At 43.0% G+C, this 114,142-nt stretch overlaps 1 protein-coding gene across 1 annotated transcript; it reads left to right on the top strand.

Moving 5' to 3' along the window:
* The first annotated feature begins 34,984 nt into the window (after window positions 1–34,984).
* On the top strand, window positions 34,985–113,710 carry LOC143769703 (alpha-2-macroglobulin-like). Its single transcript, XM_077258488.1, has 36 exons — window positions 34,985–35,117; window positions 37,913–38,096; window positions 40,044–40,203; window positions 47,796–47,848; window positions 48,056–48,076; window positions 52,195–52,348; window positions 52,431–52,515; window positions 52,771–52,882; window positions 54,785–54,899; window positions 56,267–56,376; window positions 56,454–56,606; window positions 56,765–56,992; window positions 60,264–60,330; window positions 61,600–61,745; window positions 63,794–63,943; window positions 66,144–66,314; window positions 82,239–82,338; window positions 84,504–84,618; window positions 85,845–86,070; window positions 89,250–89,376; window positions 90,705–90,826; window positions 92,835–92,892; window positions 97,063–97,146; window positions 97,740–97,916; window positions 102,109–102,190; window positions 102,541–102,697; window positions 104,868–104,942; window positions 105,821–105,983; window positions 106,751–106,956; window positions 107,374–107,589; window positions 109,760–109,887; window positions 110,130–110,220; window positions 111,069–111,137; window positions 112,530–112,632; window positions 112,852–112,902; window positions 113,579–113,710. Exons 1-35 carry the CDS (start codon window positions 35,035–35,037, stop codon window positions 112,893–112,895), a joined length of 4,335 nt encoding a protein of 1,444 aa, XP_077114603.1. The 5' UTR covers window positions 34,985–35,034; the 3' UTR covers window positions 112,896–112,902; window positions 113,579–113,710.
* The last annotated feature ends 432 nt before the right edge of the window (window positions 113,711–114,142 follow it).

Here is a 114,142-nt window from a genome sequence, read left to right as displayed (position 1 = left end):
CACTAGGAGGCGACACTATGCATAATCTGAAAAAGATTAACTGTGGCTCCTCCTGTGCAGTATACACCCCTGGACGGCATCAGCCTTCTCCAGTTTTTGCTTAGTGTCGCAAAGGAGGCACACCTAAAGATTTTTACTCCGTTTCCCGTTTTCCGACGGGATTACAGATGAAGAAAAGAGGGTCTCCTGTGAGACCCCCGGCATGGCTCCTTCCTCGGCCCCCTATTATGGGGTGCCCAGTTGAAGTTTAGATGGCTATTCCCCATGCTGCTCCTTCCCCAGCCCCTCGGGTGTTGGTTCGAAGTCGAGACCCCCCTCCTTCCCCAATTCCTTTTGGTTTCTGGGTTGAGGTCGAGGCGAGGATAAAGGCCCCTGAAGGTGTGACAAAAGCACCCTCCCTATCCCCCTCTAGGGGTATTAGGTTGAGACACCTCAGGTAGGGCCTGTACAGGCAGCACTCTGCACCTCCCAGCAATGGGCCAGCACACTGCGCCTGCATCCAGGGACCCCAGCCCAGCTGCGGGCTCCTGTTGGGGCCGGGGGGAGTGCAGGCAGGCATGGCACATACAGACACAGAGCTCCCTGCGTCCCTGTCTCTGCGGCAGCACCAGCTCTATACTGCCTCAGGGGGACCCCAGCCGGGCTCCCCCTTCCGCTTATAGCCCCACCGCCATCCTGCCTTCAAATCCGGAGGGGTCCGGTTCAGATCCGACCCCCTCCCGGACTTTCGCGCCGGCCTGGAGCCCTTCTGGGCCTCAGGCATCTAATTTAGGCCCTGGCTTCGGCCTAGCTGAAGCAGCAGCCTCCTCTCCGCCCCCCGGATGACAAATATGACACTCTACAGTGTCATACAAGGGGCGGATCGAGACAGAAAGGGCGGGTTTTTATAGCCTTGCCGCCTTTTTCCAGCTCTCCGCCCCCTTCTCCTCCTCTCTCCTCTGTCTCTGCAGCCATTTTCGGCTGCAGATTAACCCTGCATCTCCCGGTCTGCAGGACCAGGCAGCCAGTCTCCGGGGGGCACAGGACTGTGGATTTTCGGCGCTGGACCTAGGGGTACACTGGTGGGGTAAGATCACAGCTGGGTTATCTTTACTCAGCTGTGAATCCATATTACCTATAAGGCTCCCCTGTAGGTTCTCTACCCCTGTAAGGTCCATCTGCTGGCAGCACTTCTGCACTCTGTGCACTATGCCGGGCTCAAGGTCTAAGAGAACCAGGCAGAACTGCTATTATGCATTCTGCACAGCCTGCGGGACCGCTCTCCCCAGTAGTAGCACGTACCCGCATTGTCAGAACTGTATACAAACTACTGTGTCACAGCCTCAAGAAGCCCCTGCCAATGCCTCGGTGTCTAATACCACACCGGAATGGGCTACTCAGATATCGCAATCTATGACGCAGTCTATAGATAACCTAACTTCCACATTGCTTCAGGCTCTGCAGGGTCATGCCCTGGCTATGACCGTTACCCAGCAAAGGGAGAGCTTGACTCAGGAACAAGATGACCCTGGCACATCCACGTCTAGGTCACGACGCAAGCGGATCCATAGATCAAGTCCATCTGCGTCATCCCATAGCACACGGTCATCCCCCTCTAGGGAGAGACACCGTTGCTCCAGGTCATCTAGACCGTCCCATTCCAGGGACAGACAATGCAGATCTCCGCAATCCCCAACCAGAGAAGGCCTCCTCCCCAGCTCACCCAGCAGGGGACGCCTCAGTGATACACAGGATTCGGAAGGCATCTGCGACTCTGACTCAGACAGAGAAACGGAGGGGTCCCTGATCCCAATCCCTCCTAGCAATACAGCGCTAGTTGAGGACATAATATCGTCCATCCATCGGGTGCTGGACATTTCTGATCCGCCACCAGAGGCCCCAGAACATCAGATTTCCTTTGAAGGACCTCTGAAGCCGCCTAAGGTTTTCTCTAACCACCCAGAGTTTAAGGCGATCCTTAAAAAACAGCTCTCACAGCCTGAGAAAAAATTCGCTAATTGCAAATATCTGGAGGCGAGGTACCCCTTCCCACAGAAGGACACCAAGGAATGGACAGATCCACCTGAAGTGGACCCCCCAGTCTCTAGGCTAGCAGCACAGACCCTCCTTTCACTGCCAGATAGCTCAACCCTAAGGGACGCAGCAGACCGGCAGGTAGAACGCATGGCTCGTTCAATTTTCGAGGCAGCAGGGGCATCCCTGGCTCCCGCGTTCGCCTCAGTTTGGGCTGCCAAGGCCATCCTGGCCTGGGCAAACAATTTACAAGCCTTCCAAGCATCCGCTCCTGAACTGTCAGATCAAGCGGTTCAAATTGCTGTTGTAGCAGATTACATGCTCCATGCAGCTCTGGATTCAGCAAGGGGAGTCGCGGGGATAGCATCAAACGCCATCACGATTCGGCGTATCCTCTGGCTGCGGGAATGGAAAGCGGACGCAGCCTCAAAGAAGTCCCTCACGCACCTCCCCTACCTCAGTGGGAGACTTTTCGGTGAACAGTTGGACACTATGATATCCAACGCCACAGGGGGTAAGAGTACTTCTCTTCCCCAACTGAAACCTAAATGCACTTACAAGAAGCGTAACCAAACTCGATTCCGATCCTTTCGGAATTCCTCCGGCTGGTCCGTCTCACGTCCAGTACAAAATCGTAACCGTTCCCCACGCAGGGACAACTCACGATTGACGCAAAGGTCGGACAAGACCTGGCAGTCAAAAGCAGGCCAGTCTAAGCCCAGAGGAGGAAAATCTCAGACTTTCTCCTCCTCATGACTCACGGACTCCGGAAGACACCACACCAGTAGGCGGCCGACTTTTGCTCTTCATCAAGTCTGGCTGCCTATTACAGAAGACAGGTGGGTCACGGAACTAGTGTCTTCCGGATACAAAATAGACTTCACCTCCAACCCACCGGACCGATTCTTCCTCTCTGTCCCCCCAAAACCGCCAGCCAAGGCTCGAGCCTACCACCAAGCGGTCTCCTCGCTTTGTCAATCAGGAGTCATAGTACCGGTACCCACGACCGACCGCTTCCGAGGGTTCTACTCCAATCTGTTCGTAGTTCCCAAGAAAGGAGGCAGCGTACGGCCCATACTAGACCTAAAACAGCTCAACAAATATGTACGGGTCCGTCATTTCCGCATGGAGTCCCTTCGGTCCATCATTGCGTCCATGGAGAAGGGAGAATATCTCGCCTCCATAGACATACAAGACGCATACCTGCATATACCCATTGCACCTGCCCATCAGAGGTTTCTCAGGTTCGCAATAGGCCAGGACCACTACCAATTCGTGGCCCTCCCCTTTGGACTCGCCACGGCTCCCAGAGTGTTCACCAAGGTCATGGCAGCCACCATGGACGTCCTGCACTCCAGAGGCATAGTAGTCGTTCCATACCTGGACGATCTACTCATCAAGGCTCCCACCTTCAAGGACTGCGAGCTCAGCGTCTCAATCACAACCGATACTCTTAGTCGCATGGGCTGGTTAATCAACCTACAAAAGTCATCACCAACCCCGAGTCAGTCCCTGACCTTCCTGGGAATGTTATTCAACACCTCCAGGGGTCTAGTGCTCCTTCCCAAGGACAAGGCACTGGCTCTCCGACTAGCAGTTCGCACCCTCCTCCGCAAACCCCCTCGATCTCCGGTTTGCCATGAGAGTCCTCGGCAAGATGGCAGCGGCAATAGAAGCTGTCCCATTTACCCAGTTTCACCTCAGACCTCTCCAACTAGTCATTCTCAAGTCCTGGGACAGGAATCCCTTTTCTCTCGACAGGGCGTTCCAGCTAACGTCGTCAACCAGGAGGTCCCTGTACTGGTGGCTTAAGCCAACCTCGCTAGCAAAGGGGAAATCCTCTCTCTCAGGTCAATGGAAGGTCCTGACCACCGACGCGAGCCTGACGGGTTGGGGTGCGGTGCACCTACACCACAGGGCACAGGGCAAGTGGTCCCCAGCGGAAGCGACCATGCCCATCAACATCCTGGAAATTCGTGCCATCCTACTGGCATTGAGGGCCTTCCATCATTTACTGGCAGCCTCTCACATCAGGATACAGTCGGACAATGCCACGGCTGTGGCATATGTGAATCATCAAGGGGGGACCCGCAGTACCCAGGCGATGCGGGAAGTGTCACATATCCTCCGCTGGGCGGAGGACACAGGGTCGGTTCTTTCGGCGGTCCACATTCCGGGTGTGGACAACTGGGAAGCAGACTTCCTCAGCCAACAAGGAATAGACTCGGGAGAGTGGTCTCTCCATCCCGAAATTTTTCAACAGATCTGTCTCCGCTGGGGGACCCCGGATGTGGACCTAATGGCATCCCATTTCAATGCCAAGGTCTCCAACTTCATTGCCAGAACACACGATCCGCGGTCGCTCGGAGCAGACGCTCTGGTTCAGGACTGGACCCAGTTCCAGCTTCTGTACATTTTTCCACCTCTCCCCCTGATATCCAGAGTGGTGAGGAAGATCAAACAAGAGGGAGTTCCAACCATCCTCATTGCACCGGACTGGCCCAGACGCACATGGTACGCCGACATCGTACAACTCACAGCAGACGCCCCTTGGAGTCTCCCCCCGACCGCCACGATCTTCTATCACAAGGGCCGTTCTACCACCAGAACTCAGGGGCTCTCAATTTGACGGTGTGGCCCTTGAGACCTGGGTTCTAACCCAGGCAGGGCTCTCGGCAGATGTCATTGGAACCATGATCAGAGCACGGAAACCAGCCTCTGCCAAGATTTATTACCGTACCTGGAAAGCTTTCTTTACCTGGTGCGAATCTCGTGGCCAGATCCCACTCCCTTATTCCATACCCAAAGTACTTGGTTTTCTCCAATCGGGTCTGGAGGCCAGGCTGTCATTGGGATCGCTTAAGAGCCAGGTGTCAGCCCTCTCAGTGCTTTTCCAAAAGCGCATTGCTACCAAGCCGCAAGTAAGGACTTTCCTTCAGGGGGTTTCCCGATTGGTTCCCCCCTACAGACGACCACTAGAAACGTGGGACCTCAACCTGGTCCTGACAGCATTGCAGGAACCACCCTTCGAACCTCTTAAGGAGGTCCCGCTCCGCCTTCTTTCCCAGAAGGTGGTTTTCCTGGTGGCAATCACCTCGCTACGCAGGGTGTCTGAACTGACAGCACTCTCCTGCAGACGGCCTTTCCTGGCATTTCACCAGGACAAGGTAGTTCTTCGTATGGTCCCATCCTTCCTCCCGAAGGTTGTGTCCGACTTCCACCTCAATGAGGAAATTTCACTACCATCCCTTTGTCCGGTTCCGGTTCATAGAGTGGAGAAGGCTCTGCATACGCTTGACCTTGTCAGGGCTTTGCGTATATACGTGTCTAGGACTGCGTCCTTCCGGAGGTCTGATTCCCTTTTCCTCCTTCCGGAAGGCGGCCACAAGGGTATGCCAGCTTCCAAAGCTACTCTTGCCAGGTGGATCAAATCCACCATACAAGAGGCGTACCGCCTTAAGAATTCTGCTCTTCCAGCCGGTATTACGGCACACTCTACACGGGCGGTAGGGGCCTCCTGGGCCATTCGGCACCAGGCTTCGGCACAACAAGTGTGTAAGGCGGCCACTTGGACTAGCTTACACACGTTTACTAAACACTACAGGGTTCATACCCAGTCCTCAGCGGACGCGAGCCTGGGTAGACGTGTCCTGCAGGCGGCGGTGCCCTAAGTGTACGGGCCTGTCTGCACAATATTCGTCCATTGCTTCCCACCCAGGGACTGCTTTAGGACGTCCCATGGTCCTGTGTCCCCCAATGAGGCGACAGAGTAAAGGAGATTTTTGTGTACTCACCGTAAAATCTCTTTCTCTTAGCCTCTAATTGGGGGACACAGCTCCCACCCTGTTGCCCTTTCCGGGCTGTTGTAACTGTTGAGTTCTCATATTGTTTCTTGAGCTCGTACATAGTTGCCTTCTTACAGGCATAATTATGTTATTCATGTTACGTTCCTCCTACTGCTTTTGCACAAAACTGGAGAAGGCTGATGCCGTCCAGGGGTGTATACTGCACAGGAGGAGCCACAGTTAATCTTTTTCAGATTATGCATAGTGTCGCCTCCTAGTGGACAGCAGCATAACACCCATGGTCCTGTGTCCCCCAATTAGAGGCTAAGAGAAAGAGATTTTACGGTGAGTACACAAAAATCTCCTTTTCTGTTAGAGTTTATAATCTCTAAATTACACCTCTAGAAAGGTCATATAGAATTAGAAATATTGGTAGACTGGGTTTTAGGGTGCATTTGAAAATTTTGATCTCTCCTGCTTCCTTTCTCATCTGGGAGCTAAGTGTTATATACAGGTGCATCTGACAAAATTAGAATATCATCAAAATCATTTTTTCAAGCTGGTGTTATAAAGTATTCTAATTTTCTGAGATAATGACTTTTGGGTTTCAATTGGCTGTAAGCCATAATCATCAACATTAACAGAAATAAACACTTAAAATAGATCACTCTGTGTGTAATGACTCTATATAATATATGAACTTCACTATTTGTATTGAAGAACTGAAATAAATTAACTTTTTGATGATATTCTAAATTTGTCAGCTGCCCCTGTACATGATTGTGGGAAGGTGATTATAGGCATTCTGCTCTGCCGACATTACTACATAAAGATCCTCTTTATAAAGCAGAGTTTAATTTTCTTTATGTACAATAGACTTAGTGGCTACAGTTCATTGTACTCCGCACATTAAGCTTGGCGGTTACTAAACATTCCTAATGGCATGGAGTATTTGAAATTCTCTAACACAACTTTAAAAGTTCTTTTATTTTGATACTTAGAGTCTTTTTCCGAATAAGCGAATGTTAACTTCACAATCACCCCAGGTCAATGTTGCCTTCACACAGACATACAGTACAGTGGGTACAGAAAGTGAAAAGTCTTAGAAGAAAAAAAGTGTAGCAGCACTGCCTCATGAGCGAGATCAAACGTGGAATTCAGAGGTCACCATAAGAGCCCAGTATTCTCAGGAGGTGCTCGCATCCAGAAAAAAGACGAGAGTATACAGCAAAAAATAGGAAAGAATGCGGCAACACTCACCGGACCTGTGATTCAGACTTGTCCTTTTATTGAAGAAACTGTGAACACATCTTCACGGCACGGGGGAGACAACAAACGAGTGAGGTGAGCGGGGAGAGGACGACGGCTGTTTCACGCCAACACCGGCGCTTCCACGGGTCCACACTAAAGGTACCTTCACACGAAACGACATTATAACGATATCGCTAGCAATCCGTGACGTTGCAGCGTCCTCGCTAGCGATATCGTTTCGTTTGACACGCAGCAGCGATCAGGATCCTGCTGTGATGTCGCTGGTCGCTGAATAAAGTCCAGAACTTTATTTGGTCGTCCGATCGCTGTGTATCGTTGTGTTTGAAAGCAAAAGCAACGATACCAGCGATATTTTACACTGGTAACCAGGGTAAACATCGGGTTACTAAGCGCAGGGCCGCGCTTAGTTACCCGATGTTTACCCTGGTTACTAGCGTAAAATGTAAAAAAAACAAACAGCACATACTCACATTGCGTCCCCTGCAGTCTGCTTCCTCCTCTGACTCAGCGCCGCAAAGTGAAAGTGAAAGCAGCACAGCGGTGACGTCACCGCTCTGCTCTCACTGTACGGCGCTCAGTCAGTCAGGAAGTGGACGCAGGGGGACGTGAATGTAAGTATGTGCTGTTTGTTTTTTTTAGATTTTACGCTGGTAACCAGGGTAAACATCGGGTTACTAAGCGCGGCCCTGCGCTTAGTTACCCGATGTTTACCCTGGTTACCAGGGGACCTCGGCATAGTTGATCGCTGGAGAGCGGTCTGTGTGACAGCTCTCCAGCGACCAAACAGCGACGCTGCAGCGATCGACATCGTTGTCGCTATCGCTGCAGCGTCGCTTCGTGTGAAGGTACCTTAAGGGGAAGTGACGGCCGGGGAGGTAAGTGTGAAACACCGCCCCCCAATCATCACCAGTCCCAATCAGCGTGAGCAACATCAGGTGCAAATTAAAATACTAATTAAAAACATACATATAAATATAAAACAGGGGTAGATGCATAAAACACAGTATATCTTCACCCCTTAAGTAGCGAAGTCCACGGGAATATAGATCTTGCAAACGAATCATAATTTCTATTGACACTGAGATTGTTCAATATACATATTTGTGACAAAAAATTTGTGGAAAACTACACAAAAGTAACTAGGCCCTATGGCTGGCATAGGTTACATACTGTGGGTACGGAAATGGACAGCATGTGACTTAAATATGAGTGTCTGAGCAAAGTGTCTGAATACTTATGACCATGTGATATTTCAGTTTATCTTTTTTAATAAATGTTGCCAAAATTTCTACATTTCTGTTTTTTTACAGTCTGTTAGGGGTCGAGTTCTGCCTCTGCCCAGGGGCAATCTCGAGCCATCTCTGCTGCGGTCTCCGATTCTTCTCCTGCCGCAGTGGAGGCTGCTCAGCGGAGGCGTCGGTCCCAGCGTCTTGCTCAGTCTGACACTGTGCAAAGGGTTACTGCTGCCTTTCCAGCTTCTGCCATTGTAGCCAGTACTGGTCAGAGGCGAGCAGATGTCTTTGGGACTAAAAGTAAATAAGGCAGCACACTGCAGCGCTGAAACATGCAAACATGAAAACTGAACTTCATTACTGCACTAGAAATATGAAAAATGAGAGCGTTTAGCGCATAAAAATGGCCAATTTTATGTGTACCTGGTAGCCACTTTAGGGCATCTCTCGTATACCAGGTCCTACGCTTTCCTTTACTCGCTGAGAATAAACGTCTCCATCTGAATGGGTGCCTGTGAAATGTCTTTGGGACTAAGTCCTACTTTTCCCCTTCTGAGCATGCTCGGGGTAAGATCTCTCATTGGAGATCAAGGGTCACATGCTCAGGTACTGCAGCAACTCCCACTGGTCCTCTAGGAAGGTCCTGAAGTTGCTCAAGTTCTGTGGCAGCCACCCATTGGTCCTTCTGGGAAGGTCCTGTAGTTGCTGCAGCTATAAAAGGTTTGCATGACCGCACGGCCATGCGCTAGTATCAATCTAAGTTATGTGCTTTGCGCCAGTGTGGTCATGTGTGATTGTATTCAGGGACCCGGCTGAAATAAGCCCCTAGAATACCGTCACCTCCGGTGAGGAGATTGTGTGTTTGCATGACCACAGTCTGCTATCAGCTCGGCAGTTAGCTTGTGCGCCTGTAAGTCTAACAGGGCGCAGTGCTTTACTTTCACGGTGACTCTGTAAAGTAACAGAGCAGCTTATACCGACAAATAGTGCCACCATTCACTAGCAGCAGGTTCCTCCTGCACGGTGGACCCCGGGCTGCGAATGCACCAATAATAAACATCTATATTTACTCGGTGCGTTCCTCTAGCCCTAACACAGTCACGTTAGGGTGCAGAATGTACATTAATGAGAATTTTTTTTTACTTTTTTGAATTTACCAAATGGCTGCAATGAAACAAAGAGTGAAACATTTAAAGGGGTCTGAATACTTTCTGTACCCAGCAAAAAATAGGAAAGAATGCGGCAACACTCACCGGACCTGTGATTCAGACTTGTCCTTTTATTGAAGAAACTGTGAACACATCTTCACGGCACGGGGGAGACAACAAACGAGTGAGGTGAGCGGGGAGAGGACGACGGCCGTTTCACGCCAACACCGGCGCTTCCACGGGTCCACACTGAGGGGAAGTGACGGCCGGGGAGGTAAGTGTGAAACACCGCCCCCCAATCATCACCAGTCCCAATCAGCGTGAGCAACATCAGGTGCAAATTAAAATACTAATTAAAAACATACAGATAAATATAAAACAGGGGTAGATGCATAAAACACAGTATATCTTCACCCCTGAAGTAGCGAAGTCCACGGGAATATAGATCTTGCAAACGAATAATCATTGCTATTGACACTGAGATTGTTCAATATACATATTTGTGACAAAAAAATATTTTTTCTAACGACATTTATAGATGTTCGGACAAATTTCAGTACGAAAATACCAAATAACTATGATTCAACACCATACATCTATCAATTTATCCATATCTACGGCCAGCTGACAAAAGAATATATATAATGGGGCCGGACTATTGTGTTATATATAGACTTGTTCTCCATTAATCACAGATCGCAATTATGATAATTGCTCTACCCATATATTTCACAAGAACACTGACATGTCAGTTTTCTCATTTAAACCAGCTGAACCTGTAGCTTTAGTCCTCATAATCCATTTGGCTTCCCGCTGTAGCAATAATTTTTGTAAGTCCCCTCACTGTTTAGGCAGGAAGACTTTCTCAATACCTCCAAAAGTTAATACATTGGGGTTACCTCCATGACATTCTTGGATATGTTGGATCAACCTAGGAACGCCTTTTCCAGAGTGAATGGACTTATAATGTTCCCTGAAACGAACATAGAGTTTTCTTATCGTTTTCCCAATGTAAAACCTCTTGCAGGGACAAAAAACCACATATACTACATAGTCTGTTTTGCATGTAATCAATTGTTTGACACTATGTCTACAGGGGCCAATATTCAAAACAACATCCTGAATATGGAAGTCACAAAACCGACATTGTCCACATCGATAGTTCCCTTTCGGAGTCATCCGTTCCAGCCAAGTGGTTTTATTGTCAACTATACGATTTCTGACAAGCACATCCCTTACTCTTTTACTCCGTCTGTTGGAAATAAGGGGTCCGCCGGCAGCTATATCGGCCAGATCCCTATCCCTTTCCAAGATATGCCAATGTTTCCTTATTACGGACCTGATTTCTCTGTCCATAGAACTATAATGGAAACAAAAATTAAAACGTCGAGGCGGACTATGACTGGCATATGTAGTATTAGAGTGAGTATTGACCTGTTCAACCGCATTCATTAGGATGTGCTCTGGATATCCTCTGTCACGAAATCGTTGACACAGTTCTTTTGACTGTTCATGAAAACCTTTTGAGGTGTTATTTACTCTCTTAGTTCTCAATAACTGACTGTAAGGCAATGACCTTTTCACATGGGGGGGATGGAAGCTGTCAAACAGTAAAAGTGAATTGATAGCCGTTGGTTTCCGGAAAACGGACGTACATAACTTGTTATCCTGAATATTAATGGCTACATCCAAAAATTCTAGTTTTTCACCGCCAAAACTGGAGGTGAAAGACATACCCATAGTATTTTTTGTATTCAGAAAATCAACAAATGGGACAAATTCGGCCTCAGTTCCGTCCCAAATCAGGAACACATCGTCGACATATCTTAAATATATTCTGATGTGTTCAAGATAGGTATTAAGACTGGAATACACATAATCCTCCTCAAAGACTGCCATAAAAAGATTGGCGAAAGTACATGCAGCCGGGGTCCCCATGGCGGTCCCAGTGGTCTGTCTGTACCAGGTGTCAAGGAAACTGAAGACGTTGTGGGTGAGGACAAAACGGAGACCCTCACACACAAAGTCCACATATCCTGAGCTTTTATTAGTGGTGTTTAGAATACGTCTAATGGAACAAATGCCCAAATCTTGTGGAATGTTAGTGTACAGACTGACCACATCTATGGATGCCAAGGAGAACCCCGGCTGCCAATTAACATCCTGTATGTGTCTCAAGAAAGAATCTGTGTCTTTAATATATGAGGGGATATCTTTTAAGAGGGGACGTAAAAGCCAATCAATGTATTGAGACAGAGGCTCAGTTAGTGATCCGATCCCCGACACAATCGGTCTCCCAGGGGGGGATGTGACAGATTTGTGGATTTTCGGGAGATAGTACCAGTGAGGTTTTGTGGGGAATTGAGGAAGTAATTTTTCTGCTTTATTTTGTGTAATTATTTTGTTCTCAACTGCTTTTCTCAAAAACGAGCAGAGTTCCCCTTTATATTTTTGTGTACAATCTCCCTTTAATTGAACATAAATAGTAGTATCCGATAACTGTCGATGAGCTTCTGCTATATAGACCTCCCTGGGTATCAATACCACTTTACCTCCTTTATCGGCTGGGCGTATTATCACGTCTGTCCACCCAGCCATATCCCTTAAAACTTTTCTTTCGGCCACAGTCAAGTTGGGGGGTGACTTCTTATACATTAAAGCTTCCATGTCTTTTAATACCAGTGTTTCGAATAGGTCCACCATGTTGCCAGGAGAGGTGGGGGGCATGTATGTTGAGGGAATTCCACCAAGGAAAGGACCATTGGTGACAGATATGGAATCCCCACTTTCATTTATATCGTTGGCAATACTCAAGAGGAGCATGGCATCCTCTCGTATATCAGCCAAAGCTCCCTCTTTATCTCCGGCCATGAAACCGAGGGCTCCCACATGACAAGGTTGTTCACCTTCTCGGACCACAGGATTAACAGTATTTGCGGAGAAGGACTTATGTAAATGAATTTTCCTGGTAGCTTTAAACAAATCAGTCTGGAAAGTAGGAAAATCAAAAGTAACGGGTATACAAAAATGTAAGCCTTTTGAAAGTAATGATAAATGGACGGGATCTAATTCGCGTTGAGTTAAATTTACAACGCAGTCATTAAGATCTGTATTAAGCGCTGCATCTATCTCCAAGAGACGAATTTCCTCTTGTTCCGTCCTCTTGGAGCGGTGTTTGCGTTGGCTCCTCCGGGTTTTCCAATATAGTTCTATGGACAGAGAAATCAGGTCCGTAATAAGGAAACATTGGCATATCTTGGAAAGGGATAGGGATCTGGCCGATATAGCTGCCGGCGGACCCCTTATTTCCAACAGACGGAGTAAAAGAGTAAGGGATGTGCTTGTCAGAAATCGTATAGTTGACAATAAAACCACTTGGCTGGAACGGATGACTCCGAAAGGGAACTATCGATGTGGACAATGTCGGTTTTGTGACTTCCATATTCAGGATGTTGTTTTGAATATTGGCCCCTGTAGACATAGTGTCAAACAATTGATTACATGCAAAACAGACTATGTAGTATATGTGGTTTTTTGTCCCTGCAAGAGGTTTTACATTGGGAAAACGATAAGAAAACTCTATGTTCGTTTCAGGGAACATTATAAGTCCATTCACTCTGGAAAAGGCATTCCTAGGTTGATCCAACATATCCAAGAATGTCATGGAGGTAACCCCAATGTATTAACTTTTGCAGGTATTGAGAAAGTCTTCCTGCCTAAACAGGGAGGGGACTTACAAAAATTATTGCTACAGCGGGAAGCCAAATGGATTATGAGGACTAAAGCTACAGGTTCAGCTGGTTTAAATGAGAAAACTGACATGTCAGTGTTCTTGTGAAATATATGGGTAGAGCAATTATCATAATTGCGATCTGTGATTAACAAGTCTATATATAACACAATAGTCCGGCCCCATTATACACTCACCGGCCACTTTATTAGGTACACCATGCTAGTAACGGGTTGGACCCCCTTTTGCCTTCAGAACTGCCTCAATTCTTCGTGGCATAGATTCAACAAGCTTGTACAAATTGTAGCCTCAGTTTCCTGTTCTTAGCTGAAAGGAGTGGTACCCGGTGTGGTCTTCTGCTGCTGTAGCCCATCTGCCTCAAAGTTCGACGCACTGTGCGTTCAGAGATGCTCTTAGGCCTACCTTGGTTGTAACGGGTGGCGATTTGAGTCACTGTTGCCTTTCTATCAGCTCGAACCAGTCTGCCCATTCTCCTCTGACCTCTGGCATCAACAAGGCATTTCCGCCCACAGAACTGCCGCTCACTGGATTTTTTTTTTTTTTCGGACCATTCTCTGTAAACCCTAGAGATGGTTGTGCGTGAAAATCCCAGTAGATCAGCAGTTTCTGAAATACTCAGACCAGCCCTTCTGGCACCAACAACCATGCCACGTTCAAAGGCACTCAAATCACCTTTCTTCCCCATACTGATGCTCGGTTTGAACTGCAGGAGATTGTCTTGACCATGTCTACATGCCTAAATGCACTGAGTTGCCGCCATGTGATTGGCTGATTAGAAATTAAGTGTTAACAAGAAGTTGGACAGGTGTACCTAATAAAGTGGCCAGTGAGTGTATATATTCTTTTGTCAGCTGGCCGTAGATATGGATAAATTGATAGATGTATGGTGTTGAATCATAGTTATTTGGTATTTTCGTACTGAAATTTGTCCGAACATCTATAAATGTCGTTAGAAAAAATATTTTTTTGTCACAAATATGTATATTGAACAATCTCAGTGTCAATAGAAATTATTAATCGTTTGCAAGATCTATATTCCCATGGACTTCGCTGCTTCAGTGGTGAAGATATACTGTGTTTTATGCATCTACCCCTGTTTTATATTTATCTGTATGTTTTTAATTAGTATTTTAATTTGCACCTGATGTTGCTCACGCTGATTGGGACTGGTGATGATTGGGGGGCGGTGTTTCACACTTACCTCCCCGGCCGTCACTTCCCCTCAGTGTGGACCCGTGGAAGCGCCGGTGTTGGCGTGAAACCGCCGTCGTCCTCTCCCCGCTCACCTCACTCGTTTGTTGTCTCCCCCGTGCCGTGAAGATGTGTTCACAGTTTCTTCAATAAAAGGACAAGTCTGAATCACAGGTCCGGTGAGTGTTGCCGCATTCTTTCCTATTTTTTGCTGGGTACAGAAAGTATTCAGACCCCTTTAAATGTTTCACTCTTTGTTTCATTGCAGCCATTTGGTAAATTCAAAAAAGTAAAAAAAAATTCTCATTAATGTACATTCTGCACCCTAACGTGACTGTGTTAGGGCTAGAGGAACGCACCGAGTAAATATAGATGTTTATTATTGGTGCATTCGCAGCCCGGGGTGGTCCACCGTGCAGGAGGAACCTGCTGCTAGTGAATGGTGGCACTATTTGTCGGTATAAGCTGCTCTGTTACTTTACAGAGTCACTGTGAAAGTAAAGCACTGCGCCCTGTTAGACTCACAGGCGCACAAGCTAACTGCTGAGCTGATAGCAGTCTGTGGTCATGCAAACACACAATCTCCTCACCGGAGGTGACGGTATTCTAGGGGCTTATTTCAGCCGGGTCCCTGAATACAATCACACATGACCACACTGGCGCAAAGCACATAACTTAGATTGATACTAGCGCATGGCCGTGCGGTCATGCAAACCTTTTATAGCTGCAGCAACTACAGGACCTTCCCAGAAGGACCAATGGGTGGCTGCCACAGAACTTGAGCAACTTCAGGACCTTCCTAGAGGACCAGTGGGAGTTGCTGCAGTACCTGAGCATGTGACCCTTGATCTCCAATGAGAGATCTTACCCCGAGCATGCTCAGAAGGGGAAAAGTAGGACTTAGTCCTAAAGACATTTCACAGGCACCCATTCAGATGGAGACGTTTATTCTCAGCGAGTAAAGGAAAGCGTAGGACCTGGTATACGAGAGATGCCCTAAAGTGGCTACCAGGTACACATAAAATTGGCCATTTTTATGCGCTAAACGCGCTCATTTTTCATATTTCTAGTGCAGTAATGAAGTTCAGTTTTCATGTTTGCATGTTTCAGCGCTGCAGTGTGCTGCCTTATTTACTTTTAGTCCCAAAGACGTCTGCTCGCCTCTGACCAGTACTGGCTACAATGGCAGAAGCTGGAAAGGCAGCAGTAACCCTTTGCACAGTGTCAGACTGAGCAAGACGCTGGGACCGACGCCTCCGCTGAGCAGCCTCCACTGCGGCAGGAGAAGAATCGGAGACCGCAGCAGAGATGGCTCGAGATTGCCCCTGGGCAGAGGCAGAACTCGACCCCTAACAGACTGTAAAAAAACAGAAATGTAGAAATTTTGGCAACATTTATTAAAAAAGATAAACTGAAATATCACATGGTCATAAGTATTCGGACTCTTTGCTCAGACACTCATATTTAAGTCACATGCTGTCCATTTCCGTACCCACAGTATGTAACCTATGCCAGCCATAGGGCCTAGTTACTTTTGTGTAGTTTTCCCCAAATTACCAGCAATTCCAATAGAAATAGAACAAGCGCCACTCCATACGATGTAAAAATAATTCATCTTATTCAGATAAAGCCATAATGGAAAAACAGGCAGGTGACCTCACTACTTTGTGACATTGCAACAAGTGTTCATTTTGTGAATATAACAAATGCTTTCTTGTATAGTATAACTCCACGGAGTTTCACTATTGGGGGGACATGTCCCCCTTTTAACTTACTTCCCAATAGGTAAACAGCAGATGCCAAACTTTATGATGTGGATGACTAAGGCTACTTTCACACTAGCGTTAACTGCAATACCTCGCAAATGCGTCGTTTTGCCGAAAATACGCATCCAGCAAAAGTTCTTGCTGGATACGTTTTTTCGTCATAGACTAACATTAGCGATGCATTAGCGACGCATTTGCGATGCATTGCCAAACGGCGCGTCCGTTTTGCGACGCTTGGGCGTGTGTTAGCGGACCGTCGGGAGAAAAAAACCTTACATGTAACGTTTTTTGCTCCCGACGGTCCGCTTTTTCCGACCGCGCATGCGCGGCCGGAACTCCGCCCCCACCTCCCCGCACTTCCCCGCACCTCACAATGGGGCAGCGGATGTGTTGGAAAAATACATCCGCTGCCCCCGTTGTGCGGCGGAGACCACGCTAGCGTCGGGAACGTCGGCCCGACGCACAGCGACGGGTCTTTCCCAACGCTAGTGTGAAAGTAGCCTAAGAGACTTGAGACTTGTTTGTGTCATGTATCCACTGTTTATAAGTCACCTTGCAGCTCCAAAATGGCTACCACAAACATGCTTGACACACGATTCTTCATTTCGCAGAACCCAGGGGCTGCCAAAGCCTTCACCCTATAAGCCATGTACAAATATCTGGACTTACATAGGAGTCCCTGGGCTAGTCCCACAGAGTCAGCTTCTGTTCAATGGCACAAGCTGGCAAGGATTGTCAGGTAGCCGGGTCAGAACCAGAAGGTCACGTCAGGGACAGAATCATGAAACAAGTGTTTAGTTAAATGTCAAACCAAGGTCAAAGAACATAAATAAACAGGAAAAAACACAGAAGTACAGCACAAACTTATATAGCAGAACTATTGGCTGGCAGTAGTCAGAGCTTCCGGGGTTTAAATAGCTGACTGCCTTGCCCAGCTCTCTCATGAAGGACAGGTCGAAAACCTAGACCAAAATTAACCCCATAGTTCCTAAGACACAGTGAGGGGTAAGGTGCTGGATGGGAGATATATTCCTTAAAGCGAATGCCTTTCGCATTGGTGAATAGCAGGAAAAGAGGTCAAGCAACACTGGTGCTGTCACGAGTCACAAGCAACAAAGGTGTACTACTGCCCAGTGGCCAAAGCAGAAACAGAGACTGCCCAGACCATAAGTACCACCTCTCCCACTTTCCCCCGACACAAAGAAAGAAACATTCTATTATTTAACATATAAATTTATTGGAGAATACATGGCAAAACAATTCTTATCTTTTATAACAAAAACCCTTTTTTGTTGGAGGGGTAAGGTCGCAGCTCTCTTTCAGATAACCACTGGTAGTTGTGGGGATATGCCGCCGGACTCCCGGCACATGTTACCCATCTTGTTCTTCCACCATCTCTGCGACTTTCATCAAACTTTACGACAAAATAAACCAAAGTCACAATCAATTAACCACTTTCAGTAAAATGAAAGCAAAAACAAGGGGAAGAAGGGTGGGCAACTCGATGACACCATGTTCAAAGAGGGAAAAAACGCCTCAGGCACTGCTTTATATACCCCGCCAAAGGGAAGTCATAAATCCCCAAACCGGAAGTGATTCTGCCCAAATGCTAACCTGCCTATTAAAAAAAGGAGAAAAATGCCAACATTAACCCCTTCCTTGTGCACCGGAAAAAAGCAGGGGGTGGGAATTTTAACATAACCAGGCCGGCCAGTCAGGGGGTCTACTTCAAATAAAGCTGTGCCCCCGCAGGAGGCACGAATCGGCACAGATGTTACAGTTTGGCTAACACTCGGGTAAAAATATGGCCAAACATCAAAACTGACCCATTTGCTTAGAAGAGAGCACTTTGGAATTAAAGATATGTCCTGTATTTGCACACATTATAGTGATATATTGTACCTAACATTATACTTTCCAAATCTCATAACACAAAATAGTCCATAACTTTAAATATACATTCACGTTTCCATAAACCAGGTTTTCAAAAATGTCTTTTTCACTCAGTAAGAAGAAATAAAACACAAATGTTGGTATAAAAAATGTAATCTCTTATTAGATGTATTTTAAAAAAATATATTAAAATCAGAAAGGTGCTTATACAAGAGGGACATGAACACCATTATTCAAATACATGCCTTACACGTTAAAGAATTATCATAGCAGGTTAAATAAATACCACTTTCAAAGTAGATCTTATCCAATTTACAGAATGTGAAAACTAAAAGTGACATGCACCATGAATATATTATACTAGATGGTAGCCCGATTCTAACGCATCGGGTATTCTAGAATATGTATGTAGTTTATTTATGAAGATTTTAGAATAATATATTGAATACACAGGATTCGGCCGGCCGGGACCAATTGGCGAAGCGTGGTTCAAATCCCGCACCAATTCGCGGCCGGACTGCGCCTGTCGCTGTTTGTTCGCGGCCAGCCATGTAGTATATAGCACAGCCACATAGTATATAATGGCCTACGTAGTAAATAGCACAGCCACGTAGTACATAGCACAGCCACGTAGTATATTGCACAGCAACGTAGTATATAGCACAGCCACGTAGTATATAGCACAGCCCACGGAGTATATAGCACAGCCCATGGAGTATATAGCACAGCCCACGGATTACATAACACAGCCCACGGAGTATATAGCACAGCCAACGGAGTATATAACACAGCCCACGGAGTATATAGCACAGCCACTTAGTATATAGCACAGCCAACGGAGTGTATAACAGCCCACATAGCATATAACACAGCCATGTAGTTTATAACAGCCCAAGTAGCATATAACACATCTCACATAGTGTATAACACAGCCCACGTAGTATATAGCACAGCCCACACAGTATATTTTACAGCCCACGTAGTACATTTTACAGCCCACGTAGTATATTGCACAGCCCACGCAGTATATAGCACAGCCCACGCAGTATATTTTACAGCCCACGTAGTACATTTTACAGCCCACGTAGTATATTGCACAGCCCACGTAGTATATAGCAATGTGGGCATCATATCCCTGTTTAAAAAAAGAATTAAAATAAAAAATGGTTATATACTCACCTTCTGTTGGACCCCGGATCCAAGCGAAGCGTTAACCGATGCTCCTCGCGCGCTCCGGTCCCAAGAGTGCATTGCGGTCTCGCGAGATGATGACGTTGCGGTGACCGCTACGTCATTATCTCGCGAGATCGAAATGCATGGAGCGGTCACCGGAGCGTCGTGAGGAGCAGGAAAGGCCTGTTCTGGATCCGAGGGGCCGACAGACGGTGAGTATATAACTATTTTGATTTTTTTATTATTTTTAACATTAGATCTTTTTACTATTGATGCTGCATAGGCAGCATCAATAGTAAAAAGTTGGTCACACAGGATTAACGTTAACCTGAGTGTGTTACACCGCGGCATAACGCGGCCCGTTAATGCTGCCATTAACCCTGTGTGAGCGCTGACTGGAGGGGAGTATGGAGCGGGCACTGACTGCAGGGATGAAGGAGCGGCCATTTTGCTGCCGGACTGTGCCCGTCGTTGATTGGTCATGGCTGTTTTGCCGCGACCAATCAGTGACTTGGGATTTCCGTGACAGACAGAAAGACAGAAGTGACCCTTAGACAATTATATAATAGATTAAATACAGTTGTTTTAGACCATAATTCTATACATAGATAGTGCGATGAACTACTGACAGGTGGGCTCACGTTTGAAATAGAATATTGTGGAGCTGCACATATTTAGAAACACTCCTGTGAGATGTCACATAAATGGCATTTACTATAACAGTCATAAACTGTGGGTATACAATGATTAAAGTGGCTTAGTGCTTCAGCCTACAAAATAACATTGCATGTATCACATGAAAAGCAATGTACATATTTATAATTTCATTATTCCTTACAAAGTATTTATTCCATGAATGACATGCACCGCAAATATGTCACAATGACTATCACCTGTTCTTGGCCACAACAAATATCATAGAAATTGTAGCATTGGCATTCCTGTACACTTCCCATTTTCCTCTGCCCTGGACAGGACACCGACTCACTCACCACCCCAGACCTCGTCCCATGCTTACTCTTCCTGCTTCTGTTTCCCAGGGTCTGCGCATGCCAGCAGATCCCCAAGCACTGTGCTCAGGGAGACAGTGAGCCAAGCTAAAGTGTCCCCAGCCAATGGCTGGGTGACACTTATTATTTAAGGCACTTCCACCTCTTGGGAGGTGCCTTAGCAAGGTGTTCACTTTGCTTGTTTGCATGCTTGCTACTTCTCAGGTCCGCTATTCTAGTATATCTTACAGTACCTGCTTGTATATCTACCTTGCCTGCCCATGTACCAACCATACCCATTTACACCTGCCATGCCTGCCTGTATACCAGCTGTACCTGCCTGCACCTGCCGTGCCTGCCAGTATACCAGCCATACTGCCTGCACCTGTCATGCCAGTCTGAATTGGAGCCACTCCTACCAGCACCTGCCATTCCAATATTCCTGCCATGTCTGCCAATACCAGCTGAACTTTCCCATTACAGCTTCCTGCCCCATAGGGGGACTGCTACTGTGTGTCCGAGGTATGTCCTTGAATAGCACCTGGTGTCCATCTGGAGCTATATGTAACTTGTCTTGTCAGAGAGAAAGAGGACTTGAACGCTATATAGCACCAATTGTTGGAAGTAGCACCCACCATAAGCCCACCATAAGGAGCTCTAGGAAAAAGCCAGGTGTTTGCCTAGTCATGCCCCTCAAGACCCTTCATCGGGTGACGGCAGAGGAGCATCATGGGTTTATGGTTCATGGTGGTTGTCGAATGAAATGCTGCCATTTAGAGGACAGTGTTGCCTTTCTGCTTATCTATGGCACATGCATCAGGGTGCCGTGCCTTCCGCCCTTTGGCAAACTAACCTCAAACCTTTGGTCATGTGATTACAATGTGTGTCCGATCCTTCCTGAGAAAGTGGAGGAGGGGTCGACTCACTCTGTCCTCTGTGTCTGAAATTAGGGAGCTCGTCGCCCACACATGCACACCAACCCTAGAGAGGCCGAAACAGGAAAGGGCAAGTTGAAGTAGAAGTGAAGGAAAATGGCAAATTCATGTATTTTTGTACATGTAAGAGATCTCTACATTCGGGATATACATGGAGTGCATATATTAAGTGTGGAATGGATGACATGAAAATACTGCAACAGATCATGGTAACAGTAAGGAAAAGTGACTAATGTGACACAGAGTTGAATATATGTGAAAACATGATCTGAAAAAAGGTATCTGAATTGGAGGTGAGTTGATTGAGTGATGGGGAGCGGAGGGTGTAGTGTCTGAAAGTAGGGGAACAATGAATGAGAGAAAGATAATATGAAACTATTGGAAGTTTAATTAGTTTGTTCACACTTAAAAGAGTGAACTAGAAGAGTGTTCGAAAGCTCTTTCTGAAAAACTGGGTGCTATACATAGGTCTAAATACAGATGATGGAAAACTCAACTATGTTGCAAACACTAAAGTATCCTTCCATAAAATTAAAATAAATAAATAAAAATAAATAAGTTAAAAAAACAGGATATTAACCCCTTTACCCCCAAGGGTGGTTTGCACGTTAATGACGGGCCAATTTTTACAATTCTGACCACTGTCCCTTTATGAGGTTATAACTCTGGAACGCTTCAACGGATCTTGGAGATTCTGACATTGTTTTCTCGTGACATATTGTACTTCATGATAGTCGTAAAATTTCCTTAATATAACTGTGTTTATTTGTGAAAAAAAACAGAAATTTGGCGAAAATTTTGAAAATTTCACAATTTTCCAACTTTGAATTTTTATGCCCTTAAATCACAGAGATATGTCACACAAAATACTTAATAGGTAACATTTCCCACATGTCTACTTTACATCAGCACAATTTAGGAACCAAAATTTTTTTTTGTTAGGGAGTTATAAGGGTTAAAAGTTGACCAGCAATTTCTCATTTTTACAACACCATTTTTTTTAGGGACCACATCTCATTTGAAGTCAATTTGAGGGGTATATATGATAGAAAATAACCAAGTGTGACACCATTCTAAAAACTGCACCCCTCAAGGTGCTCAAAACCACATTCAAGAAATTTATTAACCCTTCAGGTGTTTCACAGGAATTTTTGGAATGTTTAAATAAAAATTAACATTTAAATTTTTTTTACACAAAATTTATTTCAGCTCCAATTTGTTTTATTTTACCAAGGGTAACAGGAGAAAATGGACCCCAAAAGTTGTTGTACAATTTGTGCTTAGTACGATGATACCCCATATGTGGGGGTAAACCACTGTTTGGGCGCACCGCAGAGCTCGGAAGGGAAGGAGCGCCATTTGACTTTTCAATGCAAAATTGACTGGAATTGAGATGGAACGCCATGTTGCGTTTGGAGAGCCCCTGATGTGCCTAAACATTGAAATCCCCCACAAGTGACATCATTTTGGAAAGTAGACCCCCTAAGGAACTTATCTAGATGTGTGCTGAGCACTTTGACCCACCAAGTGCTTCACAGAAATTTATAATGCAGAGCCGTAAAAATAAAAAATCATATTTTTTCACAAAAATTACCTTTTCGCCCCAATTTTTTATTTTCCCAAGGGTAAGAGAAGAAATTAGTCAGCTACACCAATATAGAAATGGCATGGGCGGGACAGGAAGTGGTTACATCCACTAGTCAAATTCATCATAAGTTATGCCACTTGGGTGGAGTATTGTACTCCAGAAATATACGCCAGCCCCCGGTTGGCATACATTTCTGGCAATGGCGCATGCTGGATATCAGATGCACCATACTCATTAAGCGGCCAACATCTCTTAATGAATAAGCTTACTTTACTACAGTGTACTCTTTTTACACTAGTCTTAATGAATCACCCCTTGGCTCTGACACAGTATTTGGAGCCTAAAATAACAGGGGGCAAAAAATCCAGTCTAAAAGAAAAAAGAATTGGCACTTGTGGAGAAGTATGATCTTTGATAAAGAATATTTGCGATAATAGTGGGTAAAACGGTGGCTCAGTGGTTAGCAAAATTACCTTGCAGCACTGAAGCCTGAGAGCAAATCCAACAAGGGCATTGACGCCAATGTTAGTGAATGCTTCCTCTTACACTTACTATAAAAAGTAGATTACTATGCTTACTATGAAATACACCTTAGTGTCTCTGAATGAGGAAATTAGATTTTGATCCGCATTGAGGTCAGGGACTAATGATAGTGAGGTCACTTACCGTATAGTGTTGCAGAATATGTTGGCGCTGTGTAAGCAACTGAAATAAAGTAAACTTTCATTTTGAAATCATGGGATTACCGTATACGATTATGCAACAGTGAAAAGTTGATCCACTGTTTTTCTTGTATTTTGATATTTCTTTCAAAACCTTGAGCAGCCAATGCTCTTAAAATATTTAGTACAGTGCAAATTTGTGTAATGCCCATGTTGTCTATTGTACAAATGGAATTAAAGAAAAAATAAGGTACGGTCTTTAAAATTTTCGTCCTGTGTATGGTTCTTGGCAGCATACTGCATGTTCACAGGATAATGTACTGCCAAGAGAGACGATATTTAAAGGGCATTGAAATTCCAATTAAACTGCATGAACATTTATTGAGCTCATATAAAAATCATACCAGGCATATACAGTTTAACCCAATAATGAAAAATATTTAATTTTGTTATGCAAATGAAGGCACATCGGTGCTCCTTTGGCCTTGCCTATCCTTTCGTGTGTAAGATGATGTGAAGAAGATGTCATGTCAAGATGAAGTTGAATTGTATAGTAATGTTTATTGTGATAGTGTTTTATATAAAACTACATTTTATCCGTAGCCCATGTTCACACTTGTCAGTATTTTACATCAATATTTGTAAGTCAAAAACAGGAGTGGGTGAAAAATACAGAAGTGGTGACGTGTTTCTACAGGGTTGGCCATTTATATGGATACACCTGGGTGGGTCATTTATAAAGATACATCCAAAATGGCTGACTACAAAATGGCCACCATGGTCACAACCCATCTTGAAAAGTTTTCCTCCTCCCATATCCTAATGTGCCACAAACACGAAGTTGATATCACCAAGCATTTCCATTTTATTTAGGTGTATCCATATACATGGCCCATCCAGGTTTATCCCCATGTATGGCCCACTCTGTATTATACTTTTCCTCTGATTGTTCCACTCCAGTTTTGGCTTATAAATACTGTTGTAAAATACTGACTGTGTCAATAGGGCACACAGAGCAGGGGGAATGCAGTAGAAAGTCATAGCCCTGTCTCCTGAGCTGTTCAATTTTAAGAAGGTCTTTTGAGCAATCGAAGGGGGTCTCAGGACATGTTGCTGCACTAATCTGCTCAGAAATAATAGACCTAAAACATATAAGATAACTCCAAAAAGTTAAAGGGGTGGGTCTAGTTAAAAGTACATTTCATTCTGAATCCCTACCTATTTAATGACTATACATATATATATATATATTGTAGCGTGGCTAAAGGGTGTGTAGTCGACGGGAGGTATGTGCCACATAAGTGCCTTGTTGCTGTAATGTAGCCCGGAGTATTTCTTTGTTGTATATAACCATGTATATATGTGTGTTCCAGGACCTGTGGTGATGTCAGACCACATGGCTAATCATGTGATGGGTTACTGGGTGTGGTTAGCTCTATATAAGACAGACAAATGCTTAACACAGGGGATTTGTGTGGAGGTGAAACCCTCCTGAGTGTGTTAACGCTACTGGACTGAGCCTGGTGGACTGGACACTTTGTTTTGCTTTTCCTGAACTTAAGGCTATTTTGTTTGCTGTTATTTTTCCATGTGGTTTATGACGTAATAAACCCTGTGAACTTTAAAGGAACGTGCCTCCTGAGTGTCAGCCGTTGCACCTGAGTGAGTGGAATCCCTACAATTGGTGGAAGACGTGCGGGCAGCGTTCCCAGCGGAGACGAAAGTCTGTTATCGAATGTCCTGGGTCAAGTCTATTGTAAGCCAGCCGGGGAAAATGGAGGACCTGCTGAAACACTTGGTCCAGTTGCAGTCACAGCAGGAGTAACGGCAGCAAGAGATCAACAGGCTGTTGATGCAGCAGATACAACAGAGCCAGCAGCAGATACAACAGAGCCAGCAGGAGCAATGGCAGAGCCAGCAGGAGCAACGGCAGCAGATGCAACAGAACCAGCAGGAGCAACGGGAGCAGATGCAGCTTCTGGCAACCGCCATCCAGGGCAAGACGAGTGCCCCAACCCCAGGTCTGGCTGATGACACCCATGTCCGGAAGACGGTAAGACGCGCATTGCAGAAAATGACCCCCGGGGATGATGTTGAGGCCTTCCTGACGGTGTTTGAGAGGGTCGCTGAGAGGGAAAAACTCCCGCCAGAGCAGTGGGCAGAGGTACTGGCGCCATACCTGACGGGAGAACCCCAGAAGGCGTACTATGATTTGACCTTGCAGGATGCCAAAGAGTATCACAAATTGAAAGTTGAGATTCTCGCACGTTTGGGGGTGACACTGACTGTCAGGGCACAGCGAGTTCACAGCTGGGCCTATCACCGGGACAAACCGCCTCGCTCTCAAATGTTTGATCTGTTGCACCTGGTCCAGAAATGGCTGCAGCCAGAGTCATGTACACCTGCACAGATGGTTGAACGAGTGATGATGGATCGGTTTGTGCATTCCCTCCCAAGGTCCATACAGACTTGGGTTGCCCAGGGTGATCCCCAGAATGCCGACGAACTGATCGGACTGGTCGAGAGATACCAAGGGATGGAAGGCTCCTTTGGGAGGCAGCCCGTGCCGTACTGGGGGTCCCAGAAAGCTGCTGAGTCCCAAAAAGGGGTGGCGCGTCCAAGGTCACAAAGGGCGGGGGAGGTGGTGCCCAAGGTCCCTACGGGTGATATTATTTGCTGGAGGTGCCACGGGCCAGGACATATAGCTGCCCGTTGTTCCCAGACCACTGAGCAGATGGACTGCAGCATGGGACGCCGTTGTTCATACTATGCGTATCCAGCCTGCAGTGTGAACTCTCCGCCCAACGAGGGACCTCAAGCGTGTCCCGTAAAGGTGAATGGTCGAGCAGCAACGGCGCTGTTAGACTCAGGGAGCTTAGTGACCCTGGTGAGGGCCACTTTCCCTCTCCACCTGCTCCTGGGAAAGAAGGTCGGCATGCGGTGCATACATGGTGATGCCAAGGACTACCCTTTGGCCAGGGTGGACATTGAAACGGCATGTGGCACTGAGTCCCACATAGTCGGCGTCGTGCAGGACTTGTTACACCCTATAATTATTGGCCGGGATTTCTGTCTGTTTTGGGATTTGTGGGGAAAAGGTTCTGAGCTCCCTAGCAAGAGTAGGGAACCAGTGAACCCTGGAAGGGTGTCACCACACCCAGAGACAGGTTTCCTTTTTGTGTGCTGGTTAGGGATGAGGAGGAAGTATCCCCTGCATCTGACACTATGGAGTTAGAGGTAACCGGTGAAAATTTTGGGACTGCCCAACATAGGGACCCCACTCTGAGGGAAGCCTTTAATAATGTCACAGTTATTGACGGGGTGGTACAGGAGCCGGGGGCAGACACAAGATTTCCCCATTTTCTGATGAGTGGGGAGTTGTTGTACTGGGTCACGAAAATAAGGGAGGAGTTGGTAGAGCAGTTGCTAGTGCCGGGTCCATATAGACGGAAGGTGTTGGACATGGCCCATTCACACATCTTGGGTGGACACCTAGGGGTGGAAAAACGCAGGAACGGGTTGTGCAGAGGTTCTATTGGCCTGGGTGTCACCGGGAAATAGTGAACTACTGCAGGTCCTGCCCTACATGTCAGCCCGCGAGTTGGTCCATGTCTTTTCCCGGACAGGTCTGCCGAAGGAGATCCTGACTGACCAGGGGACACCTTTCATGAGCAAAGTGATGAGGGAGTTGTGCAAAGCCCTGAAAATCTCCCAGTTGAGGACCTCGGTGTACCATCCCCAGTCAGATGGCCTTGTTGAGAGATTTAACAAGACACTGAAGAGCATGCTGAGAAAAGATATAGAGAAAGATGGTAGAGACTGGGATTGTCTCTTACCCTACCTGATGTTTTCCATTCGTGAAGTTCCACAGGCCTCCACAGGATTCTCACCGTTTGAGCTTCCATATGGCCGACATCTGCGAGGACTCCTGGATATAGCCAAGGAAACCTGGGAAGCCGAAGTCACGCCCCACAGAAGCGTCATTGAGCATGTGGCCCTGATGCAGCAGAGGATTGCAAAGGTGATGCCTATTGTGAAAGAACACCTACTCCAGGCACAAGAAGCTCAGGCCAGAGTCTACAACCGGTCTGCAAGAGTGAGGCAGTTCAATCCGGGAGACCGAGTTCTTGTGTTAGTTCCGACGGTGGAGAGCAAGCTCTTGGCCAAATGGCAAGGGCCATATGAGGTTGTCGAGAAACTTGGTGAAGTAAATTATAAAATTCACCAACTAGGAAGACAGAAACCATTCCAAGTATACCATGTCAACCATATCAAGCCGTGGCAAGATAGAGAGCCGACAGTATCTCCATTGCTGTTAAGCAACCCAGAAGGTGAGGTTGGAGCGGTTACTATAGCGGAGACGCTATCGAAGTCCCAGAAACAGCAGTGCCGGGAGTTACTCCAGAAAAACAGGGACCTGTTTTCAGAGTTGCCAGGACACACGAAGGTCATAGAGCACGAGGTCCTAACAGAGCCACATGTGCGGGTGAACATGAAGCCCTATCGTATTCCTGAGGCTCGACGAGAAGTTATCTCCAAGGAAGTGGAGCGTATGTTGAAGCTTGGAGTCATCGAGGAATCCAAGAGCGGTTGGTCGAGCCCAATTGTCCTGGTCCCAAAACCTGATGGAGAATGAAGGTTTTGCAACGACTATCGGAAGTTGAATGAGGTCTCCAAGTTTGACGCTTATCCCATGCCCCGCGTTGATGAGCTCATCGAAAGGCTTGGGCACGCCAGATATATATCCACCTTGGACTTGACAAAGGGGTATTGGCAGATCCCCATGGCACAGGAAGCCAAGGAGAAGACGGCCTTTTCGACACCTGATGGATGCTTCCAGTATGTCCGGATGCCGTTTGGCCTACAGGGAGCTCCGGCGACCTTCCAGAGGGCTATGGATAGAGTCCTTGCATCCCATAAGGCCTACGCTGCTGCGTACCTAGATGATATCGTCATCTTTAGCCCGGACTGGGAGAGTCATCTGGAGAAAGTCCAAGCGGTGTTTGATGCTCTAAGAGAGGCAGGGTTTACAATAAACCCGAAGAAGTGTGCCTTGGGTAAGGAAGAAGCTAAATACCTAGGCTATATAGTGGGTCGTGGAGAAATAAAGCCCCAAATCAGGAAAGTGGAGGCAATCGAAACATGGCCGAAACCTCTCTCCAAAAAGCAAGTTAAAGCCTTTCTGGGAATCGTGGGATATTACAGGAGGTTCATCCCAAACTTCGCCACAGTGGCTGCGCCTCTGACGGATCTGCTAAAGGGGACAAAATCAGTGATGGTTAAATGGTCCGAAGAGACAGAGTCAGCCTTCCAAGAGTTGAAAGGGGCTCTATGTAAGCAGCCCGTTCTGATGGCCCCAGACTTTAATAAAGAATTTGTTCTTCAGACAGATGCCTCAGATGTTGGGGTAGGAGCAGTCCTTTCCCAAGAGCTACATGGGGAGGAGCATCCTGTCCTCTATCTGAGTAGAAAGCTGTCCTCATCTGAGAAGAACTATTCAGTCGTGGAAAAAGGGTGTTTGGCCATAAAGTGGGCGGTGGACACGTTAAAGTACTATCTGCTGGGTCGTAAATTCAGATTGATATCTGACCATGCCCCACTAAGATGGATGAGGGAAACAAAGGGTAGAAATGCTAGGGTCACCTGTTGGTTCTTAGCCCCGCAGGACTTCAGTTTCCATGTGGAACATAGGGCCGGAAAGTTGCATGGTAATGCGGATCCCCTATCAAGAATCCCTTGTTTAGTGGGGAAAAGTGCCAAGCCCCACGGCTTTAGGCAGAGGGGGGAGGTATGTAGCGTGGCTAAAGGGTGTGTAGTCGACGGGAGGTATGTGCCACATAAGTGCCTTGTTGCTGTAATGTAGCCCGGAGTATTTCTTTGTTGTATATAACCATGTATATGGAGCGCCCCCACTGCCGCAGGGCCGAGGGGTACCCGGTACCGGGCCTCAGAGTCTCTGTTCTGGGGGGGTTGTCACGGTGGCTAGGCCCGGTCCGTGGCCCTGCCTGTCAGGGGGACGTCCGGTGAAAGAGTGGTGAATGATGGTGTGGTTGTGAAGTGCCGGTCGCAGTAAATAACGAGGACACCAGGTTGCAGTCTCTTTACCTCTTTACTGAAGATCTCTGGGTCTTCAGTCCGGAATCCGGATAACCAGGCTGCGCAAGTCCGGCCGGCCCAATGGCACCTCCAGAGTTCTCTTTGCAGGTGGAAATCTATGCCTTCCCACTAGCGCTATGTGTTGTGGTCCTTCCCTGCTGTGCTTACGGAAAGTCCCCCACAACTGTTGTGTCTGTTTCTGATGTTCCCTCACAACTCGATTAGATGATGTTCTGCTAATCCTCCGTCCCTCCCGGTGTTATGGTTGGGACGGCACCCATATGACGGGTAGGCTCGGAGCTCTTCTGGGACCCTAGAGTCGCCCCTCTCCACAAGTTGCCCCCTATGTCTTCTTAGGTGATTGGTGTGAGACAGTCCGCCTATGACTGACTGTCCTGCCGTTGGTTTGAAGTATTGCTTGAAGCTAGATATTTAAATACTTCCTCGGCGTTCCGGCCACCGGTTGTGCGCCTCAGTAGGATGTTGCCTCGGTCTTACAGCACGACTCCTACTGGTATTCTCCTCGTTGCTTTGATCTCGTTTCTCACTCAGCACAATCTATCTCGCTTCTGATCCTTTCTTAGGGCACCGCCGCTATGCTGAGCAGGCACGGTCCCGTGACGTTCTTCCTTGTTGCCAGGCCTGTCAGGGTCCCAAACCTGACAGAGACCCTACCGAATCTTCCCCCACAACACCCGCTGCCACAAGGTGTTGCCTGGTTCCAACCCAGTCAGCTTTCTCCCCTAACTTCCTGCCTGACCCCCAGTTTTACCAGTATGTGAGGAGTGGCCTAATGAATAGTACCCTTAGCTCCCCCTGGAGGCCCGACTGTGAAATGTATTGGTGTATGTGATACCTGGTCAGATGAACTCCTTCAGTGCCATCAGACGTACCATAGCCCCCTTTAGCGGCAGAGCTTCAGTACTGCAACGACCAGGACTCTGGGGCGCTGCATATATATGTGTGTTCCAGGACCTGTGGTGATGTCAGACCACATGGCTAGGGTTGAGCGACTTTTATTTTTATAGGATCGGGTCAGGTTTCACGAAACCCGACTTTCTCAAAAGTCGGGTCGAGTGAAATCGGCCGATCCTATAAAAAAGTTGGGGTTGGGGTCGGCCGAAACACGAAACCCAATGCAGTGTAATGGGATACTATGGTTCCCAGGGTCTGAAGGAGAGGAAACTCTCCTTCAGGCCCTGGGATCCATATTTAAGTGTAAAATAAAGAATTAAAATAAAAAATATTGATATACTCACCCTCTGACGCGCCCTGGTAGTAATTGGCATCTTCCGTTCCTAAGAATGGCTCTTGAAAGACCTTTCGATGACGTCACGGCTTGTGATTGGTCGCGGCGGCCCACGTGACCGCTCAGCGACCAATCACAAGCCGTGACGTAATTCTCAGGTCCTTAAATTCCTCATTCTAGGAATTTAGGACATGAGAATTACGTCACGGCATTGGGTTGGTCGCTGAGCGGTCACGTGGGCGGCCGTTACCAATCACAAGCCGTGACGTCATTGAAAGGTCCTGTACGCGCTCATTCTTAAGAAGGAAGGCTGCCGGAAAGAAGCCGAGGGTGAGTATATTCCTATTAGGTATATACTCACCCTCGGACGCGCCCTGCTTCTTTCCGGCAGCCTTCCTTCTTAAGAATGAGCGCGTAAAGGACCTTTCGATGACGTCACGGCTTGTGATTGGTCACGGCGGCCCACGTGACCGCTCAGCGACCAATCACAAGCCGTGACGTAATTCTCATGTCCTAAATTCCTAGAATGAGGAATTTAAGGACCTGAGAATTACGTCACGGCTTGTGATTGGTCGCTGAGCGGTCACGTGGGCCGCCGCGACCAATCACAAGCCGTGACGTCATCGAAAGGTCTTTCAAGCGCCATTCTTAGGAACGGAAGATGCCGGTTACCAGTGGCGATGTCCAGGCTGCGTCGGAGAGGTGAGTATATCAATATTTTTTATTTTAATTCTTTATTTTACACTTAAATGTGGATTCCGATACCGATTTCCGATATCGCAAACATATCGGAACTCGGTATCGGAATTCCGATACCAGATTCAGAAGATCGCCGACCTCATGGCCGACCCCACACAGGGGTCGGGTTGGGTTTCATGAAACCCGACTTTGCCAAAAGTCGGCGACTTCTGAAAATGGCCGACCCGTTTCGCTCAACCCTACACATGGCTAATCATGTGATGGGTTACTGGGTGTGGTTAGCTCTATATAAGACAGGCAAATTCTTAACACAGGGGATATGTGTGGAGGTGAAACCCTCCTGAGTGTGTTAACGCTACAGGACTGAGCCTGGTGGACTGGACACTTTGTTTTGCTTTTCCTGAACTTAAGGCTATTTTGTTTGCTGTTATTTTTCCATGTGGTTTATGACGTAATAAACCCTGTGAACTTTAAAGGAACGTGCCTCCTGAGTGTCAGCCGTTGCACCTGAGTGAGTGGAATCCCTACAATATATATTTATATATATATATATATATATATATATATTGGCCTAAAATATAATGTAAATGTGTTATCTTTAACTTTAGACCTTTTAGAGATCATTTCATCTTCAACTTGCTTAACAATTCACAATAACAGTAATTTTGACCACTGTACACTGTCTAACTGCTATTCTATTTTTTTCCCTACTTCCTTTGTGATGACACTTCGAAGCGTCATCAGGGGCAGAGGCAGTAATGTTCACTTCAGGAGCTGGGCTAGTCCCTGCATGCTGTGCTTTGTGCGCTATGCACAATGACAGCAAACTTTTCGATGCAGGCTATTGGAGACTTTTTAATTGTGTGATTTGTGTGAATTTATTTGCCGTTAATTGAATTTTGAGAAAAATTCAGCTAAGCTGGCGAATTCAAATTTCAAAATGGCTACTCATTTCAAGAACCAGCTGAATAGCCAGGTTCCCTCATACCTAGTCTGTATCTTTTGTTTGGCAAGAACCCTGGGTCCGTATTCTCTGGACTTCTGGGTAAACAGGATAGACTAATGGCAAGAACTGGCACAGTACGCTAGGGGCTTATTGTTGTGTTCAGCCTCTAGTGTACTTTCAAAGATAGCGTTCAGCATAGCTGGTGACTTTGTCACACTCAAGCAGACCAGGTTATCTGCCGCCAGTTTTTAAAAGTTAACTTTTGTCAAATTAGTCAAGCAGGGTCAGTACCAGCTTTCATTCACCCACAGCTAATGCTAATCTTGATTTTGCAAGTGCCAATGGCCCATGCTTAGCTAGACATCTCCTCCTTCTCCTTATCCATCATGTCAACTATACTGTAGTTCTGCTGGTCTTGGGGATGCCATTGCTGCCCATAAACTGCTAGGCATCTCCTTGCATAGCCCATCCCAACTCTCCATGAGCTTCCGCTGCTGCTAATGCCACTGCACAGCAATACATCACCTTTCTGTCCACTGTGTATTATAGTGCTACACCATGCTAATGCTCCACATACAGCTGTTAGAGGCAGATGATGGCTGAATAACACAGCCATCATCTGCCAGAAAAGATGCTGGCTCAACTTTAGAAAGGGTTAACATGTCCCTATGATAAAATTATTTTCATTCTTTTCTAGGGGTCTCATAATTTTTGTCCAAGCCATTTACATTTGTTTTTGGAGGGTTTTTTTCAGTTTTAATACTAAACCACAATTTAGTTTTTCATGTCGATCAACAATTTAAAAGCAATATCTGAATTTCATAATTTGATATTCAGTAAATTTCAAATGAAAATGACTTGTGTCAGTCTCGAGTTATTTCAGTGACCATTGTGGGCTTTTCTCACTTTAACAGAAGGGTACAAACAGTTTTGTCCACATCTGTAGGTCCCCCCAAAGTAATTTCAGAACTGAATATGTCCCTGAAAACAATGAGTTTTGAAAATTTCTTAGAAAAAAATGACAAATTGAAGCTAAATTTTAAATCTTATACATATCAACCTAAAGTCCTAAAGTGCAATAACATAAAGTATAATGTGTCCTTAAAACAATCCCAACAAGACTGAGATAAATTCAAACATTCCAGAGTTATCGGTACATAAAATGACACATGTCAAATTTGAAAAAAAAAAATTTGAATTTGAAAAATTTGGCCTGATCACTCAGGGGTTAAGAAAAGATGGACACGTCTGTTCTTATGACAGTACAGGAATGTTCAAACTCAGTTTTTGAAAAATTAAAAAACCTTAAGTTATTTTCAAGCAGAAACCTTCTGGGATTGCTTCAGATGAGTTTTTTCTTATCCTGAAGCATTTCTTGAAGAGATTTTGAGGGGTTTTAAAAGAGTTATTCCTAATGCATTCTCTGCAGCCTTTTGATTGCCCAATGTCTAGTTTGGAGAAGTTTTCTTCAGGATAATTTTCAAAAGTGTGACATGCACCTCCTTTTTTCCACCAGGCGTTTTTCCAAATTTCATTATGAAGGAATAAGTTAAAGGGAACCTGCATGCTGGCCGCAATGTTGGATTGAAGTACATTCTCTGTCCTCCGGAGTACACGCCAGTGCAATGCAATATTACCTTGCGCTGGCGTGTACTCTGGAGGACAGAGAATGAACTTCAATCCAATATTGCGGCCAGCATGACGCCAGCGGGTAAGGAAAGGGTGAATCAAACACCCGAAAACCCCGCCCATATGACCCAAAACTGGTCCCGCCAAATTCAGGTGACAGGTTCCCTTTAAAGAAAACTTCCCATGTGGACAGCTAAGCAGATTTCTTAAAGAAATTAATTTTCCAAGCATTTTCAAGAAGGTTTTTTTAGAGGGAATCTGTTGCAAAAACTGAAAAAAAAATCAGTGTGAACATGACAAAAGCTATTTTTGCAGTACACGTCTACCAATCACAGCAAAGCTTTTCCAAAAAAATAATAATCATTTTAAAATATAATAGTTGATCGTTGATTGTAGCTATGGGTAACAAAGAGGATTTTTTAGTCAGTTTTGATAAATGAGTATTGATAATTTATAGCAAATCACTGCTTAGCAGGTAACTGATCATTTACATGGCTTTATTATCGGCATATTTCTTGGGAAGATCAGAAATCTTGGACGGTGATTTCACTTTATAAGTACTTTTAAATATTCCTTCTAAAAAGTTATTTTTTAATAGAAGGAACATTTTTCATCTTTAAAAATTAATTTTCTTAAATAAAAATATAAATATGTTTACGAATTTGGAAATTCCTTAATGAACTCCCTCTAAATAAAAGTTGCAGGTCTTTATTAATAATTGAAAATGTGGCATTCAAACATTATATGTATAAAGACTCCTATATATGACATTCTCATAGGAGCAATCAGTTAATATCTGGGCACAATTTTGTGTATGGTTAATCAGAAATATGTCCAAAGCCTTTATCTGACAAGTCAGTGCTTAACAAATATTTGATATTCAAAGTTCCTGTGCAATGTCCATGGTGTGCATACAACTACAAGTCTTTCTGGGGGTGTAAATATTGCATAACATGATGAAGTCACTGTCCTGTTCTGTAAAGATTACCGTATATATCACTCACAGTAGTCACTGCCATGCTCACTTGCAGAATGGGGCAAGGTATTTTCTGTGTGTGGTTGGTCATATTGCAGACCTTGGCGACACTAGAAGCAAAACTGTAAGTACAGAATAAATATTTGACCTTATATTTAAAAAGTGTAATATATTTATATATTGTACTATACTGTAGCATGGATAAGACACTTGTAGCATTTTTTGTAGTAAAGCAAAAAGTTTAAAATGATTACATGCCCTGTTCTGCACTGGCTACCCTGGGGATCGCCTGACATTTTTATGTCACGCGATCCCTGTGGCCAATTAGCACTGGCTTTACTTTCCCCTGATTGGCAAATCCAGACATCTGGAGGAAGTGAAAGATGTGGCAGCTCTCTGACATCCCTCAGATCTTTGATTTGTCCAAAGAAGGGGAGAGTGAAACTAGTTCTGATTGGCTGCAGAGATTGTTATATTACACAATGTCACGCATTTCACGGGAAAGCCTGTGCCGACACCACTGCAATGGCGGCGCGACCGGAAGTGAGTGTAGATGTTATTATTTTACCGGGGGAAACATAGGGATTGAAAAGGGGTTGTCTGAGTAGTGGACACCCCCCCAAAAAAGTTCCTGTCCTTGTCCTGTGTCCTTTCTCACACCAATTTATTATAATTCTCTGTCTTCTGTCCTCTCGTCCCACATTTCATAACAAGTCCCTGTCCTGTGTTTTGTTCCACCACAAAATTCATTACAAATCCCTGAACTTTGTCCTCTCTCCCACCCTCCATTTAATTACAAATTTATTTTCCCAAATTGAAAGTCTCTTATCTGCTTTGGGGTCTTGGAGAAACCCTAGATCATAATAAACGTAAGATGTAGAAAAAAAAACAACTAATACCTCACTGCTTACTTCCACTGCTCACTGCTCTTCATACAGTTCTCAGCGCCACTCGCTGTAAAACCCGAGAATCTTCATGCCAGGCTGGGACTTCCAACTGCAACTAGGTAAGGATGTCTCAGGCCTAGTCGGGGCCGCAAATTTCAGTCTTGAGAGTGCTTCTAAGGCTGTGGCACATTTCTAGCGCTGATTAGGCCCAGGATGTCCTTGCCCTTGCTTTGTCAGAACTGGAAGTCCCAGTCTAGCATGAAATGGTCAGGATTTCAGCATGCGGCGGTGAGAATTGTACAGGCAGAGGAGGTGGCCTGAAAGGTGTGCTATCAGTTAGGCTAGGTTCACATTGCGTTAGGGCGATCCATTTAATGGATTCATTACTAACACCATACATTATCGTAACGCATCTAACGCATGTCAAAATCAGCATGCGTTAGTGATGATGCGTTACTTTGTGATGCATCCTTGAACATGGTCTCTACATTTTTGAGTACATTAGGTCTAACGCACAGCGAACGGATGCATTCGCTGTGCATAGACCTCTATTGCTAATGCACGCCAACGCAATGGTACCATGCATTAGCGCGATTGAAGAAAAAACAGATTTGGGGCATCAGAGTTAGCGCATCTGTTTAAAGGATCTGTTAAATGGATTGCCCTAATGCAATGTAAACCTAGCCTTCTTAGCGCCCATGCTGCAAGACTGGGTCGCCATGACTCCAGACCCCACTGCTAGCACAAAACCACAGCAACAATGGCCGCCACACAGCATCGACATCAAAAAAGGAGCACTGAAACTCACCTTCCTCAAGCTCTCAAATGAGTGTAAAAATAGGCTGGACCCCCTTTGCAGTCTCCAGCTAATTAAAATCACCTGGGCCAAATGGGAGGAGTGCACAGCCAAAAAGAAAAAAAGGACAGCTCATGTAAAATGCTGAAAAAAAGTATGGGCAGCACCTCTAAAAATCATACAGTGATCTAATGCTGCTAGGCAAAAATATTTATTATTGCGCTTCATACAGTCTAATGTAGGCAGTGGTTAGCGCATGACACCACTCCTTTAAGGCAATAGAAGTTAGGACCCTCTGAGCGGTTCACCATGACATTGCAGTGGGCTTAATCCAGTCTGATCAGAATGTTAAGTTAAGAACCTCATGTTCAGTTATATATATTTTTGCCTAGCGGCAAAAGATAAATGTATAATTTTTTTGGAGGTGTTATCCATTCACTTTTTCTAGTTAATTGCTTTCACTGTTATCTGGTATTGCAAAAATGTACTACTTTGCTTAAAAAGTTGCTTTTACATAATTCCCTTACTGCAAAAGCAAGCAATGGGTTTCAAAGTGCAGATTCAGGTATCAGGGTGCAGAAAGGAGGAGACATAACATGTGCAGAGAGAGTCCAGACACAGACCACCCAATTCCATAGTGCAGTAAAGCCGAGCACAATGATGGAGCCTGAGATCAGTGCACAGGTTGTACGAACACAGATATGCATGGCCCGTACCCTTTGCGGTTTTATCTACAGTGGTTGACTCATGTTTTTATTTGGTTAAAACTGCAAAGTGCTTGTAAAAACAAGCAACTTTATAATTTACTTTTATTAAAAGCGCTCTCTATTCTCGGATTTGTAATTTTATAGCATACGGCTCGTTGCTCAGGTCACCAGCCACCGTGCTGTCTCAGAGTGGCCAGTTACCGATGTAAGACGTTCACACTGATGGCAGCCTCTATACTATATAACCTGTTTGCAGCTTTTCAAAGTTGACCAGATTTCTGCATCTGACCAGCCTCATTGCCAATACACTTCTCACATGCTACAGAGGTAAAGCTGTCTCTGTTAGCAGCCAGCAGGAGTGCATAGTTTGGAGTAATGGCGCGACTATGCTGCGGGTCAAAACTGTCAGCCATGGCAGAAGACACAGTCATAGTCATGTGTCTTTTTGTGAAACTCAACCTTTATCGTTGTCTCTTACCTACTCGTACTCTTTGTAATGGTATCCTATCTTCTATGTCTTTCTTGCCAGACACTACGCCGTCATCTTCCCATCAGAGTTACATAGCCGGCAATCAGAAACCATCTGTCTACAATTTGCAAATGCAAAAGGAGAGAGTAATGTGAAAATATCTCTGAACCTGGATAACAAGGACACCACGCTAGTAGAAAAGAAATTCCAACAAGACGCCAAATTCTCCTGCCTCAACTTCCAGGTAAAAAATAAAAAATAGCTTTAATAGGTTATGTCTAAACTTGAGTTTTTTGAGGACTTGTTTGGAGTAGATTCTCTCCAAGTCTTCCAAATCACTTCTAAGGAAAACCACTTTGTTACGCATATGAAGTTATTTTTATCTGTTTTTTTCTTTAAGATGTTTTGAAAAATGCCTGATGAAAAAGAGAAAGTGCATGACACTTTTTTGAACAAGATCCTGAGGGAAACTTATCCAAACTACCAAACTAGGCACTGCCCAATCAAAAGGGTGCAAAGAACACTCCAGGAAAAACTCTTCCTATGTGCACACAGCATCTTATAAACTCAAGTGAACCCAACAAATTTGGGCAGAAGACGCTTGAGGAAAATGGATTTTTTCCTGAAGTATCTTTTTTGGGTTTTTTACAGTCATTTTTGGTAAATTTTTCTGAAAGTTGTAAGACACAGGTTTTTTTATTAAGTCTTTTTCTTTTACTGTAGTTTTTGTTAACTTTTATTACTCCAGTGAATGACTGAAGAAGCTGCTAGTGTTTTTTTTTACGCAAAAACGATGGTAAAATACTGCAAAAATATCTGGGCGTCTTTGGAGCTTTTCTTATTGACTTCTGCTATAGAGAACAGAACATCTTCCGAGCGGAAATTACTCGAAGAATGATCATGTCACTTCTTTTAACCTCTTGGCCTTTTTTAGAAACCTGAAGTGGTTAAAATGAATTCAAAAGCCTGAATATTTGCACAGCACATCGTTTTTACATAAAAATCAATATGTTCATTCTTTTTTAATGTTTTTTCTTAGACAGTATCCATGGCGGAATCCGCCTGCGCTCATATCCAATCTGTTCAACACTTCTTCAAAACAGCTTAAAAAAATCTTCGGAAAAAGAAAAACACCTCCAAAAACTCCCCAAATAGGAGAGTTTCCTAAATTGCTTTCTGCTTTATAACTTATGCTTTGTGCATTCTTAAAAAAAACCTCAACATGAACATATCCCTAGGACCCGTCCATAAATTAAAAAAATATATCTTATATGAAATATAATCTATATGATTGAAACTTTCTGAACTGCAGACTTAAAATGGGAGCACTCTTTATGACCTCCCTGAAGGTGTTTCCTTATAAGACAACCCATTTAAAGGGAACCTGCCATATCACCAAGCGCTATTAACCTGCAGAAATAGGAATAATTTGCAAACTAATAGCATTGTAAAGCTTCTTGGCTACATCAATTAAAGCATGGCTACCAGCAGGAAATTTATTTTATTCCTCACTGGAGCTGCTGGCTTTTAGTCATATAGGTGAGAGCAAAGCGGTTTCAGCCATAGTTCACATCATTGTGAGCGGTGGCTTTTGATTGACAGTTGACTATCCAGCACCTCTTTGAAGACTCAGCTTTCAGTCAAAGTTCCAGGGTGTGCTTACAGTCGCCACTCACTGTTTACAGAGCAGTGACTGTAGCTGCTGCAGGCATACCTCAATGACTGAAAGCCAGCGGCTACTGGGAGGAATATGTTAATTTTCCTCCCTGCAGCCAGGCTTTCAGTAAGGCAGTCAAAAAGCATTGCAACGCTATGAACCTACAGACTGACCCTTTATCTGCAGATTAATAGCATTTGGGACATTACAGGTTCCTTTTACACAACTTTTCCTAATCAATTAACAAAATCCCTCAAAGCTTTATTTCATAAGCAGCTTGTGTGCTACAAACCTCTTGGCTTGGATTGTTGTAATTTAGACAAGTTTCTGGCATAAATCCTTTGAGCAGTGACAGTTAACCCACTTATAGGAAAGCAGAAAAGGGCAAAAAGTTGCGAAAGTTTGCTACTTTTTAACGCTACATTTGTGGGCATCATTCTTCATACATTTTTCCTTAAGTGTTTCCAATCTGGCATTGAAATTAAATCATCATCTTTAGATACATATTCAACACATCTTTGTTAATTGCTTTAGGTTCCCATTCCTGAAGAAGATGCATCGGTCGGCACACTAACCCTCTCCATTCACAGTTCAGGGGAATTAGAAACCAAAACCAGTAAGGTTCTTGTAAAGAAGCTGCTCTCCAAAACTCTAGTCCAGACAGATAAAGCTGTGTATAAACCAGGACAAACCGGTAAGAAAAATTAATGGGGTTCTCAATGTGTTGTTACGGTTCACAGATTCTTTAGTTAATAGGAAAAGAACTGTTTGAGGGTATAAAATTGGATATTTAGATGGTCCTTGGTGTTAGGATATATTGTTCTTTTAGTTAACAGTTGACGTCCAAGAGGTTTTATTTAGAATATTAATGTAATTTGTAATTAGATTATAAAAACATTATGCTTACAAACATATGAATATAATTAGTGATGAGCAAATGTGCTCAGATAAGGCTTTATCCCGAGCATGCTAAACATATGCATGAATTGCCTATAAACAGGAAATCCCTGGATGTGTTGCGGCTGTCAAACACCCGCGAGACATGCAGCCGCGGGGACTCAAACGTATTGAAGACATTTGGTTAGCACATGAGCATACTCGAACAAACACCTTATCTGAGCACATTCGCTCATCACTAGATATAATATTTAACGTGTACTTGCCATTTAAATGAAAATGTAACTAAATATTCCCCACCCACAGACATTGATTGGCAAGCTATGCTCACCTGAACTTCACATGTGACGCCTCTCTGGTCCAGTTCTTTCCTTTAGTCCAGTATGAAAAACAAGCCTGTTTTAAAGCTTATCTGGAAATATTTTTATATAGTGACCACATTCTTTAAAAGAATTAAAGATTGCTGTTAGTTATCTTAAAGGGAACCTGTCACCCCCAAAATCGAAGGTGAGCTAAGCCCACCAACATCAGGGGCTTATCTACAGCATTCTGTAATGCTGTAGATAAGCCCCCGATGTATCCTAAAAGATGAGAAAAAGAGGTTAGATTATACTCACCCGGTTCTGGTCCGATGGGCGTTGCGGTCCAGTCCGGGGCCTCCTATCTTCTTACCATGACGTCCTCTTCTTCTCTTCATGCTGCGGCTCCGGTGCAGGCGTACTTTGTCTGTAAAGTACTACAGTGCGTAGGCAACGGGAAAGGTCAGAGAGACCCGGCACCTGCGCACTGCAGTACTTTGCTCTGCCCTGTAGACAAAGTTCACCTGCGCCGGAGCCACAGTGTGAAGAGAAGAAGAGGACGTCATCGTAAGAAGATGGGAGGCCTCGAACCGGACCGCGACGCCCATCGGACCAGAACCGGACGGGGACCGCCCCTGGGTGAGTGTAATCTAACCTCTTTTTCTCATGTTTCAGGATACATCGGGGGCTTATCTACAGCATTCTGTAATGCTGTAGATAAGCCCCTGATGCTGGTGGGCTTAGCTCACCTTCGAGTTTGGGGGAGACAGGTTCCCTTTAACTGATGCAAGATAATTAAAAGGTACCTGTCATGTCTAATAATGATATTAATCTACAGAAATAGAGTGAATCTGCAATTTAAAAGTGTTATGAAGGTGCTCATCCACTGTACAGAAAATTAAATTTATTTCTTCAGGGAGCAGCTGGCTTTCAGTCATGCAAAAGTGACAGTGAAGATACAGTCATTGCTCACTCTACTGTGAGTGGCGGCTGTAAGCATGTCCCAGCAATGACTGACAGAAGACTCAACTGTGTCTCAGTTCAGAGCCGACTGTTAGTCAAAATGCCAAGGCATGCTTACAGCCACTGCAATTAGTGCTGTGAGCGGTGATTGTATCAGCACCAACATGCCTACATGACTGAAAGCCGGCAGCTTCGGGATGGAAAAAAGTTAAAATATTTCTGGGTATAGCCATTTAAATGCAATGGCAAGTCACCTTCATAATATTTTTAATCTGCAGATTAACCTGATAACTGCAGGTTGATAACATTATCGGACATGACAGGTTCCCTTTAACTGCTCGTTTATGGAAACAAAGTACATCTTCATATTCAGATCTAGTAGAACATAGAGTCCTTGACAACTACACTTTATAACTAATAGGTTATTTTAATACTGTTTGGGGTTCTTAGGACTTTTACTGGGCTCAAAAATACTCATATTATTTCTTCCTCACACTCCCCTATACCACTCCTTCCTTTTCTTTTGTGTGCTGTGACAAAACACTCCGGGATCGCCTTTGCTGGGGTCAAAGGTAACGTGGTTTGTGCATTGAACTCTGAGGCGACAGCAGGTTTCCAAGATAACTGACCTCCGGTCAGGTTTATTAAAGTGAAATCAAATACAGAAAACAAAACATAAAAATAAATCCTAGCCTGTCCGGCGCTAACTAAACAAATACGTTGCTATCTAACAACTGGGGGGGCTTCTCCCTCCCAGCTAACATTACATAGATCATGAGCCCAGCTCTCACTCACGGTTGTCTCACGCAGACAGGCATTCTATGTGCCCCAGGCTGACACCTGAAACCTCCAGCTGGTCAGCCTTTATTCCTGCACTTATTAACCCCTCGGAATCCTGAAGATACTGAGTGGCCTAATTCACATAGGACAAATACCTGGGCGAGATATACCTGCCCCCGACTACCAGACCGACATGACTCTTACATATACTCTTACATATCCTCCCCCCCTGCTCAGACCACTCAGGTCAAGCAAGAATACTCTCGAAACAGTGTACTCGGGACAGGGCATCAGCGTTCCCCATCTGTACCCCGGGGCGGTGCTCCACCATGAAAGAGTAAGCCTGCAGGGCAAGGAACCACCGGGTTACCCGACTATTACGGTCCTTGTGGAGATGCATCCACTTGAGAGGGGCATGGTCCATGACCAGCCTAAACTTCCTACCTGCCAGGTAATATTTGAGGGAGTCGAGAGCCCATTTGATGGCTAGGCACTCTTTTTCAATCACGGCATACCTCTGCTCATGTACATTCAGTTTCCGACTGAGGTAGAGGACCGGGTGTTCGACTCCGTCCCTTACCTGGGAAAGTACAGCTCCGACACCAGTATCAGAAGCATCAGTTTGCACCACAAACTCGCTGCTGAAATCAGGAGTCACTAGTACGGGCTGAGAGCACAAAGCCCGTTTCAGACTGTGGAAGGCCTCTTCAGCCGCTGAGGTCCATTTTACCATGACGGAATCCCTCCCTTTGGTAAGATCCGTCAAGGGGGTAGCCATGGCCGCAAATTTGGGTATGAACCGGCGATAATAGCCGGCAATGCCCAGGAAAGCTTGAACTTGTTTCTTGTTCACTGGTTGCGGCCAGCCCTGAATTGCCTGTATTTTGTCGATCTGGGGTTTAACCACCCCTCTGCCAATCACGTAGCCCAAGTATCGGGCTTCTTCAAGGCCGATGTGACATTTCTTGGGATTCGCCGTTAAGTCTGCGTCTCTCAGGTCATCAATCACCGCCTGTACCTTCCGGAGGTGAGCTTCCCAGTCCACGCTGTAAATTATGATGTTGTCTAGGTAGGCAGAAGCGTACTGCCTGTGGGGCCTCAAGACTCGATCCATCAATCTCTGGAACGTTGCTGGGGCTCCGTGAAGTCCAAACGGCATGTAGATATACTGGAACAGCCCTTCCGGTGTAGCAAATGCCGTCTTCTCTCTGGCCGCCTCGGCCAGAGGGATCTGCCAGTACCCCTTTGTTAGATCCAGGGTCGTAATGTATCTGGCTTTACCCAGCCGATCGATCAACTCATCGACCCGGGGCATAGGGTAGGCATCAAATTTAGAAACCGCATTCAGTTTCCTAAAGTCATTGCAAAACAGTATAGAGCCATCCGGCTTAGGTATCAACACAATTGGACTGGACCAGGCGCTGTGCGACTCTTCAATGACTCCTAAGTCCAACATTGCCTTCACCTCCCGGGAGACGGCTTCATGGCGTGCTTCCGGAATCCGGTACGGCTTCACATGAACTGTGACACCAGGCTCTGTGACAATCTCATGTTTCACTAGCCTAGTCTGGCCAGGTTTTTCGGAGAAAAACTGTTGGTTCTGTAACAAAAACTGCTTAACCTCAGATTTTTGTCGTTCAGAGAGAGTCTCGGCAATCTCCACCTCCGGTATGGTAGGTGAGCAAACCGGACGGGGCAGATCCGCTGTTAGGGCAGCGCGGTCTTTCCAGGATTTTATCAGATTCACATGATAAATCTGTTCTGGTTTTCTCTTACCAGGCTGGTGCACTTTATAGTTCACTTCTCCAACTCGTTCCATGACTTCAAAGGGGCCCTGCCATTTCGCCAGAAATTTACTATCCACCGTAGGGATTAGGATCAACACCCTATCCCCGGGTGCAAACGTACGGACCTTGGCGCCTCTATCATAACTTAGCCTCTGGGCTCCCTGGGACTGTAACATATGTTCCCTAACAATGGGCATGACAGCAGCAATACGGTCCTGCATTTGCGTTACATGGTCTATCACCATTTTAAAGGGAGTGACTTGACCTTCCCAGGTTTCTTTTGCGACGTCCAACAGTCCACGGGGACGACGGGCGTATAATAGCTCGAAAGGCGAGAACCCTGTGGAAGACTGGGGAACTTCCCTAATGGCAAACAGCAAATAGGGTAACAAGTAATCCCAGTTCTTCCCATCTTTGTCTATCGCCTTCCGGAGCATCTGTTTTAAGGTTTTATTGAACCGCTCAACCAACTTATCTGTTTGAGGATGATAGACAGATGTACGCAACGGATCTATTTGTAAGAGTCTGCAGAGCTCCTTCATTACCCTCGACATAAAGGGAGTCCCTTGGTCGGTGAGTATCTGTTTTGGAATTCCTACCCGACTAAACACTTGTACCAACTCTTTGGCGATCGTTTTGGTAGCAGTGTTACGCAAAGGGATGGCTTACGGGTAGCGAGTGGCATAGTCCATGATGACGAGGATATGTTGGTGCCCACGTGTGGACCAGGGAAGGGGCCCAACCAAATCCATCCCAATTCTCTCAAATGGGACCCCAATGATTGGGAGGGGTACCAAAGGGCTACAGTACCGAGGTTTAGGTGCTGAGATTTGGCACTCTGGACAGGACTCACAATAGTTATGCACATCATTGTGTATTCCAGGCCACACAAAACAATGCAATATTCTTTCTGTGGTTTTTTGTACCCCCAGATGTCCCCCCATTATATGTCCGTGGGCCAGGTCCAGTACCTTCCGCCGATAAGGTTTGGGTACCACTAACTGCTGCACAGTGTCTTCCCCTTTTTTCTCTACCTGGTAGAGTAAATCATTTTCAAGAACCATGTACAGGTACGCTAGCCTAGTGTCAGGTTCTACAGGTACGCTATCTATCATTTTTACATTTTTCCTAGCCTGAGTCAGGGTAGGATCTTTCATTTGTTCGCTGTGGAAGTCATCCAACTGGACTCCCAAATCTGGTAGGCAGGGTGCGTGATGGCTGTCTGCCTCCGCCTCACGCTGAGTTTCCTCAGTTTCTTCAGTTTCCCCCGCCAGAACTGAGAAGGGGTACTGAAGGTTAGACTCAATAACCTCCCCAGCAACGTCTTCCTGAGGGACCTCCTCTAAGAGTTCGGGACCTCCAGATGGCATGGGGGAAGGTTCACAGCTACCGTGAAGGAGCAACTGATTCTCCCATAACTGCCAGAAATGGGGAAAATCCCTACCCAGGATTATATCATGTAACAATGCGGGAACGAGTCCCACTTTGTGTTGCACAGACCCATAGGGAGTGGAAATCGGTATGACCGCTGTTAGGTACGAGCAGGTGTCACCATGCACACACGTTACAGAGAATTTGTCAGACGAACCAGACGGAAGTGCCACCAGACTAGCTTTCACCAGAGTCACCACACTTCCAGAGTCTAGTAACGCCACAACACTTTTCCCATCAACAGATAATTCACACAGGTGTTTTGCTACATCATTTTGACCCGCATTCACATTCACCAGCTGTGTAACCAAAGACATGCGTTTCTTAGAGTCTATAACATCGCACTGCATGGGTTCAGCGGTAACAGGACAGTTCGCAGAAACATGGCCCTTCTCATGGCAGCGGAAACACCTAACAGGCCCCCTACTGAGACCACCGTCCCATACTCTCGGTCTCGGAGTGCGAGCAGTCCCCGGTTCCTCCCCCACAGTTTTTTGCGATTTTCCTTCACCCGTAGTCGCTGGAACAGTCTTACCGGTTCCACGAGGAGAAGGCACAGACCGGGTGCTAGCGGTTTCGTCGGGAAGTCCTTCTGCCACGGAATAACGCTCGACCAACTCCAAAAGTTGATCCGCTGTCGTGGGATTTCCTTGGCTTACCCACCTTTTCAGCGCTGGAGGTAGCACTCTCAGGTACTTGTCCAGGACAATCCGCTGAATTATTTCGGGTGTTGTCAGTTCCTCGGGTTGCAGCTATTTCTTTGTTAAGTAGATCAGGTCGAACATCTGAGACCGCGCCGGTTTATCTTGCTGGTAGGTCCACTGGTGCACCCTCTGTGCACGGACAGCCGTCGTCACACCGAGCCGGGCCAGGATCTCAGTTTTCAGCTTCTCAAAGTCCTGAGCGACTTCCGAGTCCAAGTCATGGTAAGCTTTTTGGGCCTCGCCGGAGAGGAACGGAGCAATCAAATCGGCCCATCGTGCCTTCGGCCACTTCTCTCTCAACGCCGTCCGCTCAAACGTGGTCAGGTACGCCTCAACGTCATCTTCTGCGGTCAGCTTTTGCCAGTATCGACTCACATGGATCTTTCTGGACTCTGCTTCTGGGTCAGCCTCAGGCATGCTCACCAGGCGCTGCGCCACCTGTTGGAGAAGCTGGCGGTCTGCAGCCGTCATGTCCAGTAACTCCCTCAGCTGTGCGGCCATCAAGCGATTAGCTTCCTGCTGTGCCGCAGTGGCCTGTACTAGGGCTTTCACCACGTCTTCCATACTGTCGCCTGTGCCTCGTGTTGCCCGCAATTCTCCACCACAATGTGACAAAACACTCCGGGATCGCCTTTGCTGGGGTCAAAGGTCACGTGGTTTGTGCATTGAACTCTGAGGCAACAGCAGGTTTCCAAGATAACTGACCTCCGGTCAGGTTTATTAAAGTGAAAGCAAATACAGAAAACAAAACATAAAAATAAATCCTAGCCTGTCCGGCGCTAACTAAACAAATACGTTGCTATCTAACAACTGGGGGGGCTTCTCCCTCCCAGCTAACATTACATAGATCATGAGCCCAGCTCTCACTCACGGTTGTCTCACACAGACAGGCATTCTGTGTGCCCCAGGCTGACACCTGAAACCTCCAGCTGGTCAGCCTTTATTCCTGCACTTATTAACCCCTCGGTATCCTGAAGATACTGAGCGGCCTAATTCACATAGGACAAATACCTGGGCGAGATATACCTGCCCCCGACTACCAGACCGACATGACTCTTACATATACTCTTACAGTGCATATTGTAGTTGTGTTGTACGTTTTTTTTGGTGAATATTATCTTTTCAGCTATTATAAAATTATGAAAATCATATTGAATTTGAAGAGCTAATTTGAGTGTCTCTGAGTAACTGAACCGTACTAGTAAAGCTCCAAATTATTCCATGGGCTTCGTGATTGTGCACATATATTGATTTGTATAGTTAGTATTGCTGTCTTGTTTGGCGATGTGACTCACTTTTCCATTGTTTCTTGTAAATTTTTTAATTTTTTAAAATTAAAAACTCACTTAAAATTTAAGTAATGAACAAAAAGTTTCTCCATTAACTGTCTGTTTTTGTATTTTCGCTTGTTTTTATTAAACTCAGTAAAATTTAGAATTCTGTCCCTTAATGAAGATTTCAAACCAGAAAACATTGTGGTAAGTCCAAATAAAAGTAAGTCATTTGACTACTGTTCCTCTATAAATCTACAATATTATATAGAATTATCTAGAAAAAAAATGTTGCCATCATTCCATTGTATATCATGCAGAAGAACAATTAGCAGCAGTTTGTATGTAATAACTTCACTTTAAGAACTTGAAAACGTTTTAAAAATGTTATTTTTTCTTTTTTTTTTACTTTAGATTCCTGTAGTAGAAGTACAGGTAAGAAAATATCTGAAAAATAGTATTATTAGAATTATTATATTTAAACTTATTATTATTTAAAATATAATAATAATAGAAAATATAAAAATAGTTTTAACCCCTTTCTGACATCTGACGTACTATCCCGTCGAGGTGGGGTGGGCCCGTATGACCACCAACGGGATAGTACATCATACGCGATCGGCCGCGCTCACGGGGGGAGCGCGGCCGATCGCGGCCGGGTGTCAGCTGCATATCGCAGCTGACATCCGGCACTATGTGCCAGGAGCGGTCACGGACCGCCCCGGCACATTAACCCCCGGCACACCGCGATCAAACATGATCGCGGTGTACTGGCGGTATAGGGAAGCATCGCACAGGGAGGGGGCTCCCTGCGGGCTTCCCTGAGACTCCCGCAGCAACGCGATGTGATCGCGTTGCTCCGAGGGTCTCCTACCTCCCTCCTCGCCACAGGTCCTGGATCCAAGATGGCCGCGGCAACCGGGTCCTGCAGGGAGGGAGGTGGCTTACCGAGTGCCTGCTCAGAGCAGGCGCTGGTAAGCCTGCAGCCCTGCACAGCAGATGCCGATCTGACAGAGTGCTGTGCACACTGTCAGATCAACGATCTGTAATGTCCCCCCCGGGGACAAAGTAAAAAAGTTAAAAAAAATTTTTTACACATGTGTAAAAAAATAAATAAAAAATAAATTCCTAAATAAAGAAAAAAATATATATTATTCCCATAAATACATTTCTTTATCTAAATAAAAAAACAAAAACAATAAAAGTACACATATTTAGTATCGCCGTGTCCGTAACGACCCAACCTATAAAACTGCCCCACTAGTTAACCCCTTCAGTAAACACCGTGAGGAAAAAAAAAAAAAAAACGAGGCAAAAAACAACGCTTTATTACCATACCGCCGAACAAAAAGTAGAATAACACGCGATCAAAAAGACAGATATAAATAACCATGATACCGCTGAAAACGTCATCTTGTCCCGCAAAAAACAAGCCACCATAAAGCATCATCAGCAAAAAATTAAAAAAGTTATAGTCCTGAGAATAAAGCGATACCAAAATAATTATTTTTTCTATAAAATAGCTTTTATCGTATAAAAGCGCCAAAACATAAAAAAATGATATAAATGAGGTATTGCTGTAATCGTACTGACCCGAAGAATAAAACTGCTTTATCAATTTTACCAAACGTGGAACGGTATAAACGCCTCCCCCAAAAGAAATTCATGAATAGCTGTTTTTTTATCATTCTGCCTCACAAAAATCGGAATAAAAAGCGATCAAAAAATGTCATGTGCCCGAAAATGTTACCAATAAAAAACGTCAACTCGTCCCGCAAAAAACAAGACCTCACATGACTCTGTGGACTCAAATATGGAAAAATTATAGCTCTCAAAATGTGGTAATGCAAAAAATATTTTTTGCAATAAAAAGCGTCTTTCAGTGTGTGACGGCTGCCAATCATAAAAATCCGCTAAATAACCCGCTATAAAAGTAAATCAAACCCCCCTTCATCACCCCCTTAGTTAGGGAAAAATAAAAAAATAAAAAAATGTATTTATTTCCATTTTCCCATTAGGGTTAGGGCTAGGGTTATTGCTAGGGTTAGGGTTAGGGCTAGGGTTAGGGCTAGGGTTAGGGCTAGGGTTATTACTAGGGTTAGGGCTAGGGTTAGGGTTAGGGCTAGGGTTAGGGCTAGGGTTAGGGTTATTGCTAGGGTTAGGGTTAGGGCTAGGGTTGGGGCTAGGGTTAAGGCTACAGTTAGGGTTGGGGCTAAAGTTAGGGTTTGGATTACATTTACGGTTGGGAATAGGGTTGGGATTAGGGTTAGGGGTGTGTCAGGGTTAGGGGTGTGGTTAGGGTTACCGTTGGGATGTGTTTGGGTTAGGGTTTCAGTTATAATTGGGGGGTTTCCACTGTTTAGGCACATCAGGGGCTCTCCAAACGGGACATGGAATCCGATCTCAACTCCAGACAATTCTGCGTTGAAAAAGTAAAACAGTGCTCCTTCCCTTCAGAGCTCTCCCGTGTACCCAAACAGGGGTTTACCCCAACATATGGGGTATCAGCGTACTCAGGACAAATTGGACAACATCTCTTGGGGTCCAATTTCTCCTGTTACCCTTGGGAAAATACAAAACTGGGGGCTAAAAAATAAGTTTTGTGGGATTTTTTATTTTCACGGCTCTGCATTGTAAACTGTAGTGAAACACTTGGGGGTTCAAAGTTTTCACAACACATCTAGATAAGTTCCTTGGGAGGTCTAGTTTCCAATTTGCAGTCACTTGTGGGGGGTTTCTACTGTTTGGATACATCAGGGGCTCTGCAAATGCAACGTGACGCCTGCAGACCAATCCATTTAAGTCTGCATTCCAAACGGCGCTCCTTCCCTTCCGAGCTCTGTCATGTGCCCAAACAGTGTTTCCCCCCCACATATGGGGTATCAGCGTACTCAGGACAAATTGGAAAACAACTTTTGGGGTCCAATTTATTATGTTACCCTTGTAAAAATACAAACCTGGGGGCTAAAAAATCATTTCTGTGAAAAAAAAGAGGAATTTTTATTTTCACGGCTCTGCGTTATAAACTGTAGCGAAACACTTGGGGGTTAAAAACTCTCAAAACACATCTAGATAAGTTCCTTAGGGGGTCTACTTTCCAAAATGGTGTCACTTGTGGGGTGTTTTAATGTTTAGGCACATCAGGGGCTCTCCAAACGCAACATGACGTCCCATCTTAATTCCAGTCAATTTTGCATTGAAAAGTAAAATAGCGCTCCTTCCCTTCCGAGCTCTGCTATGCGCCCAAACAGTGGTTTACCCCCACATATGGGGTATCGTCGTACTCAGGACAAATTGCACAACAACTTTTGTGGTCTAATTTCTTTTCTTACCCTTGGGAAAATAAAAAAATGGGGGCAAAATATCATTTTTGTGAAAAAATATGATTTTTTATTTTTACTGCTCTGCATTAAAAACGTCTGTGAAGCACTTGTTGGGTTAAAGTGCTCAACACACATCTAGATAAGTTCCTTAAGGGGTCTACTTTCCAAAATGGTGTCACTTGTGGGGGGTTTCAATGTTTAGGCACATCAGGGGCTCTCCAAACGCAACATGGCGTCCCATCTCAATTCCAGTCAATTTTGCATTGAAAAGTCAAATGGTGCTCCTTTCCTTCCGAGCTCTGCCATGCGCCCAAACAGTGGTTTACCCCTACATATGGGGTATCAGCGTACTCAGGACAAATTGTACAACAACTTTTGGGGTCCATTTTCTCCTGTTACCCTTGGTAAAATAAAACAAATTGGAGCTGAAATAAATTTTGTGTGAAAAAAAGTTAAATGTTCATTTTTATTTAAACATTCCAAAAATTCCTGTGAAACACCTGAAGGGTTAATAAATTTCTTAAATGTGGTTTTGAGCACCTTGAGGGGTGCAGTTTTTAGAATGGTGTCACACTTGGGTATTTTCTGTCATATAGACCCCTCAAAATGACTTCAAATGAGATGTGGTCCCTAAAAAAAAAATGGTGTTGTAAAAATGAGAAATTTCTGGTCAAATTGTAACCCTTATAACTCCCTAACAAAAAAAATTTGGTTCCAAAATTGTGCTGATGTAAAGTAGACACGTGGGAAATGTTACTTATGAAGTATTTTGCGTGACATATGTCTGTGATTTAAGGGCATAAAAATTCAAAGTTGGAAAATTGCGAAATTTTCAAAATTTTCACCAAATATCCATTTTTTTCACAAATAAACGCAAGTTATATCGAAGAAATTTTACCACTATCATGAAGTACAATATGTCACGAGAAAACAATGTCAGAATCGCCAAGATCCGTTCAAGTGTTCCAGAGTTATAACCTCATAAAGGGACAGTGGTCAGAATTGTAAAAATTGGCCTGGTCATTAACGTGCAAACCACCCTTGGGGGTGAAGGGGTTAAATATTAATTTATAAATAATAATAATAACAATAAAAATTCATATTGGATTAAGAGTTGATATGGCTAAAAACAGAAACATCTGTATTATTGCTTTCAAATTTGTATATAAAAGAAAAGTATTAGAAAATGTAATCAGTTGGTAATATGCAGTCTGATATTGTTCTCTTTAGGACCCCCAAAAAAACAGGATTAGTCAATGGTTAAATGTGACAGTCAATCAGGGGATTGCTGAACGCTCCCTAGTTCTGTCTTCTGAGCCCATCCTGGGGGAATATTCCATCAGGATAAAAGACACATCTCATACCTTCACTGTAGAGGAATATGGTGAGAAAGCCTTTCTTTTATGTCCAATATCTAAAATATGTTTTCTTATTCTTTTTTAATTTACACCTATGATTTATTTCAGTACTTCCAAGATTCGAGGTCAGCGTCCAGTTCCCCAAGGGTATCCTGTTTAATAGTGATCAGTTTCAGGTTAAAATTTGTGGCAAGTGAGTTAAAAAAAATGTTTCCTCTATATGATTCCTGAACTCCAATTCTGTTAGACCAATTGATCATACTTTTATAACTGACTGGTCGGTTAGGGACAACCACAGTTTCCAAAAGAATGAATACTGTATACACATTTTTTTGTTTTTTCCTAAAGTGACAATTTCATGTTTCTTTCTATATCACTGAACCTTTTTTGTCTTTAGCATGTAAACAATTCTTTGTCTATTATTAAACTGTATCTAATTTTCTCTTAGATACACATATGGGAAGCCAGTCCAGGGGGATTTCACAGCTTCAATTTGCTGTAAACATATTTCCTTCCATTGGTGGAGTGCCCCCGCTGAATGTGCTGATTTCACTGGAAAGGTGAGATCCTGTTGTCCAAATTTTACAGTTGTGAAAAAGTAGCAGATTTCTGAAGAATCTATCTCTAAATCTGGTGTTAAATAATCTTCAATCAAACTAGCTAATTGGCCTCGGTCTGTATACTCTTAAGACGCGGTACTACCATGTATCATATGGTTGCATATTTCAATTGCGAGTCTAACACCAAATTTTTTTGCGCATGGATTAGAATTAGTGATGAGCGAATATTCTCGTTACTCGAGATTTCTTGAGCACGCTCGGGGGTCCTCCGAGTATTTTTTAGTGCTCGGAGATTTAGTTTTTCTTGCCGCAGCTGAATGATTTACATCTGTTAGCCAGCATAAGTACATGTGGGAATTCCCTAGCAACCATGCAACCCCACATGTACTCAGGCTGGCTAACAGATGTAAATCATTCAGCTGCAGCAAGAAAAACTAAATCTCCGAGCACTAAAAATTACTCGGAGGACCCCCGAGCGTGCTGAGAAATCTCGAGTAACGAGTATATTCGCTCATCACTAATTAGAATACATTTCCATGTATCTGCAGAGTAAGACAATTTTTGTAAATCATGATGCTTTCATCAAATATCTGTTCTTAAAGATTTAAAATATTTTCACAGATGAAATGTCATATTAAATTGCAGTTTTACAAACGTAATGGAAAAGCAAATTAATAGGAATATAACTGAAAAGAACATTGAATAAAAATGCTAAAATACGGTATTTTGTGCAGGTTTCATGGTATATTGAGCCAAAGGATAGTGATAATAGATTCCTCATATGGACACCTCCACATTACACCTACTGGAGCTTTTATGGCTTTCTATTCTAAATCCATCACCATTAATACAAAATTAGTGCCCCCCTCTTCATCCGCACTATGGAGCTATAAAAACTTCCTCTCTTTTCTGGTGTCATGTAATTTTTGCCCATTTGTCCAGGAGACCATTTGTGAGGCAAGACATTGATGTTGGACGAGAGAGTCTAGTTAGCAATATGCTATTTCATCTCAAAGGTGTACGATAAGTTTAAGATCAATAATTTAACGTGGGCTATAGACAAGTTCTTTCACCCAAACATGATGGTACAGACCTAGCGTTGTGCACTTGGGCACAGTCATGATAGAAAAGAAACTGATCCCACAATGTTGGAGCTGCAAGTGTCCAAAATGTCTTTGTATGCTGATGCATTAACATATCCCTTCTCTGCGAATTCAACAGCATTACCCCTCCTCCACCCAACTTTACAGCTGTCAGATAGATATTATCCTTCTGGCATTTGCCAAACCTAGACTCACCCATTAGATGCCAGATAACAAAAATGTGATATTTCCCTCCACATAACACATTTCCAAAGCTTTAGTTGTGGTGGCTTTGCAACGCTCCATCCAATTCTTGGCATTGTGTTTGGTGATGTAAGGCTTTCAATAAATTACACTGCCATGAACCATGCTATGCAGTATCCAGAGTATGATGTTTTTGCTGATGGTAATACCAGAGGACGTCTGAAGCCTGGTGACTTTTCTGCGCTCTGCTCCTCAGCACTCGGTGACCCCAATCTGTAACTTTACATGGTCTCCACGTTGAGGCTGAATTGCTGTGGTTCCTTCAACTACTTAATAATATCACTCAAAGGTGATGAGGGAAGACTTAGAAAGGAAGAAATGTCAGGAACTGACTTGTTAAGCAAGTGGCTCTTATGGACATCATTCGTATCTGTGAATAATTATTTCATAAATGTTACCTCTCACTAAATATTCAGTTCAAAACATTATAGGCCCAATGGAAGCCATTATGCTCCCACACAATGCTGGTGACATTGTAGCTGTTTCCTTTTTTTGTCATTTGTTTTAGCTACAGTAATTGAATAGTTTTTGAATCTGAGTTTTTTCTTTCACACAGTTGGACAGATCTGGTTGCCATACCATTGAGGTCAAGTCTTCGCTCATTAAGCTGAATGAAAGCCTCATCGGAAGTGAACTGAAGGGTACTGCTTCTGTTACAGAGGAAGGAACTGGTAAGTCTGATTTATCTTAGACTGTGAAGTCTGTATACACATAAGATGGCTGTCTTCCAAACAATGGTTTGGCTGATTGTTCGGCCGGCAGCCAACCATCTCGACCAGCCCTTCCATTTGTAGAACTGGTTGTTCAGCCAAGTGTTCCTTTATTTTCTATGAGAGAGCCACTTCCAAATGTGTCTGACTGCAGGTTATCCCTGGGAAAATGAAAAATTTGGTAGTCCAAAAACATATTTGCTGGATTCTTGGTTCTCCTAACTTACATTTGTCCAAAGCCCTCATACACGCATAGACTATCAGGCAAACCTGTTGAAATGTACAGGTTCAACCAACATTCAATGCTCGGGTGTTATCAGAATATCTTGGGCGTGCTAGGATAATATCTCCACGTCCCTGAGGCGGCATATTTTGCGGCAGTTAGACAGCCTCAACACATGCCTGTTTGTTAGACTATCCTCGCATGTGTTGCGGCAGTGTAAGAGCCACAAAACAAGCAGCAGCAGAGACTCGAGCATATTATCTGAGCATGACCAAGATACTCTGATAAGACCCGTGCATGCTTGGATAACATGTTATCTGGGCACGTACGCTCATCACTACTACTGTGCATTTAGATCTTCAACTATGCTATTGCAGTGCATGAAAGTCAAACCGCAATTTGATTTTATGTAATTAGTGACTTTCTGTAGCTGCACTGTAGCTTGAGAAGAGCTATAAGAGTGTGCAGTATTTGTAGTTGTATCTGGACCATGGTGTCTTTGGGATCCCAAAGTCCCCTCTTCTGTATAACAAGACACTTGAAATATAAATGTCACATGGTAGATGTCGATCTGTTTTCCACTGGGGCCAAGAGCTTGCTTCCATTTATTTTTCTGACTATAGAAACTTTAGTCTTCAGCTAAACTCAGGAAAAAGGAACTCTGTTCTAAGTATGAAGAACTTTGGAGAAAAAGCAACCAAAAATTGCAGGATAATGGGCAGAGGTAGGGTTCTGATGAGAATATGTCCAGTTTATGGTTGATGGCTCTTTGAGGGAGTCCAATCTATCTGGGTTTGAGCTCGAATGAAATAGAAGTGGGTCTCAGTTGAGTAGGGTCAGGGGGACATGACTGGTATCACATCACTCAGTTGAGTAGGGTCAGAGGGACATGACTGGTACTCCATCACCATTACGCAATGATAACAACAATGCCACAATTTTAATGGGTGGTGCCAGAAAATATTTGGAGAACTAAAAACTTTTCTTGTAGTTCTATTGGTTCTTTTCGTTTATAATAATTATGTTCAAAAGAAATGTGACAACACAAATTACTTTCTTATAAAACACTATAAGATGTTTTTCCCAATGTTACCTCTTTATGTAGGAGTGGAGATATCATCAACCAGTCAAACCAGCATAACCGATGTCATCAAAAAAGTGTCTTTTATTAATGCTCACACTAACTACAAGCGTGGAATACCATATAGAGGTTTGGTGAGTCACTTAGTCCTCATATACTAGGTTTCTAAAGTCAAACTCAATTTTTACATATAATATTATACCTTTTCCAGATTAGAGTGGAGGATACTGGAGGTGTTCCTCAACCAAATATTAAAGTTTTTCTGAGGCATAATTCAGCAAGCCAGACTTTAATGACCAATGAGAATGGGGAAGCTTTGTTTATTTTGGACACAGCCAACTGGGAAAACACCATAGACCTGACGGTATGACTATTCATGTTCATCAGCTGTAGGTGTGATTGGTGAAATATCTTCATAGATAGCATCTGTTGATGGTTAACATACTAAATTGAAATTGAAAATAGAAATGAGATGATACATTCTTCCAGTAAAAGACCATGGAATGTATTTTTTTCCTAAAGGCTCAAATAGACGCGAAGAAGGAACTAAAGAGTTTTGATAGATTTCAGAATAAGTTTCATGAAGCCTCACGACATGTCGTCCCCTTCTACTCTCGGAGCAAGAGCTACTTGAAACTCAGTTCACTGGATCGTGTTCTTCCATGTGAGGGCCGTCAAGATGTCCTTGTGGAATACATCATTAGCCACTCAGAACTGAATGAGGTCAAAAAGTTATCCCTGCATTACCTGGTGAGACATGTGAACTGTATGGGTGTAATAATATTATTTATAGGGGAATCAATGTGACTTTTCCAGTGCCCAATGTCATCAATTGACCATCTGAAATAAAAGATGCTGAGCAAAGTCCAAGGGTTACATATGAAGCTGCTCAAAAACCTGTGTATAAATCCCCTATTAACAGGGTACTGTATATAATGTTAGAAACCAAGGATATCAACAGAGTAGGCCATCAATGTGTAGTAGATGCAGATCCTTCCAATAGGACCCAAAACAATCGGGCAAAAGTGGTCAGAATTACAATTCTTTTATTTGGAGATTCCAACCACCCCCTAAATCCACCTCCACCACATGTCCACCTCTACTCCAATCCACCTCTCCACCACTACTTCCATCCACATCTCCTACCCCTATTATACAGCTGAAGATGTAAAATTGTAATAAGTAAACTTAATATTTGGTGCAAATTATGGTTCATTATATTGATAAATATGAGCAACATGTTTTTTTTAATTTTTAGTTTTCATATGCCCTTTAGTGTTGAGCGATACCGTCCGATACTTGAAAGTATCGGTATCGGAAAGTATCGGCCGATACCGGCAAAGTATCGGATCCAATCCGATACCGATACCCGATACCAATACAAGTCAATGGGACTCAGGTATCGGACGGTATTCCTGATGGTTCCCAGGGTCTGAAGGAGAGGAAACTCTCCTTCAGGCCCTGGGAACCATATTAATGTGTAAAAGAAAGAATTAAAATAAAAAATATCGCTATACTCACCTGTCCGACGCAGCCGGGACCTCAGCGAGGGAACCGGCAGCGTTGTTTGTTTAAAATTCGCGCTTTTACTTGGTTACGTGAGGTCCCGGCTTGTGATTGGTCAGGGCGGCCATGTTGCCGGGACGCGGACCAATCACAGCAAGCCGTGACGAAATTACGTCACGGCTTGCTGTGATTGGTCCGCGTCCCGGCAACATGGCCGCCATTAACCAATCACAAGCCGTGACGTCACGGGAGGCTGGACACGCGCGCTTTTCAAAATACGCGCATGTCCAGCCTCCCGTGACGTCCCGGCTTGTGATTGGTTAATGGCGGCCATGTTGCCGGGACGTCACTGGAGGCTGGACACGCGCGCTTTTCAAAATACGCGCATGTCCAGCCTCCCGTGACGTCCCGGCTTGTGATTGGTTAATGGCGGCCATGTTGCCGGGACGTCACTGGAGGCTGGACACGCGCGCTTTTCAAAATACGCGCATGTCCAGCCTCCCGTGACGTCACGGCTTGTGATTGGTTAATGGCGGCCATGTTGCCGGGACGCGGACCAATCACAGCAAGCCGTGACGTAATTTCGTCACGGCTTGCTGTGATTGGTCCGCGTCCCGGCAACATGGCCGCCCTGACCAATCACAAGCCGGGACTTCACGTAACCAAGTAAAAGCGCGAAATTTAAACAAACAACGCTGCCGGTTCCCTCGCTGAGGTCCCGGCTGTGTCGGACAGGTGAGTATAGCGATATTTTTTATTTTAATTCTCTTTTTTACACATTATTACATTAATGTTGTTGCGATACCCGATACCCGATATCACAAAAATATCGGATCTCGGTATCGGAAATTCCGATACAGCAAATATCGGCCGATACCCGATACTTGCAGTATCGGAATGCTCAACACTAATGCCCTTTCATAATTGCAATTTATCTATTTGATAAATTAATCTTAAAAGTTGTTTGCAGTTATTTGTACTAATAGAATTTGGTCAGATTAGTAGGCTACTTAAAGAGGCCACGCAATACTACTATATACTGCAGAGCTCTCGGATAATAACACACGTGAAATATGTATTCTCAAATAATGTTACTATACAGTGCTAAATAGTAGCGTAACAGAAGTTCAAAGAGCCCCAGTGAAAAATATCATCATGGGCCCCCACCTCCATCTTGGTCAGATGTATGAGTCTTTTGTAACGTTCTGGATCTCATAAAGACACCTACCATGTAATAATGCTGGCAGCTTCCCATAATAATGTCCCCTGGCCTGGTCCCATTTCTGGAATAATGTCCCCCATCCTGGTCCAATTTCTGTAATAATGTTCTCCATCCTAGGCCCCTTCCTGGTATAATGTCCCCCATCCTGGGCCCCTTCTTTGTGTAATGTCTCATGTCCTGAGCTGCATACTTTAATAATGTTCCCTATTCTGGCCCCTTCCAGTAATCATGTGCCCATTCTTGGTATAATGTCCCTCATTATATAATGATGCATCCCATCCTGGTATAGTGTCTTTCATCCTGGGCTCTTTCCTGTTATAATGACCCCATCCTGGGCTCCTTCCTGTTATAATGAACCCCATCCTGGGCTCCTTCCTGTTATAATGAACCCCATCCTGGGCTCCTTCCTGTTATAATGAACCCCATCCTGGGCTCCTTCCTGTTATAATGAACCCCATCCTGGGCTCCTTCCTGTTATAATGACCCCATCCTGGGCTCCTTCCTGTTATAATGAACCCCATCCTGGGCTCCTTCCTTGTGTAATGTACTCCATCATGGGCACTTCTTGGTAATGCCCCCAGCATGATATACTGTTCTTCACCCTAGGCTCCTTCCTTGTATCATGTACCCAATCCTGGGCCCCTTCCTGGTATAATGTATATTTTGCCACTATTTCCCAACACATGAAAAAAGAAAAGTTTCTTCTTACCTTCCTCCTCTCCTATGATGTACGGCATCCTTTTTTATTGCCTGCAGCTGGCTTTGGTGTGCCCGCCATGGGCTGTGCATGGCAGTGTCACTGCCATGAGCCCTGCTCCAGACAGGCACATTGATGTCAGCTGCCAGCTTCTCATTGGCTGGTGGTGTTTAATGCAGTGCAGGGACCCGGCCGGTCTCTGTGCCATAATCCACTCCAGCTAAATGTACATCCTCGGATGCACATTGAACTGAAATATGCACTGGTGTCAGCGGGCCTCCCTCATGCACGTTACGCCGTTGGTATTTAGTAATCTGTAATGGTTTTAGGTTACTTGAAGGATTTTCTCATAAAGTAGAAACTTGAGCAATTGCACATTTAGATGACCATGGTAACCAAAATCCCAAAAGACTGGAAAAAATACAGGAGAAGATGCAACAAAATTAGCAAATGGTAATGGTGGTAGAGTTGTGCGAGATAGCCACAAGACTAAGTGGATTTAGACATTAATATGTTATTTTCCTCTTCGAAATAATCATGTTCTTTAATTTACTTATCATCATCATTATCCAATGAGCATTATTATTTTTTTACAGTCGGTTTCCGAAGTTTCTATTAAAGATTCAGGGACCATGGAAATTATAACTGAAGATAGTAATAAAAGTAAGACAAGCTCCTATAAACACCTCTGTTGCTTTCAGGGTTCACTCACATCGCCGTATAACATGGCCGAGCACTATGTGATGTTTTATTGAATAGCACTCGGCCCAGTGTTAAACTATGGGCCTTTTCATATCTGCAATTTTTTTTTTTCTCATGTCGAATCGGCAAAATGAGTGCAGTCCGACATCTGTGGATAGAGACAATGGAGAAGATGGAGAAATTAAGTTCTCCGTCTTCTCCACAACTGTGCTCAGAATTTCTCATACGAGAGAATCATATCACACTCAGATGACACTCGGATCAGACTCTGACATAGTTTGAGTTGAGTGTCATTAGCATAATCTGCCCGATTGTCTCGCATGAAAGCTTATATGGCAGTGTGAGCGTACCCTTAAAAAAGTCTACACTTTTTTTTAATATGAGAATACAATGTAGGAGAATGTGGTCAAATTAGGAGAATATTTTTTTATATGAGCATTTTTGTTTGTTTTTTTATGGCAAAAACAAAATTTAGAAATACAATTAATTTATATCCATAAGTCATACTATACTGAGATAATCACTAGATATCACATGTGTGCGTAACCTCTCATTTTCACACCACTTAAAAAGGATCTGTCACTAGATTTCTCAATGCAAACCATGTACATTATTACCTAGTGAGGCGGATGAAGCTGCTTAGAAATTCCGTTTCAGATCGGATAGGTAATCTGGATATTAAAGGGACTGTAACATCAACGAAACATATTTACTAAACCTTGTTTATAGGGAAAACCTTTTTTTTAAACATTTTAGTTGATGTTACTAAATTCAAAAATGTGAAATACTGTAATTTTCACATAGGCCAGTATAGCATAAATAGATAAACTTTTTTAGATTATACATCTAAAATACAAAATTGATCTTCAAAGTTCGTACACCAGTTTCACCAGGTCCACAAATAGATCCTGTTTAAGGACATGTCTCGTTCAAGCCTTAAAGCATTTTTTTTCCCACTTACACATAACAACTTTCCAAAAATGTTCCATTTTTTTTCTCAAAGTAACCATTTTACATATTACACTTTTGTGGGATAAGTTGTCATTTTTACTTCCACTATTTTGAGGGCAAATTTAACTAATTTTGCAGTGTTCACTGTACATAAATAAACATGTGGGTCAGTGGCACAGCTCATAATAAACTAAACTCCGAAGAGCAATAAGTAGCATGACTTATTTATTAAGATAAAAGCAATAAAAATTGTTTGTTTTTGTTTTATTTTTTTAACAGATATCCAAGGAAAAGTCACCTTGAACCTCCCTATCAGTGCAGGCAATTCTAAGATTGCCTATGTCCTCATTTACATTTTGCTGCCTAATGGAGAAATGTTGGCCGATGCTGCAAAATTTGACGTACTTCAATGTTTAAAGAATAAAGTAAGGTGTTTTTTTAAAATTTCTTTGCACTCAACATCTGGTGAATAACTGATTAGTCAATTACTATTCAGCATATTTATTAATGATGAAACAAAAGATTGGATTAATAGTGTTGCTTCTATTTTTGCAGATGTCATCTACTATATAGGATAGTGCAGCCTATGAAAGATGTATATGTTGCATGCTGACTTTGACAAACAGAGTGTTTGGGCATCCACGTGGAAGATGACGTGGAGAAGTGTAAAATTATGCATTTGAGCACTAATAATATGAGGACACCATTTGTTATAGGAGGAGGAAAACTAGGAGAGTCACTTGTAGAGAAGGATCTGGGTGCACTTGTAGATCATAGACTAAATAACAGCATACAATGTCAATCAAGGTGCGGACATACCTGTTAGGGTTGGCGGAACGCGCCAAGTATATATACAGTATATATGTATTATTAGGTGCGTTTGCAACCCGGGGTCCACCGTGCAGGAGAGGAACCTGCTGCTGACAAATAACAGCGCTATATGGCGGTATAAGCGAACTCTGTTAACTCCACAGAGCTGCTAGGAACAAGATGCTGTGCCCTGTTAACCTCGCAGAGGTACACAGCTACCAACCAGAGCAAACTGTGGACATGCAGTCAGAGAAAACAGACAAACAACTCCTCACCGGAGGTGCCAGTATTCTAGCGGCTTATTTCAGCCAAGGCCCTGAATACACTCATACAAACTCCTCACCGGAGGTGCCGGTATTTTAGGGGCTTATTTCAGCCAAACCCTAACCGCATCAAAACATGACCACACTGGCGCTGAGCTCATAAACATTGGTTTGATACTAGCGCGTGCGGCCATGCAAACCTTTTATAGCTGCAGCAACTTCAGGACCTTCCTAGAGGACAAATGGGAGCTGCTGCAGTATCTGAGCATGTGACCCCCGACCTCCAATGAGAGGTCTAACCCTGGGCATGCTCAGAAGGGGAAAAGCAGGACTTAGTCCCAGAGACATCTGCTCGCCGCTGACCAGTACTGGCTACAAAGGCAGAGACTGGAGGAACAGTAGTAACCAGTTGCCCAGTATCAGCCTGAGTCAGACCCTGGGACCGGCGTCTCCGCTGAGCAGGCTCTACTGCGGCTGGAGAGGAATGGGAGACTGCAGCGAACGTGGTTCGAGATTCCCCCTGTGCAGAGGCGGGAACTCGACACCTAACACATACCATTGTTGAAACCTGTTCTAGTGGCACAAGAGTTAAGGGGGCCCATTGTCACTTCCAAAATGAGTTTTGCATTCTGATGACTGATGAATAATTAGACTGCAAGGGGCCAATATATTGTTCTTGCACAGGGGCCCTCTTGTGTCTATGTCCACCAAGAGGGTATTCCTAATACACTAGAGAGCAGCAACAAGCCGGAACCATATTTTTTTATTTTATAAAATCTTGAGGTATAAATGCATGGGACAGGGATATAATACAACTATGCAAAACATTAGCGCAGCCTAATTTGGAATATGCAGTTCAGTCTGGTAATCAGTTCATAGAAAGGATGCTCTGGAGTTAAAAAAGGTACATTGAAGAGCAATAAAATTGATAAGGAGCATGGTGCATCTATTATGAGGAATTATTAAAAGAAATTAAACTTTTATCACACATGCTAATTAGGTTGCTCAGTGCACCCTTGATGTAGCCAAAAAGCTTAGTGCACCTTTCTGCCTATTGATTTTGTAAGCTCCTGCCTCCCTCACTGGGGATTGACAGCCACTACTGGCCAAGAGTGAGAACTCTCTGCAGAGAGTGCACTGTCAAGCGAGTGCTGTCAGTCACCAGTGAGGGTGGCGGGGATATGCAGAACAAGGGGGTGGAAAGGTGCACTGAGACTCGTGGTCACAGAAAAAGGTGGGACACCAAACACCATACGGCACAGTAGAGGTGAAAATGAAAGAGTGCCAGGACATGAAAGCCAAGTAACATCTATAGATAGAGGTTCAGTCAGGTAACTGGACTGTCACTGTTGGTTTTATGTCATTATCAATTTTCTTATTTAGTTGAGACTTTTTTCCAGGTGTCAACAGAGTTTTCCCCAGGTGAAGTTCTTCCAGGATCAGATGTGTCTCTCCAAGTTAAGGCTGCTCCTGGATCCCTCTGTGGTCTGAGGGTGGTGGATCAGAGTGTGGTACTGATGAGACCAGAGAAAGAGCTGACTGCTAAGAAAGTGAGTTATCACATCATTTATAAGACAGCAAGGGTGTATGCCAGACCTTTTGGGATATGGATATTTTACACAAAAAGGGTTGTCCTGTATTCTGTTTTCAGGAGCCTCCTGAAAACTCCCCAACCTCCTAGCTTCCTGGGGAGCTGATGCTGCTGCTTGATTGACATTTTTGCCCGGAGGAATTGTTGTGGCAGTGGCTAAACTTGTGCTCTCTCCAATGCTAATGTATAAGACAGGTTTGCCTCTGCAACTTTGGAAGAACGCAGTAATATCAAAACCATCAGGAATCGTGAGCCAACAGCACTTTCCCCTTCAGCTTCAGTGCAGTGCTTACAAGCTTAATAGATAACAGCTTGTATGTACTGCACATGTTCAGCAAATGCTCCTAGATGGCAGAGGTGGCCACGAACCTAGGCAACGAGTTATTTAAAAAAAATACGCTGTTTTATGTGCTCCTCAGCATTGTAGATGGGTGCAGGAGCTGCCATTACATTGCATGCATTATTCTGGTTGATACAGCAGACTGGCTATAATAATTCCATGTGCCGTCTGTGTGTGGCCCATGGTACACACAGATTGAATATACAGGGTGGGCCATTTATATGGATACACCTAAATAAAATGGGAATGGTTGGTGATATCAACTTCCTGTTTGTGGCACATTAGTATATGGGAAAACCTTTCAAGATGGGTGGTGACCATGGCGGCTATTTTAAAGTAATTTTGGATCCAACTTTATTTTTTCAATGGGAAGAGGGTCATGTGACACATCAAACTTATTAAGAATTAAAAAAAAAACAATGATGTTCTTGGTTTTAACGTAACGTTATTCTTTCATGAGTTATTTACAAGTTTATGACCACTTATAAAATGTGTTCAAAGTGCTGCCCCTTGTGTTGGATTGTCAATGCAACCCTATTCTCTCACTCTTGACACACTGATAGCAACACCGCAGAAGAAATGCTAGCACAGGCTTCCAATATCCGTTGTTTCAGATGCTGCACATTTCGTATCTTCACAGTATAGATGATTGCCTTCAGATGACCCCAAAGATAAAAGTCTAAGGGGGTCAGATCGGGAGACCTTGGTGGCCATTCAACTGGCCCACGATGACCAATCCACTTTCCAGGAAACTGTTCATGTAGGAATGCTCGGACCCGACACCCATAATGAGAACCCAACAAACAGGCCCTCCATGCATGTGCTGTGACAGTGACACAGCCGCGACACATGCAGCTATGATGCTGATCAGCTGATCGGCCGTTTGCGATCCAGGAAGCTAGGTTTCCTCTGCAGCTTATTTGGTAAACGCTATCGCTTGCCGAATAAGCCCTGACCCGATCAAATTCTCTCCTCTCTAGTCTTGAACCCTGAACTGCCTTGTCTTATCCTGAACACTGTATTGGAAATATGCCAGTGTGAGCCCATACTATGCTCCTCTCACATGACCCTCACCCTAGACTTCAATAGAAAGCGGTAATGTTATACCACATTGACCTGGTATTATGTACTGACATGCATAGGATAGATTTTTAGATGTGTTTCAGAATGAAAAATGAAAAAGTCTATTCCAAAGTTTCATATATTTTCATATATCATTGACTTATGTAATTCTTAGCTGTTAGTGTACCTGTAGTAAAGACTGGAAGAGTCTGGATACTGTACATTTTTCCACCTCAGACCAGAAGTAGGAGGCATTTGCATGACATTGGGCTTCAAACCAGATGTCTGGCTACTGGTGCTTCATTGACCCCACACCATCACCCTCAAAGACTATTATGGTGAAGGGCAAGACGGCAATAGATATAAATCCTCTTCAGCAGTTGATCCCGCTTTTATCCCGGACACAACTATAGCTAGAAATTGATCTTTCTGAAGTCCACAAAGGCAACACCATTAAGAGGCCTTCAGAAGGGAACATCACACCGGTCCTGCTCTCAGTATTATAGTATCATGTACAGTAGCCGGACCCATCTAGTCTTTATTCTAGGTAATCTAACACTTTAAATTGGCAATTACATTAATTTGATCATAAAACAAGTGATACATCCGTTTCTCCAAAGTATTCCAGGAGCCGTTTTTCAGCATTGTAAGACATTGTAATACAGGAAGACAAGTAGACACGTGGTTGTGCACTAGGATTCTATTCAGGATGCTGTTTATGTTCAAACTTCTAACACTTTCTTTACATTTTTGAAAGGTTTTTGACCTCTTCGCCTCCATTCATTCTGGAGGGTATGACTATCGTATCCAGGAGGATGATGAAATTAATTGTGACTATAGAATACTTATTGACTCACCTCCCTTTTTTTCTGATGACCTGAAGAGCCAGGAAAATAGTGGCAGTGTGGATGTATACAGTGTATTTAAGGTAAAACATTGCATCAGGAAAACTACATTTCATAAAGTGTCTTTATCTTTATACATATCTAAAAGCATTGTGTAAAGTCCAAAAATAATTATGGAGTCACATGAAAATCTTGCCCCTAATATAGTGCATAGTTATAGTGTGAGGAGGGTCAGGGCCGTAGTCATGGCTGAGGACTCCTGGGCATCTGTGCCCTGGCCTCCCATCACATGAAAATAATGTCAATTACTTTGCATACCTGTGGCTTCTGCCCTTCTGTACTGTACTTCATGGTGACCTAGCATACTCCTGTTCCAAGCTCACGCCCTCAGTACCATTTCGCACCAGTACTGAGGGCATCTGCCCAAGCTATAAGCTGCCACATCATGGAGCTACCTGTGTCCCCGTCCTGTCACTGCTTCTGTGCTTCTGTCTTGATTCACCTTTCCCGCTGGTGTACTGGCCATTGTTGCTCAGGCCCGATGCTGTGGATGGCTGGGCTCCTCTCTTAACGAACTTTGCGTGGTCACTGCTATTGCCCTGGGCACTTAAGCCCATGTGGACTGTCTGGGCACCCGGGCCCTTCTGACCCAAATCAGTAAGTCTTCCCTGTCTTAACTTCAGCTGACTCCTCCTACAATAAAGTATGTATACTATTGTGCCTCCATCTAGTGGCCAGAAATGGGTACTACGTTTTCCCTATTAGGTAGTACACAATACAGCAAATATATACATTACATTATACATATAGCAGCCTTATTAAACATTCACAGTAGGGAAAATCAACACACATATACCTTACATTAATTACAACCATATTAATACAAGAGGAGGGAGTGTGGTATTACATGTTTCCAGTACAACCCTTACAATAGCACGACTCTCTAATAGACAATGCAAATTGCCTCTTCAGAGAAAAAGAGGACTTAAACTCCATAGCGCCACCTGTTGGAACTGGCGATCCTACAAGTCACAATCAACCCTTTAACGAGTTGTGCAATATGACTTAGGATAAAAGCCAAATCAGTGTCTCAATTCGCAGACACAATGTTTCGAGCTGTTGGCTATCGTCAGTGCGAAGCATGAGAACTGATTTGGCTAGGTGAGAGGCTCTGGACTGGGTTCTAATGGGTAAGGTTTCTCCTTATGTCACTCTACATAAGGAGAAACCTTACCCCTTAGACCCCTTATTCCTTCTTTTGACAGTGGCTTGTTTTTTTACTACTCTTTTGTCTTGTGATTTTGACCATTTACTGACCTCCTGGTTCTGACCTGGCTCCCAGACCATTCTTATTGTCAGCTGGCACCACAGAATGGCAGCTAACTTCATAGCTCCAACCTGGGTGTATCTATTAAGCCTAGATCCCTAAAAAACGAAGTTAAAGTGTAAAGACCAGGGATCTGGAAAACAGAGTAACTAATGCCAAGCCCATTTGTAGTAGTCCTTTTTAGAGCTTCCAAATGATCACGAACAGTGCTCCTATTACAGCCTCAATCCATGGCATGCCAAGCCCGCATATTTCCCTGAACATGATGGCTGATTTAATCAGCCATCATGTGCCTTTAACAGGAATGACTAATGACATTCAGCTCAAACTCTATCAAGGTTTGCTCTGAGTGTCACCTTAGTGTGATCATATCACAGGTGCAGAGATGACGGAGAACTTAATTTCTCCATCTTCTCCATTGTCTCTGTGTTCGCGGCACTCAGACTGCACTCTGATGACATCCCGGTGCAGTCCGATGTTTCACACTCACCCATAGATTTGTATTGGTGCACTTCGTCCAATTATTGGATGCTGCAATTGGTTTCTCTGGCCGAATCAGCATGAAAAAAAAATTGTAGATCTGCACTGCCCCATAGTATATAGCATTGGTCCGAGTGCTAATTTGTAGTAATGTGTAACTCTTTCTCATATGTGTAGCTCACAGCAGGAACCATGTTACTATTTACAAGCAGAATCTTCTATATATGCATTTAGAAAATTGTGCGCACTCCTTCACTATAATCCTTTCTTAAAGCAGCACTCCACCATTTCTTTTATCTCCGCGCTGGAGTGATGCTACTAATCTAAGTTCCTTGCCCCTAGTTCTACACTTACCAGGCTCTGTCTTCAACTGTTCTTGTCCCGATCTGCTATCTTATGTGCAATTTCTGACTGATCGGAAGTCAGCGGTAACGGTCACAAGCTCTCAATGGAAGTCTATGAGAGCCTCGTTTCAGCATCGTTCTGGCTCTCATAGACTTACATCGAGTTGTATCTTGTGGATTGCCCAACAAACTCTGAAGCGATCTGACAGGTCACAAACTGCTGGAGACCGTCAGGAGCGGCGATGATAAAAGATGAAGATGTCAGTTGGAGAGTATGAGACTAAGAATAGGGAACTTAGATTAGTTGCACGTCTCCAGCTCTGTAATAAAAAAAACATGCTTTAATACAATTGATAGTGCACTTTCAATGGATTTAAAAGGGGTATTCCTATCAGATCCTATCCCAATATGTAGTAGGAATAATAATAATATTAGCAAATACCTCCAATTTGAAATGTAGTATAGTTCTTCTGATTCACTATGTCTTCTTCCTCCTGTGCAGGCATCACAGGACCATAGAAATCCATGGTTACTACCATTAGCAACTAGCTACCTAACTGTCAGTTCATCACCATAGATGCCTACGGTCCTGCAATACCTGTGTAAGATATCAAGCAGGAACGCGGGATGCAGTGACGGACGGGAGGCAGAGCAAGGGTTAACATGTTTATTTACAGGGGAGATACTAAAGGTAAAGAGTTAACGGTATTAAAGGCACGGTGAAATGCAACAGTTCAAACACAACAATTAGGAAACAAGAGTACATGGAAGTTCTCACACTGCAGCTCCTGCTGGACACTAAATAGCGCCGGCAACGGCAGGCCCAGTGCCTCCTCCTGGAGGGTACTGTAGTCGCTGGTTCCATCTTCTGGCAGCAGTGGTCGGTCTCCGGTACCTTCCACTGGGCCTAGTCCATATACTACTGTGGCTATTAACCCCTTTACCCCCAAGGGTGGTTTGCACGTTAATGACCGGGCCAATTTTTACAATTCTGACCACTGTCCCTTTAGGAGGTTATAACTCTGGAACGCTTCAACGGATCTTGGCGATTCTGACATTGTTTTCTCGTGACATATTGTACTTCATGTTAGTGGTAAAATTTCTTCGATATATCTTGCGTTTATTTGTGAAAACGGAAATGTGGCAAAAATTTTGAAAATTTCGCAATTTTCCAACTTTGAATTTTTATGCCCTTAAATCACAGAGATATGTCACACAAAATACTTAATAGGTAACATTTACCACATGTCTACTTTACATCAGCACAATTTAGGAACCAATTTTTTTTTTGTTAGGGAGTTATAAGGGTTAAAAGTTGACCAGCAATTTCTCATGTTTACAACACCATTTTTTTTTAGGGACCACATCTGATTTGAAGTCATTTTGAGGGGTCTATATGATAGAAAATACCCAAGTGTGACACCATTCTAAAACCTGCACCCTTCAAGGTGCTCAAAACTGTTGTGAACTCTATTTTTGGGCTCCCTCGTGTGGTCACAAGTGGTACTGTGTGAGTGCTGTCTTTCTGCAGGTTTGTGGCTGGCATCAGCTGTCTCGTTATCTGTGGGTTGGTTTCCTATTTAGCTCAGCTGGACTCTCGGTCCATGCCTGCTGTCAATGTATTCAGTGCTATTCTGATTCCTTCTGACTACCTTGCTCCCAGTCTCTCCAAGAGAAGCTAAGTTTCCATTTGTGCATTTTTTGATCATCAGTGTTCAATATGTTTCTTGTCCAGCTTGCTAATATGTGATTCCTTGCTTGCTGGTAGCTCTAGGGGGCTGAGTTTCTCCCCCCACACCGATAGTTGGTGTGGGGGTTCTTGAATTCTCAGCGTGGATATTTTGTAGGGTTTTCTACTGACCGCACAGTTTTCTATCTGTCTTCTGCTATCTAGTTTTAGCGGGCCTCATTTGCTGAATCTGTTTTCATTTCTACGTATGTGTTTTCCCCTTACCTCACCGTTATTATTTGTTGGGGGCTTCCTATATCTTTGGGGTTATTTCTCTTGAGGCAAGTGAGGTCTTGCTTTCTCTTTAGGGGTAGTTAGTTCCACAGGCTGCGTCGAGACGTCCAGGATTTTAGGCACGTTCACCGGCTACCTTTAGTGTGTTTGGTTAGGATCAGGTTTGCGGTCAGTCCAGTTACCACCTCCCTAGAGCTTGTTCTATGCTTAGTACTTAGCTAGTTATTCCTGTGATCCTCAGCCACTGGGATCACAACAGTACAGCAGGCCAACAAAGTGTTAATGCATCGCCGAAGCGGGATAAGAGAAAGCCCTGTGTGGTTTTTTTTTTTTTTCTGTTCTGCAGTTTTTCCAGCTTCTCTCCTCCCCTTAAACTCTGGGTGGCTCTGAACTCAGCTCTGGACATGGATTTTCAGAATTTGACTACTAGTATGGATCATCTTACTGCAAGGGTACAAAGTATTCAGGATTATGTCATACACAGTCCTATGTCAGAGCCTAAGATTCCTATTCCTGAGTTGTTTTCTGGAGATAGGTCTAGGTTCTTGAATTTTAAGAATAATTGTAAATTATTCCTTTCCCTGAGACCTCGTTCCTCTGGTGACCCTGTTCAACAAGTTAAAATAATTATTTCTTTGTTACGTGGTGACCCTCAAGATTGGGCCTTCTCCTTGGCGCCAGGAGATCCTGCATTGCTTAATGTGGATGCGTTTTTTCTGGCACTTGGATTGCTCTATGAAGAACCTAATCTTGAGAATCAGGCAGAAAAGGCTTTGCTGACCCTCTCTCAAGGTCAGGATGAAGTAGAGATTTATTGTCAAAAATTTAGGAAATGGTCGGTGCTTACTCAATGGAATGAGTGTGCCCTAGCTGCAAATTTCAGAGAAGGTCTTTCTGAAGCCATTAAGAATGTTATGGTGGGGTTCCCCACGCCTACAGGTCTGAGTGATTCAATGGCTTTGGCCATTCAGATTGATCGGCGTTTGCGGGAGCGCAAATCTGCGCATCCTCTGGCAGTGTTTTCTGAACAGAGACCTTAGTCAATGCAATGTGACAGAATTCTGACTAGAAATGAGCGTCAAAGTCATAGACGTCAAAATGAGTTGTGCTTTTACTGTGGTGATTCTACTCATGTTATCTCAGCATGCTCTAAGCGCTTAAAAAAAATCGCTAAACCTGTCACCATTGGTACTATACAGCCTAAATTCATTTTGTCTGTTACTTTAATTTGTTCTTTGTCATCCTACTCGGTTATGGCTTTTGTGGATTCAGGTGCTGCCCTGAATCTGATGGATTTGTCGTTTGCCAGGCGCTGTGGTTTTGTCCTGGAGCCTTTGGCATTCCCTATTCCGCTGAGGGGAATTGATGCTACACCATTGGCTGAGAATAAGCCTCAGTATTGGACGCAAGTGACCATGTGCATGACTCCTGTACATCAGGAGGTGATTCGCTTTCTTGTGCTGCATAATTTGCATGATGTTGTCGTTTTGGGTCTGCCATGGCTGCAGGCCCATAATCCAGTTTTGGATTGGAAAGCTATGTCTGTGTCAAGTTGGAGTTGTCAGGGGATTCATGGCGATGCTCCTTTGGTGTCTATTGCTTCTTCCACTCCTTCCGAGGTCCCTGAGTTTTTGTCGGACTACCAGGATGTATTTGATGAGCCCAGATCTAGTGCCCTGCCTCCTCATAGGGATTGTGATTGTGCTATAAATTTGATTCCGGGTAGTAAGTTCCCTAAGGGACGACTTTTTAATTTGTCTGTACCAGAACATGCCGCGATGCGGAGTTATATAAAGGAGTCTTTGGAGAAGGGACATATTCGCCCATCCTCCTCCCCTCTTGGTGCAGGATTTTTTTTTTGTGGCCAAGAAGGATGGTTCTCTGAGACCTTGTATAGATTATCGTCTTCTAAATAAAATCACGGTCAAATTTCAGTATCCTTTGCCATTATTGTCTGATCTGTTTGCTCGGATTAAGGGGTCCAGTTGGTTCACCAAGATAGATCTTCGTGGTGCGTATAACCTTGTGCGTATTAAGCAGGGGGATGAATGGAAAACAGCATTTAATACGCCCGAAGGCCATTTTGAGTACTTGGTGATGCCTTTTGGACTCTCTAATGCTCCTTCTGTGTTTCAGTCCTTCATGCATGACATCTTCCAAGAATATCTGGATATATTTATGATTGTGTATCTGGATGATATTTTGGTCTTTTCTGATGATTGGGAGTCCCATGTGAAGCAGGTCAGGATGGTGTTTCAGGTCCTGCGTGCTAATGCTTTATTTGTGAAGGGCTCAAAATGTCTCTTTGGAGTACAGAAGGTTTCCTTTTTGGGTTTTATTTTTTCTCCTTCTACTATTGAGATGGACCCAGTCAAGGTCCAGGCTATTCATGACTGGACTCAGCCTACATCTGTTAAGAGTCTTCAGAAGTTCTTGGGTTTTGCTAATTTTTACCGTTGCTTCATCGCTAATTTTTCTGGCGTGGTTAAACCTTTGACGGATTTGACCAAGAAGGGTTCTGATTAGTGTTGAGCGATACCGTCCGATACTTGAAAGTATCGGTATCGGAAAGTATCGGCCGATACCGGCAAAGTATCGGATCCAATCCGATACCGATACCCGATACCAATACAAGTCAATGGGACTCAAGCATTTTAAAATGCGCGCGTGTCCAGCCTCCCGTGACGTCACGGCTTGTGATTGGTCGCGTCGCCCATGTGACCGCGACGCGACCAATCACAAGCCAGAACGTAATTTTAAAATCCTGAAGGACCTAAAATTACGTCACGGCTTGCTGTGATTGGTCGCGTCGCGGCCACATGGGCGGCACGCGACCAATCACAAGCCGGGACTTCACGTAAGGAAGTAAACGCGCGAATTTTAAGCAAACAACGCTGCCGGTTCCCTCGCTGAGGTCCAGGCTGCGTCGGAGAGGTGAGTATAGCAATATTTTTTATTTTAATTCTCTCTTTTACACATTATTACATTAATGTTGTTTCGATACCGATACCCAATACCACAAAAGTATCGGATCTCGGTATCGGAATTCCGATACCCGCAAGTATCGGCCGATACCCGATACTTGCGGTATCGGAATGCTCAACACTAGTTCTGATGTGACTAATTGGTCTCCTGCGGCCGTGGAAGCCTTTCGGGAGCTGAAGCGCCGGTTTTCTTCAGCTCCAGTCTTATGTCAGCCAGATGTCTCTCTTCCCTTCCAGGTTGAGGTTGATGCTTCCGAGATTGGAGCAGGGGCTGTTTTGTCACAGAGAAGCTCTGATGGCTCTGTGATGAAGCCATGTGCTTTCTTTTCAAGAAAATTTTCGCCTGCCGAGCGGAATTATGATGTTGGTAATCGGGAGTTGTTGGCTATGAAGTGGGCATTTGAGGAGTGGCGACATTGGCTCGAGGGAGTGGCATCGCGTGGTGATCTTGACTGATCACAAAAATCTGATTTATCTCGAGTCTGCCAAGCGCCTGAATCCTAGACAGGCTCGTTGGTCGTTGTTTTTCTCCCATTTCAATTTCGTGGTCTCGTACCTGCCTGGTTCGAAGAACGTGAAGGCTGATGCTCTTTCTAGGAGTTTTGTGCCTGACTCTCCGGGAGTTTCAGAGCCGGCTGGTATCCTCAGAGAGGGAGTGATTTTGTCTGCCATTTCCCCAGATTTGCGATGAGTGCTGCAGAAATTTCAGGCGGATAGACCTGACCGTTGCCCACCAGAGAGACTGTTTGTTCCAGATAGATGGACCAGCAGAGTTATTTCCGAGGTTCATTCTTCGGTGTTGGCAGGTCATCCTGGGATTTTTGGTACCAGAGATTTGGTGGCTAGGTCCTTCTGGTGGCCTTCCTTGTCGCGGGATGTGCGTTCCTTTGTGCAGTCCTGTGGGATTTGTGCTCGGGCTAAGCCTTGCTGTTCTCGTGCCAGCGGTTTGCTTTTGCCTTTGCCTGTCCCGAAGAGGCCTTGGACGCACATTTCCATGGATTTTATTTCGGATCTTCCAGTATCTCAGAGAATGTCTGTCATCTGGGTGGTGTGTGATCGTTTTTCCAAAATGGTCCATCTGGTGCCCTTGCCTAAGTTGCCTTCCTCCTCCGAGTTGGTTCCTTTGTTTTTTGAGAATGTGGTTCGCTTGCACGGCATCCCTGAAAATATTGTGTCTGACAGAGGATCCCAGTTTGTGTCCAGATTTTGGCGGATTTTTTGTGCTAAGATGGGCATTGATTTGTCTTTTTCGTCGGCCTTCCATCCTCAGACGAATGGCCAAACCGAGCGAACTAATCAGACGTTGGATACTTATTTAAGATGTTTTTTTTCTGCTGATCAGGATGATTGGGTGACTTTTTTGCCATTGGCCGAGTTCGCCCTTAATATTCGGGCTAGTTCTGCTACTTTGGTTTCGCCTTTTTTCTGCAATTCTGGTTTTCATCCTCGTTTTTCCTCGGGTCAGGTTGAGCCTTCTGACTGTCCTGGGGTGGATTCTGTGGTGGATAGGTTGCAGCAGATTTGGAACCATGTGGTGGACTATTTGAAGTTGTCACAGGAGAAGGCTCAGCGCTTTGCCAATCGCCGCCGCGGTGTGGGTCCCCGACTTCGTGTTGGGGATTTGGTATGGCTGTCTTCTCAGTATGTTCCTATGAAGGTCTCCTCTCCTAAATTCAAGCCTCGCTTCATCGGTCCTTATAAAATTTTGGAAATCCTTAATCCGGTGTCTTTTCGTTTGGACCTCCCAGCATCGTTTGCCATTCATAATGTGTTCCATAGGTCTTTGTTGTGGAGGTATGTGGTGCCTGTGGTTCCTTCTGTTGAGCCCCCTGCTCCGGTGCTGGTTGAGGGCGAATTGGAGTACGTGGTGGAGAAGATCTTGGATTCTCGTATTTCTAGACGGAGGCTTCAGTATTTGATTAAGTGGAAGGGCTATGGTCAGGAGGATAATTCCTGGGTTGTCGCCTCTGATGTTCATGCGGCCGATTTGGTTCATGCGTTCCATGCGACTCATCCTGATCGCCCTGGGGGTCTTGATGAGGGTTCGGTGACCCCTCCTCAAGGGGGGGGGGTACTGTTGTGAACTCTATTTCTGGGCTCCCTCGTGTGGTCACAAGTGGTACTGTGTGAGTGCTGTCTTTCTGCAGGTTTGTGGCTGGCATCAGCTGTCTCGTTATCTGTGGGTTGGTTTCCTATTTAGCTCAGCTGGACTCTCGGTCCATGCCTGCTGTCAATGTATTCAGTGCTATTCTGATTCCTTCTGACTACCTTGCTCCCAGTCTCTCCAAGAGAAGCTAAGTGTTGTGAACTGTGTTTCTGGGCTCCCTCTTGTGGTCACTAATGGTATTGTATGAGTCATGTCTTTCTGCTGGCCTGGGCTTCAGCTGTTTCATTAAACTGTGGGTGTTCCCTATTTAGTCCTCCTTTGGACTCAGTCTCTTGCCTGGAATCAATGTATTCAGTTCTATTTGGTCTCCTCCTGATTCCTTGCCATCTGACTCATTCAAGAAAAGCTAAGTCCTGTTTTCATTCTTTGGATCATTTGCATTTTCAGTGTTTTTTGTCCAGCCTGCTCAATATGTGATTTTCTAGCTCGCTGGAAGCTCTAGGGGGCTGATATTCTCCCCTCACATTGTCAGTCGGTGTGGGGGTTCTTGAATATTCAGCGTGGATGTTTTTGCAGGGTTTTCTGCTGACCGCATAGTTCACTTTCTATTTTCTGCCTATCTAGATTAGTGGGCCTCACTTTGCTGAATCTAGTTCATCTCTACGTTTGTGTTTTCCTCTTGCCTCACCGTTATTATTTGTTGGGGGCTTTCTATATCTTTGGGGTTTAATTTCTCTGGAGGCAAGTGAGGTCTTATTTTCCCTCTAGGGGTAGTCAGTTCTCCGGCTGGCTCGAGACGTCTAGAATCAACGTAGGCACGTTCACCGGCTACTGCTAGTTGTGTGTTAGGATCAGGTATGCGGTTAGCCCAGTTTCCACCTCCCTAGAGCAGTTCTTATGTTTTTGCAGACTACCTGAGATCCTCTACCACTAGGATCATAACAGTAATCCAGGCCAAAAAGGAAATGTTTAATGCATCACAGAAGTGGGATTAAAAAGAAGTTCGGAGTATTTTTTTATTTTTTTATTTTTTTTTTTTGTGTTGTTTTTCCTTGCTGCAGTCTGTCTAGCTTCTTTCTTCCCCTTATTCTCTGAGTGGTTTGGAGCTCTGCTGCAGACATGGATTTTCAGATTCTGACTTCTAGTGTGGATCAGCTTGCTGCAAGGGTGCAAAGCATTCAGGATTTTGTCACTCATAGTCCTATGTCTGAACCAAAGATACCTATTCCTGAGCTGTTTTTTGGAGATAGATCTAAGTTCCTGAATTTTAGGAATAATTGTAAATTGTTTCTGTCTCTGAGAAGTTAAAATTGTTATCTCCTTCTTGCGTGGCGACCCTCAAGATTGGGCCTTCTCTCTGGCGCCAGGAGATCCTGCATTGGTGAATGTTGATGCGTTTTTTCTGGCGCTTGGTTTGCTTTATGAGGAGCCTAATCTTGAAAATCAGGCTGAAAAGGCGTTGCTAGCTATCTCTCAAGGTCAGGACGAAGCTGAGGTGTATTGTAAAAAATTTCGGAAATGGTCCATGCTTACTCAATGGAATGAGTGTGCCCTGGCCGCAAATTTCAGAAATGGTCTTTCTGAAGCCATTAAGAATGTGATGGTGGGGTTTCCTATCCCTACAAGTCTGAATGATTCAATGGCTCTGGCCATTCAAATTGATCGGCGTTTGCGGGAGCGCAAATCTGCTAATCCTTTGGCGGTGCTGTCTGAACGAGCACCTGACCCTATGCAATGTGACAGAATTCTAACCAGAGCCGAACGGCAAAATCATAGACGTCAAAATGGGTTGTGTTTTTACTGTGGTGATTCAACGCATGTTATCTCAGCATGCTCTAAGCGCTTAAAAAGAGTTGTTAATCCTGTCGCCATTAGTACTTTACAGCCTAAATTTATTTTGTCTGTAACCTTAATTTGTTCATTATCTTCTTACTCAGTCATGGCTTTTGTGGATTCTGGTGCTGCTTTGAGTCTGATGGATTTTTTGTTTGCCAGGCACTGTGGTTTTGTCCTGGAGCCTTTGGAATTTCCTATTCCTCTTAGAGGAATTGATGCTATGCCATTGGCGGAGAATAAGCCTCAGTATTGGACGCAGGTGACCATGTGCATGACTCCTGTACATCAGGAGGTGATTCGCTTCCTTGTTTTGCATGATGTTGTCGTTTTGGGTCTGCCATGGCTACAGACCCATAATCCAGTTTTGGATTGGAATGCTATGACTGTGTCAAGTTGGGGTTGTCGGGGAATTCATGGCGATACTCCGTTGGTGTTTATTGCTTCTTCCACTCCTTCTGAGACCCCTGAGTTTTTGTCAGATTACCAGGATGTATTTAGTGAGCCCAGGTCCAGTGCCCTTCCTCCTCATAGGGACTGTGATTGTGCTATAAATTTGATTCCTGGTAGTAAATTTCCTAAGGGTCGACTCTTAAATTTATCTGTACCTGAGCATGCCACGATGCGGAGTTATATAAAGGAGTCTTTGGAGAAGGGACATATTCGCCCATCCTCTTCTCCTCTTGGTGCAGGATTCTTTTTTGTGGCCAAGAAGGACGGGTCTTTGAGACCTTGTATAGATTATCGTCTTCTGAATAAGATCACGGTCAAATTTCAGTATCCTTTGCCTTTGTTGTCTGATTTGTTTGCTCGGATTAAGGGTGCCAGTTGGTTCACCAAGATAGATCTTCGTGGTGCGTATAACCTTGTGCGTATTAAGCAGGGAGATGAATGGAAAACAGCATTTAATACGCCCGAGGGTCATTTTGAGTACTTGGTGATGCCTTTTGGACTCTCTAATGCTCCTTCTGTGTTTCAGTCCTTCATGCATGATATCTTCCGAAAATATCTGGATAAATTTATGATTGTTTATCTGGATGATATTTTGGTTTTTTCTGATGATTGGGACTCCCATGTGAATCAGGTCAGGATGGTGTTTCAGGTTCTGCGTGATAATGCTTTGTTTGTGAAGGGCTCAAAATGTCTCTTTGGAGTACAGAAGGTTTCTTTTTTGGGTTTCATCTTTTCCCCTTCTACTGTGGAGATGGACCCAGTCAAGTTCTGTGCCATTCATGACTGGACTCAGCCCACGTCTGTTAAGAGCCTTCAGAAGTTCTTGGGCTTTGCTAATTTTTACCGTCGTTTTATCGCTAATTTTTCTAGCGTAGTTAAACCTTTGACGGATATGACCAAGACTTAAATGGATTGGTCTGCAGGCATCACGTTGCATTTGCAGAGCCCCTGATGTACTCAAACAGTAGAAACCCCCCACAAGTGACCCCATATTGGAAACTAGACCTCCCAAGGAACTTATCTAGATGTGTTGTGAGAACTTTGAACCCCCAAGTGTTGGGGGGTTCAAATTTATAAATTTATACATTTATAAATAAACAGTTTATAACACAGAGCCGTGAAAATAAAAAATCCTTTTTTTTCCCACAAAAATGATTTTTAGCCCCCCAAATTTATATTTTCCCAAGGGTAACAAGAGAACTTGGACCCCAAAAGTTTATAACGCAGAGCCGTGAAAATAAAAAATCTTTTTTTCCCACAAAAATGATTTTTAGTCCCCCAAATTTATATTTTCCCAAGGGTAACAAGAGAACTTGGACCCCAAAAGTTGTTGTCCAATTTGTCCCGAGAATCTTTTTTTTTCCCACAAAAATGATTTTTAGCCCCCCAAATTTATATTTTCCCAAGGGTAACAAGAGAACTTGGACCCCAAAAGTTTATAACGCAGAGCCGTGAAAATAAAAAATCTTTTTTTCCCACAAAAATGATTTTTAGTCCCCCAAATTTATATTTTCCCAAGGGTAACAAGAGAACTTGGACCCCAAAAGTTTATAACGCAGAGCCGTGAAAATAAAAAATCTTTTTTTCCCACAAAAATGATTTTTAGTCCCCCAAATTTATATTTTCCCAAGGGTAACAAGAGAACTTGGACCCCAAAAGTTGTTGTCCAAATTGTCCTGAGTACGCTGATACCCCATATGTTGGGGTAAACCCCTGTTTGGGCGCACCGCAGAGCTCGGAAGGGAAGGAGCACTGTTTTACTTTTTCAGTGCAGAATTGGCTGGAATTGAGATCGGACGCCATGTCACGTTTGGAGAGCCCCTGATGTGCCTAAACAGTGAAAATGCCCCAATTCTAACTGAAACCCTAATCCAAACACACCACTAACCCTAATCCCAACGGTAACCCTAACCACACCCCTAACCCTGACACACCCCTAACTCTAATCCCAACCCTAATCCCAACCGTAAATGTAATCCAAAACCCTAACCCTAACTTTAACCCCTAACCCTAACTTTAGCTCCAACCCTAGCCCCAACCCTAACCCTAGCCTTAACCCTAGCCCTAACCCTAACCCTAATGGGAAAATGGAAATAAATAAAAAAATTTAATTTTATTATTTTTCCCTAACTAAGGGGGTGATGAAGGGGGGTTTGATTTACTTTTATAGCATTTTTTATAGCGGATTTTTATGATTGGCAGCCGTCACACACTAAAAAACGCTTTGTATAGCAAAAAAGTTTTTGCGTCCCCACATTTTGAGACCTATAATTTTTCCATATTTTGGTCCACAGAGTCATGTGAGGTCTTGTTTTTTGCGGGACGAGTTGATGTTTTTATTGGTAACATTTTCGGACACGTGACAGTTTTTGATCGCTTTTTATTCCGATTTTTGTGAGGCAGAATGACAGCTATTCATGAATTTCTTTTAGGGGAGGCGTTTATACCGTTCCACGTTTGATAAAATTGATAAAGCAGTTTTATTCTTCGGGTCAGTACGATTACAGCGATACCTCATTTATATCATTTTTTTATGTTTTGGCGCTTTTATACGATAAACACTATTTTATAGAATAAATAATTATTTTGGCATCGCTTTATTCTGAGGACTATAACTTTTTTATTTTTTCTTTGATGGCAGCTTGTTTTTTGCGGGACAAGATGACGTTTTCAGCGGTACCATGGTTATTTATATCTGTCTTTTTGATCGCGTGTTATTCCACTTTTTGTTCGGCGGTATGATAATAAAGCGTTGTTTTTTTCCCTCGGTTTTTTTTTTTTCTCCTACGGTGTTCACTGAAGGGGTTAACTAGTGATATAGTTTTATAGGTGGGGTCGTTACGAACGCGGCAAAACTAAATATGTGCACTTTTATTGTTTTTTTTAATTTAGATAAAGAAATGTATTTATGGGAATAATATTTATTTTTATTTTTTTATTTAGGATTTTTTTTTTTTTTTTTACACATGTGGAAATTTTTTTTTTTACTTTGTCCCAGGGGGGGACATCACAGATCACTGATCTGACAGTTTGCACAGCACTCTGTCAGATCACCGATCTGACTTACAGCACTGCAGGCTTACCAAGCGCCTGCTCTGAGCAGGCACTTGGTAAGCCACCTCCCTCCCTGCAGGACCCGGATGCCGCGGCCATCTTGGATCCGGGCACCTGCAGCGAGGAGGAGGTAAGAGACCCTCGCAGCAACGTGATCACATCGCGTTGCTCCGGGGGTCTCAGGGAAGCACGCAGGGAGCCCCCTCCTTGCGCGATGCTTCCCTGTACCGCTGGCACACCGCGATCATGTTTGATCGCGGTGTGCCGGGGGTTAATGTGCCGGGGGCGGTCCGTGACCACTCCTGGCACATAGTGCCGGATGTCAGCTGCGATAGTCAGCTGACACCCAGCCGCGCTCCCCCCGTGAGCGCCGCCGATCGCGCTGGACGTACTATCCCGTCGGTGGTCATACGGGCCCACCCCACCTCGACGGGATAGTACGTCCAATGTCAGAAAGGGGTTAAAGGCACGGGCCACAGTCAGGTGTGAGCCCAACGTGGCTCATTAACTATCTCAAATGGGGGGTAGTCAGGTAACAGACGATCAGGACAACTACTCTCTCCCCACGTCAGGGTGCAAGTCTCAGTACCTTGTGTGATCTCTCTTGGGGCAGCAAGTCTGCGGTACTCACGGTCACGTCATGTACAGCACCTGGTACTCCCTGGTTATCACTAGGCACACACCGCACCTCCCGCTCTCCCTGGTCCCCGCTGTTGGTCGCAGGTGATGCTGGTCTCTTTCGTGCTGGTGCTCTCGACTGGAGCACTCCTCTCTATGTCTGCTGCGGCCCTGTGTGCGCGGCTCTGCATACCTCTGTTCTGCACGGCTCTGCTCCACTCTGCACATCTCTGCAGCGGTTTCAGTCTCTGGCGTGCTACTGTACACGCCTGTCTCTGCAGGTGACAGAGCCCCCTCTATGCAGCCTGCTACAGCGCCAGTACTCTCTGAGGGCAAGGGAGACCGAGTGCGCCACTCACTGCTCTGCACGCTGCTCTGCTCTGGCCCGCAACTCTCCTTGTGCACGTGCTTCCTCCTCTCTGGCTGTGCGCCATTTCTGGCTCTCCCCACCCCCTCCTCTCAGCAGGAAGCGCTGTCCCCCTCTTCATTCCCTACGGCAGCAGGGGAAGGTCCGCCTCTCTCAGGCTTTCCCCAGGAGACAGAGAATGCAGCCCCTTCAGTTCCAGACCCGGCATGCAGGTACCCGCAGTCCGGTCCGTCTCCTTACACCTGCACATGAGGAAAGAGACATAGCGAATCAGCAAAACTATACTACATTTCTAATTGGAGGTATATGCTAATATTATTATTATTATTACACCTACTACGTATTGGGATAGGATCTTGGAGATTGGAATACTCCTATAACTAGGGATAAAAATTGCATCCGAAGAGTAGCTGCATTGCTTAAAAAACATACTTTCACATTTATGATCAATTCACATTACTTTGCATTTCCTCATAGGCTCTAAGCTTAAAAATATTTACAAGTGCAGATATTAGGAAGCTTCCGCAATGTCATGAAGTGCGTTCATATTTCTTGATGCCAATGATAGATTTAGAAGGTAAGTTCGCTATAGATATATAATGAAATCAAAGAAGGAATGGAGACTATATGTTCCGTCTTACTATTATTATACAAATTGTGTCTTCAGAAAGGAAGAGGACTAGAACTCTAGCGCCACCTATTGGAAGTAGCAATCCTAACAGTCAATGTCGACCTTTTATTATTATACAGTAATGCATTTCACTAATTATTTTAAAATATAAATTCACCTTTTAACCATTTTCAAGATTTCTCTTTGCTGTCAATGAATGGAAGCATTCTTCTTTTTAACATATTATACCAAAAAAGAAAAGGAGTATATATAAGTTATATAACCTTATTTAAATTAAAAAAATATATACGGTATATACAAAGTCGGTTCAAGTAGACACCTCAAGCTTACACATACAAAACTACTTGAACACTGAAATCAATCAAAAAAAAAATAGTACAAAAAAATCTTATTCAAAAAATGACAAAACTTTATTGGAACACCAATCAAGATACACCGCCGAAAAATAAAAAAGAAAAAGACTAGACATGATAAAAACATATAACATGTAATTAAAAACAAGGGGAGCAGGGTATCACATACAATATAAACATGATCTATGGTAAGATTAGGAGAATATCATAAGCGTGAATATCAATACGTGTTGTTAATAAAGTGCTGTGCATATAATTAATCCAAATGGTATTGGAAAAAACATAAATTAGAAAAAGTAAAAGGAATGCTTAATACATTCAAGGCGGTGTATGTATGTTTATAAACACCACAAAGTACCAAAGTACAACTGATGGTCTATAAACATCTCCATGAATGATAGAAATAAGGTATACTAACCAGGATTCATCCTATGTGTGGTGCCACTGCTGCCCCCCCACTCCAACGCGCGTTTCACATGTTGCTTCGTCATACACCCAAATATATTTAGACCTCAGACCAAAAATTATTTCAGACTCAAGACCATACTCTTAAATAAATTTTGACCCAAGACTACACTCTAAATTAATTAAAGGGACTCTGTTAGCAGGTTTTTGCTACGTAAACTGACAACAGCAAACTGTAGAGAGAGAGAGACCCTAATACCTGTGCTATATAACATAGTTTACTGAGTGCCGCAGTTACGATTCAATCACAGTTTTACCTGGTGTATATTTAGCAGTGCTCAGAATGCTGAGCTGTGCATAGCCCCGCCCACATCACTGATTGACAGCTTTCTGTGTACACTGTATATTGACGGAAACCTACTAATCAGTGGTGGGGTGCATGGTTGCATCAGGTGGCACGTGACTAGTACTCTAGAGATAATCTCCAACTGATAAAACACAGAATTTATTACAACAGCAAAACGCAGAGTAATAAGTGAAACATCCCGGCAATCATATTTTATGCCCCTACATCATGGTGTGCTCAGGTTACGTAACCAAAACTTGCTGAGAGATTCCCTTTAAGACCACAGACTAAAACCCTAACTCAATTCCGACCCTAGATTACAGTATAAATTAAAGGAGATACCAGACCAGACCCCTAAATCCACACTGTAGGGAATACTTCTCGACAATCTTATCCTCCTTGCTCCTGACTACTTTTCAACTCCAGATGTCCTGATGCTGAATATTTAGTACCTTATGGGTGAGCTGACCCAGGAATAAAGCTAAGGATTGAGTAATGTAGATCCACAGTGGGGTCTGAATTAGGGCTACATTTTTTTCATGTAGTTCAATAGATAGCGACCAATTAAACATACTGGCCAAGTGGTCTATGGGGGCAACTGCACCTGTTGCCTTACACCCAAACTCTACCCCTGCCGAGAACCAATCAATGTCTAGTTCTGCTCACATACAGTATGTGCAGTGGGTCTGTAGATAGAGGCATCATACAGGTCCCTGTCAACAGCCAGGGGTCTGTGAATACTGATCATCACTGCAATTATGGTCTAACAGCATCTTTCCTGGTGGAAACTAAGAGAAGTCAATGGCGGATAAAGTGGCATCTCCACTATGGGCAGTACAGAAACCAAGATAAATAAATATTCAGCCTGATGTCCTAGCACAACAATCCTTAAAAGATGCCTCACCTACATCTGTTTCTATAAGTTGTTCAGTAGAATGTGATATGCAGTCTGATTTTTAGTTATTTTTCATTTGCTTTTTTATCCTTGTGTGTCTTTTTTTTCTAAGACTCTGTTGAATATAATACAGATGTTAACATCATATATTCACGAGAGCCCCAAAAAATTGAAAAATTAAGAATATATTTCCCTGAAACCTGGATTTGGGAACTTGTGGCAATTGGGTAAGTTTTATACTAAAGTCTTTATAAAAAAAATGCTTTTAATAATATATCAGCTGTTGACAAGATAAGGAAACTGTTCTGCCTCCACATAAGGCGAATGGAGGTTTAGCTGAGTGATAAAGGGGCTGTGGGAATCCTTACTTCCGTGTTCCTCGATGGGGAGCAAACAGGACCATTTGTACGTTCAGCATCTGCAGAATTGAATGTAGAACCACAGCGTTGGTACAATTCAAATCTTGGTTTATTAGAACCTGAATACAGCACAATACTTGTGGGTACAATGCGGAAACTTTCTATGATGTCGCTGGCACAGGTAGTTGTTTGCTAATGTTTGGTGGTGGTGGTCAGAAATTGATGCCTTCACAGGCCCAGTAAGTGTGTGTCTTGTCTCACAGCATGAATAAAAGAAAATGGCTGCTGAGAGCAAGTGACCCATGAACTGCAGCGAAGACACAGCCATATGAATACTAAATTAGAATTACAGATATAATGAGTAACAAATATTGGCCAGCCGACGGCACATAACAATATGTGTACCAATAGTAATACACCTGACTGATGAAGCAATGCAAGACTTATACTGTAAAATATACAAACTGAACGGCTGAATAGTAATTATAGCTGGGGAACAGCACAGAAACCACACAGACACCCATCGCTTTTTGCCTTTTTTTGTCATTTACTTCACTGACATCACTGGCCAACGTTCATTGGGTTGCCCAGGATTAGCAAAACAGAGCCACAGCAATCCACAGGTTATATTTGATATTGCAGCTCAGCATTGATCAATTTTATGCTGAAATCCCAATTTGAATGAATAAATGAAATAATTGCTGACTCAATTCACAACATAGTGCACACAACCTACTGTAGTCAATAGCTCAATATGCCAAGATTTTTATTAATGGGACTCAGTGGTCCATCGGATGGGTTGAATTGGGTCAAATGCACACACAGGTGCACTGGGGACTGGCTGATGGAACTCCCTGCTGGTCAAAAAGCATCTGGTTTATCTGGATGTGACACAACCTATAAAAGCCCCTTCTGCACCTTCACAGCCCTCATCTACTCATAATGCAGAACACTGGGACTCCTGGCAGTCGGACCCCCACTGATCAGGATAATACACCCAGTTATATGTCTTCTGAGCTTCTGCAAGGAAACTTTCTTTAAACAATTGCTAAAATATTACTACACAAATCCCTTTATATTCTTGTTTTATCTAGAGAATCTGGCAAAACTGAAACCCACCATAAAGCTCCAGATACCATCACTGACTGGAATGCAGGAGCCATTTGTATGGGACCCAGTGGATTTGGACTTTCACCTTCATCGTCCTTACGAGTTTTCCAACCATTCTTTGTGGATCTTACCCTTCCATACTCTGTTGTCCGAGGAGAGACGTTTACCCTGAAAGCTTTAGTCTTTAACTACCTGAAACAATGCATAAAGGTAATTAATGTGATGATGTATAAGTATAACTTGTTCTCTTAGAAGTGCAAGGGTTAATCATACCAAAGACAGGTCTGGATATAGTTCCCAAAATATAGTGTCATACTTTAGAGAAAAGAATCTGCGTTCCAAACACTTCATCTGTGCAGGACAAAATCCCATTTATTTTTCTGGTTTTCACTAATCACATTATAATTAATAGAGGTAAAAAGGAAACTGTCAAGATTAGCCAGCCTGTGTGGTGGGAATGGAGAGCCTTGGAAGTCCAAAACAGTTTTTTATTGACATCAATGCATTTCTGCATCAGACCGGCGCCTTTCACAACATATAAAAACCAAATGTGTTACACTTGACTTTTATAGTTTGAGAAATATGCCGGTCTGGTGCAGAAACTCGTTGGTTTACTGAAACCCGATTGTGTTATGCCTGCACCTTCAGGTGAGCACCACCATCGCGTATACTTATCCTTTACCAGACAGTGTTGCCCTATTTTGCATCTACTTCTGTCCTTCTCCAAAGCTTCTCAACCAACTAAATGTGACGGCTCTTGGTAGCTGCAGGACTTTATGGACACTTTTTATATACCCTGCTACCCCATTAGACCAGCCAAACCTTGATAAAAGCATTAAATTATGCTTTTGTTTGTCATTTTGATTAGATCTTTTGGCAGGACTTGATCAAGCATTATTTTTGTACATTCTGCATATATCCCAGACCTTTTATCATTTCTCATTCCTAGGTTGAACTTGATGAACATTTGCCTTTTTTCAACCATCTTAACTATGTAACTATGTTAAATTGATAATTGACATTCCAACTTAACCCCTTCCTGCAAATATATGTTGTATTCAGGTCCTGTGAAATTTCTGAATCCTAATGTGTGGAGGGGGCTCAGGAGCAGAACTCTCTCTAGACACGGCAGATATCGGCTATATTACATAGCCCGCACCTGTTTCTATAGCCATTCAAATGTCTCCAATAGCGGCATTTAAATTAATCAAGTGCTAGGGACCGAATAATATTGCACGCCCCACTTTTTCAGTTTTGCCCCACTTTTTCAGTTTTTGAATTTCCGCAAAAATTTAAAATAACCAATAAATTTCGTTCAACTTCACAATTGTGTTCCACTTGTTGTTGATTCTTCACCAAAAATTAACATTTGGTACCTTTATGTTTGAAGCACGATATATGGGAAAAGGTTGAAAAGTTCAAGAGGGCCGAATACTTTCGCAAGGCAGTGTATGTATGTATGTATATACAGTATATATATATATATATATATATATATATATATATATATATATATATATATATATATATATACAGTGCAGAACAAAAGCTTGGACACGCCTTCTCATTTAAAGATTTTTCTGTATTTTCATGACTATGAAAATTGTACATTCACACTGAAGGCATCAAAACTATGAATTACCACATGTGGAATTATATACTTAACAAAAAAGTGTGAAACAACTGAAAATATGTCTTATATTCTAGGTTCTTTAAAGTAGCCACCTGTTGCTTTGATGACTGCTTTGCACACTCTTGGCATTCTTGATGAGCTTCAAGAGGTAGTCACCGGGAATGGTCTTCCAACAATCTTGAAGAAGTTCCCAGAAATGCTTAGCACTTGTTGGCCCTTTTGCCTTCACTCTGCGGTCCAGCTCACCCCAAATCATCTCGATTGGGTTTAGGTCTGGTGACTGTGGAGGCCAGGTCACCTGGAGTAGCACCCCATTACTCTCCTTCTTGGTCAAATAGCCCTTACACAGCCTGGAGGTGTGTTTGGGGTCATTGTCCTGTTCAAAAATAAATGATGGTCCAACTAAATGCAAACCGGATGGAATAGCATGCCGCTGCAAGATGCTGTGGTAGCCATGCTGGTTCAGTAGGCCTTCAATTTTGAATAAATCCCCAACAGTGTCACCAGCAAAGCACCCCCACACCATCACACCTCCTCCTCCATGCTTCACGGTGGGAACCAGGCATGTAGAGTCCATCTGTTCACCTTTTCTGCATCGCACAAAGACACGGTGGTTGGAACCAAAGATCTCAAATTTTGACTCATCAGACCAAAGCAAAGATTTCCACTGGTCTAATGTCCATTCCTTCTGTTCTTTAGCCCAAACAAGTCTCTTCTGCTTGTTGCCTGTCCTTAGCAGTGGTTTCCTAGCAGCTATTTTACCATGAAGGCCTGCTGCACAAAGTTTTCTCTTAACAGTTGTTGTAGAGATGTGTCTGCTGCTAGAACTCTGTGTGGCATTGACCTGGTCTGTAATCTGAGCTGCTGTTAACCTGAGATTTCTGAGGCTGGTGACTAGGATAATCTTATCCTCAAAAACAGAGGTGACTCTTGGTCTTCCTTTCCTGGGGCGGTCCTCATGTGAGCCAGTTTCTTTGTAGTGCTTGATGGTTTGTGCCACTTCACTTGGGGACACTTTCAAAGTTTTCCCAATTTTTCATACTGACTGACCTTCATTTTGTAAAGTAATGATGGCCACTTGTTTTTCTTATCTGCTTTTTTCTTGCCATAATACAAATTCTAACAGTCTATTCAGTAGGACTATCAGCTGTGTATCCACCAGACTTCTGCACAACACAACTGATGGTCCCAACCCCATTTATAAGGCAAAAAATCACACTTACTAAACCTGACAGGGCACATCTGTGAAGTGAAAGCCATTCACAGTGACTACCTCTTGAAGCTCATCAAGAGAATGCCAAGAGTGTGCAAAGCAGTCATCAAAGCAAAAGGTTGCTTCTTTGAAGAACCTAGAATATAACACATAATTTCAGTTGTTTTACACTTTTTTGTTAAGTATATAATTCCACATGTGTTAATTCATAGTTTTGATGCCTTCAGTGTAAATGTACAATTTTCATAGTCATGAAAATACAGAAAAATCTTTAAATGGGAAGGTGTGTCCAAACTTTTGGTCTGTACTGTATATAAATACTATGTAACATGCTCGCAAATGACTGGAAGTTTAAATCCTTTAAGGAGATTAAAAAATAAGGTTAAAAAAAGAGAAAAGTTTTTAAAAATCTAAAAAATATATATATATTAGTCTATGAAATGCAAGTGACATCTAAATTTTACACGTGTAAAACGTACATACATCTTTAGCTAGGAGTTATAGCATATCATATTTTTACTGGTTTAACCCTTTATTTGTCAGGTGCGCATTACCCTGCAGACCACTGATGAGTTAGAAGAGACACATTGTGCTGACTGTGAATATAGCAGCTGTGTATGTGCGGATGAGAGCAAAACCTTCTACTGGAACTTGAAAGGCTCTAAACTGGGTATGATGGGACCTTGTTATGATGGCAGTGTGGCCCACTATATCCCCACCTATTCTATGGCTACAACACCTGAGCCCTCATGCTTTTAATCAGAACTTAAAGCACCACCCCCATTTTTTTATTGAAGAGCTGTAGTGGTGCTTTTAATCTAAGGTCCCTGTCGCCATCTTCGCCTTCTATTGCCGCTGCTTCCATCGGTCCTCAGCAGTTTGTGACCTGCCGGATCGCTCCAGAGGTCACTTTTCAATGTAACTCTATGAGAATGCTTGTGACCTTTACCTCTGACTTCCAGGCAGTTAGAAATAGAGGTCACAAGATGCTGCCACGCGACTGGAGAGACACCTATAAAAGGTAATGATGGTGGTGGATAAGTGTAACACTTAAGGTCAGGGACCTAAGGTTAGTAGCTCCACTGGAAAAAATGTTGGAGGAGTGCTTTAAATTACAATAAGGTTACTAGTGGCACTAGGCCAGTTGCACACGTCCAAGTTTAATCGCCGAGGGTCTCTTGATTGAACACAAAAGCTGTTGATCTAGGGTCATGAAATAGGCGGCTGAGTCTTACTTTAAAGAGGTTGTTTAAAAAGGCTTGCTTAGGATGATGGACTTCCACTTTGATGATAAACACACAAGGACACAAGTATGTTGCTAAGCCAGCCAAAAAGTTGCTATGACTAAGAATCCAGCACATGTTGTGGTTCCAAACAGATAGACTATATGGCTTTCTTGTTGCCCCAGTATGTTCTGTAAGAGTCCTGTTCCCCAAAAAAAGCCGTACCTCACCAAAAACACAGACCAAGGAGCACATACTTTATATTAAATATTTTTGTTTTAGCTTCAGCTATACAAATTGCCTCTTCAGAGAGAGAGTCTTATAAGTATCCCAATGCTGAGCTGGCGCTCTCCACAAGGAAAAATTTTAAACCTTAACGCCCCATTTAGAGTTTTTTTCCCCAGCCAAACCAGTACTTCGATTTTGCACTGATGAGGGGCAAGTACCTTGAAGCATGTATCAGCACATTGAGTTTCTGGTCTGGCTTCTTATCCTAAGACATGTTGCAAGGCTTTTCCAATTGGTGGTACTATAGTTCCTGTCCTCCTTCTCTCTGAAAAGTCAATTTGGGTATTTAAATTCTCAGGTTAGCATTGCATGGCCTGTAAGTCTTCCTATGCCAACACAGTGCTTTCCACAAGAAGAAAAGTTACTCCTTAAACAATCTTCAGCTATGGCATATTCATGGCCTCTGCTATTTTTATTTTTTTATTTTTTATTGATATAAAGTCTTTTTTTTCTCATTATTTAATTTGTTATTTAAATGCATTTTCAGGAGAAGTAAATGTTTCTGTAAAAACAGAAGCCATAGACACTAAAGAAACTTGTGGAAATGAGATCCCTGTTGTGCCTAAGCAAGGCAGAACTGACACCATTGTGAAGACCGTACTAGTACAGGTGAGGGTGCAACATTTTGCTTTCCACAAAATGGGTGAGAAATTAATTTTACCCTTGTGAATCACTGTTAGTTTGTCATTCAACTAACTCAAAGATTTTGTACACAATCTCTATTTAGATAGGTACTTGAAAAATTGTCATATACAACGCTCCTATAGATTTTGTTTTTTGTTTCTGTCTTTTGTTCCTCCAGAATTTCACTTTATTCCCTGCCCTCACTTTATTTACCTGCGGGTCTACCAGACTTGACAGCACCGTGTGCGTTATCTAACCTCACAGCCAGAGCTTTTACTGCCCAGCCTCAGTGTCCAGCACGACCCACTGCACACTTATTGGCTGTCAGTAATTTGCCCCTGTGTTGTCATCACCCCAGTACTGGTAATAAGGCTACTTTCACACTAGTCCGTCGGTACGGGCCATAGCAAACCGTCGGCCCGACGTACCGATGGACAGTGTGTTAAAGTAGCACAACGTGGGCAGCGGATGCAGTTTTACAACGCATCCGCTGCCCATTGTGAGTTCCAGGGAGGAGGGGGCGGAGTTACGGCCGCGCATCCGCAGTCGAAAATGGCGGACTCGACGCACAAAAAAAGTTACATGGAACTTTTTTTGTGCCGACGGTCCGCCAAAACACGACGCATCCATCGCACGATGGATGCGACGTGTGGCAATCCGTCGCAATGCGTCGCTAATGTAAGTCTATGGAGAAAAAAACGCATCCTGCGGGCAACTTTGCAGGATGTGTTTTTTCTACATAACGACGCATTGCGACGTCCGTCACACAACTTAAGTGTGAAAGTAGCCTAACAGATCAGTGTTTTAAGTCTGTGGAAAGCAGCACCACCAACCACCCCACTGCACTCCACATTCACAGATGTGATGGAGCTTCACATGTGCCCAGGTTTTCATAGCAAATAGTAGAAAAGACAGCGCCTCAAACGTTGGTGAAAAAAAATCACATTTTATTCCGCCTCCTGTGGCAACGTTTTGATCCAACAGATCTTTCTCAAGCTGCTCGAGAAAGATCTGTTGGATCGACAGGAGGCAGAATAAAATGTGATTTTTTTTCACCAACGTTTGAGGCGCTGTCTTTTCTACTACTTGCTATGAAAACCTGTCACATTTTTGCAGAAATGTGGGAAATTTTGACTGGTTCACAAACTTTGAAGCACCATTATACTTACAGTTGGCGACTAGCAACCAGGCCACAAGTCCCACTAACTCCCACTTTGTACACTTGTACTACTTTATTTCCCCCATGTGTCTCACTGCGTTCAGTCTGATCATTATCTGTCATCTTGGCTCTGCAGACTGAATTTAGAAGCTGAGCAGCCACATAGATCCTAAAGAACAATCCTTCCCTTCTGACTTCTCGTCTCACCATAAGGGGTTACCACTAGTGATGAGCGAGTATACTCGTTGCTCGGGTTTTCCATAGCACGCTCGGGTGGTCTCCGAGTATTTGTGACTGCTCGGAGATTTAGTTTTCTTTGACTCAGCTGCATGATTTGCAGCTACTAGACAGGTTGATTACATGTGGGGATTCCCTAGCAACCAAGCAACCCCCACATGTACTCAGGCTGGCTAATAGCTGTAAATTATGCAGCTGATTCAACAAAAACTAAATCTCCGAGAAATACAAATACAAATACTCGGAGACCACCCGAGCGTACTCGGGAAAACCCGAGCAACGAGTATACTCGCTCATCACTAGTTACCACATACATAAACATTCTCAAAAAGGACTAAAAATAATAAAAATAATAATATAAATACCGAGAATTATCACACACATCATCATCATAGTCATAACAATTAAAAAGAAACAATTCTTTTTGAGGGGGAATAATACATGTTATGAGACAGGATGGACTTGTTCACACACTTTGCTGACTTGCAAAAAAACTATCATAAAATCTAACTTACCCTTAATATTCTCCATTTGATAAATATATTTACGGTATTATTAAAAAATAAATATTTAATTGTAATGTAATGGTCTTTTCAGCCTGGAGGTGTCCTAGAGGAGAAAGCACGCAGCTCTCTGATCTGCATCACAGAGGGAGGTAAGGGCACATTTTATTACCCAGTGCTGGAAATGTAATGCAATGAAGTACCGGGTGTACGTCAAATTTAATATGAAGGAACATTTTTTTACACCTCTGTTTTGGAAAAAGGCTGGAAAACGGTATGTGGTTTAAAGGGAACTGTCAATAGAACCAAAGCTGTTGTTTAATGAAACACTCCCATCAAAGTTTTATTCTTTTAATATATTGCAGTCATCATATTAGATAGCACTGTGTACTTACAATTGCTCGTTTTTCTCTTCTACCCAGTTAATTATCCTGTTTTCCATTAGATCTATTATATCACATGATTAAAAACAGACTAACTAAATCCTCCTAAGCTCTATGTAGAAACAGGATGTCTGTATGAGTCATCATCAGAACTACAATTCTACATCACTACATTCCCTGACAGCCCAGCTCTACCCTGTCTTCAACTCCTGACTCATCTGCTGTGTTCCTCCCCTGCCTGTTCCTGGACTTTGCAGTGATGTAGTTCTAATGATAACTCAGGCAGGATAAAGTGACTTCCTGTTTTTACATAGAGCTTAGAAGGATTCAGCTAGTCTGTTTTTAATCACATGATGCCATAGACCTAAAGGAAAAGAGAAGAATTATCCGAGTATAAGGGCAAAATGAGCAATTGTAAGTATGCAATGCCATACAATATGATAACTGCAATATATTAAGATCATAAAACCGTTGATGGGACTGTTTCTTTAAACCCTTCTCCCCCCGGAGCTTTTTTTGATTTTGCGTTTTCGTTTTTCGCTCCCATTCTTCCCAGAGCCATAACTTTTTTTTTCCATCAATATGGCCATGTGAGGGCTTATTTTTTTGTGGTACAAGTTGGACTTTTAAACGACATCATTGGTTTTACCATGTCATGTACTAGAAAACGGGAAAGAAATTCCAAGTGCAAACCCACACTCGTTTTTTGTTTGGCTTTTTTGCTAAATGCTAAATCTGACCTGCCATTATGATTCTCCAGGACATTATGAGTTCATAACCAAAAAGAACCTAGCACTCAACTTGATGCTTTAGAGTGAACTTTATTGTAGTGGTACTCAATAAACGTTTCGGTCCTACACTTGGACCTTCGTCAGTAACGTACTACAGAGTAGAGAGGGGACCAAAGGGTCGGAAGACACACAGAGGCGGCGTCTTACATATGAACCAAATGGGAGCGGTACTGTGGAGACCGTGGCAGATAGTAGCGGGAGCAGACGCGGATTCCACCGCTGGCAGACCAGCGGTGGAATCCGCGTCTGCTCCCGCTACTATCTGCCACGGTCTCCACAGTACCGCTCCCGTTTGGTTCATATGTAAGACGCCGCCTCTGTGTGTCTTCCGACCCTTTGGTCCCCTCTCTACTCTGTAGTATGTTACTGACGAAGGTCCAAGTGTAGGACCGAAACGTTTATTGAGTACCACTACAATAAAGTTCACTCTAAAGCATCAAGTTGAGTGCTAGGTTCTTTTTGGTTATGGTTTAAGAAGGTGTGGGAACCTAACCTTAGCACCATCTCTTCCAGTAGTGCACACGGCAATTTTGTATGATTATGAGTTCATAGACACCAAACATGTCTAGGTTCTTTTTAATCTAAGTGGTGAAAAAAATTTCCAAACTTTGCTAAAAAAAATTGCATAATTTTCCAATGCCCCTAGCGCCTCCATTTTTCGTGATCTCGCGTCGGGTGAGAGCTAATTTTTTGCGTGCCGAGCTGATGTTTTTAAGGATACCATTTTGGTGCAGATATGTTCATTTAATCGCCCATTATTGCATTTTAATGCAATGTCACAGTGACCAAAAAAACGTACTTCTGGTGTTTTGACTTCTTTTCTTGCTATGCCGCTTAGCGATCAGGTTAATCCTTACTTTATTGATAGATTGGGCAATTCTGAATGCGGTGATACCAAATATGTGTATGTTTGATTTTATTTTTATTGTTTTATTTTGAATGAGGCGAAAGGGGGTGATTTGAACTAATATATATATATATATTATATTTTTAAAAACATTTTTTTTAACTTTTGCCATGCTTCAATAATTTCTATGAGAGGCTACAAGCTGGCAAAACTCAATCGGCTCTGCTACATTGAGGCGATGTTCAGATCGCCTCTATGTAGCAGATATACTGACTTGCTATGAGTGCCGACCACTGGGTGGCGCTCATAGCAATCCGGCACTGACAACCATAGAGGTCTCAAGGAGACCTCTGGTTGTCATGCCGATGACCCTCAATCATGTGACGGGGTCATTGATGCTCATATTTCCGGCACAATGGCCAGAAGTGCGATTTAACTAGTTAATAGCTGCGGGTGGATTACGATTCCACCCACAGCTATTGTCACAGTATTTGGTCAGTATTTGTTAGACAAAACCAGGAGTGGGTGAAAGATAGAGAAGTGGTGACGTGTTTCTATTATACTTTTCCTCTGATTGTTCCATTCCTCATTTTGGCTTACAAATACTGATGTAAAATACTGACCAAATACTGAACATATATGAACATGGCCTGATTTTCACAGACAGACTGAATAGAGAAGGTGGAGAAACTTTTTTTTTTTCCCTCCACATCCGAGAAAATCCAATTACACTCTGGACACACTCTTATAAAACTCTGATCAGAGTGTAATTAGCATAATCTGACCGATTTTCTTGGACGAGCCTTAAGAAGAATGATCAAATGTACATTATTTATAGACAATATGTGCCAGCTATTAGGTGGAGAAAAGAGTCTATCTTGCCATTGGCACCATTGTGATAAAGTTTTTTTGCTATATTTGCCATTAATTTTCTATTTTGGGAAAGTATCCAAAATATTATATTATATTATTGAGATCTCTTTCATATTATTTTATCACAAATCCCAAAAATAAATATTTGAAGTTAATGCATTTATCAAGATTGACCTTTTTTTCTAAGCTTCCTACTTTCTAGTCTATCTTGCCTCTAGTAAATTTGAGATCATCAATGCATGTGAGATGAATACTAATGCACATGGCGCAGCCGCTATCCTGTCCTGTGCCATGCTTTAGTCCTGTATCTGTGGCTTTTCAGAATTCTGCTCACAATATAGAATTTTCTAAATAACTTTAGATTCTGATAGATACAATCCATGCATCAAGATACTAAAAAGGCTGTCCAGAAATACTGCCTCCACTCAGAGATTTTGGCAAGTTAAAAACTGTTCTGTGCTGTTAATGTGAATGTCAATGTGCCTAATGATGTTCTCATGAACGAATTAAAGGGGTTGTCCAATTTCCCCCAACATTTTTGTAAAGGAGCATGGGATAAAATACTAAAATAATAAGATATAGTCACCATTTGTAACCTCTGTCACTCCAGAGATCTTCGGTCACATAACCACTGAAACCTGTGATTTTGCGTTTTAAATTTTTCAGAGGATGACATTCAACTAAAGATGAGTAAAAATATTCTAGTGGAATTGAGTTCTGCTCGAATATTACATAAATCCACGTTCTTCAAAATGTGGATTTTTTTGTAATTCACTTCCGTGCAGATTCAGCGAAGTGGCTGCTCTGAAGGGCCATAAAAAAATAAACTTATACTCATCTTCTCACTCACTTCTCCAACACTTCCGCTCCTCACCTTCAACCATCCGGTCCTTGGAGCATCTTCTTATCATTACGGCTCTTGTTGAAATCCCTTGGCCTCCTCTCACTAGGACATGACTTTTGGCTCTGATGAGGCACGGGATGTATTCACGCACGGGCACACAAGTTCATAGTGCACATTGTGATGTCATGATGCAGTGACCTTACAAATGCGTACTCATCACGTACTGGGCCTCATCAGAGCTGGCAGTCCTCACCTAGTGTAAAGAGACCCATGGGTTTTAGCATGAGCAGCTGTGATAAGTAGATGTATGAGTACAACGTGGATGACGGTGAGGAGCAGAGGGTCCGAAAAGTTGGGCGATTAGGTGAGTATCAGTATTTTTTTCAATTTTACATCTTTATTATGCACTGGTGTTTGGAGAAACCCCAGAGCATAACATGGAACGATCAATTCATGGAGAATAACTTCTCTGCAATTGAAATTTCCCGATAACAGGCAAAGACTAATTTTGACTGATCAGCTAATTTCTACATACTACACTTTTAATACTACAATATAAACACTTTTTTAATTTCATATTATAGACCAGCCTAAAGTGGAAGAGATATCTCTGAAGATCCCAAATAATATTTTGGAGGATTCTGCAAGAGCTCATGTAACAGTGTTGGGTGAGATGTCAAATATGTAGATATGCTTATCAGGAACACTATCAGAAATCTAAGTTTCGTATTGGCAAATAGTCAATGTCCTTAAACCTCCTACTATGTCTACTAAACTCAGTATTGTACCATGCTCCACACCTTTGGTAGGAACTCAAGGAAGGTGGTTAAAGGGATTTTCCAGTAAAGTTGTACATAAAATAAAGTTTACTTACTATATAAATTAAAAGTTCTATTACTTTTTGTTGACTTTGGAGCCCTATGCCAGTTTTCTCAAAAGAGTAGCATATTTTTGCACAACCTATACATGCAAAAGGGAGGTGGGTATAAGTGCGTGGGGGCAGAGGAAGCTTTTACAAATTATAGTCGTAGTTGACAGCTGGCATAGATTTTAGTTTGTATCACGTGGACTGCTCAATATGCGCCAAGTGTTTTAGGAAGTGTGTGCCTCTTAACGAATATGGTGCCGCAAACCTGCAAATACCTAGCCCTACTCCTTGGTAAAAAGTGAATACAACAATGTCCCCTCCATATTATGCAAGCCCATTAGTTTTTTATTTTTAAATTTAGATGAAAATAATTCTTCTGTTATTACCCTGCAGGAGATCTGATGGGCACGGCCATGCAGAACCTAGATCGTCTCCTGGCCATGCCATATGGATGTGGAGAACAGAACATGGTTCTCTTTGCTCCCAATATCTTCATCCTGCAATATCTGGAGGAGACTCATCAATTGAACAATGAAATCCAGAGCAAAGCCAAGAAATTCCTGGAGAGCGGTGAGAAATTCTGTTTCTTTTATTCTATTGATTTCTTTCATTTTCCAAAAAAGTGGATCCTTGCACTTAGGGATTATACACCCATAAAAAAGATATATACAGTTATATGAAAAACTTTGGGCACCCCTATTAATCTTAAGCTTAATGTTTGATAAAAATTGGGTTGCAGAATTAACACATGTGGAATTATATACTTAACAAAAAAGTGTGAAACAACTGAAAATATGTCTTATATTCTAGGTTCTTCAAATTAGCCACCTTTTGCTTTGATGACTGCTTTGCACACTCTTGGCATTCTCTTGATGAGCTTCAAGAGGTAGTCACTGGAAATGGTTTTCACTTCACAGGTGTGCCCTGTCATGTTTAATAAGTGGGATTTCTTGCCTTATAAATGGGGTTGGGACCATCAGTTGTGTTGAGCAGAAGTCTGGTGGATACACAGCTGATAGTCCTACTGAATAGACTGTTACAATTTGTGTTATGGCAAGAAAAAAGCAGCTAAGTAAAGAAAAACGAGTGGCCATTATTACTTTAAGAAATAAAGGTCAGTCAGTACGAAAAATTGGGAAAACTTTGAAAGTGTCTCCAAGTGCAGTTGCAAACACCATCAAGCGCTACAAAGAAACTGGCTCACATGAGGACCGACCCAGAAAGGAAGACCAAGAGTCACCTCTGCTTCTGAGGATAAGTTTATCCGAGTCACCAGCCTCAGAAATCGCAGGTTAACAGCAGCTCAGATTAGAGATCAGGTCAATGCCACATAGAGTTCTAGCAGCAGACACATCTCTACAACAACTGTTAAGAGGAGACTTTGTGCAGCAGGCCTTCATGGTAAAGTGGCTGCTAGGAAACCACTGCTAAGGACAGGCAAAAAGCAGAAGAGACTTGTTTGGGCTAAAGAACACAAGGAATGGACATTAGACCAGTGGAAATCTGTGCTTTGGTCTGATAAGTCTAAATTTGAGGTCTTTGGTTCCAACCACCGTGTCTTTGTGCGACGCAGAAAAGGTGAACGGATGGACTCTACACGCCTGGTTCCCACCGTGAAGCATGGAGGAGGAGATGTGATGGTGTGGGGGTGCTTTGCTGGTGACACTGTTGGCGATTTATTCAAAATTGAAGGCATACTGAACCAGCATGTCTACCACAGCATCTTGCAGCGGCATGCTATTCCATCCGGTTTGCGTTTAGTTGGACCATCATTTATTTTTCAACAGGACAATGACCCCAAACATACCTCCAGGCTGTGTAAGGGCTATTTGATCAAGAAGGAGAGTGATGGGGTGCTATGCCAGATGACCTGGCCTTCACAGTCACCAGACCTGAACCCAATCGAGATTGTTTAGGGTGAGCTGGACCACAGAGTGAAGGTAAAACGGCCAACAAGTGCTAAGCATCTCTAGGAACTCCTTCAAGATTGTTGGAAGACCATTTCTGGTGACTTTCAGTTGTTTCACACTTTTTTGTTAAGTATATAATTCCACATGTGTTAATTCATAGTTTTGATGCCTTCAGTATGAATTTACAATTTTCATAGTCATGAAAATACAAAAAAATGTTTAAAAATCTTTAAATGAGAAGGTGTGTCCAAACTTTTGATCTGTACTGTATATATATATATATACAGTCATGGCCGAAAGTGTTGTCATTGTTGCAGAAATGGAGTATTTCTCCCAGAAAATTATTGCAATTACACATGTTTTGTTATACACATGTTTATTTCCTTTGTGTTTATTGGAACACTCTGAAAAAAGGAGAAAAAAAAGGCAAAGTGGACATAATTTAACAAAAAACTATAAAAATGAGCAGGGTAAAGTTGTTGGCACCCTCAACTTAATGTTTGGCTGCAATCAATCACTACCTATAACCATCAACAAGCTTTTTACATCATTCAACCATAATTTTGGACCACTCTTTTATTGCAGACTGCTCCAGGTCTCTCATATTTGAAGGCTCCTTCTCCCAATAACAATTTTAAAATCTCTCTTCAAGTGTTTAGTGGGATTTAGATCCGGATTCATTGCTGGCCACTTCATACTTCTTGAAGTATGTTTGGGGTCATTGTTCTGCTAGAAGACCAATGATCTAAGATGCAAACCCAGCTTTCTGACACTGAGCTCTACATTGCGACCCAAAATTATTTGGTAATCTTCAGATTTCACTATGCCTTGTACACAGTCATGGCACTCAGTGCCAGAAACAGCAATACAGCCCAAAAACATCTTTAAACCTCCACCATATTTGACTACAGGTACTGTGTTCTTTTCTTTGTAGGCCTCATTCGGTTTTCAGTAAACAGTAGAATGATGTGCTTTACCAAAAATCTCTATCTTGGTCTCATCTGTCCACAAGACACTTTCCCAGAAGTATTTTGGCTTACTCACATACGTTTTATTATGTCTTTGTGTCAGCAGTGGGGTCCTCTTGGCCTGGGTCTTCTGCCGTAGAGTCAAATGTCAACGAATAGTTTGCACTAACACTGATGCACCCTGAACCTGCAGGACAGCTTGAATTTCTTTGGAGCTTGATTACGGCTGCTTATCCACCATCCAGACTATCCGACGTTGCAATCTTTCATCAATTTTTCTCTGCCGTCCATGTGCAGGGAGATTAACTACAGTGCCATGGTTTGCAAACTTCTTGATTACGTTGTGCACCATGAACAAAGGAATAGCAAGATCTCTGGAGATCTATTTGTAACCTTGAGTTTGTTGATATTCTACATTTTGGTTCTCAAGTCCTCAGACAGTTCTTTTCTCCTCTTTGTTTTTTCCTTGCTTGGTGTGACATGCACAAAGACACAATTCCGAGATTGAGTCAACATCTCCCCTTTTTATCTGGTTTAAGGTGTGATTTTCATATTGTCCACACCTGTTACTTGCCACAGGTGAGTTTGAATGAGCATCACATGCTTGAAACAAAGTTGTTTACCCACGATTTTGGAAAGGTGCCAACAATTTTGTCCAGCCCTTTTTGGGGGTATTGTGTGACATTATGTCCAGTTTGCCTTTATTTCCTCTATTTCTTTGTGTTATTCCATTACACACAAAGCAAATAAACATGTGTATATCAAATATGTGGAATTATAATATTTTTCTGGGAGAAATACTTAATTTTCTGAAACTATTTCAAGGGTGCCAAAACTTTATATATATATATATATATATATATATATATATATATATATATATATATATATATATATATATATATATATATATATATATATATATATCCATGAACAAGAGAAAGGAAATTGGACCGCACTGACAGCCTATAGGAAGTGTGGTGGGGAACCGCTCACCTGCATAAAGCTGGCCGTCGTCTTCAATCCTGGGTGCCGGACTCCACAGAAAACCAGTGATGAGAATCAATGAAGAGAGAAAAAGGAGCGCACTCACAGGAGGTCCGTTGCAGGTAACTTTTATTGAAACACGTAGTACATCTTCACGGCCGGGGGTGCTGGGGAGGGAGTGTGGCTGTGCGGGACAACAGCTGTTTCGCGCTTGGCTGGCGCTTCAACAGGTCTGTGCACGGACCTGTTGAAGCACCAGCCAAGCGCGAAACAGCTGTTGTCCCGCACAGCCACACTCCCTCCCCAGCACCCCCGGCCGTGAAGATGTACTACGTGTTTCAATAAAAGTTACCTGCAACGGACCTCCTGTGAGTGCGCTCCTTTTTCTCTCTTCATTGATATATATATATATATATATATATATATATATATATCTTGCAAGGATTCACTCTCGCAGTAGGTGAGCACTGGATTCTTCTGTCAAAATAATTTGATATTTACTTCAACAAGTTGCAGTGCACCGAAAAAAAAATCCATAAACACAAATTCACCCTGATATCTGTTATACCGCTGAGCTAGTCCAAGTTCGGTCAAACAAAACAGCTAATTTCCATAGCAACCTATGATACTTGCAGTTTGGTGCACACGGTCTGTGCAGTCTCTTCTCAGAGAGATTCTGGTCTGGTTTGTCTTTCTCGAGTTCCAACACAATCCACTCAGGTCAGCTTTCCCCCAGCAGACTGACTAAAGTGAACACCTAGCCTGGTTATATGCAGAGCTGGAAAGGTGCACTTAATTTGAACACATAGAGCTAGGATTTAACCCTAGCCTACATAGCTTTCTGCAATATATGTGATGTGTAAACTTATATTTAAAAGATTTTCTTGTTTCCTACAGGATATCAGCGACAGCTTACATATAAACGTGATGATGGCTCATATAGCGCTTTTGGAAAGAGTGACAAAGAAGGAAATACATGGTTTGTGGATTTGGGTACATTTTACAGAGCTGGGGTGTTATAATCACGTCACTGCTGACATCAGTGATTTGGCTGCAGCTTTTATATGAATAATGTGCAAGATGTCATCACTACAAGACTGTTACACTATTTTGGGCTGCTGGTCATTATCCGGGACAACCCAGCTTTTTTAATCAGGTCAAATTATAGAAAATAGTGACAAGTGAGAGTAGCTAAAGAATTGGAATTCATAAGGTTATGAGTTGTGCTCGCTCATGCTCTTGATAAAAATTTTTGTAAAAGTAGTTTAGTCATGTTTTATGATTGTATAGAAAATTCATTATTTATATAACCTCATTATATTTCTTCAGGTTGACTGGATTTGTTGTGAAGTCCTTCAGTAAAGCCCGACCCTATATCTTCATAGATGAAAGTCACCTGAACCACTCCTTCTCATGGCTGAAAAGGAACCAGGAAGAGACCGGATGTTTCCGAAGTGTGGGGAGACTCTTCAATAATGCCATGAAGGTGAGCTTAGTACAGGAAAAGGCCGGTCTGACATGGCTGTAAAATACTGTCCCTGCTCAGATCAAAATACATTGACCAAGTCTCCTGGTCTTAGCTAACTATGAGGTATGTCAATGGGTCAGTAGATAAGGTCAGGGAATCTAGCGAGCAAAGACCATGATTAACATATGTGTGAAACCGGCTCTGAAAGAATATTCAAAGGAGTGTCAAGATGACAACTTTTTTAATTCTACCCACTGCTTCAATTTTTTTGTACTTTTGATTTTGTGTCTTTCATTTGTTTTCAATGAGCCACAACCCATAGGACCTTCACAGCCAGAACTCTGAGAATAGATGGACAGAATAGATAGAATAGAAAGAAATCCTGTAGATATATAATTTTATGTGCCCCCACATATTATAAATTTGCACCCTTGCAATGCCTTTCATATGGGTTTATTGTTGAGCTTTTTAGACTTGTTTAGCCTAATAAATAATTAAATTAAAAAAAAACAATGTGGGATCCCCCCTAGTTTAGGAAACCAGCAAAGGTAAAGAATAAAGCTGTCAGCTGATATTATCAGACTGGAAAGGTTTTCAAGCCTTTCCCCACCCCAAAAGTGGTACTGTCTGGCCTATGATCTGCCCATGTCCATCTTTTTAAGCGTGCATAAAAGCGTGGTCGACCACAGTTTTGTGTAATTCTGAAAAGAAGGACATCTCAGAACAGTCAGAGACAAGAGTGCCTCTGCTTCCTCATTATAGTGAATGCATCCCTCTGAGTTTTCATCTGAATCACTTCATTCAGAGATTTAGATGGATACCCCGATATGAGCGCCCAGCGTAGAACGCAGGATATTTGTGATCCAAAACTTTATGTAAAATGTTCCCAATAAAATCAAATCAATCCACAAATAAGGCCCCCACTCAGGTCCGTTATCTGTCAATGGAAATATAGAGGGCTTCCACGTTACTGATAGCAAAGAAAAGCGCTATGGCTCTCAATAAGAAAGAAAAAATAAATATAGTAAAATCTGAGCTCCAAAATCCAGATTCCTTCTCTCTTCTGAGACCAACAGCATGCCTAAAAGCCAAAATAAAAATAAAAAAATTGCCAATTTTTCAAAATTTTCATCAAATTTTTCATAAACGGAGATCATATCAAAATCGTTATCGTTAAACAAAGTTCAATGTGTCTCGAAAAAAGGATCTCAGAATCACTGGAATATGTTGAAGCATTCCAGAGTTATTAGCACACATAGTGACACTGGTAAAATTTAGCCTGGTCATGAAGGTGAAAACAGATTTGGGGGTGAAAGATGCAGCTATCTGCCTCAGAAAGGTGGCCGCCGCCACTGGGAAAACCGTAACTCACCCAGCTCTGCTGCTCTCCTTCAATACCGGGCCGCGGATTCACCTCAAATGTGGACGGGACCCTGCTCACGCCATACCGCTCACCGCGCCACATCATCCCCGCACCTCTGTCGCTGCCACAATGCCGGTAAGCCTGCGTTCCAACTATAAGACGCACCCCCCATTTTCCTCACAATTTTTTTGGGGAAAAAGTGCGTCTTATAGCCGGAAAAATACGGTACTTTTTTGCTTTGTAATACACAATTTTGAACTTGGGATCAGGTGGCCTACCATAAGAAATTCTTTTGAAGTTTTATCCTTCATTTATACAGAACTTTTACTGTTTTTATATTGTCTATATATTTTGAAAGTGTAATCAAATTCACTGGAGCTGCATGGTTCATATCGGCCGCTGAGTCCTCCCAGCATGCTGACGCTTTTCAGCTAGTGCTGTGTACACTTTGATCACTGTCAGCAGTCATCTCGTTACAGGGCAATATAAGGGCAGATAACAATGAAAGGTAATATTTTTATTGGAAGGCTTAAAGCATTGATATTAGATGAGGGTCATATCTCATTTCCCTCCACCCTCCCTGCACAGTTACCTCTGCTCATGAAGTTATAAAGATGTCAATGAATGGTTTTCTTAAAAAAGCTTTTTTTTATTTATGGCTCTGTCGCTGAGGCAGCTCAGGCATGATAACTGGCTCTATAATCATGTAAATAAAAAATAAAATAATAAAATAAATCAAACAGATTAGAAGAAAGGCAATATTTTTTTCTAATAATTATTTACATGAATAAATGAGGTGATCATTATCTAACTTTCTTTTTCCAGGGTGGAGTAGAAGATGATATTTCACTCTCTGCTTATATAACTATTGCCCTTTTGGAGGCTGGTGTATCTCTGCAGGTAAGGTATGAAGTGTTGACATGTAGGATAATTTCCCTTCAAGACAAATATTACTATTATTTTCAGATTACATCTGTCTATGGAAAGGATTTAAAAACATAACTGGTTAATGGTCTTAGTGAGGTCCAAGGAGATGGGTACAGGAGACAAAAACCTTCAAGTGAATGTTGGAACTAAGAGTGTATACTATAGTGTCAGAACATTGGTTTACTTTGGACACCGTAGGGAAAAGATGCCCAGTTCAGGCTTTTGATCATGGATGAAGGAAACCTGAACCCTTTTCACCAGGTGTGCAACATTAGTCATCAATATATCAACATAAAAAAACTGAGTTCCCTAACCTTTGAAGTAGATTTGTGGATGAAAAAGCAATGGCCTCACTTGTCCTAAATAGAGAGCCAATAGTGAAAGATAGAGAAAAAGACCATGGGGGCAATCTTGCCATATATCTCCTCTCCCGCATTCCAGAGGCTTAGGTCCCAGTTTGCCCTCATTATAATCCATTCCAAGTTGTGGACCACAAGAATTTGCTGCAGGCCACGTATTTGAGTCCCTTCTCTATAGGTACCTGCACGTATAATTGTTTGTTATCACCATGTGAAGGGTCCATTTTGCTCCACGGAGTACCAATGGCATAACTTCCAACAATATTTGCTTAGCTAGGATAATCCTGAAGTTTGAGAAACAATCCTGGCAAATTCGGCTATGTCCCAGGCACAAAAGGGGTTGAATTTAAGCAAATTCTGTAGTCCATGAAGCATCATGTCAAACCAGCTATGGTTCCAATTGCAATCATGGTAGAAATGCAGCATGGCTCAGTAGGAGATCTTCTGATCCGATGCGTCATACAGTTTAAAGACTTTTTTTTCCCTTTTCAGGATCCGTTACTAAGAAATGCTCTATCTTGTCTGAGGAAAGTCTCAGTGGATGTCAGCAACGTGTACACCCAGGCTCTGCTGGCCTTCACCTTCTCACTGTCTGGAGAGTTGGAACTCAGAGAAGCTTTGATGGACAAATTGGAGATAAAAGCAGTGCGTGGAGGTGAGCAAATATTAAGGGAACTTGTCAACTAAAGAAGTGCTTTTTACCATACATGTGGTTACTTCCTGATGAAGAAGCACTTTTAACTCCAAAACGCGTCGAATAAACCACTATTCTTTTATCAAATCCTACCTGGATCTACGTCTCAATCTTTTCAACAGCGCAGAATTTTTCCAAAGACATCCTTCTGCATTTTTACCTGCAGACACAGTGGTAATCTGGAGGAAATAGAGTTTTAAACATGTGTGGCTGTCCAACTGGAATATCGCCTGCAGGAAAATAACATTTCATTCGCCCTGCAGTGGGGCAGTGAAGAATCTGCTAACAGTTAGCACTCTCTACAGAGTGACTGCAATGTTATCGCTCTCCCTGTATTTTCCATCCTCTATAACTCGAATCCAGAACAGGAAAAACACTCTGTAGCTGTTGAAAAAACATATTTTTTAATAATGATGAATGGTCAGTGACTTACATGTTGGCCAGTCAGTGATTGGTTACAGAAAAAATACATTTGTGCAAAGTTAATCTGATTTTACAGATGGAGATAAGTTGTATTTGAGGGGCACCACTCCTCTATGTAGAGTATTCAGAATTCAAGTCTGTAGAAAAAATATTTATAGAAATAGGAACTTCTATTAATGATTTAATACAATTTCACAGAATTTTGGTCTAGAACACTGGAGAAACTTTGCAGTGTATTTCCGATTATATACCAAATATAAGACATCTTTATAAAGATTTGGGCAAACTGCTTAACTCCCCTATAGATGGACAACTGTACTGGAAGCGGGACTCTGCTCCTCCTCCTGAAGACTCACGCTGGCATCAAGCTCCCTCAGCAGAGGTCGAGTTGACCTCCTATGTGCTCCTGGCTCATTTGTCTGGTCCAACTCCAGATTTAATTAAATCTTCTCAGATTGTGGACTGGTTGAGCAAACAGCAAAATCCATATGGAGGCTACTCTTCTACACAGGTAAAGTAAGGATCTAAGCAGTGGAGAACTTACTGGTCCAAGTCAACCCAAAGCATATGGTCAAATTTTATTATTTTTAAAGTTATCTGTATCAAGGTGTGTCTCCTTATTAATATAAAGACATTTCTCAATAATAAGAGGCAAAAGTTGGACAGTCTTATAGGAAAAAGACTATTGTGCTGCTCACAAAACCCATAGGGCCTGGTGTGGGTAATTCCATATTTGTATCCTAGCATTTTTTGGATATTCAATTAATTTCCATCAGGGTCTCACCTATTTCTTTAATGCATACTTTTTAGGACAAAATTTGTAGATGGTCCAATGGACTATACCTAATGATTAAGCTCTATGACGTACAAGAAGGTTGTTTTATCATATATTTCCCTTATGTAAATTTACAAATTCTTCCTTTTGTAGGACACGGTGGTGGCTCTTCAGGCTCTGGCCAAGTATGCAGAGAAGACATATTCTGACAAAGGAGATGTGACTGTCGCGGTCAGTTCCAAGTCAGGATTTCTTGAGCAGTTTCATGTGGATAAGAATAACCGGCTCCTACTCCAAAGGGCAACACTGTCCAAAATCCCTGAAGACTATACTGTGACGGGAACAGGGAGTGGTTGTGTTTTTGTCCAGGTAAGGAGAAAAATATCTACCATACTGGTGCTATAGATAGAACTATTGCTGATTTTGTAAATCAGAAGTTGCTTTTGGACTAGTCAGGCTGTGTGGTGCTTATGGGAGGTCCTTAAGGATAATTTAGTGGGAAATGTGGAACTAAGGTTCAGTATACTTTTGCAACCAAGTTCATGCTTCAGGGGGAAATAAATTTAAGGCAACCTCACAGACTAGACTAATGATGATAGTTGAACTAGCTTATGTAGGCAGGATTAGCTAACAGTCTAATGTGTACTGGACCCTCTCGACAATCCCCCAACAGATGATGTCAGAAGACAGAAGGATCCAGCTTAGAGATAAGACTTTGCCAAAAGAGTCTACTTTCTCAAAAGAACACAAGAATGCTTGGCTGAGCATTACTGTACATGGTGCTGTTGAGAGAGAGACATAGTCTGAAATATTATTCAGGCAACAGCTATCTAATATGTATGGGGGCCATCAGAATAATGAGCTGTGACAGAAACTTAAATTTCAGCCTAGATACCAAATCCCAGATTGAACACCTTAAGCTTTAGTGAGGGGTCACTATCCATAACCTAGGCCTGTCTCTTGTGGCTTAGAGGATGAGGGAATAGCTTTCAGAAAAGACTTGCAATAAAAAGGATAGTAGTGCAATCATTTTTCACTTTATTTGAAGAAATAATTTCATAAGATATTGATCAGATAGTAAAAAAGAGGATGGAAGATAAGGTGCCTGCACCACCATTAAATAAATCATAGGATGTAAATTAATGTAAAAAAAAAATAAAATATATATATATATATATATATATATATATATATATATATATGCAATGATAATCCCTATAACAAATTAATAATTTAACAAAACACCTTTCAACATACCTCAAAAACAGGATAGAATAATTAAATAATTAATCTGTATATCAATTCATATCAGAACCCTTCAACCAGAGCTACTGTTAAAGTGCAAAAGGGCCACGACACCAATAACAGCCATGATCAGCCATCACTAATGCGACAATGAACGAACCTCACTGCCCAGTACCCCAACGTGCGTTTCGCATATAGCTTTGTCACAAGTTCTTTCCATGTAAACCCCAGCAGACAGTCTCTGGCTGCTAGTTATTTAGTTCAGCCAGGCCTGATTACAGGTGTGATCCACTGCTCATGTTGTGCTACTTTGTTTATCCTTTTTTATCTTTTACTGTCCTCAACTTGGATTTTGACTTTCCGATTTCTCACCAAATTCGGACCTCTTGATATTGAAGGCCTTCCAAATTTTTGCGGCTGATTTCACATAATTGTGGAAAAAAAACTGCTATAGAATTTTACAAAATGCCTGGACCCTTACTGCATTTTTGTTTTTGCTAATGCCAATTTCAGTGGACAACTACAATATTGCAAAGTCCACAACCACACTAAATGCATCTAATAGTTGGAAGTCCATAGAGCAGATACCTCACTCAGCTCCATACGGTTTTAAAGGGAATCTATCAGCAGATTGTTCCAATTTAATCTGAGAGCAGCATAATGTAGGAGCAGAGATCCTGATTCCAGTAATGTGTCACTTACTTAGTTGCATGTTGTAGTTGAAAAAAAAATCGCACTTTTATTCAGTAGGAAATTATTACTCTAGTTGTCTAGGACTAGTTGTCTCGTGCCATGTAGTCCTCATGCTCTATATAACCTCGCCCTATCACTGATTAGCAGCTTTCTGTCAATATACAGTGTATGCAAAAAGCTGCCAATCAGTGATGTGGATGGGGTTATACACAGCTCAGCATTCAGAGCACTGCTAAATCTGCAGCAGCAAACACTGATGCTATCAAGTCTGTAGCAAGTCAACCAGTAAGTGATGATCTCCTACATCATGCTGCTTTCATATTACATGGCAAAAACCAGGTGACAGATTCCCTTTGCAGGTAAGATGACAAAACATGGAAAGGTACATGTCTCTCCAATTCCCACTAAGTAAAGAACCATCATTATAGTATATGTAGTATATACTGTGTCCTATTCATTGTAGCATAATATTAAAAAGTGTGATATGGTGGCTAAAAGTATCTGTTCAAATGCACAAAAGTAGCATTTTTATATGTCATATTAAGGTACCATAAACCTATTCTCTTTTTTATTTGGAGATTTCTTGTCTCTTCACTCACAGGCCGTATTGAGATTCAATATTCCTCCTCCAAAAACAGCGGCCATCTTCTCATTTAGTGTTTCACCATATCCTGGAAGAAGATGTCTATCAGATCCCGTGACAACATTTCAAATTCGCATCACTGTCAGGTGAGTAATTTTTATTTTTTCATTCTTTTTTTTGTTATTTTAAATTTGCTTCCTCTTTCACACCTACTGTATATGGTAACTATTATTTGTAACCAATGAGCTAATCGATAAAAACCCGTAATGATCCAAACTGACAAAAAATTATCTTTCAATATTACATTGAACAATATGGAATGGAACAAAAAATGAATCTATGAATATTTATATGTCCTTTCTTGGTTTTTTTTTCATTATTCTTTCAGTTATACCGGTAGACGGGAGAAATCTAACATGGCCGTCATTGAAGTCAAGATGTTGTCTGGATACATTCCAATAAAGAGCACGATAAAGCAAGTGAGTCACGGGGTTAGGCATCACTTTAGAAACAAAAATTGGTTGCTAGAGTGAAATTGGACTCTTTTCTTTGTGAAAATGTCTTTGGCCTAATACCGAGAAGTAGGGTATTTGAAAAGTAGCCAATAAAACAAAAGGCCAGCGTCTCTGATACAATCTTGACAGCTTTATTACACTTTCATTAAAATCAAGTCTCAAACAGGACAGTGTTCTGGTGCTGACGCGTTTCGACTTGAACTGTCTTAATCGTAACATATTTGATTTGATTTGGTTTGCATGCACCTGCACCCCGGTTGCATGACATCCCGATTTATGCTACAAATTGCAGTATGCTGTAATTTTTTTTCTCATACCAAATCGGCATGTCTGATAAAACATCAGGTAGCACTCTTCCGATGTATACACTGGTGTGAGTGAGCCCTTACAGTACAGTAACTTAGAACCGTCAGAGACTAAAGTACATTTCTTGCAAAATTTACGCTACTACAATTTCTGGAATCTAACAGGTGGGCTTAGCCATAACTGGTCTCTCCTATACGCTGCTTGTTTTGGCAAAGCTGACCAAAATTGTTGTGAAGCACCAAACGTTGCAAAATTTTTAGCACAAATTCTGACAAAATGTTCAACATTTGAAGGCGTTTTACCCGGGGAAACTGGCAAAATATCTTCATGAATCAAGGCCAAAGAGTTCTCTTAAAGTGTGTTTCTAGGAGAACAAGTAGAGTAGTAACATATGTGCTGAAATAATGCAAAACACCAATATTAAATATCAATATCTCTTTATTCGAAGTTTGGAATTTGTCCATTACAAATTTACAATCCCCGTTGTGACCATTTTTTATTCACAGCTGGAGAAAAACAAGTTAATCCAGAGAAGTGAGATCCAGACTGACTTGGTGACTTTGTACCTGGACCAGGTCTGAATCAGTCATTGTTGTTACTTTTGTTTTCCTATTGTGTTTTCTTCCAATAACATCCGAGTTCCCTCTATGATAACTAGGTAAAGAAGATCGAATCAGCCAAAATCTGAATTTGTCAAATCATGCAGATTTTAAAGGAAATTCTATTCCTACAAAGTTATTCCCAACGAATTTCATGTTCCTTATTATATTCTGGGATCTCTCCAGAGCCCAAAGCATAATAAATGTATGAAGTGAAAAAAATGAAAAGGAACCGTCACATGAAAAAATGCTATTAACTTGCAGATATGGGGTTAATCTGTGGGTTAATATTGTTCTTAACGTGAGTGGCATCTGCAGTTAGAGCCTCACTGCAGGGAGGTAATTGACTTTATTCCTCTCGACAGCATTCGGTGTTCAGTCACGGGGGTGGCGCCGGCATGATTTCAGTAATTGCTCTGTGTAGAGAGAGTGGTGGCTGTAACCACACCTCGTCACTGACTGACAGCCGGCTCCAATGAGGAGCTGTATTTAGTTAGTGCCAGGCGGGTGGTTACAGCCACCTCTCTTTTTACACAGAGCGGTGACTGAAACTGTGCCGGTTCTGACCCTGTGACTGAATGCCGAAAGCTGCAAGGAGGAATAAAGTTAATGTCCTCCCAGCAGCGTGGCTCTAAGTATGGGCACCAGGCAGGTTCAGGATGCTATTAACCTCCAGATTATCTCCATATCTGAAGGTTAATACTGTTTTTTTAACAAGACAGATTCCCTGCTACTAGATTGGAGGTCATTGAGGACTTGACAGGTTCCCTTTAATTCTCACCTAAACGCTCACCTGTCATGCCATCTCTCTACTCTGTTGTTCGCTCCTCAGCACCTCTTCTCTTCCATATCTTCCTCTGCATGCATTCTCTAAAGAAATCTTCATTCTAGGTCATGGCTTCTATCACCACTAGACAAACAGACATAATTGCGCATCTACAGACATGTTGTGTCGTAAGTAACCTCATAACATTACGATGTGCGTTGCTCGAGTGACGGCATAGCAAGGAGTGACACCCGAAGCCTAGTCAAGGTGGAAGTCCCAATCTTGAGTGAACATTATCGAAGAGAATATAGGTGACAGGGAAAGAGGAAAAGAGGCACCGGAAAACCAGACAGTGGGCTGTAGACCAACGCTGACTGGCATTTTGCTCTCTCAAACCTAAAAAATCCATATTCTGGAGAATAAAGATTTTTGTAAAATTTGAGGAGCATTAAATTCCACTCAAATAAGTTTTCTTATCTCTATAACTTGCTACAAATAATAGTGCATTTTCAGGTAACCTGGGTATCGGCATTTATGAGTTATTTGCTGAAGGCTCAAAGATCCCCTGAGGTACTACTTACGGGAATATTCTCTCACTATAGGTTGGTCGCAAACCAGTAAGACTCTCTTTCACGGTGGAACAGGACATTGCGGTGAAAGGCCTAAAACCAGCTACAGCAAAAGTCTACGATTACTATGAGACCGGTACATCGCTTCATTTATCTAGATATCAGACTGTAGCTATTGCTATACAATTGTTATATATTTGTGCTGTGTTAGACACCTATATAGGGGTTCTTGCTTTCTTCTAGATCATCAGTCTTAATTGGACATGTGTCATTTTTTAAAGCTTTTTAAATGATTAAGATTTTTAAATGCTAACACTACAATATGAAGTTTATTGCTGTTTTTTTTATCTCCTAGATGAACATGCCATCGTAGATTACAAACACCCTTGTAGACAGTGAATCAGTGGTGAGTTTTGGTCTGTGTCATAGATTATGTTGAGATCAGCCAATACGTTTATGTGTATAAGGGTAGGTAAAATTCCTGTCTAGCAGATGTCAGATACCAATTTAAAGGGGTTGGCTATTACTCGGACAACCCTGTCTCAATCAGCATGTTTGCACTGGTAAAATAACACTTATACTCACCCCCGATGTTGGCACCATTCCAGTGGTGTCGGAACTCGCTCTCTCAGGGCCTGCATGAGGTTATCACGCGAGCCCTGCATCCAACTCTCCTCACCTTCAGACATACCAGGCACTAAGAGGAAGTAAGTGGCCAGACACAGCTCTGACTTACTTTCGATGTCTGATTCATCCGAAGATGGGCAGAGTGAGAGTGTCTTGTACAGGAAGGGTGGAAAATGGCAAAGACATGAACTGGTTAAAGAGTCTTTTAAATTGTAAGATGGTAAGATAAAGGGGATAGAGAGAATGCTCTAAATATCCTCTCATAAAGGTTCACAACAATGTTAATCTTCAAAGATATTTTCTGCATTAAGACTTTAAAAAGGAATTTCAACCAATGTAAAGAATCAGGGGTGTCAGAAAAACTAAATCAGGGGACGGTGATGCAATTATACCTTGTAGTGTGCTACCTTTCTATATACTGTATAATCAACCTTCTGTTATTTGTTTGACTACAGATAAGTCTTGGAAATCAAGATGAGACTTGGCTGTCCTGTATACTGCATCAGTATCTACAAACAAGTACTGGAAACCAATAGTCTGATAATAAAAATGTAATAATAACAATAAAAAGAGAAATAGAATGACAACATGTCTCTTATTTTGAGTTATCAGCTTACTTGCTGTCATCTAATTGACTGACCAGTATTACCTCTTAGGGGCAATTGCAGTAATCTGTGGCATTAAACGACTGACGATTTCTAAATACCCACCTTGTTTTCGCCTTCCTCACCATACCACGTTTTTCATTTCTGACCAGTGTCACTTTATAAGACAATACCTCTGGAACACTTCAATATATTCTAGTGATTCTGAGACTGTTTTTCCAAGATATGCAGTACTTCATAATAGTGGTAAATTTAGGTCAAGATTCTTTGTGTTTATTTGTGAAAATATTGACAATTTTACAAAATTTTTAGCAATTTTCAAACTTTGAATTTTTATTACCTTAAACCAGAGAGTTATAGCACGCAAAAAAGATAAATAAATAACATTAACCACATCAGCATCAATTTTGAAAC

Source organism: Ranitomeya variabilis, chromosome 4, assembly GCF_051348905.1.
Source record: "Ranitomeya variabilis isolate aRanVar5 chromosome 4, aRanVar5.hap1, whole genome shotgun sequence".
NCBI classification, from domain to species: domain Eukaryota; kingdom Metazoa; phylum Chordata; class Amphibia; order Anura; family Dendrobatidae; genus Ranitomeya; species Ranitomeya variabilis.
The sequence above is the reverse complement of the archived record's forward strand: the minus strand, read 5'-3'. Positions and strand labels throughout refer to the sequence as shown.

What these genes read in the sequence shown, in the direction of transcription:
- LOC143769703 (XM_077258488.1), top strand. Translation starts at nt 35,035, where the DNA reads ATGCTCACTTGCAGAATGGGGCAAGGTATTTTCTGTGTGTGGTTGGTC. An exon ending in AGTTATCCCTGCATTACCTG is followed by an intron (nt 56,993 to 60,263) that starts GTGAGACATGTG and finishes ATTTTTTTACAG; the next exon opens with TCGGTTTCCGAAGTTTCTAT. An exon ending in AGGCTGGTGTATCTCTGCAG is followed by an intron (nt 104,943 to 105,820) that starts GTAAGGTATGAA and finishes TTCCCTTTTCAG; the next exon opens with GATCCGTTACTAAGAAATGC.